This window comes from Mesoplodon densirostris, chromosome 4, assembly GCF_025265405.1.
Source record: "Mesoplodon densirostris isolate mMesDen1 chromosome 4, mMesDen1 primary haplotype, whole genome shotgun sequence".
NCBI lineage: Eukaryota > Metazoa > Chordata > Mammalia > Artiodactyla > Ziphiidae > Mesoplodon > Mesoplodon densirostris.
The window spans coordinates 14,792,058-14,913,953 of record NC_082664.1 but is presented as its reverse complement, the minus strand read 5'-3'; the positions used below and the strand labels follow the sequence as shown (position 1 = coordinate 14,913,953).

General features: G+C 43.1%; 2 protein-coding genes and 1 non-coding gene across 3 annotated transcripts; 1 reads left to right on the top strand and 2 right to left on the bottom strand.

Moving 5' to 3' along the window:
• The first annotated feature begins 11,213 nt into the window (after positions 1 to 11,213).
• PSMC1 (proteasome 26S subunit, ATPase 1) lies at positions 11,214 to 24,398 on the top strand. Its single transcript, XM_060095735.1, has 11 exons — positions 11,214 to 11,283; positions 14,511 to 14,564; positions 15,162 to 15,258; positions 16,905 to 17,029; positions 17,621 to 17,806; positions 17,995 to 18,123; positions 19,209 to 19,305; positions 21,476 to 21,665; positions 22,151 to 22,302; positions 22,878 to 23,032; positions 24,040 to 24,398. The coding sequence occupies exons 1-11, from the start codon at positions 11,281 to 11,283 to the stop codon at positions 24,172 to 24,174; spliced, it is 1,323 nt and encodes a 440-aa protein (XP_059951718.1). The 5' UTR covers positions 11,214 to 11,280; the 3' UTR covers positions 24,175 to 24,398.
• Positions 24,399 to 26,074: 1,676 nt separating this feature from the next.
• NRDE2 (NRDE-2, necessary for RNA interference, domain containing) lies at positions 26,075 to 74,870 on the bottom strand. The gene is made up of 14 exons (XM_060095734.1): positions 74,786 to 74,870; positions 57,930 to 58,038; positions 56,678 to 56,914; positions 53,452 to 53,601; positions 47,044 to 47,494; positions 45,869 to 46,274; positions 44,395 to 44,528; positions 41,287 to 41,407; positions 36,715 to 36,890; positions 34,043 to 34,429; positions 32,136 to 33,064; positions 30,488 to 30,626; positions 26,993 to 27,064; positions 26,075 to 26,474 (listed from the first exon to the last, which is right to left on the bottom strand). The coding sequence occupies exons 1-14, from the start codon at positions 74,847 to 74,849 to the stop codon at positions 26,349 to 26,351; spliced, it is 3,501 nt and encodes a 1,166-aa protein (XP_059951717.1). The 5' UTR covers positions 74,850 to 74,870; the 3' UTR covers positions 26,075 to 26,348.
• Positions 74,871 to 95,329: 20,459 nt separating this feature from the next.
• On the bottom strand, positions 95,330 to 95,402 carry TRNAV-CAC (transfer RNA valine (anticodon CAC)). The gene has a single exon. It is a non-coding gene; the product is annotated as a tRNA-Val (tRNA).
• Positions 95,403 to 121,896: the final 26,494 nt, after the last annotated feature.

Below are 121,896 nucleotides of genomic sequence, written 5' to 3'. Positions count from 1 at the left end.
TGTTAATAATGAGTCAACAATAGAGAATATTGACAGATAAATGCAAACTGTAAAAAAAAAAAAGAACTTCTAGAATTTAAAAGTGTAATGTCTGAACAAAAAACTGCCTAGGTGGGTTCAATGGGCAGAAGAAAGAATGAGTGTCTTTAAAGAAAGATGAATAGAAATTAAACATCCAGAAAACAGGGAGAAAAGGGAAGAAAAATGAACAGAGCCTCTGAGCTCTAGGACAATATCAAGTGTAACAACATAGAAGTAATTGCAGTCCCAGAAGGAAAGGAAAAAAAAAATGAGGCAGAAAAAATTTTTTGAAAAATAAATTGCTGATAACACCTCAAAGTTGGTGAAAAGGATCAACTTACAGATCCAAGAATTTCCAGGAACTCCAGGTAAAATAAACAACGCAGGAGAGAAGGCGGAAGGAGGTGGGAGCTGTCTTCACAGAGGGGCTGGCTGAAGTCCTGGACTCTCCTCGGGGAGGATGTAGGGAAAGCAGCCAATGGGCCAGGGTGACTCTAGTGAATGGCGGTAATTAGACGGACTGGAGGAGGGACAGCTAAGGGCGAGAGGCCAGCCTCGACAGTGTACATACATGTCAGGGAGGTGAGGGGGGGAGAATCTCATGGAGGTCAGTGGTGTCGCGTGCACAGAGCAGCGTAGAATTAAGGACGGAAACCCAAAGGCCACCGGGTATGGTCCTTACATCTCCAGGGCACATTCCGCCAACACCCTCATCCTCTACTGCTGGGAGGGCCGCCTGGCGCAGACTTGCAATATGGCAACATGGCACAATATTTAAAAATGCTAACTTTGACCCACTCACGCTACTTCTAGGAATTTATCCTATAGAAATTACTAAGTGAGGCACACAGATTTCTGCATATTCATTGCAATAATAATGACAGCGGACTTTTTTTTTTTTTTTTTTTTTTTTTTTTTTTTTTTGCGGTACGCGGGTCCCTCACTGTTGTGTGGCCTCTCCTGTTGCAGAGCACAGGCTCCGGACGCGCAGGCTCAGCGGCCATGGCTCATTGGGCCCAGCCGCTCCGCGGCATGTGGGATCTTCCCGGACCGGGGCACGAACCCACGTCCCCTGCATCGGCAGGCGGACTTTCAACCACTGCGCCACCAGGGAAGCCCCAACAGTGGACTTTTGTTAAGTGATTACCAGGTGCTGAGTGCTCTGCGTGTGTTATCTTATTTACCTCAATGAGGCAAATGCTATTTTTATACCCATTTCATAGATGAGGATACTGAGGCGTAAAGAGATTAACTTAACAAAGGCACATAATACAAGGGAAAGCTCAGGTCTTTCTGACACAGAGCCCCTACTCTCAAATGTGAAAGCAGCATAAATGCTGAAAAATACCAGCTTGGTATAAATGATGGTATATCCAACAACCGAAGTATCACTCTATCGTAAATCTCTTTCCCGTGAGAAGGTCAGCTCCATGAGTGTGGGGTGTTTGTCTGACTTGTTCCTTAATGCCTGAAACAGTGCCTGGAACATAGCAGATGTTCAATAAATGAGTTTATTTCATATTTGTTCATAAGGTAAATTCATAAAATAAGTGAAGGAATAAGCCTATATCATAGAATATTAAAGGTCATTAAAAATCATTTTTCAAAGAGTAGTTAATGACATGAGGGAAATATTTATGATAAACGACTGTGATAATATTTTAAGTAAAAAGGAAATATGTCACACAAAATATATAGTATCTTCCTGATTTTGCTTAATTATTTATTATACATAGAAAAAACAGCTTAAGGAAACACACCAAAATGTTAATGGGGTTACATCTGAGTGGTAGAACAGCAACTGACTTGTGTTTGCTCAGTTTTTCTCAACTTTTTTCTCTATTTTTAACATTTTCTGTACTGAACATACGGCACTTCCAGAGTTAGAGAAAAAAAAATGTTATGAGCAGGGTCAGCAGAATGAAGGTCACGGAAACCACACAGCAGATGGAAGGTTGAGGAGAAATCAACTGCAGGGGCATGGAGCAGCGGTCCCACCAGTCCTGCTGAGACAAGAAAAGAAATCAGACAGAAACAGCCGGGTCAGCTGAGGCTTTTTCCAGGTGATGAGGATCCCGAACCTGACTGAAGGCAAGGTGGGGAAGCAGCCCAAGGAGCCAACTTTGAAAACCCTGGAGGAATGTAGAAGTGGTTTCAGTTTAAATGCCTCTGTATTTAGCCAGACCCGCTGCAGAGCAGCAGAACTGCTCCCAGCTGAGCAGCACTTTCCTTCAACCAGTAAATGGTTAAGGAGGCCCCACCGAGTGCCTGGGGCAGGATACAGTGATACAGGGATGCAGGGGTGAGCAGTAGATGTGGCACCCAGAAGACAGTGTCTGAGAATTGTAAACTTTTGTTTCCAATGACAAGCATCTAACTCTTGTGGGATTCGTGCTCAGAGAAGAGAAGGATGAGGAGATATGGCTGGGGTAGGGATCAGATCTGAGGGCCAGGGAGATATTCTGAGGTGGATGCTGTTATGGGAGAGGAAGAACTCTTCCTCTACCCTCTTAGGTTAAGTGAGTGGGTACATGCGAATTAAACTGACAAGAGACATATAACAGGAGAAAAGGTGTATTCATATGCATCTGAGAGGTAACAAAAGAAGTAGTAGCTCAATAAATGGTTAAAGTTAGAGGCTTATATACCTAATTTAGTAGCGTAAAGGGATGGGGGAGAAAAGGCTTCTATGGAAGAACAAATTGGTTTCTTTAGGAAAGACAAACATATTTCAGGAGAACAAATAGGAGATAAGAAAGGTTGTGATGATATTTGTCTATGCAGGTTTGAGTTGGCTTTCTGTCTTCTTCAGGGCCATAAAACTCCCTCAGAGGGAGGAGAGACCTCAGAGGTCTCTCTCCTGGAAGTAAACTGCCCCAAGAGGAAATTCAGGGCAGCCTCATTTCCCCAAAGTTGCTGCTTTTAGTCAGATAAGGGAAGCTCCTAGGCTTCTTTCCGCATCTGTTGACTCTCAAATGTTTTCAGCTTATAATAATCTTCCTACCAACTCTGGGATTCTGAGTGGTTACCCAAAGTATCTAAGCAGAGATCTGCAAGTTAAGTAGGAGGAAGCCAGGCAGAGATGTCCCCAAGCAGAGGTCACGGGGCCCCCCAAGGGCTGGCTGAGGCACTGATCCACTGTCTGGGAAGTGTAGAATGTGAACTTGAGGCTGCACCCCAGTCCTAAAACCCTCTGGATTTTCCTGCAAAAAAAAAAAAAAAAAAAAAAGGCAATGAAAATAAAGGTTGGGAGCCGGAATGTCTAAGTTAGACCTGACTGCCCATCAGCTATACGGTCTAGAGCAGGTCATTTAATGACTCTGAGCTCCAATTTCTCATCTGCAAATTGGGGGTAATAGATGAAACTCAAAGCATTGTTGTGAGGTCATGTGAGCCCAGGTCTAAGAAGGTGGCCAGGGGGCACTGGGTGAGAGTTAAGTGGACACCGAAGTCCTTAGCGTTAGTTCATGCCGTGGGGTTAAGGGCCCAAGGGGAGCAGAAATGAGCAGGAGTGGGTGAGCAAGGGAGAGTGCCCTGGCGCTGTTCGGGCGCCTTGGAGGAGCAAGAGTCCCGCTCCCCGAGGCATTTCGAGCACGACCACTGCGCAGTATTTCGTTGGGCGGCCCCCTCTGCTGGTGAGTCTCTGAACTGCATGCACCCGTCAGCCACCCGGAAAACTGGCCGCCGTTCATTCCTCCTTCAGTCCCCCAGCTTGTGAGACACACCGACAGTAACAAGCAGCCTGGGCGCTAACTCTGGGGTTTCTTCTTGTTGGAAGGTTATCAAACTTCAAGTCATTTTACCCAAACCCTTTATTAAAAAAATAATTTAACAAACATATATACTGCTTACCACACTGTTTTATGTACTACTAATGTCACCTACTTTGTTATTTTAAGTACTTCTGTGAGTAGGGTCGGTTAGCGCACCCACTTTACAGATAGGGAAACTGATGCACGGGGTCACACGCTGACATGCTGTGTGAGTGGCACACTGGGGGTCAAACCCAGGCAGCCTGACTTCAGAGTCTCTGCTCTTAACCATTACTCTACACCACCCACTCTTTTATATATATATATATAAAATACATATATATTAAATATATATATATTAAACAGCTTTATCGAGATATAATTCACAAGCGTACAACTTACCCACTTAAAGTGTACGATTCACTGGTTTTTATATGTCTTCACAGATATGTACAACCATCACCGCGATACATTTTGGAATCTTTTCATCACCCCCAAAAGAAACCCACTACCCACCAGCAGTCAATCCCCATACCCCTCACCCATTCCCAGGAAACCACGGATCTATATACTTTCTGTCTCTATTGATTTGCCTATTATGGACATTTCATATGAATGGGAAGCATATGTGGTCTTTTGTGACTGGCTTCTTTCCCTTATAATTTTTTCAAGGTTCATTCATGTTGTATGTATCAGGACTTCATTTCTTTTATGTCTGAATACTATCCCATTGTGTGGATATATACCACCTCATGTTTATCCATTCATTGGTGGACATTTGGGTTGTTTACACTTTTTTGATAATTATGAATGTTGATGAGAAATTAATTAATAGTCAATTGAAGAAAGAAATGGGAGAATTTTTCTCCAGCCAACTTGAGGATTATAACTTTGGAGGCAGTCTCTCAGAAAGCTCCGAGGACTGTTCCACCCATTAGAGGTCAAAGCACAGTCTTGATTTCGAGACAAAGGGTTATACATCAAAGTAACATATTGACAGTTTACATGGTCCAGATCTGCACGTACAAGGCCAGTAGTGGGTCATCGTGACCCTTTACAGGACTGGGAAAAGAATGTTATCTCCTAAGGAGTTACCGTGCTGGCACCAGGAGAAAACTGCTCTTTTCAGTTGAGCAGGCATTCCTGTGTCTTCCAAGGGGATCTGGTTAATGTATAATGTAGATGCACAGTGTGCACCAAAGAGGGGTAGTGGCCCAAACGGGCAGAGAGAGAATTTTATGGGTAAAAGGTTTCTTGTCATGCCTTAAAAATAATTCTATTCCATCAGAATAATGCTGCTATGAATGTTGATGCACAGGTTTTGTGTGGATGTATTATGTTTTCATCTCTCATCATCACCCAGGAGTGCAATTGCTGGGTCACAGGGTAGCTCTGTTGAACCTTCCAGAACAGCTTCCAGACTGTTCTCATTTTTTTTTTTAATGTATGTGTGCTTTTTTTAAGGTAAGGCCCCAGGTGGGAAGGGACTCTCCCCGGGTCACACACAAGGTAAAGAAAAGGCCAGAACCTGACCCCAAGTCTCTGACTCCTGGCCAGTGCCCCTCCCACTACACCACACTGTCCCTTGGGCCGGTGGCCTCACCCGTTGGTCAGCTGAGCTGCCAGCACTGCTACATCCCACCCCTTCCTCTGCCTGCTTCTCTTCACCTTCCACACCAAGGTCCAGGTGACGCTTAAACCCTTCCCAAGGGCTTCTGTTTTACAGCAGGAATCAAGCCTTGAGAGGAAAAATTAGTCACCTTAATGGTTGAAGTTTATGGTTGATGCAAAAAGAGTCCGGTTCCAGGCTCTGATCCTCAGAAACAGGTTTTTCAACCACAAAGATGCCTGGCGGTAAGGTATTGAGAGTCCTGGTGAATGCAGGGTGTTTCATTGTGTGCGGTGTCCCTGCCCACCCTGCCCCCCAATACCAGTCACATGCCTCCTCATCACAAGGACCAAAAGCTGCCCCAGAACTTTCCTAAGTGTCCCATTAGGCGGCACCGTCCCTGGGAACCCAGCTCTGGACACCCACTCCTCCCCCCAGATTCCCTTCCTGTCTTCTGCACCTACTACCCTCCCCAACAGCCTGGGGAGAAACTTCATTCTTTTTTTTTTTTTTTTTTTGCTGTACGCGGGCCTCTCACTGCTGTGGCCTCTCCCGTTGCGGAGCACAGGCTCCGGACACACAGGCCCCGCGGCCATGGCTCGCGGGCCCAGCCGCTCCGCGGCATGTGGGATCCTCCGGGATCGGGGCACGAACCCGTGTCCCCTGCATCGGCAGGCGGACTCTCAACCACTGCGCCACCAGGGAGGCCCGAGAAACTTCATTCTTAATCCACATGGACTCTATCGAGTCTATGTTCTAGGTCCTGAGATCTTTCCTTGCCCCCTTGAAGCTGGCTTCTGACACTGGATTAGGAAGCAGAGGCTCCTTTTTCTCTGCTTTGTGCCAACCTCTCCATCCCTCACCTGGAGCAATGGGTCCAGGAGAGCCCGGCAGAATGGGGGAGGGCAAAAGGTAAAAGGCGATGTTGGAAACTGGGACACAAAACAGCCAGTGGTTAGGATTTCCAGACTATTCTTTCACCACAGCACCTAATGGAGACTGACACCAGCAAGAACAGCCAGTACTGAGACAGGGGTTCTCAGGTAACGTCAAGCGGCCCACTTAGCTGAGGAGGCAACTCTGAAGGGAAGGCACCCTATGCATCGCGCCTGAGGGGCTCAGCACATGTGGGAAGGAGGAAGGGAGAAGGCGGAGGGTAGGAGAGGAAGGTCACGGGGCCCAGAGGGAAGCAGAGAGGGGGCTAGAGAAGCAAATATGGATGCTGGCGGCGGCACTGCCATAACTGCTGCTCTCTGTCCTCTCTTCTGCAGGCCACCGTGACCTCCAAACTTCTATGACGGCTCACGCATCGGTAAAATTGTAATTTAAAAAAGTTAAGCATCAGGGCTTCCCCGGTGGTACAGTGGTTAAGAATCCACCTGCCAATGCAGGGGACACAGGTTCAAGTCCTGGTCCGGGAAGATCCCACATGCCGCGGAGCAACTAAGCCCGTGCGCCACAACTACTGAGCCTGTGCTTTAGAGCCTGCGAGCCACAACTACCGAGCCCGCGTGCCACAACTACTGAGCCTGCGTGCTTAGAGCCCATGCTCCGCAACAAGAGAAGCCACTGCACTGAGAAGCCCACGCACCTCAACGAAGAGTAGCCCCCGCTTGCCTCAACTAGAGAAAGCCTGTGCGCAGCAAAGAAGACCCAGTGCAGCCAAAAATAAATAAATAAAAGAATGATGCATCTTATGATAGAGGTCAGGTCATCAAACGAAACTTGTCATCACTCCCACTTTGCCTGTTTCCCCATGTGTAAATTCAGAACACTGCACCATGGCTGCGGTACTTCCTTCTGACCCTGATGTGGCTGAATAGCTTGAAGTTGAGCATTATTTGCCAATTAGACATGTTTCATAAATAGAATATTCCAAATCACTGCTGCACCACAGTTTTTGACAAGATCTATTTAAAGAAGTTATGTGACAAAGAAATCTCATAAAAAATATTACAATATTTCCAAAGCTGTAATGAAATTAATGATGTTAAAATGTTTCCCAACTTTTTGGGGGGCTATTAGTTTAAATAAGGGGTTTCTGAGTGAAGGGGTAATAGGGATAATAGATGATCTTTTGATGTGTCGTGGTAAAGCCTTTTGGGTGTGTCTCCCGGAAACTGAGAGTAAATGGCTTTGATGACTGAGTAGTAAATCCTTTTGTGCACCCGATGTTCTCTAGTTCCTTGTCATCACATGGAAGAAAGACTCAATTCAAATTATCATGAATAATAGATTTTGCTGATGGATCACTATGTGATTTGGGGTATACGACACACAAGGATTTAAAGAATTGGGTGAGGGCTTCCCTGGTGGTGCAGTGGTTGAGAGTCCACCTGCTAATGCAGGGGACACGGGTTCGTGCCCCGGTCCGGGAAGATCCCACATGCCGCGGAGCGGCTGGGCCCGTGAGCCATGGCCGCTGAGCCTGCACATCCGGAGCCTGTGCTCCACAACGGGAGAGGCCACAACAGTGAGAGGCACGTGTACCACACACACACACAAAAAAAGAATTGGGTGACATTTTAATTACTAAATTCTTTCCTTTGCTTTTTAGTTCCTAAAAATTAATTGATCACAAACTATAATATATACTTTTGATCAAGTGTGTACTAGTTATAGTTTGTAATAACTCAATCTAGAAAACATTTTTAACATATGGCACCTTAAGGACAGAAAATAAAATACATTGTAAAATTCTAATTTGTATAAAATGTTTACAGAGATGTTTGGGAGATTGATCAATAAAATATTTTCAAGCACAGAAATACATGACATTGGGATAAAAGTATGTGGGATGGAAATGTGAATTCAAGGAGAAAAAAAATTTAACCCTACAACATACTCACCAGCAAAAATTTATTTTCCATCTGTCACCATACAGTTGATCCCCTTTATCCATTTCACCCTTCCCCCCCAGCCCCTTCCCCTCTCATAACCGCTACTCTGTATTTATATGTTTGGTTTTGTTTGGTTTGTTCCCTTCTTTTGTTTATTAGCTTTTTATATTCCACATATGAGTGAAATCACAAGGTATCTGTCTTTCTCCGTCTGACTTATTTCACTTAGCATAATACCCTCAAGGTTTGTCCATGTTGTCACAAGCGGCATGATTTTATCTCTTTTTATAGCTGAGTAGAATTCCATTATATATATACACATGCGTACCAATTACATCTTCTTTATCCATTCACCTGTTGATGAGCACTTAGATTGTTTCCATATCTTGGCTTTTGTAAATAATTCTGCAATGAACATGGGGGTATCTTTTTGGATTAGTGTTTTCGTATTCTTTGCATAAATACCGAGAGATGGGATAGCTGGATCACGTGGTAGTTCTGGTCTTAATTTTTTGAGGAACCTCCATATTGTCTTCCTTGGTGGCTGCACCAATTTACATTCCCACCAACAGTGCATGAGGGTTCCCTTTTCTCTCCATCCTCACTAACACTTGGTGTTTGTTGTCTTTCTGATAATAGCCATTCTGACAGGTGTGAGGTGATATCTCATTGTGGTTTAATAGGTTGTTTATTTTTTTATCATTGAGTTGTATGAGTTCTTTATATATTTTGGATATGAATCCCTTTTCGGCTATATCATGGGGAGAAAATTTTTCAGTGCTAAAGAAGAACCTGTGTACATAACTTTCAAATGGATGGTGTTAGATATCAAGCTATCAAGCTAGTTAGATTCCACTGGATAGACAGGAAAATATCAAGACTTCAAATGTGCTGATGAATGGATTCTTTGCAGCTATTTAAAACTTATAATGAAATTTAGATGCCAACTTAGAAACGTGTCACACAATACGTGGTTTTGCAGAGTATTTTTGAGGACATGTGTAGGCAAACGTGTTTGAAGATCTCTGTACCAATAGGTTATAAATTTTGTGAGGGATATGTGACCATTTGATACAACACAGAACAAGGAAACTAGGAGCAATTCGTGTATTAAAAATACTACTAATAATAATTGTAGCTGATGCTTAGAGTTCTAGGCATTTGAGTCCTCAAACAAGGACTCTGTGAGGGAGGAACTCTTTTTTAAAATTTTATTGGAGTATAGTTGATTTACAATGTTGTGTTACTTTCAAGTGTAAAGCATAGTGATTCGGTTATACATATACATATATTCATTCTTTTTCAGATTCTTTCCCCATATAGGTTATTATATAGTACTGAGTAGAGTTCCCTGTGCTATACTGTAGGTCCTTATTGGTTGTCTATTTTACATATATTAATCCCAAGCTCCTAATTTATCGAGGGAGGAACTCTTAAGGCCCCTATTTCACAGATGGCAAAACTGAGGCACAAAGGGCTTAAATAGCTTGCTAAGACCACACAGCTCCTTAGTGAGAAGGCCAGAAAGGAGACCTGAAGTGGGGGCCCACACCCTTAACCCCTGTGCTGATTGCCTGTTTAATTGTTCTTTTTTATTATTTATTTATTTATTATTATTATTTTTTGCAGTACACGGACCTCTCACTGTTGTGGCCTCTCCCGCTGAGGAGTACAGGCCCCGGACGCGCAGGCTCAGCGGCCACGGCTCACGGGCCCAGCCGCTCCGCGGCACATGGGATCCCCCCGGACCGGGACACGAACCCGTATCCCCTGCATCGGCAGGCAGACTCCCAACCACCGCGCCACCAGGGAAGCCCTGCTCTTCTTTTTTAAATAAAAGATTTAGTATTTAGTATCTTAAAAAGATTTAGATTTAGTTTCATTTTTAGCATGAAAACATTCTGACTTCTTCCCATACGCTGATGGCTGTCAGCTGGGTGGAGAATATTGAGAGGGTCCGTGATGGGGAGAAAAGAGAGGACCATGTTTGCTCTGCATTAAGAAGTCTTTTTTAATGAATATCCTCCAGAATAACTTCTTAACTTTTCACTATTAGCCTATATTCTTTGACAGTGACACAATCTCAGGGGCACTGTACTTCTTCATATAACACACAGATTTACTAGACATTCTGCACAACTCTGGAATTGCTTTCCGCATTCGTGAGGGGAGAGTTGTCTTGCCCCTAACCTATCACATCATTTCATGTATCATGTAGATGCCACGTTTGTTAGTGGAGATTGACAGTGTCAAGACTTTCTATTACAGTATTTTAGTGATGAAATGGAAAGAGTAATTTCCTGTTGCGTGTTAGGGAAATATTTTTAGAGTTTCAAAATTAAAATGCCTAAATTAATCTGGATGGGGATGGGGTGGAAATCAGACAAATAAATCCATCTCTCCAGTTCAGCGAGATGCAGCATTTTGAGCACCTGTTATGGAAGTCTCCAGAGGCCAAAAGGATGCTTGCCATCTTTCTGATGTTCTGATGGATGTAATAAATGACGAACTTTACAAACTGGGTGCAAGATGAGGACTTTTAAGACAACATGTGGCATCATCACAAGTCATCAAAAAAAAAAAAAGATTTAGATGATTCATGAGACAGCCTCTCGGATGAGCAGATTAATTCCAGAGACCAAATCAGAGCTTAAATGTTGGTGCAAAAGTATATGTTAACTTCTCAGTTCCAAATGCCAGTCCAGTTCTTGGAGAAGTAAGTAAAGGTCTTCCCAGCTTGATTTTTGCATATTAAAAAAATTTATATTTTCACAATTGTCTTAGTTTGACAGTCGAGGTCATTGTCTTAAGTTGTTGACAATAACCAAATAACTGCGATTTAAAATTTTTTTCAAGTGAAATATTTGCAAGGCTCAAATCTCGCTTGTAAATTAGCACACCATTGCCTACCCGCTCACACAAGCCCTGAGAGCTCAGCTTGGTGTGTGCGGGATTTGGTTCCTATCGGCCCCCGTGGCGTCCCTCGTCAACTTCCGCCTCTGAAGGGCCGCCGAGGCGGTGCACTTCCGGCAGCGGCGGCTCGAGCGGCCGAAGCAAGATGGTGAGTGACTAAGGGTTTCGGCTGGTAGTGGCGGTGCGACGGGGTCGAGGCGACCCGAGGCAAGAGAACCAGGCGGCTGCTGGAGGCACGCGGTCCACCCGCCGGCCCGGTCTCCTGGGGCGGGCCTTATCCCGGGGCCCCGGGGCCCCGGGGCCGGGGCCGGGGCCGGGGCCGGGGCTCGGCACGGAGGGTCCCCCAGGCGGGCCACGGGGGCGGCGGAGCGGATCAGGTGGCCCGGCCTCACTCCTCCGCCGGCCAGGACTCTGCCAACCGGCGCGGGGTGTTTCGGCAGGAGCCTCCTCGAGTAACTGGGACGAGGGCTTTCGGAGCCGCACAAGTGGAGGGATGGGCGGCTTGAGCGGAGGGAGGGATTCGCTCCAGCTGCGGAGGGAGAGCGAGTCGTGGGAGACCGCCCGGAGTTGGAGGCATTTGACGGAGGCCTTAAGATGCCTTTCTAACAGGTGGACCTTGGAGGGAAAGGTCCCGTGGTGCGCTAGTAATAATAAAAGCAGCTAGCATTTATTCATTAGTTCGCGGATTGATGCTGCACTTTGACGGAAGGAGGGCCCAGGCTCTGCTCTAGGCGCTGGGGATACAGGGGGTGAGCATGACTGACCTAGCCTCTGCCTCTTGGAGCTTACATTCTCAAGAAGGCAGACAAAAAAAATTGAGGAAGGGATATGTGATACGACGTCGGGGCGGGTGGCCGTCGCTTAGGGCTGTTCTGCAGAAGGGGATAGGATGGGGAGGGGTGGCTGTTTTACATAGGATGTCAGCGAGTCCCGATGAGGAGGCGAGATGTGAGCAGAGATCTAAATGAAATGAGAGAGTAGCCTGTGCAGATACCTGAGGGAAACTGGTCCAGGCAGAAGCAACAGCAAGTGCAAAGGGCCTGAGATGGGAATGTGTTTGGCCCGTATCGTGAACAGCAGGAAGTCCCGACCACAGTCTTACAGGTCTTAGAAGGACTTTGGGGTGGCAGTATTGTAGGTATGATAAACACGTGGCGGGTACTTTTCCAGCATTTGGTCATTATTCTTCTCAACAGTCCCTTGAGGTCATTATTATTATCCTCAGTTTACCCAGGAGGAAACTGAGACAGGGTAAGCGGCTGTGCTAGAACACAAACCCTGTGGGTCTTTGCTATGAGGTACTAGTTATCCAGGCAGTAGAGAAACACAGGTATTGGTGTCCCGTGGACCTGAGTGTGATTCCTGGCTACCTCTCTGACAGCTTTGTGAAAACAGGCAAGTCACTTAACCTCTCTAAGCCTTCATTTCCTTATCTGTAAACTAGGGGTAATGATGGTGCCAACCTCATAGCGTCTATAAGAATAAAACGAGATGATGCCCTGAGAATGTTTAGCACACTGCTTGGCATATAGTGCAACGCATATACTTGTTATTATTTGAGGCTGAGAAACATCACGTAAATGGCCCAGACATGAAGAAGTTCGGGACCGACTCAGGAAAACGTCCTCCAGTGGGGCCAGACTTGTAGGATCATGGGAAAGGTAGATGAACCTGGGAAAAGTTAGTTGCAGCCAGTTTGGCAAGGGCCAGTTATGCCAAGCTAAAGAGTTTGGACATCACACTCTAAATGTTAGGGAGCAGTTAAAGGTTTTTGAGGAGATTTGAAGGATCGGCTCTTTGCTGTAGGCGGTAATAATTGGATTGGTGAGGGAAGAAACTGGACCTGGAAATCTCAGTTGGGAGACTAGAGCCCAAATAAGATATGATGGCCTGGACAAAACCAGAGACAGGGTGTGAACAGAAGAGAGAGTGAAGAACTGAACCAGAGTGGATTTGTTTCAGAGCCCAGACTTTATAACCAGACTGACAAAATCCTGACCCTGACATTTCTTATTCACCGATGGTATTGTATTGAGTAGGTACTATGAGTCATGCAAATTTGAAGTGGTTTACGTGCATTACTTCATTTTCAGCAACAAATAGGAGCTAATACCATCCCCACTTTCCAGTTAAGGACACCAAGGCTCAGAGAGATGACTTGGCTTACCTGAGGTCACATAGCCTATTAGGAATGAAGTCGGAATTCAAACCTGGATACATTTATTTCCTTAGCCCATGTTCTTAGGCTTGTTGCAGTTGCTCATCTAGACAGTAGTAGTAATGAACCCTACCTTGAAGGATTGTCCGGGATTGATGTAGTGAGGGAGAACGTCTGGTACAGACAGGCGCATCGTAAACATCTTGGACATCAGCTGCCCCAGCCAACAGCACACTTCCTTAGGGGTGTAATTGATTGTGAAAGGCCTGCAATTTGGACGGCTTATTGCAGTAAAACTAATTCTATTTCCCAAAATTTCTCAGAGCCTTGAATTACCTTCTTCAGAATAAAGTGCAAAGTTTTAAGAATCCTGCCTGTAGGGAAATAGATTTGACCTTAACTCTTTCAGGTAACGATGAGAGGGTTGTTTTGTCCTGATAACGAAGCTGGTGCTGTATTAATTTAGAGGAAGTGATCTGAGGGAACAGAGAGCCCCTCTAATCAAGTAAATTCACTGTTGCTCATTTCAAATGCCCTCATTTCTGAGACACTGCTCTGTGTGAAACATTGTCCTGTAACTGAAGGGTCTGTTTTAAAGTCAGAAATCCCACTGAGCTTCTTAATACACTAAGTTCTTGATAGCTTAAGGTAATTCAACATTTTAGATTGGGGAGAAGGACCTGCCCGAGCGCCCCAGGCTTTAGGGATGGGAGGTATTTAAGCTGCCATTGAAAGGAAACTCTCCTGGATCTTGGTGTGATCCTAGTAAGGAGCAAGTGATTGATAAGTGATTGTTGAGTAGGTTAAATGATTTAGCTTTCATGGCCCAGTTTCATGAAATATTCTCTCGGTGGCCTCAGCCAGGTAGTTTTATATTAGAGAGTGTCAGGCTGTATACCTTCCCCTCAAGAAAGGGTGGTCTTAAGATCTTAGTCTCATAATGACACATTAGTTATATCTGTTTCTTAATAGAGTTGTCCTTGATTTAAGATGCAGTCTGTGGCAAGGTGCACCATTGATCTCCTAACAGCTTTCCAGGAAAAAGGAATTCTGCCACATTAAATGTACACGTTGACTGCAAGGTATATCTTGAGTTCAGAAATGTTAAAATGTGGGGAAGTGTTGGTGTCTTAGAATCGCAGGAGAATAAGAAGGGTTTTTTGAAGTGATCATATTCTGAATTTATACCTCTGTCTTAATTTTCTTCTTTTTTTCAGGGTCAGAGTCAGAGTGGTGGTCACGGTCCTGGCGGTGGAAAGAAGGATGACAAGGTAAATAACTAAGAAGCCGGATGTGTCTGTCGTGTGAGTAAACGGCGGCAAACGCTGGATCTCGGCTGGGAAGTTCTTTGGGGATCCATGAATTTTAAAATGCAAAATAAATGATCTCTATTCATTTAACCAGCCTAGCCTACAGATACAATACTCTTTTCGTGTTTTACAAAAGATAATTGACCGTCACATAGGTATTTATGAATTAATGATTTTTAAAGGTGTACAATTAATAACGTTACAGAAGTGTTAAAATAAATTGCCTGTGATTTTAGTGTTTAATACGCTTAGGTGTGAAGAATTGTGTCAAATCATTTCACCTTAGACTTCTGGCATATAATTCTGAATTCTGACCTCTGTTCGTTGTTGAATGATCTATCAATGTGTATTATAATAAAGATCAGTTACATTCACATATTAACATTGCAGGAATGTAAAAACAGATTTTGGGGTTTTTTTAGGACCGTCTTTAATAACATCCTAAAAGATGAGGAAAATTATATTACCTGAAAATAGATGATGGTCCCGCATAAGTAAGTTTGTGTTTTAATATGATTTCTGTGTGATTTTTTTTCCTTGCTATTCTAAAAACTCAAGGACAAGAAAAAGAAATATGAACCTCCTGTACCAACTAGAGTGGGGAAAAAGAAGAAGAAAACAAAGGGACCAGATGCTGCCAGCAAACTGCCCCTGGGTAATGACATGGTTCCAATTCCTAGGGGGACTGTCTCTGTGTGTGTAGCTTAGAGGTCTGAATGTGGAGACAGGGAATAGGGCGTGGTTGAAGCTCTAGGTCTGTGACTTTGTGGCATTCTCTAGGTTGGAATAAACGCTATATTTTGGTTTTAACAGTATACACAGGATACGACTTATTCATTTTAAGAAATTCCATTAATTTCCTTTAAATAACCAGCTCCTCTAGTGTATTAGAGTACGGGGTTAGATTAGAAAACTCAGGTTGAGCTTGAATACCTTAGAGATAAGATACACTTATTTCATGAAGACATGGAATTTAGTGTATTGGAACTCAGAGCATGCGATGCCTGAACATAAAATTTTTCAATGTCTTCCTACTACTAAGCAAGGAATAAAACTCAATCAGGTGACATCGCCCAGCCCACTGCTCCATCCTCAGCCTCTTGCACTCCCCTTGTGTGTTGTGCTTCACACTGCCCTGCCTCGTGTCCTTTGAATCTCCTGCATCAGGGCCTTTGCCTCCCTCTGCTTAAAAACGTTCTTCCCCCAGTCCTTCCCGTGGCTGCCTGCTTCTCATCCCTTTAGACTTCAGCTCACATACCTCTGCCATCCTCATCTATCATCTAAACAAGTCTGTTCTTGCTTAGATGCAATAAAATAATTTTTAAAATATTGCTTGGTTAATAATAGACAGTAAAAAAATGTGCCATTAACCTACCGTAGTGAATCAGTATGGTATTGATAAAGAATAGATCAGATCCCCAGAAGAGTGTATAAAGTTCAAAAACAGAGTCAAGTTATGGATAACTAATATGTGGTAAAGGTGACATTTCTGTTCTATGGAAGAGGATGGGTTATTTAATATAAATGGCTGGCATCTTTTATTTGTTATTGAGAGGAAATGAAATTAGACCCCTTGCTCTTTGCCAGATGAATTGGATATACATATGTAAATAAGTAAATAAATGAAAATTCAGGAATACATTTAACCTTAGGGGAGGAGAGACCTTTTGAAGAAGCCAAGAAACCCAGAAACTACAAAAGAGAAGTTGTCTATATAAATGTTAAAAGTCCTATGTAGCACGAGACTTTAGGCCAAAAGAAAGAACACACGAGTGTGGAAAAAAATGTTTGCACATATGTTAATATCCCCAGTATTTCATAATCCTCCTATAAATGGATGTATGTGTTACAGCTAGGGTACAACAACCTACACTGACTGAACAGCACCTGCAGCTATCTTTATTAGCACCTGTGGGGAATAATAAACCAAAGCAAACTATCTTTTTGGTCAGTGAGTGTTTTATTCTTTGTAGACAGTTACCATATGTCATTTATATTATCTGTTTGGTCATAGGCCTCATCCCATTATCGGGTTGGCTAAAAAGTTCATTCAGGTTTTTCTGTAAGATGTTACAGAAAAACCCGAACGAACTTTCTGGCCAACCCAATACATAAAATCCCTCTCCCCTTTGCATTTAGGCACCTGCTTACTTTGGGTCACCAAACTTTGAATTTTTCAGTGTCTGTCCAACTAAACTAAGTCTATTTTAAGTGTTAACTTCTTTTTGTTCTTAAGGATGAACCGAATTAATTGCAGACTTCAAGCTCCAAGTATAATAAAACTTTCTTTTTTAATTACAGTGACACCTCACACTCAGTGCCGGTTAAAATTACTGAAGTTAGAGAGAATTAAAGACTATCTTCTCATGGAGGAAGAATTCATTAGAAATCAGGAACAAATGAAGCCTTTAGAAGAAAAGCAAGAGGTAAATTGAGAAATTACTGTAACTTGTTTTTTTACCAGTTGAATTCTACTTAGAACTTAAAACTGTTCATGAATAAATGAAATTCATTTTCTGGCTTTAATGAATTATTATTTAGCTGCCTTTAAAAAAATTTTTTTTACTTTAAATTTATTAATCGATTGATTGATTGGTGGCTGCATTGGGTCTTCCTCATTGGGTCTTCGTTGCTGTGCGCGGGCTTTCTCTAGTTGCGGGGAACAGGGGCTACTCTTTGTTGCAGTGCACGGGCTTCTCATGGCGGTGGCTTTTCTTGTTGCGCAGCACGGGCTGCAGGTGCGCGGGCTCAGTAGTTGTGGCTCTTGGACTCTAGTGTGCAGGCTCGGTAGTTGTGGCGCACGGGCTTAGTTGCTCCACAGCATGTGGGATCTTCCCAGACCAGGGCTCGAACCCGTGTCCCCCGCATTGGTAGGCGGATTCTTAACCACTGTGCTACCAGGGAAATCCTTAGCTGCCTTTGAAAAGTACCAACTGCTTTGTGAATCTAGTGAACTGTCAGCATCGTCTACTTTTTAGGTCAAATCTGCTTTTCCTTCTTGGCCTACTCTTATGTAGGAGGAAAGATCAAAGGTGGATGATCTGAGGGGGACCCCAATGTCAGTAGGAACCTTGGAAGAGATCATTGATGACAATCATGCCATCGTGTCTACGTCTGTGGGCTCGGAACACTACGTCAGCATTCTTTCATTTGTAGACAAGGATCTGCTGGAACCGGGCTGCTCGGTCCTGCTCAACCACAAGGTAAGTTGATAGCCTAAGAAAGCCCGTCAGAGTGGTTGCTTCTTCCTTGCAGACCCGTCCACCCGTCCTGTGGAAGTCGATCACCAGAGCACTCCAAAGGGTAGAGAAAATTCTGTGATTGCCATTTCATCGTAAGTGGATTGTGTGAACCTTACATGCCTTTGTTAAAGCTTAATGTTCCCTGTTAGGTGCATGCTGTGATAGGGGTGCTGATGGATGACACAGATCCCTTGGTCACAGTGATGAAGGTGGAAAAGGCCCCCCAGGAGACATATGCTGATATTGGGGGGTTAGACAACCAAATCCAGGAAATTAAGGTATGTCAAGGAACCAGCTCTGGGGTTTTATTTATTTATTTATTTAAAAATATTTATTTATTTACTTGGCTGCTCCAGGTCTTAGTTGTGGCATGCGGGCTCTTTAGTTGCGGCACGCACGTGGGATCTAGCTCCCTGACCAGGGATTGAACCTGGGCCCCCTGCATTGGGAGCGTGGAGTCTTCACCACTGGAGCACCAGGGAAGTCCTGAGCTCTGGGTTTTCAGACCTTTGGTTTCTTACTGGTGTCTCATTTAGGGTGCTTGGCGCTGTTTTGCATGTTTTATTTTTTCTTTATTGATCAGACCAGTAACTGACTCAGACCTTGCTAGTGGTGGTGTTTTGTGTTGTTAATACTGAGTTAGGTAATAGAAGTAAGTATGAATTGTATGATAGTTCTTGCAGCAGCAGTAGCTTAATACTTTTTACATGTAATGTTTAATAATTATCTGTGTGAACATGTTTCCAATTGTCCTGACTTCAGCTGTGGCTATCCAGAAGCCTCCAGTGATGTCTGGGGGTAGGGTGACTGGCACACACTTGCACAGTGCTGGGGCCTAGAACGTTAACCCCAGCTCCTGCCGTGGTCCTGGGGTCAGGGGCACGTGGTGGGCCAGCCCTCTGCAGGTTCTTTCATCTGCAAGGAGGTCATTCAGAGTGATCACAGATCTCCACTGGTGAGACTCAGACAGCTGGGAAATAGCCATCATGTCCCTAGGTGGTCACAACAGAAAATCTTGCCAGCTCCTGCCTGCAGTTTCATTGAAAAGGGTGAATTTTAGCTTTAAGTTTCTTTTGCTCAGGAAGGGCTTAAATGTTACTCAAGGTTAACTTTTACTGGGAAGTGAAAGGGAAATTGGGTGCTATTAGGAAGAGGGGATGGGTGCTGGGACCTCAGGTAGGACAGAGGTCCCCTTCAATATGTCCTTGCTGCTGGTGGAAGTCAAACATTGTCTCTAACAAGAATAGTAGAAATTTTAGCTTATTTTTGTTGAAAGTGAGATGTACCCATGATGTCAGTGAATGAATCTGATAAATTTCAGTAAGAAAGCCTTTTATTTTTACCAAGTGTCTGTTTTCTTTAGGAATCTGTGGAGCTTCCACTCACTCATCCTGAATATTATGAAGAGATGGGTATAAAGCCCCCTAAGGGGGTCATTCTGTATGGTCCACCTGGCACAGGTATGTGTGCTCTGTGTTGGTCACTTTCCAGGCACTGAGCTCATCTCTTGAGCAGCAGCATTAGCTGGTTATAATGACTTAGCTGTTGAGTGAGGATGCCACAGTTCCTTAGTTTGAAAATGTGCTCTAAGCAGCATTTTGGACATTTCTGAATAAGCAGCTCCTCTGGAAACATACCTATTGCATGAAAGTATATATTTCTGTATAATAGGTGTACTAAGAAACTGAACGATCTTAGGCTTGTAACTGTAGACTTAACAGAGTTAATGTGTTAAAAACAATAGTAGGAATTACAACAGAAGAGAAACACCAGTAGGAGGCAGCCCCCCCCCCCCGGAAATGCCTGCTCAATGTGAATGCATTTCCAGTTCCCCAGCACACCTGTTGTATACTCAAATGTGCTAGATTTATATGTTGTAAAACATAATGCTTTAAAATATTTTAAAGAGTAATGTGAGTCTGCTGAAAATATTTTGTAAGAAAAAATAAAAATAAACAGGGTGCTCAACTTTGGCTGTATGTTGGAATCACCTTGGGAGCTTTAAAAAGTACTGATGCCCACTCCCATCCCTGAAGATTCTGATCTGTTCATCTGGAGTGTGGCCAAGCATCAGCACCTTGGAGGACCACTGTTTTAAAAGCTATCCTGTGCTGTTCAGATTAGGTTCATCCTCCTGGTCCACTGGTACTGAACGAGTCTACCATTGGATCAATAAATGGATAAAGATAAAAATGCATATATGTATCTGGTTCATTATGCAGTAAGTTGACCTGAGTAAGTTGTGTAGTCATTGCTATGTAAATTCCAAAGGAAGAGAGGTTATTTGATTGAGTGAACTGAAGCCATGTTGCCAAGAGGGTCTGTACTGAGGATTGCCCACGCTGGAGGGACAGGGAGCCAGCTGTACCCTGAGGCAGGGAGCTACTGCAGCCTGTCATTTTATAGCCCAGGGAGGTGAGTTTCAGAGAAGCCAGCGACTAGCCCAAGGCCCCATTAGCTCTGGGAATTGAACTGGTACCAGGGCTGGAGCTGGAACACAGGCCTTCTGACCCACAGCCGTGAGCCTTCTTTGGGGCACAGGTGCTGACAAGGGCTGGAGCGCCGGGTGTCAGCCCTGTCGGGAGGAGGAGGAGACTGGTTCAGGGATCCCTCTGGCCATTGAACATCCCAGCAGCTGAACCTGGCTGCTTCTGGACTGTAAGATCCCATCCACGTAGAAGGCCCTTTTGGTCTTCTGTCAGCCATCCTTAAATGATGCTCTCAGGGAGCAGTCCAGCCCTCGAATAGGCATTTGAACCTGCCACTCTGACTGCCCGGCTGAGGGAACGCCATTGCCCCGTCTTGTTGCAGAGCTTAACTCCCTGTCCTCCTTCCCGCTTGCATGAAATCTTCGGTGTCCCTCACTCACTCGCCTCACTTCCCCTTACAGGCCTAAGGGTGGTCCTCTGCAGGCTGTGCCTCTAACTGCCTCTGTGTCCTGAGGTGACTGCCCAGCCCTCACCATCAAAGGGGCCATGGCCTTGAGCTCTAAAGTTCTTAAGTTGGTACCCTTTGCTTACTCTTGTTCTTGATCTGAAGGAGGAATATCAGGGAACAGAGCAGGGTTGGAAATGTCAGGTCTTTCCTGAGATCAGTGAGGAATGTCCCATAAGGGCACACCACAAAGGGAAAAGTCTCTGGAGCTTTCAGCAGCTCTCAGCTGTGGGCTTCATCAGGAGCTGGTCTTGGCTCAGCTGACTGAGCCCTGGGGTAAGCCCACAGCAACGTCTTCAGGTAGCCCCAGGGCACTGCAGGCCCTGCTCAGGGACACTATGTGTCCTTCGGTCAAACCTAGGGCTCCCGGGCCTTTTTTTCATCACTGATAGTTTTGTAGGAGTTGAGTTTGGTTCTCTAACCCTGGTTGCATAGGTCAGGTTAATATTATATGCAACTTTGCAGTAAAAAGTATTTTCTGACATTATCATGATGAATTTAGGAAGATGGTTAAAAATAATCAAAATATGTTTTTTAGGTTTTTTTTAATTTCCTCGTCTGCTTTGGAGAACAGAATGCTTTTCATAGAGGGATCCACCCATTCTTGATGTCTTTTTAAGGTGATAATGAGGGTTTTAAAGTTAAAACAGCACTTGAGATTTTCTTTCCCCCTTTTTCTCTTTCAATCTAAAATAGGTAAAACCTTACTAGCCAAAGCAGTAGCAAACCAAACCTCGGCCACTTTCTTGAGAGTGGTTGGCTCTGAACTTATTCAGAAGTACCTAGGTGATGGGCCCAAACTTGTTCGGGAACTGTTTCGAGTTGCTGAAGAACATGCACCGTCCATCGTGTTTATTGATGAAATTGATGCTATTGGGACGAAAAGGTAGACTTTCTCTTACCTCTTTTGTGTTATTTAGAGGTAAAAACCATATGGCTCTTCTCTGAGAATGACCGACCGTTGGGCACTCCCTACGTGGCCCCCGTGTTGGTTTTCCACAGTCTCTACTGGGTCGCTTCCATGGGTGCTTTAGGCTCTGCTCTCCCACGTGCCAGGTAACAACTACCCGGCAGTTGATGGGTCAGTCAGTAGCCATGCCTTGAGCACCCGCTCTGAGCACGGCACCATCCTGACTCTGGAGACACAGCCATAAGGATGAGTCTCTGCCCTTGAGGAGCTGAATTGTGGAGACTGAATAAATCACATAATTTCAGGCATAAAAACCGCTATGAAGAAAATAATGTGTTGTTGATCTTGGGCTTTGGGAGGGTGTGACTGTGTATAGGCTGAGACAGCTGTGTTTTGTAATCCCCTTTAACAGGAGATCCGTTGGGTCGGGTCTTCACGTCTCCCTCACTTCTTTTCCAAAGGTATGACTCAAATTCCGGTGGTGAGAGAGAAATTCAGCGAACAATGTTGGAACTGTTGAACCAGTTGGATGGGTTTGATTCAAGGGGAGACGTGAAAGTCATCATGGCCACAAACCGGATAGAGACTTTGGACCCAGCACTTATCAGACCAGGTCACGTTTGCTTTGGTTTCATTGTGGAGAATGAACGTCCTATGTGGATTTGTATTTCTTAGGAGCGCTTTGGGGAGAATATAAATGATACATGTAAGGCAGATACTGCCTTGAAACTTAGAATAATTCACCAAAACTGTGTTCCCTTGAGATAATCGTGACGTAGTGTGTGTAGCTTGGCCCTTTTAGCCTCGAGACGCCTTTTTTTTTTTTTTTTAAAGAAATAATTCATGACAGCTCAGGTCCATTTTTTACATTCAGGTAGTACCAAAAGAAGCAGTAGCTAATTTTACTGTCTTTTGTAATGTTTTTAACATGATTGATGTGTCCTTTTCCACTAACTGTGCCATTTAGGAATCGCTCCTTTCGTTTGTTTCCCAAAGTACCAGAGCAGAGAGGATTTTGTAAATGAGATGAATTCAAACGTTGATATTTACAAACTACAGATATGAGTGTTCACTTTTTAAGATCTGGATTCCTTCCATAGGACACTATGTGACTGAGACCACTCGTGTGGAGACTAAGGCCTCTCCTGGGGCCCCCAGGGGTGTGACCGAAAACCTTTATACCCACAGGCCGCATCGACAGGAAGATCGAGTTCCCTTTGCCCGATGAAAAGACGAAGAAGCGCATCTTTCAGATCCACACGAGCAGGATGACACTAGCAGACGACGTTACCCTGGATGACTTGATCATGGCTAAAGATGACCTCTCTGGTGCCGACATCAAGGTGAGGACCTGGGCTGGACTGTACCTCTTTGTTTTATCGTATGTGTGTATGAGTTTGGACATGTCTTCCCAGATGACCAGAGTTTAAAGCAAGGCCTGGCAGCACTACATACAGCCACAGCCTGCTTTCTGGGGAGGACCTGGGTTGGTGCCACGGTTAGGCAGGGGCAGCACACACAGGCTGTTTCATGCTGGTGCCTGCACTGAACTGCGTACCCCTGGCATCTGTAGAACTAGGTTAGTGTCTCAGCTGGGGAGTAAATCTCTTTAAAATTTAAATAACCTTAAAATTCTGCACCAGCTTTTTATTTAGAAAAATTTCAAGCCTTCAGAAAAGTTGCAACAAAAACACCCACATACTCATCACCCCCGTTTACCAAATGTTACCCCTTTACCTGTTTCTTCTCTCTGTATGCAGAAACACACTCTTTTCTGAACCATCTGAAATAAATATCCTAAAGGACATAACCAGATAGAATCTTCAATGCCAAGATTGTGTTTTTATCATATCATGTTGCTTGGGTTCTTGTTTTACTTTTGGCAAGTAATTATTGAGAAAATAAATATATTAGAATAAATACTGTACTGAAACTTGTAAATATTTAACCAGAAAATACAAGTTCTCTTCTGACTATAGGTAAATGAAATGGATGTACACTCTGTGTGGGCTCTAAATTTCTGGAATAATTTTATCTATTTCTTAGGAAGATTACTGCCTTTAATGAAAGCAGGGCTGTGAGAACTTACTGGCCTGCCAGGCCACACGGCGGGGGTTGGAACCTGAGCCAGTCCTCTTCCTTAGTGAAATAATCCCAGTTTAAGCCACTTCAGGTCCTTTGAGGAAATAATTAGACTGTTTGTTTAATACATGTAAAAAATCTAATCGTTCCCAAATGGTTTGAGAACTTCGTGTTTAGGTTGGGTGCCTACACCAGATTTCAAAATAGCACTCTGAATTGTTAGAATAAAAAGTATTTCATTTTCTGAACACACTGTTTCTTCTTACAGGCAATCTGTACGGAAGCTGGTCTGATGGCCTTGAGAGAACGTAGGATGAAAGTAACAAATGAAGACTTCAAAAAGTCTAAAGAAAATGTTCTTTATAAAAAACAAGAAGGCACCCCTGAGGGGCTCTATCTCTAGTGGACCACAGTTGGCTTCCAGGAAAAGGTTGGAAGTGTGTCAACCCCCTCAGAGGTGTGAGGTTGGGGAAGTTGCCCAGGAGTCCATGTTGCGGTTGATCTTCACTAGCACAGCACCCCGAGTACCTTTTGAGCGTGATGTGTAGGATGCCCATGCAGCCCTCTTTGTATGTTGCTCGCGTGCAGTGCTCTCTTGCCAATAAAGCGTGCTCTTTCTCAAACAAACACACACTGAATCCTGTTTCTGGGCTCTCCATACCGGCCGCTCAGTAGCAGCAAGTCGGTGGATCCGGGTGTTGAGGAAGCTGGCTGACCAAAAGGACTGCAGACTCCAATACCTGCTGCCCTGTCGCACCCCCAGAGCTGGTGGCAGTTGTTCAACGGCAGCTGATGGGAAAGCAACGATCATACGTGAATAGCCGGCTATCTTTGTTGTTTAAGCAACAGGGCTGAGGAGTCCCTACAGCCGTGGCTTCCCTTTTGGAAGGTCGGTGGAGCATGTGGGCTCTCAGCGCTCTGGAGGCAGGAAGGAGGTGTCGCTGTTGCTAAGAGACTGAGGCTCCTACCGAGAGTCCTCAAAAGGGCAAAGGGCAGGGCCGAAGAGTCCCGCACCAGACCCGCCATCCCTTGTTCTCGGGTTCAGAACCTGATCTCTCCCAGGAGTGTTCAGAAACGTGTCGAGCTTCCCCTTCCCTTTTCTTTGTTATTTCCCGCGCTTCTCCCATTTCAGAACAGTTCTATCTCAAAGCTTGGAAGCGGGGCAGATCAAGGAAAGCCTCCCCTTGGTTGGCCAGCTTCCTTGGGTGCTCCGAGACGCTCTTTACAAAGTGCTCTAGGTCAGGGGTCCCCAGTCCCCGGGCCGCCACCTGTTAGGAACCACCGGGCCGAACAGCAGGAGGTGAGTGGCAGGTGAAAGAAGCTTCATCTGCCGCTCCCCATTGCTCGCACTGCGGCCTGAACCATCCCCCATCTCCCTCCCCCGCACCCCACCTTCTGTGGGAAAACTGTCTTCCACAAAACCGGTCCCTGGTGCCAAAAAGGTCGGGGACCGCTGCTGTAGCTGTGCTGCCCTCTGCTGCTTTTTCCCAACCAGTGTCCATCGATTTCTAGCCAAAATTCTATTCCACAGCACTGGCTTTTCTGGATGAGTTGCCAAGGAAAGAAATATGCTTTCAGCAATTCTAGAGAGCATGATTTACCAAAAAAAAAAAAAAAAAAAAGCCAGAGAGCAGCTGTCCACTTTTTTAAAAAGCAGGACCTCAGAGAAGATAAAGCAATTTCCTGTCAGTCAAATGTAACTCAGTTCCTGGAAATCAAAATGAGAGCGTGGCCAACACCGCTGAAAGCCACCTTCGGCACGTGTCACAGGCAGCACTGGGTTTGGTGGGAAGGAGCTCGCTCCATCCTCCACGACTGGCTGCTGGTGAGCTCCCCGGCAGCAGGCTCCTTATTTGTTCAGGCAGTGCTTTCTACACGGTAATGTACCCACAAAGTCCCCTAACGGCGTCCTATTAGAGCCCAGGTTCTGACAGCGGGGCTGGGGAGGGGCCTGAGGGTCTACATTGCTCCCAAGCGACGCTGGCTGCTCGGGCCATAGTCAAGGACGTCACTGAACAGGGTTCAGGGAGTAATGAGAACACATTTGATACAGGTGAGAACACCAAGGTTTAAACGACTCCCCTCTGCTCTGGTCTGAAGATAAGGGTAAAATCTGCTCACCAGCCCAGGGGAGGAAGTCCTAGTATTGAGTAACCAGACCTTTTTTTTGACTGCAAGACCCAGGAGACCTGGCAGGACCACCAAGGATGCCAACCGAGAAGGTACATTCACCCCAGCAGGGCTGGCGCTGGCTGGGCAGGGGAAGAGGACCAAACGAGAACTCACACACCAACCGTGACAGGTTCGGTTATCACTTAGCGTGATTCCTGTCTATGCACATATCTACACGTACATATATAATATGCAAAACAATGGCTTCTGTGTCATTTGCACACGCAAAAAAAGTGCAAGAGGTGAGAGACCAATAACCCAGACACAAACTATCAAGAAAGAAGCTCCAAAGGCAGAGGTCTTAACACGCTCGCATGCATGTGTCACCGTCTCTTCTGGTATCTCCTGGCTCCCACGGGGCAGGCGCCGAGGCCTCGGAGGCACGCCCCGCTCCCCTCCTGGTCTCTAGTCCTCAAGCAGAAGCTCCAGCTCCTCCAGCGGCAGGCGCACCCGGAGCTCCTTCTCCGTCATCAGGTCCAGGATCTCCTGCAGCTCATCGGGGAAATACTCCACGGCATCCAGGTACAGCACCTGGGGCCGGAGAGCAACACCCTCGTCAGCCGGCTGCTCCCTCCAGCTGCCCCGCCACAGCCCACGCTCCCCTTGCTGTCCTAACCCGGCAACACCTTGACGAGCTTCAGGAAGGGCTGAGCTCAAAAGCAGAGGGAAAGCGAGTAAACTCAAAGTGAGACCCTCTCTTTGCAAAGTGGGGCCGGCAGCTGTTGGCAGACACTGCGGTCACCATCAGTCTGGTCTCTGAACGCCTCCTGACTTGGGCTGTACAGGGCAGAGCTGGGACGCGGATCCCAACGCTCTCAGCATCTGGGCTGAGCTTTGGGCAAGTGTTGGGAACCAGCCGCCTATAGCAACGTTCCCATGAAACGCCAGCTCCAGTGCAGGGAAAGGAAACAAATGCCCCTCCGTCTCCAAAGGGGATACTTTGACTATGGAAAGGCCTGGGAGGTGCCCTGTCCCCATGACACTGACTGGATGAAGCTTGGCAGGGAGGTCCTTGGGAATCTGAAGAGACCGTGGCCTTTAGAACTCACCTTTGCCCAAGGACAATTCTGAAGTGCTTTGTAGAACACACCTTTGCTTCTTTCTTTATTTCCTAAGGAAACCTGAGGCAAGGGGGAAAAATACAAAAATGATGAAAGAGAATCCAAGGCCATCCCGGTACTGATCCACCCGGGGCACTGCCACAGTGGCTGATGGGTGGTATGAGTCCATGTACCACGGGATGCCCTCAGGGGCCACTGCTGTGTCTCAGTGGGCCTGGAGTTGACCTTTAACACTTATGACTTGTTTTCATCTCCTCCATCACTGTGGGCCATCACACCTGGCATTACTAAGAGTGCCTAGAACGAGGCCTTGTGCGTGAGGTGAGGGTGATAACTTTACACAGCGAAAATATTTGCTTTAATACTTGCCATTTTCTGAAAACTATCTTAGAGAAATGAGGTAACCAGGATTACTGAATCAGTAACCTTATCAAAAGCAAATTTCGGGTCAGAAATTTCAGTCTGAGAGCACGCAGATGTTCAGCATGTTTTTAATCTAAGCACGTTTTTACACTAAGATATAAAATCCTTATATCCTGTATCAACTCACAGGCGCTTTTTCCACACCTGCTGTGGAAGCCGGAGCAGCATGTGTCCTCCCCTCCATATCCCCGGACCTCTCCCAAGTCCCAGGGAGGGATCTGTCCCTCCTCCAGGGAGTCACAACCCACCGGGCAGCTCCCCAGGCGGGCGTCCGCAGCTGTGAATGGGCACAAGCCGAGCTCACAGAACTGAAGTCTGTTCCTGGGCTTCCTGCCCACCCACCTCCGCCAGACTTCCCCTTCCCACAGCAGAGCTTTCTAGTGGAAGCTGGCTCTGCCCACCAGGCAGCCAGGGCATGGTGTCCAGACAGGACTGGTGAGGGCTGTTGACCAACCTCTCAGAAACGTGGGCGATCAAGAGACCTCCATCCACAGCTCAGGACCTCTATCTACCAAGGACAGTCTCGCCTCCTTTTCGGATCTTTCAGGTTAACTCCCACAGTCAGGAAGACTGGAACTCCCAGCTGTAACCAGCATCTGTGATGACCTTCAGGCCGGCAAGGCGCGGGCCTTCCTCACCCCCTCCAAGTGCCACCCACAGAGTCAGCCGCGTGGCCCGGGGGACTCCTGCCTCCCTCCCTGGTATGAGCCTCGGCCATTCTGAGGCTGGACCTCTGAATTTATACCCAAGAAGCCAGTGTGAGCTGTCCTTCCTTCACACACCAAAATACTTCAGTGTCCTCTGCTAAAATAGTAACTACACTTAAGGCTTTGTTTGTTCCTGAAAGAAGAAACACTGTACTCCTGTACTTTCTCAACCACTGCATTTGTGAGACTCACAGTTAACCCTGGAATCCAGCAAATCCAGGTACGTAAGTTGGCTAGCCTCAAATAAGAACTGCCCTCTGCTATTTCCTTCATCAGTCGGCCACTGGAAAACGCCTTTGCTGCATCAGGTATGAAAGGGTTAAAGGCCAGGTGAAAGCGTGGTAGTGACCGTTTTTCCTCCAGGGAGCCAGAGCCACATCCTTCCACAGTGGCCCCACAGCGTCCTGCCCTCTCCTGGCGCTCAGAGCCTACACCTCACAGTTTGGCCCTAATTTGATTTTTTCCTGAGTTTATCAAAGCGTTAGGAGCTCACCCAGATGCCTCAGAAACTGCGAGGGGAAATCACTGCTCTACTTAATTCTTGGTCTGATGCTAATCTTACCAAAAAGACAGACATTCCTTAATGGTCCCCGTCTTTTTTTCTAAGTCAACAAGAATTTTTCTGTCTACAGTCCACCCAGACTTGGCTCATGGCAGATCCTCAGTAAAAGTACTACAAGTTTGCACTTCACCCTATTTGTCTCTACCTAAAAAAGACTGGAGAAGTTAAACTGGCAAGTGTGCAAGCTCTCCCTCTTTTTAAATTTAAAGTCTTTCACTGGCTTAGACTCCCAGAGTGTTAGCGCTGGAACCATTAGGGAGCATCTGGCGCGCTCCTTCAGTGCGGGCCTGACCACGGGGGTGGAGCTCAGTGGGAACCCAGCCCTCCTGCTGCACCCCAGTGGCCTCCTCTGGTAACGGGCAGGGCCCGCGTCCAGGCCGCGCGTGCCCACGGACACCACGCTGGCGTCTGGACTTCTGAAGGTTTCCATTTCACACAAGGGAGTCAAGACGTAAAATCTGAGCTTTTGAGTCTGAAGAATAAACATTAAAAACACAGAAACTTCGGTGGTAATTCATCTTGATGCCGACTTCTGCCCACAAAACTGTGCCCGTTTGTCCTGGGTGTGCTGTCCTGAGATGCGTCCTTCCCTGCTACTCAGGCCTTTCAGAGGTCAGGGGAGGTGCTCCCCGATGAATTCTGGACTCTAAGAGGATGGGGGAGGCCCAAACCTCTCCTAACCCCTAACTTACCCTCTCTGTATCTCTTTACACCCGACTCTGTCAAATGTCAATGGGAAATGTTCAAATACTTTGATCAACTTCTGAGAAATTATCCTATGGAAACAATCAGAGAGATACATGTTTATCTTTTTTCAGGAAGGTCACTTCTGGCTTCTGAAAGGTACAATATTCAATGGCGGTCACTCTGATATGATTCAACAGCCTTGAGCTAAACAACACTCAAGTGGCCTAGAAGACTGTTTCTAAAAAAGCATGCAGGGCTTCCCTGGTGGCGCAGTGGTTGAGAGTCCGCCTGCCGATGCAGGGGACACGGGTTTGTGCCTTGGTCTGGGAGGATCCCACATGCCGTGGAGCGGCTGGGCCTGTGAGCCACGGCTGCTGAGCCTGCGAGTCTGGAGCCTGTGCTCCACAACGGAGAGGCCACAACAGTGAGAGGCCCGCGTACCGCAAAAAAAAAAAAAGAAAAAAAAAGAAAAAAAAGCATGCAACTTAGCAGTAGATATATTATAGTAAAGGAGGCTCAGCCCAATGCCAAGCCTTTAAGCAAAGGCAAAGACAGTTCAAGACTCCAGGAATGAAGCCCAGGAACCACCTTTCAGCCTGCACAACACATTAACAAAACTAAATGGCCTCTCACCATATTCAATCATCGTGGTACTTTTAAGTAAAGACAAAGTTGCTTTGGAAAGGTCTATTTTAAAAACCACATTCCAGATTGAATCTTATCTTTTAGTAACAAAACAGAATCAGGACCTGGAAATTCTTAGAAGCAGAAGGGCAACAAATTTAGGTCTCTTTCAAATGAAAGCTCTTAGACCATTTGCAAGTTGTTGACTCAACAAAGTCAACTAGGAGAAAGCCACATGACATTCTGCTGCAGTGAACAGCCCAGGCATCACTCCTCGCTACCATTCTACCAAAGGCCCCAGTTGAAAAGGCAACTTGTGACCCCTCCCACGTCCTGAGGGACCTGACGTCATCCCACCAGGACACCCACAGGATGAGGCAAGGCTGAGAGGGGTGCGGGCTGCTGGACACCCACACCGCTCACTTACGAAGGAGAAAGCAGAGCTCTGCATAAACACAAAAACTCCACATCTTTTCTTACCAAAAAATTCAAATACATCCTCCACAGTAAAGGGCACTGGCTGCCGTAGTCACTCCGCATCGCATTTTCAAACAGGGCTCTGATCCGATGCGTCAGGCCGGTCTCGGGAATGGTGGCGTAGACCTCTCTACCATCTACCCTGCAAGACAAAAGCTCGTGTAACTCCAAGACAACTTCCCACACCTACGTTGCAGTGGGAAGAGATACGTCAGTGACAGCAGACGTCAGCGACAAGTGGATCTGAGCACGTCGGAGGCAGTACTGCGCCCAGGTCTGGGGACACGGGGGTGCAGGATATAGTATGATGTGGCTCCTCCAGGGCCAGAGGAAGCCAGAGTCCAGGGTGCTGTGGTGTCTCCACCACACTGGGTCTGCCCAGAAGGCACAGAAACTCCCTGCTTCTCTGTTTCCTAAGGAAAACCTACCCTTTCATCAGCAGAGTGCAAATTTTACTGTATGGGAAAGAAAGACCTTTCAGTTGAAAGTAGAGTGAATAAAATCCTGATGGAAGAAGTAAAAAAACAAGTAAACTGAGATACTATTCTGGACCTCCCTGGTGGCTCAGGGGTTAAGAATTTGCCAGCCCATGCAGGGGACATGGGTTCAATCCCTGGTCCGGGAAGATCCCACGTGCCGTGGAGCCACTAAGCCCTTGCACCACAGCTACTGAGCCTGCACTCTAGAGCCCACGAGCCACAACTACTGAAGCCCGCGCACCTAGTGCCTGTGCTCTGCAACAAGAGAAGCCACCACAGTGAGAAGCCCGCACACCGCAATGAAACTAGAGAAAGCCCGCGTGCGGCAACGAAGACCCAATGCAGAAAGAAGGAAGAGAGGGAGGGAGGGAGGGAGGGAGGGAGGAAGGAAGGAAGGAAGGAAAAGAAAGAAAGGAAGGAAATAAAAGTTAAAAATAATTTATATAAAAAAAAGAAAGAAATACTATTCAAAGGCAATTCTGAACACTCGATTTCTAAGGTCAGAGTGAAGTAACAACAAAGCTTCTGGAAGGAACAACAATGCCTAAGCCAATATGTTCCCAAGCCTGTCGTTTAACCTTCAGATATAAAATACTGTATCCAAAAAAAACCCCAAAACCATTTAAAACATGACACTGTTATCATCAGTAATAATAACAGAGGCTAGTAATTAGTCTGCACTCTCTTTGTGCTCGGTACTCACCCTTCCCAGCAACCCTCTGAGGCAGGTCTTTATTCCCATTTTACAGAAGGGGGAACCTACTGGAGACATGAACTGACTTGTCTAAGATCACACAGCTGCTAAGAGCTGGGATTTGATTCCAGATTCCAACTCCAGAGCCTGTGCTCTTACCCCCATGCTTTTACTACACCTTCTCAGACACCTGAAGACCTGGCAGTCACCACTCATGCACCACAAGCAATGCTCAGGGATCCCAAAAAGCAAGGCCTAGGGAGACAGCCACAGGAGCCTCTGACAAAAGGTGTTGCTACTTGCAAGTCTCTTATTCCTTTTTCACCATGTTTTTCTACAACACAGAGAAACCCCCTGGCAGGCGTTCCAGGCCCGGGCCGCATTCACTTCTGTATTCTGGAGGCCGAGTGGGTGGTGGGAACACAGCAAGCACTGCGTAAAGCTTTCTGGACACACGGACAAGATGCTCTGTAATTACCTCTGCACAGTTTCCACTAGTCTTTTCCTCATTTTCTCAGCTTCAATTGCGAACAACCACGGCTCCAAGGCTTTGGCAGACCTGGTGATCACATCGAAGAATCTTCTGGTCTTACTGGCACTGTGGGACTTACTCTGAATCAGTACATACGACCTCCAAAGAACCTGGTTGTCCGGATACAACTTTAAAGCCTCCGAGAGAGCCTCTCGCAGAGGAGCCAGAGGGTAGACGGCGACTTTCATGTGGAATCTGAGCAGGCTCGTGTGCATCAGGGTGACGGCCTCAAGAACCCTGCTCAGGCTCGGGGGGCTGGCACTGCTCTCCAGACCAGGGCCCTCTGCGGAAACAGAGACCTTGTGTTTTGCAAATACCTGCTCATATATCCGCACAGCGGCGTCGATCCCTATGGTCAAATACTGGAAGAGCATAAAGCATTTAACCAGGCTAACCAGGCGGCTAAAGGAGTCGGCGGGAGCTGGATCGGAGACACAGCTCTCCCCCAAACAGTCCTGCAGCGCGTGTTCATAAGCCTTCCGAGCTTTCAAAATGTGAACGGCCAAGACTTGCCCGGCGTAGGGCCCGTAGGCCCCATTCTCAGTCAGTCTGGTCAGTACGTGAATGGCTCGGTCTGGGGCGGCCCCTCTCACGTCCGGCAACAGCTCCACCTCCAGCTCGGCGTAGAGGAGACCGAGCTCACACAGCTCACGGTCCTTCAGTCCTCCGCTCCCTGCCATGCCCAGTGCTGTATCGAAAACTCTTCTGGCGTCCTCCGTGTTGCCGAGCAACCACTCCAGATGCGCATACTGCTTCCATAGGCAAAAATTGTTGCGGTTGTCTGGCTCCTTAAGGAGATTCTTGGCTAGTTTTTTGCAGTTCTTTCCTTGTGATTTTAATCTCTTCTTGTTTTTAGTGTGCAGACACCAAACGACCTAAAGGTAAAAAGAAAAGAATGATTCCAAGTGCTCTGTGATATTAACGACATCCCTTTGTACCGTCAGCTGCAGAAAGCCACACAAGGCGTCCCCACTGCCTTCCTTTATCACGTGTCTGCTAAACACTTAGGCTCTCTGAGAAACAAATCAGGATTCCACCAGGGCCACAGGAGCCCCAAAACGAACACATCTAGTTTTCCACCTGAAACCCTACAAAGAAGGCTTATATACTCCATGTGTTCTTCTCCAAAGATAGATGACCACCAAATTTTACCAGGCACTTTTTTTTTTTTTTTTTTTGCAGTACGCGGGCCTCTCACTGTTGCGGCCTCTCCCGTTGCGGAGCACAGGCTCCGGACGTGCAGGCTCAGCGGCCATGGCTCACGGGCCCAGCCACTCCGCAACATGTGGGATCCTCCCGGACCGGGGCACGAACCCGTGTCCCCTGCATCGGCAGGTGGACTCTCAACCACTGTGCCACCAGGGAAGCCCCCAGGCACTATTTTAATAATACATACAGCCTGGTGTGTGCAACCTGCAATTAAAGCATCAGAACTTTGGGTTTTATAATTCAATACTAACCGGTGGCCAGCAGAGGGCAGAGGAGTCAACCCTAGACGAACTTCTAGCAGATACTGAAGAGCAGCATAAGTAAGTAGCTTATTTCATCTATTTTAATAAGCCCCTAAATGCTCTAACCTGGCTTAAGCTTAAGCTTGGTCCTTAACACTAACTGCTCACATGATCACAGACATCTGGTAATAAAGAGTCAACACAACAAACAGCTCCCGTCACTGACGCGCTGGACTCACTCCCACCTTCCTCCTCTTCCCCGTGGCCCCTCAGAAGGGGCAGCCACACACCCGGTGGTGCTGTGGCCCAGAGCCCTGAAGAACACCAAGAGCCTGGCCATCCCCCTGACAAACAGCGACGGGAAATGAGGTCCTCACACAGGGGCGAGGAGGCCGGAGTTACCTTTGCAATCTCGTACCGTAACCAGGAGAAGCAGAGCTCAGACCTCTCCTCGCCTGAAAACAAAGGCATCACGAGGTGGAAGATGCTGCGGATGAACTCCTCGCCCTCTCGACTGTGACCCCTGGTCCAGTGCCGGCAACCCAGCTGGTCTGTGCGTCCAACACAGCTGACGCCAGAAAATGAAAGGTTGAGAAAAGTCAAGGGCTTTTCATCATAAAGTCCGTTGTCAAAGATGCTGTTTTCATCCATGGCCAGATAGAGGCAGGAGGCCGGAGGGCTGAAGCCGGAAGGCACACCCAAGAACTGCAGAAAGGCTGCAATCAGCTGAAACTGAAGATCCGGGCTGGAAAGTCGGATCAGAGACTGTCCAATATCATCAAACAACACCTGCAACAAAGACAAAATCAAGTGACCAAATGCAACAAACAAAAAAGCCTTCACAATTTTTTCCACAATTCTTTTTATAGGGATATACTTAACGAGTCAACATTATTCAAATTAAATTTTAAACAGACAAGAGCTAGGTTGTCTGCAAGACGCAAAAAAGCTAGAGGCCTCCCAAGGCAAGCTGAGGGCAAGAGGGTGAGTGCCAGGGGTCCTGCAGCGCCGGCAGCATCTCACACGTCCTGGGAATCCTCCACAGGAGGGGACACCAAAGCGGAAACTTTCAGTCTCCTAACGGATTCACAGGAAATCTAAAATCACATTCACTTCTTTTTTTTTACATTCACTTCTGAGAACACACAAAATTGCTTTTCTAGTTACTTTGATAAGTTACAATTGTGAAAAATTTTTATTTTAAGATAGAAGAGCTTTACTACTTTGTGGTTTCTTTGTATAAAATTGCTTCAGGAAATGAAAAATATGCTAAAAAATACACAAACAGCAGCACAGTAAAAAGGAAACTGCAGGAGCAACAGACCATGCTGAAAGCAACTGTAAGAGCCTAATACTGACTGTAACTGTTTGTAGCTGACTTCACGTAGTAACTGTAAAACGTAAGGCCACGGGGACTACACTGCGTCTCAGGTCCTGCTTATCTGACTGGTCTCTGTGGCCCTCAGCAAAGAGGAAATCAAAACACGAGCACAATAAAAGTGCACTACCTGGGACTCAGCTCATCAAAACCATCACTAATCAGAAAGCTTTTTCTCCTCCAGGCTTTGACTAGAGAAAAAAAATCTAAGAAATCGCTTGCGGCAGTAGTTTGCTCCAGAAATGGGCTTCCGGGAAACCGCCAAACTGCTGAGCCTTGAGAACTAACTTCTGAAGGGTGACCATGAACTCTGTAAAGCCATCAGACACCAAAGACCGAGCCCACCCACTCTGCCTGAAAACTTCAGCTCGGCGGGTCGGGGCCCTCACGGGCAGGCTCGCCACACGACGGACGGTCACCGCGTAAGCAGCGGTTCCCCCGGGCGCTGGCCCTTCCCCCCTGCCCAGAGGCCACCCCCCGTCCTTCCTCCCAGTGCTGTTTTCTCATTCTGGCCACTCCTCGAACATCCCCGCCCTCTGGTTCCTTCACTCGTGCTGATCCCTCTGCCTGGAGCCGAGGCTCTGGCATCAAATAAATACTGCCCACATCCAGGACTATTAATGGAGCGCTCACCACTGGGCAAGCTTCGTCCAGGCACTGGTGACGCAGCAGTGACGGAAACAGGCAAAGTCTCCACTCTTACGGCACGTGTTTTGCAGGGAGCAGGCAGGTCAAAGCTCAGGAGCCTTTGCTGCTGTAAAACCTCTCAGACTGTACTTGTGACCTGTCACATGCCAAGCAGCACACAGTAGACCCTTGAACAGCACGGGTTTGAACTGGGCGGGTCCACTTACACACGGATTTTTTCACTAAACATGTCCCACAGGACCCCGTGACCCGTGGCTGGTTGAATCCGCAGCTGTGGAACCACGGATGCGGAGGGCTGACTGCAAAGTTATACTCGGATTTTCAATTGCTCGGGGGAGTCAGTGCCCCTAACCCCGTTGTTTAAGGGTCGACTGTACTTGGTATCTTGTCAAAGTGGCTCAATTCCAGGTATCAAAATAGAATCTCTTCCTTTCGTTTAATGTAAAACTTCCAAAGCTGCTGGCCACTGGGCACAGAGTAGCAGGCGCCAAGCCATGCAACAGCCGTGAGGGAGGTAACCTGAGTGCCTGGAGAGCACAGGTGCCCAAGAGATGCTACTTCCTCCCCAGCAAGATGAGCTGGACACCCACCGTCCCAACACGGCCTCTACACTCCTGTCCCTCTTGTCTTCCGGAGTCACACCCACCCACACATCTTTAAGGATCCAAGAGTAGGGTGGGGAAAGTGGACACAGTTGAAGAATCTAGGACAGTGACTCCATGCTTTTAAACCCTGAGCCCCCAGGCTTCCGTGTGAAAAATTAACTGAATAACCTGGAAGACAATCTCCAGAAGGGTGACCACCAGAGCCGACCCTCCTCCTCGGGGACAAGAACTATCAGGCTGAGTGCCTCGATGCTCCCCCATCACTCACAGCCAGTGAAAGCCTCCCCGGTTTCCGGGAAAGAGGGGAGTTTCCGTAAGCAGGAGCAGGCTAGAACCTCCCAAGCCAGGCAGGTGCCCAGAAAGCCCAGCAGACTCCTCCGGGGAGCCAAACCCCAACGGGAACGGGGGCAGAGCAAAGACCCCGCGGGGGGCGTGGCGCTCACCTGCCTCTCTGGGTCCTCACAGTCTTCCTCCGCCTGCTTCTTGGTCTTCTCAGGGCGCCACGGCCGCCAGTGTCTGTGGTCTCGGGAGCGCTCAGCAGCAAGCCAGATCTGCCACCTGGGCAGAGTCTTATCTTTAATTTCCTGGTCGTCGTCTTCTGGTTCATCATCGTCATCATCTAGGCAAGAATCAAACTTCTAGCACACCTAACCAGCAAATAAAGCCACCATCAACACTTAAATCTACCTGCTTGTGCCAGCTACAGGGGTGGGCACCTGGAAGGCCAAGGTAAGACCCAGGCCCAGCCTTCTGGGACACTCAGTGGCATTTACAGACTCTCCCATAGTCACTCAGGTTCCCAGAAAAAAACGGCAGGTTAGCCGGTGAAATAAGATGACTGCTAATGCTATCACAGCAATTAAAATGGGAATGACACATATTTAGGACAGCACTGCCCAGAGGAATTTTCTGTGATGCCGAAAGTGTTCCAGTTCTGTGCTGAGTAATATGATAGCTTCCAGCTACAAGTGACTTACTGGGCACTTGAAATGTAGCTGGTAGAATAACTGAATTTTAAATTTGATTTCATTTTAACTAATTTTAATTAAAATAGCCACGTGTCACTAGTGGCTACTGTATTGTACAACACACTTCTAGAATGCTAAATGACATTTAATGAGAGCATTGCTTTAGATTTTCTTAAGCCATCAGAATTTTTAGCCAGTGGCCCTATGATTATGACACATGTTCACTTTTTTTTAAAAAAGAAGTCAAGATATCCTATACTTTATTTCACTTTTGTTTCCTAACTCTGAACATGCAGAATAGGAAAGGAAAAAAGTCTGAGTCTTCTGTAAAGTTCAATATTTAAAAATAAACAAACAGAGTATGTAAAATGGTGCAGCCACCCAGAAAACAGTTTGGCGGTTTCTTATAAAACTAAAATGCACTTACCATAAGACCCAGAAATTGTATTCCTGGTGCTGATCCCAGAAAAATGAAAACCTATGTTCACACAAAAACCTATACATTAATGCCCACAGCAGTTTTATTCGTAATACCCAAAAACTGGCAACTATCCAAATGTCCTACAGAGGGTGAATAGAGAAACAAACTGTGGTACATCTATGCCATGGGCACCGCTAAGCAATAAATATGAAGAAACTGCTGACACATGCAACAGTATGGACGGATCTCAGGGGAATTCTGCTGAGTAAAAGCCAATCTTAAAAAGTTACACAGAAAACAACTGTTAGTGAGGATGTGAAGAAACTGGAACCCTCGTGCATTGGTGGTGGGGATGTAAAATGGTGCAGCTGATGTGGAAAACAGTGTGATGGATCCTCAAAAAATTAAACACAGAACTACCACATGATCCGGCAATTCCACTTCCGGGTATAGACCCCAAAGAACTGAAAGCAGGGACTCCAACAGGTATTTGTGTATCCACGTTCACAGCAGTATTATTCACAACTGCCAAAAGCTGAAGCAATCCAAGTGTCCATCCACAGATGGAGAGAGAAATAAAATGTGGTGTGTACATACAATGTAAAATTATTCAGCCTCAAAAAGCAAAGAAATATGGACACGTGCTTCATATTGTATGAACTTTGAAGACATTATACTAAGTGAAATAAGCAATCACAAAACAACAAATATTGAATGATTTCACTTATATGACGTTCTTAAAGTAGTCAAATTCATAGAGACAGAAAGTAGAGTGGTGGCTGTCAGGGGCTAGGGACAGAGGAGAGGAATGGAGAGTTAATACTTAATGGATATAGAGTTGCAGCTGGAGAAGATGAAAAAGTTGAGGAGATGGATAGAGGTGATGATGGTCGCACAAGTGTCTGAATGTAATTAATGTCACTGAACTGTACACTTAAAAATAGTTAAGATGGTAAAGTTTGTGTGTGTTTTACAATAAAAAATGTTGAAAAGTTACATGCCCTATGATCCCATTTATATAAACATAGGTGAAATAACACGGTAATATAATAATAGACATGGAGAACAGATCAGTGGTAGGAGTGGGGGGAGCGGGGAGGAGGCATGGCAAGAAAGGTACAGCATAGGGGGCCCTGTGGCGATGCAGTGGTTCTGTATCTTGATTGTGGTTACGTGAAGCTGCACATGTGGTAAAGCCGTAAAGTACGAAACAAACACAGGCAAAGACGAGTGCCTGTCAAACCAGTGAAATCTGAATGAACTCTGTGGATTGTACCAGCATCGATTTCCTGGCTGTGCTACTGTCTGCAGCACTACCACTGTGGGGAGCTGGGTGAAGGGTGCACAAACCTCCCTGTGTATTTTTTCCCCAAACTTCTTGTGAGTCTATAAGTATTTCAAAATAAATAACAAGCAAAAATCTCAAAAAATCGAAATGCATGATACGTGTACCAGCATTTTAAACCCAATATTCTACCCAATGCTCTTCTGAATTCCTCAAAGAAGAAAACAAATTTAACTATTTATCACCTTCTTCTAAAGGTCTACATTTGAAGTAATCCTTTAATCACGCTGAGAAACTTACTATAAGAGAAATTACCCCTGTGAGTTACACATCAGACTTAGATACCAGAATTTATTACATCAGTAATTCAAAGAGTTACATGGTTGTGGACAGATGTATATACGTAACAATCACAGCCTAACAGGAAGTGAGGGTAAGCAAGAAGAAATAAGTTGTAATGTATGAAGAAGTACTTCAGAATCAATGAGAAACACCAGCCACTCTCTAGATGCCAACCCTGTCATGATGAACCAAAAACTTAAAAATAAAACAAAACCAAAAATAGCTATCCACTAGTTTTCTGAAAACAAGAATCTTTTAACCTTTCTCCTGATGCTGCTGGGGTTTTGCGTACTCCCATTATATTCATTAGAAAGAAATTCACTGAATTCAGTAGAAGATTCTCTATAATGGAAACTTTGCAGGAATATTAGCACCAACACATGTCCCTAACTTGATACTAAAAATCAAGGTTTCAGCACTGGGGTTACCTTTCTGAGAAAATTACTTTACATCTGATTATGAGTGACGATTAGACATTTGGACATTTATCAGAGAAGTAATGTTAACTTGGTCTCTGGACACTGCTATGAGAACTCTATCCTCATAGAATTGCAGAATATGGTAAACTTTAGAACATACATACCATGCAGTCTAAGAGTCTTGCTCATTCACAAAACATAGAAACAAACAAAAACAAGCTGAAAACACAGAACCATGCTGAGTCGGTCACTCAGAGAAAGATTTATTACCCAAAGACCTATTTTCGTAACTCTTCATGTGGTCTTGCAGACTCAGTGGCTCAAAGTGCAACACCTACTTCCATTTTTCCCTGCAGGTTATTGTTTTCATATATGAAACCACTGAGGTCAGCCTGAAGAACAGTTCCAGTTCTTTTAGGAAAGGACACTCAAGAGAAGTCAAAACAGCTGAGCCTTTGACAGCCCAGGTGAGGCATGACCATCACCAGACAGCGCTGCCCAGAGCAGAGTCACCCCAAATACCTGACGGTCCCACCACCCCACCTGCCTTAGTGGAGGCGGGGATGCCACCTGGCCTGGAGCTCTGCGCTGCCACGCAGACCTTAGCTAATCCAAAGCTTCCATGCTGTGGATGAAGAAACCAAGGCCCAGAAAGGTCACACCTGTGAGAAGAGGCTGGCTGAGTCTGAGCTCTCTCCCCCTCACACTTTCAACAAAACCAGAAAGTGAAGCAATTCCTGAATAGCTGAGAGCTGCACTGTCCAATTCAGTAGCCATAGTGTGAGGCTATCAAGCACCTGAAAGTGGCTGGTCTGAATTGAGACGTGCTGTAAGTATAAAATACACACGAGATGTCAAAGTCTTTGTATGGAAAAAAAAGAAGGCAAAATATCTCATTAATTTGTTTAAATTGATTACATGTTGAAATGTTAATGTTCTGATATACTAGGTTAAACAAAATACATTATCAAAATTAATTTCACCTCTTTCTTTTCACTTTTTTAACGTGACTACCAGAAAATGTGAAGTTACATATGTGACTTGAATTATATTTCTGTTGGTCAATGCTGTCTTGAAGAGTACAAATCTGGAAAATACTTTGGAGTCACTTAGAATGACTACTGTATAAATGCTAGTTAATAATTATTTTATAGTATTCGTAAAAAGGCAAGTATTTTTCAAATAATCTGTTGGTCTGTACACTGCCAAGAAAACAAAAAGACAGTCTTAAACACACACAAAAATGGGAGGAGGGAGAGCAGGGGATTAGTAACAAAATTACTAATCAGAATCAACCTACAAAAGGAAAAATGAAAATTACTTCCTCTGGAAAGAAATTCAACCCTCAGAGTGTATGGACTAAAGGAGGGGATGGCAGTCAACTGCTTTAAAATCTCTAAAGGGAAGAAACAGTCTTTCTCCCAGGTCAGTTACTTCATGAGTTTTTGACACTTTGATGTTTGCACAGTGTTCTTAAGCTACTGATAAATAGCTCACACCTACGAACAAATAACCCATGAAGACGTGAAAACAAATTCTGGAAGGAAAAGGCGGAGCATCTCAACTGACAGGCGCCTTACCTGGGCTGACGACCACCCAGCCGCCCCGCTCCTGCTGCTGCATCCACGCTCTCCAGCCTCGGGCACCCTTCTCCCCAGCCCTGGGCTCTCCACTGTCCCAAAAGGGCTCAAAGAATTCTACCTGTTCAGGTTTAAAATAAAGAGGTTAGTCTACCTTGTACAGAACTGCTAAGTCACTGGGCAAAATCAGTGCTGACTGGCATAAGTGGGGCTTATGATTCTTGAAATCTTGCCTGTCATCAGTCTTGGGAGTAGATATACGATACACAAAACAGAAAAAACAATTAGTGTGACAGGCAGCCACCAAGAGAGGCCCCTGTGGCCCTCCCCTGCCCTGAGGTATTCACACCCTTGAATGTGGGCTGGGCCCAGCGGCTTCTCCTAACAAACAGAATATGGCACAAGGTGATGGGAGGACGCCTCTAAGGTTAGTTACAGAAAGACGGGCCAAGCCCACCAAAAGGGACCTGCAGCTGGGTGGCAGAGGGACAATTTGCTGGTTCTGACCAGGGACAGTGGCACTGCCAGTTCCCTGAATGCCACTGGGCCCCCTAACTGATACCTGAAGTCATGTTGCTTTCAAGACCTTTGGAGGGGAAGGAGATTCAACGTCTTTTTTTTTTTTTTAATAGAATTACAGTTGATTTACAATATTATATTACCAAAGTTTCAACAGGACAGACTGTAAGCTCTAGAGGTCAGGACCACATCTCAATTACAGTAAACCCCCAGCACCTGGCACTGTGCCCAACACAGAGGAGGGACTCAATAAGTGTTTGCTGGGAGACGGCTGAACACGGCTGGCACCCCGTGAACAAACAGGCCTGCAGGGTAAAGCCTGGCCCCTCCCTCAGTCATCTGGCCACCAGGCCTGCAGCGTGTGGGGGCAGTTTGGCGGCAGCAATTCCCTATGGAACAAACGTGAACACTTCCATGAACAGGAAACTGAACATGTCATCACCTGGCAATCAGGACTTTGAAAGTTGGCCAGTAGGGACTTCCCTGGTGGTTCAGTGGTTAAGACTCCACGCTCCCAATGCAGGGGCCTGGGTTCGATCCCTGGTCAGGAGACTAGATCTCACATGCCGCAACTAAGAGATTGCATGCCACAACTAAGGAGCCCGTGAGCTGCAGCTAAAGGAGCTGGCAAGCCGCAACTAAGGAGACCTGGTGCAACCAAATAAATTAAAAAAAAAAAAAAAAAAAGTGAGCCAGTAACCTGTTCAATGAAAGCTTTTGCAAGAAACCTCTCGAAGAAGAACGAGCAGGCTTCAAAGGGCAGGAGCGGCAGGATGACCCAGCCTGAGCCCCCGTCTGCATCCAGGAGAGCCACAGGAGGGCCAGGCCCTGCGCTCCGAGTGCAGGCAGCCACCTCGGCAAGGGGAACCGGGAGGACTACACTCCCTCTTTACAGGATTTGCTCTTATAAAAGGGATGGCAGGGCTTCCCTGGTGGCTCAGTGGTTGAGAGTCCGCCTGCCGATGCAGGGGACACGGGTTCATGCCCCGGTCTGGGAAGATCCCACATGCCGCGGAGCGGCTGGGCCCGTGAGCCGTGGCCGCTGAGCCTGCGCGTCCGGAGCCTGTGCTCCGCGGCGGGAGGGGCCCCAACAGTGAGAGGCCCGCGTACCGCAAAAAAATAAATAAATAAATAAATAAAAGGGATGGCAGAAGCACAGTCAAGGAAAAGAAGGTTTGTTTTTTTAAGTGTGATGAATGGTTATAACCAATTCATTTATTCCACAGAAACACAGACCAGTAATCCCAGACTCTGCCTGTTTTCTGTTGTACCACTCTGTTTATGGTAACAGTGTCTCTCAGTTACAAAGGTATGGAATGTCATTAAATAAAAGCTTCAAAGTTGTCATACACATGCTTTGAAATTACAGACCTCTTATTCACTGGGTGCCCACTACCTTCAGCTCGGTGCCAACAAGCACTGGTCCCTACTGTGTGCTGGGAACATGTATTAAGTAAGTTGAGGTGTGGTCATGCCCTCAAGAGTATTTAAAGCCTCAAGTGCGTGGGCCAGCCCTGGGTGATGCTTCTGTCCTGGGCAGCGCCCCCCAAGCCCATCAGCAACTGCTCCCACCCCAGAGGGTGTCAGCAAAGGGGTGGGGGTGAGGGCAATTTTGATCCTGACCCCCAGCACATACCCCAGGCTCCGCAGAGAGGCTAAGAACCACTTCTGCAGCACAGCACGTTATTCAAACAGCAAAACGTGTCTTAAAATAACTGTGTTATCTGGTTTGTTATACTAATAATCAGTTATACCAATACTAACCAATATTCTTTAACCCAATTTTGTCTAGGAAAAAAAGGTTAAAAATAAGGATGGTAAAAAGTCTTTACAGGCAGTTCATGAAAGCTCCACAAGATGGAGACCATTGCCTGTCACGAAAGACCTTTGAAAGTTCACCATAAATTCAGATGTCCAATCCATCTCTCATCAGACCCTCTTTGCTGAGTAGAAAACTGAGTTTTCTTGAGTGGAAAAAGGGAAAAGAAGGTTTTCTTATTTGGATAGTTCTACGGTAAGTTTTTTCTATTGCTTCACATCACAAATATTGGCAATGTTCCTTCATCTTCTAAATGCCTAACCCCCCCAGCCCTACCCACCCCCAGTCAGGATCGGTGTTGACAAAGCACCAACATGTAATTTCACTTGCAACTCCAGCAAAGATTTTAGGTGGTGGAAAGGTTCACCAGGGGAGAGACACGAGACCCAGATTAGAATCCACAGAGGCAGGAGAGAGGACCACAGTTTAAAGGGCATGACAACTGCCTGCCTGGAGGGCGGGGGCAACTAGCATTTAAACACGGGCAGTAAGTAAGGGAAAGAAAAGGAACACAAGTGAATCTTTGTATTTGGGGAGGTGGAGGGATCGTCTTTCCTCTCTCCATGTTTCACTACTTTCATTATGGAATTTTCCTTGGATTGCCAGAATATGTCTGAGGAACAATCCTCAACAGGACTGATGTAAAGGAGGATATAAATATTTAAAAAATACGACCACCACCTCCCATTATCCACACCCCCCGACGAAAGAGGGAGAGGGGGAGGGAGAGAGATGGAGACGGGGTGGGGGGACTCAAGCAGGACTTGCACCTGTCCTTTGGTAGGCAGGTCTTTCACACTGTCGGGTTTGAAGAAGGTGAAGTCAACCATGGCCTGGAACAGAGAGACGGCCTTCTCGGAGTGACCAGCCTGCCGCAGAAAGTGGCACTGCTGAAGAAAGAGGGCTGCAGGCAGGGAGAGCAAAGGGGAAGAACCCTGGTTAACACCCAAAAAGGGAGAGAACATAACTCCTACAGACATGCAGTTCAACACCCAGAACATCTCTTCCCTGAAATTAGTGACTGTTAATATTTTCAAAGCTGTGGGACATACATGTCCTGATTTTAAAGGACTCAAATAGTACTGCAATGAAAGTACATTCTCATTTTTATGTGAAACTATCACAGAGTTCGAATAGTAACAATAAAATAAGGCAAGAGGATGGTCTGAATATTGGTTATCAAATACTCAAAGCTCATTAATATGAGAAAAATTCTAGGAAAAGGATGGCGTTGTAGATTTTTTATCAGAAAGCAAAGATCTGTACTCAACTGATCACTAGATGGCATTATTCACAAGCAGTTTTCATTGTGTACTCAGTCCGCTGTAAACAAATCAGGGTTCCATGTTTGAAAATTTCAGTTCATTTTAACTGTGGTACAATTCCATCTACTAAATACCATTAAGCTGTTTGAGCCCGTCACAAAGGATATCAAACATGAGACTCTTTAAGTCAGTGGAGTAAATGCTTATTATTTCTAGAGCAATATATTTCTATCTTTAGAAATTAGTAGCACTATTCGATTGCAGGGATTTGATCAAATAAACACCTGCTACATGCCAGACACTGAGCTAGACTCACCATATCTTATCTTAGCTGACGTGCGCAACAATCAGGTAAAGCAGGTATTGTACTATTGCTGCTGAGGGAGAAACTAGAGCTCAAACAGGTTAAGGAACCTATCCAAGGTCACACCAGGACCCATGAAGGGCAAACTCAGGATTCAAGTCAAGAGTGACACTCTCCAGCTCCCGTGCCTCATTACTGGACAAAATTTATATTCTAGTCTCCTTCAGGACCTGCCAAAAATGGCAACAGTATAATAATAGCAAAAACCTACATCTATCAGTGATTTCCAGCCAGTCAGGGCATCCCGCAAACACTAATGCCTCAGACCCTACGCTATAATGGGTCAGCTGAGCAGTGCAGGCATCTCAATAGAGAAGGCCACCAACAGCCAAAGCAGTTAAGAGACTTGACTACATTTACCTGAGTAATAAGTAGAAAAGTTGGAACTTCTAGTCTGGTGATATTTTCCGAACCCTACTGGCTCTAATGCCCCACCACCAAGAAGCTGGAGGGGGAGAACCTGTTATCAAAAGGAGTCATAATATCTTTTTTAAAAATCAGTTTTATCGACTTAGACATTCCTAAAATAAACCGAAAACAAATCTTCATTTTCAACTTAGCCAAAAGAAAGTACAGCTCCTCCCGCCTACGAGGATCTGGTCATCATCTCCTTACCAAACATGGCCTCCTCAGTGCCAGGCAGCTCAGGGTGAGACAAGATGCTGCCGTCCTTAACAGCAGACAAAGTACTCAAGCATTTTCCATAAAGACTCTGAATTTTTGATATGGAAAAGGTGCTAAACTGGCTCTGGCAAAATAAAAGGTATTTCTGCCAAAGGGCTGTATTGTTGGGATGTAAAAATATCAGTTTCTGCCACTCTTTGACCAGAGTGGAGGGCTCCCAGAACTCGGTGCAGAGCTGCAGCTTGGCGAGTTTCAGATCCACGCTGCTCGGGTTGCTTTCCACGGCCCGTTCCAGAATGGCCAGCTTCTTCTCCAGAACCAGCCTCAGGGACCGCTTCTGCTTTTCCTGCTCTCCTTCCTCGATGGCGTACAGGCCCGGACTTCTCATGACCTCGTCCTCAACAACAAAAACACCAATTTACAAATGCAAATGGAAGTGGGGGACCCTCAGGATTTCAAGGCTGCTTGTAGAGTGACTTATAAGGCCCTAACGGTTTCTCACCTCTCAAAATGAATTGTTATTCAGACATGTTTGATCTTGTGTTTAGTTCACCTAATTTACCTATCCACTCTCTGTCATTTTAAACTTAGATTTATGTATCAATAACTAGCATGCAATGTCTTGAAAACCTTTTCTGAAGAGCCAGTTTTACCAATAACACAGCCAAATGTAGGACAAATATGATAATTATATAAGTGGTTCAAAAAGATAAGTGGGACGAAGACAAATCCATGTGTTCCAGAAGGGGAGCACATAGCTCTAACTACGTCATTGCACAGGCAGCCCCTCTTTGCAATTCTGTGCACTTCGCATGTTCTGTTTGTATTTCAGGAACGCCTCCCCCTGCCTGGTTAGCATCTACTGTTCTTTCACGATTCTGTTCAAGTTTCACCATCCGTTGGAAGCCATTTCTTACTCCCTAGTGGCGAGTCACCCCCTCATTCCATCCCCAAATTAGATGTTATAGCATTTATTACCCCAGATGGCATTTATCCTTCCTCACTGGGCTTTTGAGTAAACTCAAGGCAAGGGCTGAATTCTAGTTATCTTTAGAGGCCCGGCACCAGGGTTCCTCCTAGGAGTTCAAAAATCACTGCAGAGTAAATCAGTGCCCCAAATTAAGACCGTTATTCTAAGGTAAGAGAACTGGGACAGCGATACTTACCTGAAAAGCAACAAATGCCATCCACAGCTGAATATCCCGAGGATTCTCCCAAACCCTCCTGTTAAACTCCTCCACCTTGGCCTTGAGAAGCATGTTCTCTCTGTTGGGCTGTGAATCTGGCTGCTTGGATTCTTGCCCTGAAGGACCCCGGCCTTGTAACCACTGCGTGGTGGCTTCATCATAAATCCCCAGAGGGTTCAACCAGGTTGTAACAGGGGAAACCACATCCTCTGCACCCTTCACTGGGATAAATGAGATCGACTCTGATGAGGGAGGTTCAGTTTTACTGCTAATGGCAACTCCGTCAATGTTCATTAATCCCACACTCTTCTTTGTAAAGTAGCGCTCGACATGCTTGTGTGACCGCTTCTTTGCTGTGGAAGTCCCCTCCCAAGATATACACTGTTTCTTAGGGTTAATGCCAAGGCAGGAGTCTCCTTTCCTCTTGTATCTTATATTTGAAAAAGAAAACAAGTTACTGAGAGAACATGTGCCCTGGATCCAAATCACTGAAGACCCAGCAGACACACTCTGTTCTGCAAGTTAACTGCATACATTCAAATTCACCTTCCCTTCAAATTGCTTCTATTTAGAGAAGTACAAGGATTAGCTGTTAACTTTTCCTGCCTGACTTATTCCTCTAACATGACTCTTTGTTTACGTCTCATGAATTTAAGATCACGCCTGTCTTCCAGATCTTAGTAACTTATATTCCCCTGCAGCTTTGTACAGCACTGTCCCATACATTATGTCATCTGAACATCACAATCATGTGTGACAGGCAAGGCGGAAATCATCTCCTCTTTTACACCATTCCTAGATGAGGACGCTGAGACCTCAGGTGACGCTAGGTCATCTGTCTCCTAGACCAGTCCCTTTTTCTCAGTACTGCCCTGTGTCCCTACTTAAGATAACAGAGAGGTCTAAGATTCTTTTTTTAATCCTGAAACAAAGTATGTCAAATAAAATTACATTTGGCTATTTTCTACTCTACAGGAAAAGAGGCTGGGTTCTGAAATGCTTTTATGGATCATGTAGGCGTCCCCAGAGTTAAACACGAGACTACTGAATATGTGCACAAAAGCTAAGGAAAACTGTGCACACTTTTCTGTATGTATGTTATACAAACAACCCAATTTAAAAATGGGCAAAAGATCTGAACAGAAATGTCACAAAAGATATGAATGACCAATAAGCACATAAAGTGGTCAACATCATTAGTCATCAAGGAAAAGCAATTAAAACCACAGTGAGATACAGCACAGGCCCACCAGACAGCTAAAATTAAAAGGACTGACAATACCAAATGTTGGCAAATGATCTGTGGAGTAACCGGGACTCTCATATGCTGTTGGTGGGAATGTAAACTGGTACAATCACTTTGGGAAAAGGTCTGGCAGTTTCTTAAAAAAACTAAACACAGACCTTACCCTATGACCTAGCAATTCTATTCCTAGGTATTTACCCAAGAAAAAGGAAACCACACGTCTACACAAAGAGCTGTGCACAAATGTTCTCAGCAGCTTTATTCCTTACAGCCAAATACTGGAAAAAGTCCAGGTGTCCATCAATAGAAGAATGGATAAACAAATGGTGGTATGGCCATTGATGGAATACTCCCACCAGGAAGAGGAACAAACTACTGATAAATGCCATAGCATGGATGAAACTCAAAAACATTATGCCGAGTGAAAGGAGCCAGATACAATGGAGCACACGCTATATGATTCCATCTATATGAAATTCTAGAATAGACCATACTAATTGATGGTGGAAAAAAATTAGAATGGTAATCTTCTCTAGGGAGGTGGTGTGTGGACTGAGTGGAAAGGAGCCTGGGGAAACTTCTTGGGGTCACAGTAATGTCCTCTATTTTCATAGGTGTCTGGGTTACACAGGTATATGCATTTGTCAAACTCAGCAAATAAAGATGTGGATTATTACACTGTAAGTAAATTTTAAATCAAAAGAAAAAATAAGCAAATCTTGAACTCTAGCCAATGATATGCACATTGAAGTATTTAGGGGGCAGTGTACTGATTTCTGCAGTTTACTTTGAGACGCATCCAAAAATTAAGATGGGTGGGTAGACAGCCGAATGGACACGTATGTGACAAGGCAAGCACAGAGACATTAATGGTAGAACGCAGGGCATGGTTATATGAGTGCTCACTGTAAAATTCTTTCGACTTTGGCTGTATTTTGAAATTTTTTCACAATAAAATGCTGTGGAGAGAAAAAAGCAAGAGAGAGGTGCTGCCATCTTCTGTCAACTCCCAGGGAGCTTCTCTTCCACATCATCCTGGTCCAGCTCCATCACCTCCTCTCCTTCCTCACTGTCAACAGAGACCTGAGAAGCTCTCTGCTTGCCTGTGCCTCCCCCACTGCTCTACTGTGGTGATTCCACTTTGCGGGAATAGTTTCTCTCACACACACGAGTTTTCTCTCAAACCCTTTCTCTTTATCCTCTCTCCCGTTCCTCCTGGATTACCTCTGGATAATCTCTCTCCTTTCCATTTATGAGTCAAACAACTTTAGCAAAGGGGTGATGAGATAAAATAGGCTAAAACAGCTCTATATAAGCCTTTCAACCCCTAAGAAACAAATTTTAAGTTAAAAACTAGTTTTGTTTTCCTTAATTACTATTTTATTTTCACTAAAAATGAACAAGATTTTAGATATTCAATCTCTTAAAAAATGTTTTCTGACTTTAAAACTGCATTTTGTAAAACTGATTTTAATAGCTTCCTTTTATAACAAATTTGATGAAAATGATAAAGGAGAAAAAAGAATGCTACTGGCCTACATTATTAAGTATCAACTTTCAGATAATGTGCATATGCATATATTCATATATATACATACACACATCCTTTTTTAAAATAGCTGATATATAGCTTCAGGCTTTCCTCCCTACTTTTAAGCATTTCCCCATACCATTAGTTTTAGAAAATACAATTTTTATTGGCTTCAAACTGGTTCATTGGAAGAGTGTGTCATAATTTATTTAATCATTTCCCTACTGTTGGATATTTAGGTTCTATACAATTTATCACTTATCACAGAACCTCAATAATTGGACAGAACCTAGGATTAATGCAATAGTTCCCCAAATAAAGGCACTTTCCTATAAAATCCTTACCAAATAATCAGCTAGTCTTCACTTGAATAATTCCAGAGGTAGGGACCCCCACTTTGTTTGGAGGTTCAGTGAATGATATCACATGTATCTAATTTAAATAAATTCAGATACAGGTACTTAGTCACCTCCCCCAAAAAAAAGAGAGAGAGAGAGAAAGAAAGAAAGAGTGAAAGAAATGAAAAGAAAAGAAAAAGGGAAAGGGTTTGGGAAGAGAATATGTTTAAATCAAACACCCAGTTCTGCCCTAAATCCACTCAGTGGGTCTGAGCCCCAGAGTAAGCTGGGCTGAGCAACATGAATTTGCCTTTCCTTTGGCGAATTCAATTCACACATGCCTTCTCAGTGTCTGACTGCCTAGGTCCAAATTCCAACTCCACCATTTACTAGCTGGGTGACCATGATCAAGTTTTAAAAAACAAACAAACAAACAAACTGTGCCTCAGTTTCCTTGTCTGTAAAACAGGGATAATAACAATACCTTATGTCAGAGAATTGCTAGGATGATCAAAAAAGTTTATATATGTAAAGTCCTGGGACTTCCCTGGTGGCGCAGTGGTTAAGAATCCGCCTGCCAATGCAGGGGACATGGGTTCAATCCCTGGTCAGGGAATTAGATCCCACATGCTGCGGAGCAACTAAGCCTGTGTGCCACAACTACTGAGCCTGTGCTCTAGAGCCCACGAGCCACAACTACTGAGCCCACGCACCACAACTGCTGAAGCCCGCACACCTAGAGCCTGTGCTCTGCAATGAGAAGCCACCGCAGTGAGAAGCCTGTGCACCGCAACGAAGGGTAGCCCCCGCTCGCCGCAACTAGAGAAAGCCCACACGCAGCAACGAAGATCCAACACAACCAAAAATAACTAAATAAATAAATAGAAAAAAAATTAAATTATATATGTAAAGTCCTTAGCCATACAGTAAGGACTAGATAAGTTTAAATTATTATTATTATTTCATACAACTTGGCTCCTAAACTTAAGCCAATTATTTCATCTGGTATATAGCCAAAGAAACAATAATCTCTTCCAAAAATGGAGAAAAAACTAGCTGAACTTCACTGACAGATAGTATATTAGTCCTACGGAATTTTCCAAAGGTAATTCTGACTTGTTATACACTAACTTTAGAACCTGACCCTTGCTTACGACAATGCTCCAAAACACACATCATTGCTGGGATGCTCACACTCTTAGATCGCTTTTATGCTGAGCCAGACTTCCACTCACTGGTCCCGGTTCTGCTTCCCAAGTTACACAGAACATTGCCAACCCACCTTCCAAAAGACAGTCCAACAAAGCCTACAAAACGACGACCATATCCTTGACAGGGGCCAAATACCCACAAGCCCTCACCTCATCCTCATGCAATGGCCTTAGCCAAGTGTCTGCTCACCTTCCTCTCAATGCTCTTGGTTTGTCAGTATCCCTCTTAAAAAGTGTGAAAATTCAGTACCTGACACAGTATTCCCACCGTCCCCTGAGCAGCTCAGAGTACCATGGGACCAACACCTTCTCAGACTTGGACACCAACAGTTGTACAGCTATTAATCTGGACAAGACTTGCCTCACTTAAGTTTTAGTAATTTACTAGGAAATCACACCAATGCCCTAAGCCCTTTGTAGTAGTCTCTTTGTAGTTTAGATTAATAAAGTTGTCTTTAATTACTCTTCCTGAGCTCTGGGCCATTGATTAACAGAGGCTCAAGAGCCACTCTCTGTTCATATTTTTTCTTTTTTTCAATCTATTACTAAATAATAACTCTTTCTATTTGCACACCAATTTCTAATTTCATAGCAAATATTTTTGATATTTGAGTGTAAGGCACAGCAGGCGTTACAATTCCCAATTTACAACTGAAGAAATGGAAGCTCAGAGAAGTTAAGAGACTTGCCTGGGATTATATTACTAGTCAACAGCAAAGTCAGAATGAGAACCAGAGCCTTCTGTTTCCCAGCCTAGAAAATGCCCTACCACCCAACCTGTCTCTTCTTTTTTGTGTGTGGACAGTGGAAGAACATCTGAAGTCAGAGAAATCCAGGTTTAAACCCCAACTCTCCTGCTTCCTGGTTGTATGACCTTGAGAAGGTACTTCATCTCTGAGACTCCTTTCCTCGTTGGTAAAATCAGAGTGCCCCCTCCTCATGGAGCAGCTGTGAGGGTCAGACAGGCTAGCATCGGTGAGAGAACACGCACAGGATCATGCTACATACTTCATGCCAATCCAGCATTTGCTGTGTATCCCCACATCTGCGGCATGAAAAACCGCACAGGACTTTAGGGAGCATTAAAATCATTCTAAAAATACACAAATACACTTTAAATATGATAGTCATTTACTCCCTGCCATGAGGTTTTAGTAGACAGTATGGAGATACAAATACGCACCCAAAAAAACTGATATAAACTCATCATAGAGGAAATTTTAGTTGGAGTTGCTTATGTGGTGAGTTACAGTGTCACAATGAGTGACAACATGACTAAAATGTGGAGGTGCAGAAAAGTAATGGGAACTAAACTTTACTTTAAAAACTAATTAGCCCATGAAGAATGATAATGATCTTCAAGGCCTCCTCTTGGCCATATATTCCATGATTCTCTACCTTCAGTTTTCATTACCTATAAGCTGTTTGGGAACAGAGACTGTGTATTATTGTTCTTACAAAGTACTAAGTGTCTAAAGGGTTTATTGAGGATTCAAATATTTTTGATTGACAGATTAGAGGAGAAAAGTTTAAACTCATTACTGAAGCAAATACCATCAGCTATTTTTACGATTATCTGGTGACGTATGTATGCTGGAAACAGTTTGAAAAAGTCATTACCATTTAATGTCATTTTTTAAAATGGCATGTGTGCGTTGCAGGGGGTGGATAAATAAAAGGCTTTTGTAACTTCTAAGAACGGCATATAGATTAGACCAAATGGTTTACGGAGAGTCACAATTATTTCAAGGTATTTTTCGGTTCATTCATTCTACAAATATTCGTTGAACACCTACTATGCCACACACTATGCCAAGCACCATGGCTAAATAAGATTAATCTGACCTGGGTCCTGATCTCAAGGTTTAAAATTTTATTTTAGAATGTGAGATCACTCACCTTCTATCGTATATGCCTACACAAGTTAACAGTGGGTAAAAGTCAACAGAGTCGATGGCGGGGGTGGGGAGGCAAAGAGACGCAGACAGTGCTGAGAGAGCACAGAGGAGAAGGAAGTTCCCTCCCGCCAGGGAAAGCCAGGGAGAGCTATACAATGGATACCTTGCTACATCTCCTCGGTAAAGAGACTTATATTCCCAGTTTGCAGGATCCGGCTTCTTATCTGTTCTGAAGGTTTCTCCCGTCAGAGCCTGAACGTCCTCAAGCCAAACAAAGTGACGTCCAATATCAGCAGTGGCATTATTTTCTTGGCTGTGGGACAAAGGAAGGCGAACAAGAAAAGGGAAGAGGCACTTAGAAATCTCCCAGTTACATATTTCATGTTTCAGAAATGTGAAAGTTACACATTTCAAACTCCGTACAGCATCAAGCACACCTAAGTACATAAAATGTGCACATGCCATAAAAATGGGAAGAGGACTCCTACTCTGGAGAAAGTTTTAAAATACAGAGCAAAAACTGTCAACATTAAGTGACCTTTACCAAGAAATGAAGTCAACTTATCCCAGAAATAGACGTGAAGGATATAGGTGTTTTTTAAAAAAATAATTCATTTAAATGATTATAACTTGATTTTTAAGTATATTTATAAACAAGGTTTTTTCTAAAAAAAAAAAAAAAAAGAGAGAGAGAGAGAAAGATAAGGCTGCCCTAACTTTGCCTAACTTACTTGAAAGTGCTCAGATAATTTATTCCAATTAAAAACAACAACAGCAACAAAGCCACAGTTCTAAATTCTTCAGTCTTGTGTGCTACTGTACAGGCATGGTCTAAGTCTCATTTTTATAGTCTGGGCTCTGTGTAGGGTGTTTTGCCTATACGTCCGGACCTCTATCTAAAGGGCAGAGAGTCCACTATAAGACAAGACCCTTATTTATCCCTTTGAACCAATTTGTGACTTGGCAGACTTTCAGATACAAAGGGAACCAGTTCCCTAGGAGTCAAAGAAGAGGGAGGTTTTTTTCTGGCATCTAACTTCTTTCTTCCTCTAAAGAAAATGAGTTCATAATGCTGCTGACACAAGAAAGTGCCAAAGTAGTCAAAACAGCCATTAAGTGTTGTTACATCTTTGCTTTTTGGCTCTGCCCAGATAGAAATAAAGATTCTAACGGCTTCTAAATCAATTATTGGCTGAATGGTATTTCAGGGACACAAAGTAGCTACTCAATAAATATTTGTTGAATGATGCATCTCGGGTTAAAATACATGGTGATTTTTAACACATTCCCCTCCAGAACAACTGTGGAGGGCTTTCTGATGACAAAAACTGAAAGGGGCAGCAAAGGGAGAGAAAGAGATCGATGCATTCCAGAAAGAAATGGAAAGCCAGTGCGGAGAGGGGGCGGGAAGGGCCAGGCTGCAGACCACCCCTGGGGGGCAACAAGCCCTCATTCCTCCCCTGCTGGGTACTGCGGTCAGGAAGCAGGCTGTGGTCTAGGCTGTGTATGAGGAAGGAAGCGCCTCCCCCTGAAGGTGAAGAAGAGCTCATCCTAGGACACAAAGGTCAGTTATAAGCTGTGACCTCTGGGGAAGCTGTCCCTCCATCACCCTGAAATAGAGTCCCATATGGTATGCAACCCACCCCTCCCTCCAGGCCGCTTTCCTGACATCACGGAAAGACTCTCACAACTCAGTAATATCTTACTCCCTGTCTGTACAGAAACAAACGATTCTTCCAGGTCACCGTCCCAGGAACAGACTGCAGAAGTGAGTAGGGAGAAAGTAAAAGACAAAGACACGAACAATCCACTCTGATCTTAATGGGGATATTCTACAAAATGTCAACAGACTTAAAAATGCTCTCTGGATCAGAAAACTATCAAGAGGCTGTAAAGATCACCGCTGATGTGGTTAAGCAGAGGCTGAAAATAACTACCTTTCAAGTTCTTATGGTCCTTCCTGTACAGTTTCAGGAAATCCTTTAAAACTCATTTTCATCAGCCATAAAAAAGATAAAGATGAGTCTTCAGAACACACAGCAATGAATGTATTTTGCTTTGAAGACATACTAAAAAAGCAACAATATCAATGGTATATTCATCCATTCATTCATGTAACAAAAACGTACTTGAGCGGCCCAGTGCCAACCGCTGGGGGGACTCAAAGGCAAGCAAGGTGGGGTGGTTCCCGCCCACAGAAATTCAGCCAAGTTCGAAACCTTGCTGCTAGACTCCTGTATTCCTTCCTCCTCTAGGGTTACAGGGATAGCACCTGAGACACAGAGAAGGCTAAATAAATCTGGGTCCTCTGAGCCACAGAGGACTACGGCATTCTCCAACACGGATCTGCAGACAGAAGGGTCCCGGAAGACTACGGTGTCTGCCTCTCTGGAGACTACGGGCCGGATTCCAGGCTCACTCCGACCACAGCTCCCACTGACATCAACGGGACTTCTAAGCACACCACAAGAGCAAATAATCCCTGAAGAGTCGCAAAAGTCTTAACAGCACTCAATTTTTTCAAGTATGCCTTGGACAGGACTTAGATTTTCTCTCTTCTAGACCACATGAACAAAGAAAAGAAAAAAGTTAAATGAGGAATAATAATTCAAGTAGTTTCACCACATAACCACCTGTCTCACGCATGGGAAAAGTGCCTCCCTATGTAAGAGGAAGTTAGATTAAGCAGAGAGGAAAAGCACCTGCTCGGGGGTCAACCTGCAGAACACCTGGAACACTATGCTCGGCGTAGACAGCAGAGCAAAACACGAGGAGAAAAAAGGCCCCCAAGGAAAGGAAGTACTGTGGTCATGAGCCATTCTATACCTTTAACACAGTGGTTCTAAACAAATGTGAAATAAGGACAAACGCAATGATTATTTTTAAGTGCTATATTAACCTTAACCTGTGTGTGTGTGTCTGTGTGTGTGTGTGTGTGTGTGTGTTATGCACACAGGGGTTCTGATGTGAGTGAATGAAAGGAAGACATATCAAGAAAGAGAAAGAAGACATTTTTCTTACTCGTTACAAAAGCGTGTAAAGCTAAGTAATGAACTGGCCCATATGCCCACTGTAAGGCACATCTGCCATCTTTCAGAAATCCTGTAGACTTTTTGTCTGAATCAGATTTTGACACAACCATTACTGTGTCTAAATAATATTTCTCAAATAAAATCATGGCCCTATTTTTTTTTAATGAAGTTTTCTTTTCTTATGTTGACCTAATGATAGAGCTCTTTTTGTTTTTTTCCCACTTTACTGAGGTATTTATTGACTCCATTTTGATTGAGTGGCTAAACAGTCATTCAGATGTCTAACTTGTGGCAACGATCAAGGGAGAAAAATTCAAGATTTGAAAAATCATAGGTATTTGAGAATAGAAAACCTACTTTGGTTTCTCTGATTCCTTTTTACTGCTTCTGATGCTTCCGGAAGATCTGTCCTTTTCAGAATCAGTATATGACTCAGATCCACTGCTACTTGACTGCCCACGTTTTCTCTTGGTTTTCTTGTGGTGCTGATGCTTCTTCCTTTTCTTCTTTTTCTCTTTCTTCTTTTTTCTGCTTGTTTGTTTGGGCTTTTTGTTAGTGTCACTTTCATCTGAAGGCTCTGAATTCAGAGGACTCCTGTTTGGGAAAATCAACAATAGAATTATTTTCAAAGGAGAATTAGGGAAATAATATGTAAGCAAGTATGCAAATAAACATATATGCAAAAGGAAATTCTATAAATGCTCACACAGACTTATTATGTGCCCATAGATTATACAGTACCTTCCTGGATTGCAACTCACCTTAAAGATTTAAGAGTTGGACCTAAAATAACATCAGCCGAAGAAATTCTAATCTTTCTAAGATTTCTAAGCTTGTAAACCTATAGTTTCAAAGCTATATATTTTTAATCTACCAGTTATTTTATCAAATACAGTATTTTTTAATGCTATAAAAGGTTTATTTTCAGTCTTACATATTATGCCTGCATATCCTTAATGCCAAAAAAAAAAAAAGGTTTAACTCTGGTCCTTGTTTTTTAAAGTTATAACGAGATCTTCCTCATTACTCCCTCTCATGCATCAACTATTCTCAATTTCTAAAAGCTTCCTACACTTTTAGAGTACATCATATTAATGAGACCACTTGGTCTATATTTGTGAGAGAGCTCATTTCTCAAGCCAGTGATCTATAACAAAATTCTTTCAAAGCTGGGTACAGATGTGTGCCATTTTGCTTTCCCCAAAGTTTTCATGAGGTTTTATCCTATGTTATTACAAAAGCTCCTTCTATTTTTGCATGCAACTTCTATCTTTATGCAACTAAAGAAATACCTGAATTACAATATTCTAAAGGTTACTAATGAGGTTAATAAAGTTACTGAAGAATCACAATGATGCCATTTCCCTTGTGGCCTAATTACTGGCAGTAACTGTGTCATGTACTTGCTACTCCAATGGAAAGGAGAAAAAAAGGATAATCTGTAAGAGTGAGATAAGGGAAAATAGTCAAAGATCACCTCATTACATCAGGTAAAAGGAAGAGTTTTACTTAACTCTTTTATCACAGGGTTTTCTATGAAGCATCATTCAAACTAAGCTATAGACGGTACACTGACAAAGACTAAAAATCCACCTATCAAAAAAACTACCTGGTCAGTAGCAACTCTTCAGAAACAAAGGCTGTGGCCTCTTCAGTTTGTTGGCTCAGAGATGTTATGGTTCCAACACTAAAGCTTGGGTTGCTCAGCCAGTCTAATTCTGCACATGGGCAAAAAGGAGAAAAGATCAATGAAATTAGCTCAATAGGATTTCTAAAGCAGGAAATCCATCTTACCAGCTGACATCTTAATTCACAGCCAACGTCAGCCAGACGTTTTGAACAGTCCACAGAAGCTGAAGGGAATCCATGAAATTGTTATTTCATAGGGCATGGGGCTTTAACACACTCTAAAATATTTAAAGCTGAAATCCTCTTGTGATATCAGGCTGTAGCTTAAGCAAAAGCCATGTAATAAGCATGGCCTAAAATACAACAAGGCTTTATGTATTCCATCCACACTCTAATGAGCATGAACGCTTCCAAAGCATTAGGTTTTAATGACCCTAAATTTGATTTAGACAATTCTGAAAAGTTTAAAAAAATCAAATCATGCATAGAAACCCACCAGGCTTAACATTATTCCAGAAGATTCAGATATTTTTCTTTAAAAAAAAATTCCAATGTTCTATCTTAGTACAGTAACTTAAGCTTTTCCTTATAACAGTACTCTGTGAAAATAAAAACAGAAGGTGTCAACTTTTTAAATTAATGCTAAAATTATATAAGATGTTAATAATGATTATCTCTGGGCAGTGAGGTTAAATATCCAAAATTTTTCTTCTTTCTGCTTATCTATTAATTTCTAACTCTTCTATGATGAACTATTTCTAAATTACTTATTTTCTAACTTTTAGGAGTCTTGGCTGTGAAGGAAAGAAAAAGAATGGTGGCAGAAGGGGGCCCACGGTGGGGTGTGTATTTTGTCCTGCTTTGTTTTAGGATGGGAGGCCAGAGTATAATCACATGCCCAGGAGAAAGGACCCACAAAATGGTTGATATTAGAAGAGAGAAGGGTTAATTACATTTTTTAACAGTTGTACTGGGATATAGATTATATACAAGGTTCACCCATTTAAAGTGGACAAGTCTATGGTTTTTAGTATATTTAGAATTGTGCAACTGCCACTGTAAGAGAATTTTAGAACAGTTTCATCATCCCCAAAAGAAACCCCACACCTATTAGCAGCAACTCCCCATCACCCACCTCCTGCCCTCCGACTCCCACAACCAGCCCTAGGCAACCACAAATCTACTTTCTCTCTCCATAGATCTGCCTATTTTGGACATTTAATATAAACAAGATCATACAATATATGGTCTTTTGTAACTGGCTTCTTTCGCTTGGCATAATGTTTTCAAGGTTCATCCACGCTGTATCATGTATCAGTACTCCATTCGTTTGTATTGCTGAATAATAATTCCATTTTATGGCTATATCACATTTTATCCTTTAACAGTTGAGGGACACTTGGGTTGCTTCCGCTTTGGGGCTACTATAAATAATGTTGCTATGAACATCCAGGTACAAGTTTTTATATGGACATATGTTTTCAGTTATCTTGGGCAGATACCTAGGAGCAGAATTGCTGGGTCATATGGTAAGTCATGTTCAGCATTTTGAGGAACTGTCAGATTGTTTTCCTAACTGGCTGCACCATTTTATACTCCCATTAACAAGGTATGAGGATTCCACTTTCTCCACGTCGCTGCCAGCTTGTTACTCTCTGTCCTTTAGATCACAGTCATCCTACTGGGTAAGCTGTTTTCTCACTGTGGTTCTGATTTCCATTTCCCAGGTGACTAACGATGTCGAGAATCTTTTCATGTGTTTGTGGGCCCTTCATATTTCAATAGAAATAGTTATTCAAATCTCTCCCCCATTTTTTATCTGGGTTGTCTTTTTATTATTGAGTTGTAAGAGTTCTTTATATATTCTGTATTCTAGTCCCTGGTGGTAACTGCATCTTAGTGAAGAGGGGATGTCGGAATGTATGCTCCATGATACAGTACCTTATTTTATTCACTGCTGCATCCCTAGCACTGAGAGCAATGCCTGGCATACATCAGGAGGAGTTTAATAAATATTTGTAGAAAAGAGGGGATAGAGGAAGGAAGGAAAGTTCCTAAAGAGAAAAGGTACATTGAAAAGCACAGGAAAGAGGGAAAGAAGAGAGGGAATCTAGCTTATGAAGGGCTTTACTGTAGGCCAAGCAACAGGTTGAGCACTTAATTTACATCTTTTAATCCTCACAACAACCCTCTATAGGAGGTACCACAGTCTTCATTGTACAGAAGAGGAGACTAAGGCTCAAAGGGATCAAGTAATTTTTAAGGTCATACTTAATAAGAGTTAAAAGAATTCTTCATGCAGTCTTTCTTCTATTGTCTCCTTTTTCCTTCCGTGGGGTTCCCTTCCCTTGGGCCTAATTCCTGGCAAGAGGTATGTGAAAATAGCTCCTGTTGCTCACTGAGATCACAATTATTTTCACAATAATTGGATTCTATCATGAGCAAAGGAAAAGTGGGAAAAAGTGGAACAAACAATATGCAAGGAGAGATGCTCTCAAAGAAGTCCATGATATTTTTACATAAATATCTGGATAGTGAGGAGAGCTTGGAGGAAATGTAAAGAAATAGATACCTTAAAACAACAAAGTGTGTAGCTCTCCAGAGTCCTTCAGAAGGTACAAAAAAAGCTTTTAAAGGATGCATTTAAGGCTTTGCCACATGGGACCACTGTGGGGAGGAAAAACAAGTAGTTTATAAAGAACTAAAACTCTTGGGTTTTGAACTCAAATCATCACTGACCCTCTGAGTGAACTTCATCTCAATCAAATGACCTTTTATAGGAACAAAAGGTATTTTTACCTGATAAGAAGTTGCTGCTGCTTTTGGGGGGGGGTCGGGAGGAAGAGGCTATCATATTAGCAGTAACCATGTGTGGAATATTAAAGTAATAATCATTGGGTGTTAGGCCTAGAAAAATTTGGGAGCTCACCTAGTCCACAGATTTTCAAACTTTCTTAGCCAAGGAACTCACTGTTCAAGCACAATGTTTCAGAGAAGTTCAAAACGCAGAACAGAAGAAGCAGGATGCCCTTGTTGGGGGCTCACAGGGAGGGAGCAGGTCCACAAAGGTTCACTGGAGGACAGCCTGGATACCCTTCCCTCATTTACAGATCAATAGTCGGAGGCTCAAAGAAGTTAAGTCACACACACATCTGAACATGGATCTGGGGTCCTCCATCCAGCCCTCTCTAACCATGCCATGGTGCTAACTCTTCACCACCTCAACTAAGGAGTTGCTTTTCCTAAGTCTCCCTGCAATCGGTACAGGGGGCTACGACAGCAATTTTCACATTGTAATCTCATTATCTGCATGTCAAGTCTTCCCATCATATTCTAAGCCAAAGGCCAACAACTCAAATCCTTACGGGGACCAGATGAGTAATGATTACTATGACACTATCGAGAGTGACAACAGAAAAAAAGAAAACGACAAAAATATTCTTCCAGCCAAACAAATATACCAACCGGTTTACAACTCGTGCATCCAAGTTTCCAGCTTGCCTCCACTCCCACTCCCTTCTTCCCAAACCAAAAGAAACATGAGGGCAGGAGCCATGACTATTCACTCCTGTATTCCCAACTCCTAGCACAGTGCCTTGGTACAAAGTAACTGGAGTCAATAAATATTTGGTGAATAAGTAAAGTGAATGAGGATCTGAATCGTATCTCTGCATCCCTGTACCCCCAGCACCTAATTTACAGAACTGAAAAAATTTGATTGTTAAAAGCATGCCATGGGGCTTCCCTGGTGGCGCAGTGGTTGAGAGTCCGCCTGCCGATGCAGGGGACACAGGTTCGTGCCCCGGTCCGGGAAGATACCACATGCCGCAGAGCGGCTGGGCCCGTGAGCCATGGCCGCTGAGCCTGCGCGTCCGGAGCCTGTGCTCCGCAACGGGAGAGGCCACAACAGTGAGAGGCCCGCATACCGCCAAAAAAAAAAAAAAAAAAAGCATGCCATTATCTAGGTATAAAGTACTACTTTATAATTCTTCCAGTCTTCATTGTAAATTCAGATTTAATCATTAAGGAATGGAATATCTACTATGTGTCCAGGCACAGTTCCAGGCTTTAGAGGCACAGTGGTGAACAAGTCCCTGCTCAAGTGGTGCTTATACTTAATCATAACATTAACTGTTCATGTGATACATCTGCATTCTTAAATTTTAATTACACAGAATCCTGGAAAGTTATCTGAGATCAAAAGATGTTTTATTGGGCTTCCCTGGTGGCGCAGTGGTTGAGGGTCTGCCACAACGTTGAGAGGCCTGCGTACCGCACAAAAAAAAAAAAAAGCTTTATTAATCAGATTGCAAAGTCCTTTTCTACAGTTACTTACATCTTCAAATAATTTACAAATACCAATTATGTATTTAGATAACTGTGCTAATACCAAGCAGGATGTAACACATTACAGAGAAGACTAGCAGGATACCACATGCCTAGGGTTTAAGATAGAGAAGATGACTAGCTAACAAACCTTCTGTCCCGTCAGGTTAGTAAGTAAATCACAGGTTGAAATTTACCTGGAAATTAGCACACCACTATACACATACACACATCTAAGAAAGGAAGAAGAGTGGAAGTATCAGGCAGAAAAACCACTTTAGAACTACTGCCTAACAAAACCAGGCAGGTATCTACAAAAACCACATCATGTGTAATTTTACGGAAAAAAATATAATGTATCATCACTGAATACTTCAAGCTGAAATGCTTTTTGTGATTATATAAGTTTATTATATAATTCTATTTCTCCATCACTAGTGAAAATGCTTTAATTCAATTCCACTATAGATGGAGGGAACAAGGAATTGTCATGAATAGATTTAAATTTTAAAAACAAATTTTGGGAACCTCCCTGGTGGCAGAGTGGTTAAGAATCCACCTGCCAATGCAGGGAACACGGGTTCGATCCCTGGTCCGGGAAGATCCCACATGCCGCGGAGCAACAAAGTCTGTGCGCCACAGCTACTGAGCCTGCGCCCTAGAGCTCACGAGTCACAACTACTGAGCCTGCGTGCCACAACTACTGAAGCCCACACACCTAGAGCCCGTGCTCTGCAACAAGAGAAGCCACCGCAATGAGAAGCCCGTGCACCGCAACGAAGAGTAGCCTCCGCTCACCGCAACTAGAGAAAGCCCGCGCACAGCAACGAAGACCCAACACAGCCAAAAATAAATTTTTTTAAAAATTAAAAAGTTAAAAAAATAAAAACAAATTTTGAACCACAAGTGGATAAAATATCCTTGTTGTACACCCATTCCCCATTGTATTAGGCTTTCCCCTGCTTTTCCAAAGTTCACTTTATGGCACTTTCCTTTCATGAAAGACCTTCACCTAGTACCTATTTTCACTAGCCAAAATCCGAAGAGGATTTTCGCTTTTACAAAAAAAAAAAGGCGAAAAGCAAAAGTAGCCTTCAGTGTTTGTTTTGCAGCGAGCCTTCTGAGAGGCAGTGAGCACCCCAAGCAGCAACAGTCGCCTCACCAAGCTACTTCCCCAGGAAGGAGCTCAGCATCAAGCCGCCATAGCTTTGAACTATGTCTGTGAGTATCTGTGCTTTATCCTGATTTACTTTGTGCATCCGTTAGCAAGATGTGTCCTGAAGTAACTGTTTCTTCACTGTACACCATTTCAGCTTAGGACAGGTTTCATTGGAACGCTGCTCTACCTTCAGATAGTGGGGGAAATCTGTGTAACAAAATAGCACTGATTATGAGTTTACATGAACTCAGAGGCAAGCACCACCCCTTCAGTGATAATTCAAAAGACATTTCTAGGGCTCTACAGCATATATATTAGGGAAGGAGGTTATTCCTCTAAAAAGAATGAGCCAAGCTCTTTGTTTTGATGGAAACACTTGATTCCTGACAGAATCTGAGAGCACAAGCATTCGTACAAACAGCACTGGCAAACATGACTAAACTGCATTTAAGACGGTGAGTACAGAGAATGTAAGCAAAGTCAGCCTTTCCACAGAGTTAAGCTACAATTTGAAGAGACCCAGGGACCCCAAAGGTAATGTTTAAACAACCAAACCCCAACGTTCCAATATCACAGTGTGGTTTATAATACAATTTCCGGTGTCAGAAGGACCTGCGTTCAAACACTGGCTTTAAAGTTTTTTAGTTGTGCAACTCGGAACAAAAAACCTCATCTCTCCAAGTCTTCTCCTTTCATCCAGCACCTTTTCCCTCAGAGCCAGGCATGGACAGACCCAGGACAGCCCTCAGGGAGCGGACAGGCTGGCAGTCATTTACATGTAATTAGACAACCCCAAGATAAAGAAAAGTTACAGGGTATAATGAGAGTACACAGCTGGGTTCCCTAGTCCAAACTAGGTATGGATCAGAGAAAGCTGCCTGGGAGAACAGCTCAATAAGACCTAAAGGATGAGAAAAAAAAGTAGGCAAATATGCTCCTAGGAAGCATCTAGGCAGGGGAAATGGCTTATACAAAGGCCTGAGAGTGAGAACGCATGATTCTCTGGGAAACAGGAGGGAGCTGCTGTGGCTGGACCACTGGGAGTGAGCAAAATGAAGCCGGAGAGGTTCAGGGGCCTAAAAAACCCTATCAGAGTTTGTGTTTACCCTAAGAGCAATGGGGAAATGCTTGAGTTTTGAGCAAGGGTGACAAAATCAGGCCTAGGGTTCAAAAGATCAGCAGCAAAGAGTAGCGTTTAAGCACACACATTTTGAAGCTAGACTGCTTGAGCTCAAATCCTGCTTCTGTGCCTGTTTCCTCCTCCCTAAAAATGCTGACAATAATACTGACTTCATAGGGTTGTTATGAGGATTCAGTGACTTAATATGTATTTGTAAAGCATTTAGACCAGTGAATGGCACATAGTGGTTTTTTAAATTTTATTTATTTTTTTTATTTTTTGTGGTACGCGGGCCTCTCACTGCTGTGGCCTCTCCCGTTGCGGAGCACAGGCTCCGGACGCGCAGGCTCAGTGGCCATGGCTCACGGGCCGAGCTGCTCCGCGGCATGTCGGATCTTCTTGGACCGACGGGGGCACGAACCCGTGTCCCCTGCATCGGCAGGCGGACTCTCAACCACTGCGCCACCAGGGAAGCCCTTAATTTATTTTTTTATTGAAGTATAGTTGATTTACAATGTTGTGCCCATCTCTGCTGTACAGCAAAGTGACTCAGTTATACACATACATTCTTTTTTAAATTCTTTTCCATTATGGTTTTTCCCAGGATATTGAATATAGTTCCCTGGGCTATACAGTAGGACCTTGTTGTTTATCCATTTTATATACAATAGTTTGTATCTACTAACCCCAAACTCCCAATCCATCCCTTCCCCACCCCCACCTCCCCTGGCAACCACAAGTCTGTTCTCTATGACTGTCTTTCTGTTTTGTAGGTCGGTTCATCTGTGCCATATTTTAGATTCCACATATAAGTGATAGCATATGGTATTTGTCTTTCTCTTTCTGACTTACATTTAGTAGAATGATCTCTAGGTACATCCATGTTGTTGCAAATGGCATTATTTCATTCTTTTTTATGGCTGAGTAATATTCCACTGTATATATGTGCCATCTTCTTTATCCATTCATCTGTTGATGGACATTTAGGTTGTTTCCATGTCTTGGCTACTGTGAATAGTGCTGCGATGAACACAGGGGTGCATGTATCTTTTTGAATTATAGTTTTGTCCAGATACATGCCCAGGAGTGACATTGCTGGGTCATATGATAGTTCTATTTTTAGTTTTCTGAGGAACCTCCATACTGTTTTCCACAGTGGCTACACCAACTTACATTCCCACCAACTTACATTCCACCAACAGTATAAGAGGGTTCCTTTTTCTCCACACCGTCTCCAGCATTTGTTATTTGTACACTTTTTAATGATGGCCATATTCTGACCAGTGTGAGGTGGTACCTCATTGTAGTTTTGATTTGCATTTCTCTAGTGATTAGCAATGTTGAGCATCTTTCCATGTGTCTATCGGCCATCTGTATGTCTTCTTTGGAGAAATGTCTATTTAGGTCTTCTGCCCAGTTTTCAGTTGGGTTGTTTGGTTTTTTGTTGTTGAGTTGTATGAGCTGTTGGTGTATTTTGGAAATGAAGCCCTTGTTGGTCGCATCATTTGCAAATATTTTCTCCCATTCCGTGGGTTGTCTTTTTGTTTTGATTATGGTTTCCTTTGCTGTGCAAAAGCTTGCAAGTTTGATTAGGTCCCATTTGTTTAGTTTTGTTTTTATTTCTATTGTCTTGGGAGACTGAGCTAAGAAAACACTGGTACGATTTATATCAGAGACACAGTGTTTTTAAATAAGTAGTTTTAAAATTCTGACTACGGTGTGGAGAGAGGTTCAGGGAGTGACTATTTAGGAGGCCGTTGTAATAATCCAGGGAGTGACCGTGGTGAAAATTATGCAGTGAGAGTGAGAATAGAGGGAAACTAATGAATTTAAGAGTTATTTGGAAGGACTGGATGAAGAACTGAATGGGGGAAACAGGAAGTTGAGGTATGTGTCTAAGTTTTGGCCTGGGAGAATGCTGGTGCCATTTTCTGACATGTGGACACAGGAAGAAGAGCAGGTTTCAGGTAAAAAGACAATGTGTGTAGTTTCTTCCCCAAATATAAATAATACACCTGCCTCATATGCCTCATATCTTCCAGCCCAACTCTGTCTGAATATTCAACCCCTAAGCAACAATGTTTTAGAGTAGACAAGCCTAATAAATCTGACGGTGTAGAAAGAAAAGCTCGAGAATTGGCGGGAGCACACACTGGGGTCTTTCTGCTGCTCCTAACACAAGGGAGGCGCTGGATACCTGTTTGTTGACCGAATGAATGTTACTGAATTTAGCCTCCCCAAAACACTTACTGAGTGTGATGCCTGCTGAAATCCTGGCCTAACTCTTAACAGTACCGAGAGTGGCGAACAGAGCCTCTCTCACTTACTTTGGTATTGCTCATCTTTCCTGTCCAGGAGTTTTTTGTTTCTGTTTTTGTTTTTAATTGAAACTCTGCACACACCAGTACTAACACCATCTTACATTTTTATCACATTTTATAGTGTAAGGCCAAAAGTACAGTGCTTCTATTTTTAACAGCAAAAGACCAGAAACAGTCAAAATGTCCTTTATAGGGACTGACAGAATAAAGTATGTGACATCCACACTATGGAGCTCTGTGTACCAGTCAAAAGAAGTGAGGAAGACTTCTATGCTCCACTGTAGAGTGATGTCTGGGATTTTAGGTAAAATGCAGAATAATATGCATTTAAGAAACAGAAGAATGGGCTTCCCTGGTGGCGCAGTGGTTGAGAGTCTGCCTGCCGATGCAGGGGACACGGGTTCGTGCCCCGGTCCAGGAGGATCCCACATGCCGCAGAGCGGCTGGGCCCGTGAGCCATGGCTGCTGAGCCTGCGCGTCTGGAGCCTGTGCTCCGCAACGGGAGAGGCCACAACAGTGAGAGGCCCGCGTACCGCAAAAACAACAACAAAAAAAAGAAAGAAACCGAAGTGGAGAGGGGAGGAGAGATAAATTTGGGACTTGGAATTAACAGTTACACACTACTATATATAAAATAGAGAAACGATGAGGACGTATTGTATAGCACAGGTCACTATATTCAATATCTTGTAATAACCTATAATGGAAAAGAATCTGAAAAAGTATATATATATATTCATGTATAACTGAATCAATTTGCTGCATATCTGAAACACTGTAAATTAACTATACTTTAATAAAAAAACAAAAAATTAAAATAAAAATAGAAACAGAGTGGAAATGTTGTTGCTCATGTTAAGGAGGAAAAAAACGGAAGGCTATCATTGATTACTAAAAATTCTAAACTGTAGGGGAAAGTTGGAGAACTGAGATGGAAGTTTTTCTCCAGAAATAACTGGGTTATATGTATTTTCAACTTTAGAACCATGTAAATGTTTCACAACACTATAAAACGGGACCAAATCAAAAAGAAGAAAAACACAATCCCCCAAAATTAAAAACAAATATACCTAATTGTATATCAAATTGGTAATGAAGTCACACAGAGAATTATTTCAAGTGAATTTAAAACACAGTAATTTGACAGCACATGGGTTGTGGGATACAGCCTAAGGACAAATAGAACCATAAAGAAATAGTGAACTATTTAGTATTAGTCATATTACTATTGTTATTTTGGACCTGTACATAATTGGACTAATGACACTAAGAACTAATATTTTCAGCATAAGAGGAAATAAATATAAATAGTAAATCAAAGAAATCAATTAAATATCTCATAATCTTAACTTGGATTAGAAATATCAGTATGAAGTCATGATGTATTTTTCTCTTTCTGGTTCTGGCCACTGAAAATGTTTAGAAGTAATGACAATCCAGTGCCATGAGTACTCCCAACATCCAATTTGTGGTTTTAACATACCCATACCATTTTCCACTAAAAGAAACCAGGGTTCCTTTGAGAAATGGCCAATTCCAGGCCATAATAAAACATGTAAGCGATGAGCTCTGAGCAGCTTTAAGGGCAGAAAGCAAGGAAGTAATTAAAGACAACGGATTTATGCCAAAAAGACACAGGCCCAACTTGATCAAGGCCCCATTAGCCAAAAATGGGACAATCTGAGCATTAGAAAATAGTATTTGCAATGGACTGAAATATAAGCATGTTAAAAATTCATGAGTTCATAATTAAAGGGGGTGGGGGGAGAAACACCTCACTTGTCACCTCTAAAAGTTGCCAAGATCCAAACTTGTTATTCTGTAAACTGACAAAAGGAACAAATCAAGTATACATCCTGTCTTTCCTGCCTGAACTGTATTTCAGGGTATCCCAACAGTGTTGAGAAGAAGTTCTTTATAGGATAACTGATACTAATAAATATAGGAGGAATGCTAAAAATGGAAAATAACCATTCTGTAACCCCAATGAAATGGTGGATCTAAGCAATAATCATAAATGGCTGCAAAAATCATTAGGTGAAAGACTGATGGGCAGCTTCATAATGGATGAATCAGGCCATCCAGGAATCCACTGATCAATCTTACTACTAAAAGAGAGAAAACTGGACAGCCCATCTTCCTGATTTGGCTCAACAGCAAATGTAGAGCACACCCAATGAGGTATTTTCAACTAAAAAAATTGTACCTGAATCTAATTAACTCTCTACATCTAACTACCAGTTTACAGGAAATGCTAGGGTAGAGAAGCATGTTAAATGACACCATAGGATTTGGTGGGAAATGTCTATAGGACAAATGATGCAGCTTCCTCAACAAATCACAGGAGAAAATAGAAGGGAGGGAGAAACTGTTTTATATTTTTAAAAAAGACCTAAGAGGGCTTCCCTGGTGGCGCAGTGGTTGAGAGTCCGCCTGCCGATGCAGGGGACACGGGTTCGTGCCCCGGTCCAGGAAGATCCCACATGCCACGGAGCGGCTGGGCCCGTGAGCCATGGCCGCTGAGCCTGCGCATCCGGAGCCTGTGCTCCGCAACGGGAGAGGCCACAACAGTGAGAGGCCCGCGTACAGAAAAAAAAAAAAAAAAACCTAAGAGACATAACCAAAATGCAGTGTTGGATTTCTTTGGATACTGACTTGAAGAAACCATCTGTAAAAGGCCATTTTTGAAACAACTCTGGAAATTTGAACATTAACTGGCAATTAGACGATATTAAAGAATTATAGTTAATTTCATCATGGCTAATAATGTTATGTTTAAATTTTTTAAAATACAGTACTTTATAAAAAGCTCTTAACATTCTCTAACACCAAACACAAAAATAAACCCAACCTGGATTAAAGACCTAAAATGTAAGACTGGATGCTGTAAAACTCTTAGAGGAAAACACAGGCAGAACACTCTCTGATATACACTGCAGCAATACCTTTTGGGGTCCACCTCTTACAGTAATGAAAATAAAAACAAAAATAAACAAATGGGACCTCATTAAACTTAAAAGCTTTTGCACAGCAAAGGGAACCATAAACAAAAAGGAAAAGACAACCCACAGAATGGGAGAAAACATTTGCAAACAATGTAACCAAAAAGGGATTCATCTCCAAAATATACAAACAGCTCATATATATAGCTCATATTGATACAGCTCAATATCAAAAAAGTAAACAAACCAATCAAAAAAAAAGAAACAATAGTCACAAAATCTAAATAGACATTTCTCCGAAGAAGACATACAGATGACCAAAAAGCACATGAAAACATGCTCAGCATCGCTAATTATTAGAGAATTGCAAATCAAAACTACAATGAGGTATCAACTAACACCGGTCAGAATGGTCATCATCAAAAAGTCTATAAACAGGGCTTCCCTGGTGACACAGTGGTTGAGAGTCCGCCTGCCAATGCAGGGGACACAGGTTTGTGTCCCCGTCAGGGAAGATCCCACATGCCACGGAGTGACTAAGCCTGTGAGCCATGGCCGCTGAGCATGCGCGTCCGGAGCCTGTCCTCCGCAACGGGAGAGGCCACAACAGTGAGAGGCCCACGTACCGCAAAAAAAAAAAAAAAAAAGCCTATAAACAATAAGTGCTGGAGATTTCTGCTACCAGAAAACTACTAGAGCTAATCAATGAATTTGGTAAAGTAGCAGGATACAAAATTAATGCACAGAAATCTCTGGCATTCCTATACACTAATGATGAAAAATCTGAAAGTGAAATCAAGAAAACACTCCCATTTACCACTGCAACAAAAAGAATAAAATATCTAGGAATAAATCTACCTAAGGAGATAAGAGATCTGTATGCAGAAAATTATAAGACACTGATGAAAGAAATTAAAGATGATACAAATAGATGGAGAGATATACCATGTTCTTGGATTGGAAGAATCAACATTGTGAAAACGACTCTACTACCCAAAGCAATCTACAGATTCAATGAAATCCCTATCAACTACCACTGGCATTTTTCACAGAACTAGAACAAAAAATCTCACAATTTGTATGGAAACACAAAAGACCCCAAATAGCCAAAGCAATCTTGAGAACGAAAAATGGAGCTGGAAGAATCAGGCTCCCTGACTTCAGACTATACTACAAAGCTACAGTAATCAAAACAGTATGGTACTGGCACAAAAACAGAAAGATAGATCAATGGAACAGGATAGAAAGCCCAGAGATAAACCCACACACATATATGGTCACCTTATCTTTGATAAAGGAGGCAGGAATGTACAGTGGAGAAAGGATAGCCTCTTCAATAAGTGGTGCTGGGAAAACTGGACAGGGACATGTAAAAGTATGAGATTAGATCACTCCCTAACACCATACACAAAAATAAGTTCAAAATGGATTAAAGACCTAAATGTAAGGCCAGAAACTATCAAACTCTTAGAGGAAAACATAGGCAGAACACTCTATGACATAAATCACAGCAAGATCCTTTTTGACCCACCTCCTAGAGAAATGGAAATAAAAACAAAAATAAACAAATGGGACCTAATGAAACTTCAAAGCTTTTGCACAGCAAAGGAAACCATAAACAAGACCAAAAAACAACCCTCAGAATGGGAGAAAATATTTGCAGATGAAGCAACTGACAAGGGATTAATCTCCAAAATTTATAAGCAGCTCATGCAGCTCAATAACAAAAAAACAAACAACCCAATCCAAAAATGGGCAGAAGACCTAAATAGACATTTCTCCACAGAAGATATACAGACTGCCAACAAACACATGAAAGAATGCTCAACATCACTAATCATTAGAGAAATGCAAATCAAAACTACAATGAGATATCATCTCACACCCGTCAGAATGGCCATCATCTAGAAATCTAGAAACAATAAATGCTGGAGAGGGTGTGGAGAAAAGGGAACACTCTTGCACTGCTGGTGGGAATGTGAATTGGTACAGCCACTATGGAGAACAGTATGGAGGTTCCTTAAAAAACTACAAATAGAACTACCATATGACCCAGCAATCCCACTACTGGGCATATTCCCTAAGAAAACCATAATTCAAAAAGAGACATGTACCAAAATGTTCATTGCAGCTCTATTTACAATAGCCCGGAGATGGAAACAACCTAAGTGTCCATCATCGGATGAATGGATAAAGAAGATGTGGCACATATATACAATGGAATATTACTCAGCCATAAAAAGAAATGAAATTGAGCTATTTGTAATGAGGTGGATAGACCTAGAGTCTGTCATACAGAGTGAAGTAAGTCAGAAAGAGAAAGACAAATACCGTGTGCTAACACATATATATGGAATTTAAGAAAAAAATGTCACAAAGAACCTACAGGTAAGACGGGAATAAAGACACAGACCTACTAGAGAATGGACTTGAGGATATGGGGAGGGGGAAGGGTAAGTTGTGACAAAGCGAGAGAGAGGCATGGACATATATACACTACCAAACGTAAAATAGATAGCTAGTGGGAAGCAGCCGCATAGCACAGGGAGATCAGCTCAGTGGTTTGTGACCACCTAGAGGGGTGGGATAGGGAGGGTGGGAGGGAGACACAAGAGGGAAGAGATATGGGAACATATGTATATGTATAACTGATTCATTTTGTTATAAAGCAGAAACTAACACACCATTGTAAAGCAATTATACTCCAATAAAGTTGTAAAAAATAAAAAATGAAAAATAAAAATATTTTTTTAAAGAGAAAAAAATTAAAAATTTTAGACTACATAAAAAAAAGTGCTGGAGAGGGTGTGGAGAAAAGGGAACCCTCCTATACCGCTGGTGTGAATGTAAATTGATACAGCCACTATGGAGAACAGTATGGGGGTTCCTTAAAAAACTAAAAATAGAACTACCATATGACCCAGCAATTCCACTACTGGGTATATACCCTGAGAAAACCATATTTTGAAAAGATACATGCACCCCAGTGTTCACTGCAGTGCTATTTACAATAACCAAGACATGGAAGCAACCTAAATATCCATCAACAGATGAATGGATAAAGAAGATGTGGTGCATATATACAATGGAATATTACTCAGCCATAAGAAAGAGTGAAATAATGCCATTTGCAACAATATGGATAGACCTAGAGATTATCATAGTAGGTGAAGTCAGAGAAAGAGAAAGACAAACACCATATGCTATCACTTATATGTGGAATCTAAAAAATGATACAGATGAACTTATTTACAAACCAGAAACATACTCACAGACTTAGAAAACAAACTTATGGTTACCAAAGAGGAAAGGTGGGGGGTGAGGAATAAATTAGGAGGTTGGGATTAACATATATACATTACTATATATAAAATGGATAATCAACAAGGACCTACTGTATAGCACAGGGAACTCTACTCAATACTCTGTAATAACCTATATGGAAAAAGAATCTGAAAAAGAATAGATATACGTATAACTAAATCATCTCGTTGTACACCTGGAATTAACACATTTTAAATCACCTATACTGCAATATAAAATAAAAATTAAAAAAACAAAATGAAAATAAATAAATTAAAAAAGAATAAAAGCTCTTTTACCATCATTACCCTGATGCTGGGTACCCAGAAGATGTCCAATAAATACTGGTTAAGATAAATGACAAGAGCAACACTCCCCTGTAAACCTGCCACTTCACCCTCCCAAAATAAAAGGATTAACCCTTGGCCTGTTATTCAAGTCAGTACCATCCCTCATCACCAGTTCCAACCATATTTCCCAAGGTGCCTCCTTACACCTCTACATTTCCAGACAAATTGAAATATTTGCAGTTTTTTGCAGAGGTCTCATGTTTTCCTTCCTGCGTGCCTTTGAAGGCCCTGGAATGCCCTTCCACTATCTGTTGTCCAAATCCTACCCTCTTGAAGACCCATCTCCAAAGTTAGCTCCTATATAATGCTTTCTTTGAACTTCCCCACAGAAGTCATTATTCCTCTGGTTCACCTGTGTTATCTATAACATCTCACCTTGTATGTACTGTTACTTTTTTGTTAAGTACCTACTATTGGTCTGTACATTCAGCTAATATTTATCGAACACCTACTATACTTTGGGCCTGTGCTAGGGGTTAACAATGCTGCAATGAATAGACAAACACTGTTTCTGACGACATGGATGTTACGGTCTAGTAAAGGATGACCAAAATTACACTAATTATATAAGAAATTACTCACAGTTATGAGAAGTGTACCAAAAAGAGAAATGTAGGAATTACTACAGGATACGATAAAGGTATCAGACACAGCTGGACTCTGCCACATAAGGGCATGATTTAGGATTAATCACTTTAAATTACAATTCACTATGTGCCAGTTTTTAACAATGCAGACCTGGGAACGCTTAAGGCTTAAATAAAATATGTAATGCCATTACCTGACCTACAGTCGACCCTCAATAAATAAATGTTAGTTCTTATTCCCAGCAGCTGTGCCCATCTGGAGAGAAACTGTGTTTGATTAGCCTTTGGATCCTAATTCTCTAGCTCTTGGTCTGTCAAAAGATATAAGCCCATTAACAATTCAGAAATAAGGAGAACAGAGAAGGAAAAACAAACTGTAATAAGAACACCCAGCATTTGCATCAGGAGTCTCCCCGAGATGTGGAGTACCACTGTTTCCATTTTACAGGTGAAGTAACTGAGGCTGGGGGGAGAAAACGGGGCTCAACAATATGATTACATGGAAGTCCCAGCTCCGAGGCTCTCCTGGTGTTTCTCTTTCTGGACTCTACAACTCTAGCCCAGAAACCCGGACAAGTGCCGCTGCTCCTCCCACAAGGCTTTGCAGCACCGCGGAGAACTCTGGGATACAAATGAATAAACAAATCCAAGGCAAGGGCGAGACCTAGGCCCGAGAAACTCCGCCCTAAGCCCGCCAAGTACCTTCTTCATCCCTTTTGTGTGCTTACCTTTCTTGGGGTTCCCGCTCTCAGGCGCCTCACTAACACCCGCAAAGGCGGGAAACAGCGCCATGACCACAGGCCGCACCGCCTTTCCACTCCGCAAAAATGGCGGCGGGAAGCCGAGGCCGGTAGTTAAGGCCCTTTGCGGTCGCTGTGCACTCTGGGAAGTGTAGTTTTCCCGTCGGTCCTTTGGCCTGGACCCCAACCGCGGGGGCGGGGCGGAATGAAAGGGACGGAAGGGACCACTTTGAAGTAATTAGTACCGTCAGGCTTCTGTGAGAACCAGAAAATGCTGAGACTGCAGGTGCAACTGTTCAGAGCACAAAGTTCAAGGAAGTTGGGATTCTGATTACACCCCTGAGTTCTCACCATGGCTTCCTAACTGAGTCAAATCAAACTCCCTAAGCTTCAGGGTTTTTTTTGTGGTTTTTTTGCGGTACGCGGGCCTCTCACTGTTGTGGCCTCTCCCGTTGCGGAGCACAGGCTCCGGACGCGCAGGCTCAGCGGCCATGGCTCATGGGCCCAGCCGCTCTGCGGCATGTGGGATCTTCCCGGACCGGGGCACGAACCCGTGTTCCCTGCATCGGCAGGCGGACTCTCAACCACTGCGCCACCAGGGAAGCCCTAAGCTTCAGTTCTGATGAAATAAAAATTTGTATTTTAAGGCAAGATAAAAATTTAAACACAAATTTTCTCTGCCCATTTGTACCTCCTCCCTCTCATCTAGTGTGCATTGTGTATCTGCATTATGCATTAACCAGACCTCCCCAATGGCAGAAATACCTGCTCAACCATAAAGATCAATTTTTCTTTTTCCGGTGCCAGCTGGGTAATTCCTCAGAAGATAACATTCCTTTCTCAATCCTGTAAGGGGTCACCTATGACCCACCACTCACCCTGTATGTGTAGGCAGCTTTGGTGAACTTTATGTACAATGCCAATATGTCATTTCCCTTAAAGATAGTGATTGGTGCAGAACAGACTGGTCAGACGACCTGGGGAGAATACTGGGCCACACCTTATGGAAGTTCTTGGCTTAAATACATATTTATGAACTTCATGTTACTAGCTATATTACTTGTTTTCTGTCTATTCTATAAGCTTATTGTTTCTTGCATTACCAAATGTGTGACTGAGTCTCAGATAAAATTAATGATGAATAGATGCCTTGAAGTGATTGATCAAATACATAGTTCTATAAGATCAATGACTGTAATAGTGTAACTCTAGATACAGGAAAAAGCAACAAGAGGCAACCATTTCCTGGACCATAGAAGACTAGTAAGACAGGCAGTCCAGAGGCTTTTGGTTACTGTTAAAGGGGCCTAGTCCAGTAACAGTACCTTGAGGGGCCTATCAATGAAATCTTTGCTTGACCTGCAAATGAGCATTCCTGGCACCTTGGGACAAAGTGGTCACGAAATGCCTCCCAAACCTTGGTCAAAATTAAGACCAAAAGGGAGGGGATTGTAAAATAAAGAATGTCACCCACCATCCAGTTCTACAAGAATCAAGTCACTAGCCACTGCAGTCACTGAAAGGAATCCCTGAAAGGAATTCAGGGCAAGCATCAGGATGAGGCACTTTGTGCCCTGGGAGAACTGATAGAACTGGCCCTCAGATAGTTAGATATTTTCAGGTGAAAATTTTATGAACCCATTTTCCTGCACCTTCCAATACTTAGAAAAGCACTAAAACCATTAACTAAGATATCTTTTCCTCCAAAATAGCAGTAACCTTCTATCAAGATGAGAGTTTGCATGTAACCCTTCACCAAAATCACATACATTCTGGCCTCCTACTTATCTCTTCAGAACAGTTCTCAGAGCTGTCTGGGAGATTGTCTCCTGTATTATAATCCTCAGTTTGGCTCAAACAAAACTTTCCATTTCTTTCTTAGATTGACAATTGATTAATTTTTTTGTGTGGACAGTTTCTTCTGCAAAATGTTTTGAAGGTTAAATTAGCATAGAGGTAAAGTGCTTAGGCTTGTGCCTGGCTCGTAGAAAGCACTTAATACAAGTTAGCTATTATGTGAGTTGTGACTGCAAGTCTGACTCAAAGCCTTGTGAAATATCCAAACTTCAATCAATTTCTCATTTTAAATATTTTAGAAATACAAAAGAATTCAAGGTCCTCTCAAGTTCAAAGGTCTTTGTTGGTTAGAAAATATATTCACCCACTTATGAAGTATTCTTGACTTTAAAAAAATTGAATCTGAATCTAATGAAGACGGCTACCAGAAATATATGGGTAAAGGAACAATTTAAAGAGCTCATACCACCTAGAAGCAATCAGCCAAATTCGGAGTGTAGGAAATTATAGAAAACAACCCAGTTTCTTCAACGAATCAACATCTTTAAGGGGGCGGGAGATTGAAATAGGTTAAAAGATTTTAGAGATATATCAACCAAATGCAATACACGGCCTCATTATGATTCTGGTTGGAAGAATTGTAAAAATTCTTTTTTTGAGACAGGTGGAGAAATTAGAAGTCGGCAGAATATTAGATGACATCAGGTAATTCTTATTAATTCTGTTAGATGTACTAATGTACTAATGGCACTGAGGTTACTTTTTAAAAGTTCTTATATATCAGAGATATATAGTGAAGTATTTGCATGTGAAAATAAATAAATGAAAATATATCTGGGGGGCGGTGGAGTCCCGGGGAGTTCAAAGATCTTTAGTTAGGAAACAGATTAAGAGTGGGAGATGCAAATCAAGTCAAAGGATGGATGGACTCTTGTAAAAGTTGCAGACCTGTGTGAGAATTAGGTTGTGTGCGTCCAAAATGAGCACCCTTCAAGTTTTGAAGGCCTCTACACAGTGCTTACAAAAAGAGACTTAGTATGACGATATGAGGAGCAAAAGTCTGCAACTTTCAGGTTCTACCAAAATCTCTGGCTCTAAGTTCCCTCAGCTAATCGGGGCAGCTTCCGCCTCCCTTAGCAGACCCCCCTGGCTGCCGCCTTCCCCACTGCTTCGTATCCTTCCATTCCAGAAGAGCAACTAATGTGGAAGGGTTAGGAGAATCAGGGCCATAATAGTAACGTTTTTGTCATAAGAAGGAATCTGGGCATATTAGATATTTTCTGTACTACAGATGGGGAAGAGAATTTGGCTTAAGAGACGCCTTATAAGCACAATTTAAAAGTATGTAATCGATGGGCTTCCCTGGTGGTGCAGTGGTTGAGAGTCCGCCTGCCGATGCAGGGGAAACGGGTTCGTGCCCCGGTCCGGGAAGATCCCACGTGCCGCGGAGCGGCTGGGCCCGTGAGCCATGGCCGCTGGGCCTGCGTGTCCGGAGCCTGTGCTCCGCAACGGGAGAGGCCACAACAGTGAGAGGCCCACATACCGCAAAAAAAAAAAAAAAAAAAAAAAAAGTATGTAATCGAGTAACTGCTTTAGACTCCTGATTTTAAGTCGAAATCTTATGAAGTTTAGGCAAAGTTTCAGACCATCGAATAATTTAAAGTTTACCATACTTTTAGGTATAATTGATTACCTTTGTAAAAATTAATACTTGAAGAAGATTGAGGTATTGTCAGGTAACTGAAATACCCAAAGAGGAAATAAAACGTATTACATTTATAAATTTATATAAGATGCATAAATGCTAAGCCAAGGTCAGCAAACTTTTTCTTAAAGGGCCAGATAGTAAATATTTTAGGTTTTGTGGGCCAGAGGGTCTGTGCCACAACTACTCAATTTTGCCACTGTATTGGGAAAGCAGCCAGAGATAATAAATGTTAAATGAATGGACATGGCTGTGTTCTAATAAAACTTTGTTTACAAAAACAAGTGGTGAGCCCAGAGGCCATCATTTGCCAATCCCAAAGAGGCCTGTATTACATTGGGAAGTGTTTCATTAGCTACCTTTATAAACTGAAGCAAACATTATTCAAGATCCCTAAAAATTATTGCTAAAATAACAAATGAAATATGTAATCTGAACTTGAACATTTAAGAACATTATTCTTCAATTAAAATATTTATTCCTTTATATCCAACAACAAGTTTTCAGGAAATGAAAGCACAAAGGAACATCATAAACACCACCAGGGGATACAATCAGCAAAATCCTGATTGTGGGAAACCGTGTGGAACAAACTACCTGCTTGCTTTCTTTCTCTTTCTCTCTCTTTCTCTCTTGGCTGTGTTGGGTCTTCGTTGCTGTGCGCGGGCTTTCTCTATTTGCCGTGAGGGGGGCTACTCTGTGTTGCAATGCGCAGGTTTCTCATTGCAGTGGCTTCTCTTGTTGCGGAGCACGGGCTCTAGGCACACGGGTTTCAGTAGTTGTGGCTTGTGGGCTCTAGAGTGCAGGCTCAATAGTTGAGGCACAGGGGCTTAGTTGCTCTGCAGCATATGGGATCTTCCCAGACCAGGGCTCGAACCTGTGTCCCCTGCATTGGCAGGTGGATTCTTAACCACTGTGCCACCAGGGAAGCCCCCTGCTTTCTTCAACAAATAAAGTGCAAGGGAAAAAAATAAAGCAAGGAGCCAAATGGAGACGTGTTAAAAGAGACTTGAGAGGCATATTGACCAATAGTAATGCACAGATCTTGTTTGGATTCTGATTCAAACATACTGTATATGTAAAATGATGACATTTACAAAACAGCTGAAAATGTGAACACTGGCTGGATATTTGATAAAATTAAGGAATTATTGTTCAAACTTTATAGACATGATAAATGTGTTATGGTTATATATATTTTTAAAGAGTCCATATCTTTTAGAAATACATGCTGAACTATTTACAAGTAAAATGGTATATGCCTAGGATTTGCTTCAAATATGGGAGGGAATTAACTGGTGAAGGTATGGTTGAAACAACACTGGCCCTGAGTTGATAATGATTAAAGTTGGGTAATGTGAACATGGGGGTTCATACACTATTTTGGCCTTTTTTGTTAAGTATATTGAAATGTTTCATAATACATTTTAATTTTAATTTAATTTTAATTTATTTATTTTTTGTTTTGCGGTACACGGGCCTCTCACTGTTGTGGCCTCTCCCGTTGCGGAGCACAGGCTCCAGACGCACAGGCTCAGCAGCCATGGCTCACAGGCCCAGCCACTCCGCGGCATGTGGGATCTTCCTGGACCGGGGCACGAACCCGTGTCCCCTGCATCGGCAGGCGGACTCTCAATCACTGCACCACCAGGGAAGCCCAATACAACATTTTTAAACTGGAAATTTAAAAGTTTATTTTTTAAAAAACATAGCAGTGAAAAGGAACAAACTACTGATATACAGAGGGACATGAATGAATCTCAAAATCTATGCTGGGTAAGAAAAGCCAGAGACAGAAGAGTATTTACTGTATGACTCTGTTGATATAAAATTCTAGAAAATGCAAATTAATATATAGTGACAGAAAGTGGATCAGTGGCTTCCTGGCTCTGGGAGTAGAAGGAGGGATATTCTGTGGTGCAAGGAGAATCTCTTGGGAGTGATGAAAATGTTCTGTATCTTGACTGTGGTGGTCATGGTTTCATAGATGTGAACCATCTGGTTTTTTTAAAAGCTTAGGAACACACTAAGGTTTTGAATTTGTTGTTTCAATAAACTGAACACTAATCTTTTAAACCAGGGATCAGCAAACTTTCTGAAAAGGGTCACATAGTAAATATTTTAGACATAGCAGGACATACGGTCTCTGTGGCAACTACACTGAAATCTGAATTTCAAAAATTTTCACGTCACAAAATATTATTCCCCTTTCTATTTTTTCCAACATTTATAAATGTAAAAACATTCTCAACTCATGGGCCATGCAAATCAGCGTGAGCCGATTTGACCCACAGCCATAGTTCACTGGACCCTTACAAACTTTTCACCATTAGACAAAAATAAAAGTAAACTTTTGAATAGTCTTTTCTGCACAGGAAAAACCACCCCGGAGAGCGTGAAACTAACTCACTTAACTATTATTATTATTATCACTATTATTTTACCCTATAGACTGGGTATTTCCAGTGCCTTTGGCAGGGATTTCTTGGAATAAACCAACAATGTTTTCAAATTATGATTTGGTTTTGCATGGAGCTTGACTAAAGGAAAAGAATGCACTGCTCAACTACTTGTAAATGTTGCTATTCTTTGGAGTAGAGATTACTCACTCTAAATTGATAAGTTGCTGTTCTAGCATCTGTCACACTTTCTAATGTACTCTCATTTAGCCTGTCTCACAGACCTTGATCACCTTTGGACACCAACAAGAGTGAATCTTTCCTCCAAAGCTGGGAGGAAAAGATGTGGGGCAGGGGGGTTGTGCAGGAGAGATATATGAAAAGGGGCTGTATTTTAGTTGCAGAAGAGTTGGATGAGAGTAGTTATGCAATCTTGATCTCAGTAAAGTGGGCAGTCAGACTGGCCATGAAGAATGAAAAAGACGCGGGCATGAGGTAGGGGCTGAAAACCATAGAAACAGCCTTTAAACAATGTCATAGAAGACACAACATGAACAAAAGGATTGCCAGGAGGCAGTTAGACACCAAGTAGGTAGGTGTAGGTACTCGGTACTTGTTTGTTGCCAAAATAGCACCTACATAATTCCCATTTACTTTTGGAGAAGGATATTATAGAAAAAAGAATAGGTAGTGGACACCTTTTGTTTTGCTTAATTAGCACCCTCTTTTCTGAATCCACAGGGTAGTCGTGTTAGTACAATGTGGCCTTACTGTCCTGGCCCCATCTGATTGGTCAGGGTAAGGATGTGACCCAACTTGGCCACGTCTTTAGTTGGTCAGTGTTCAACCCAGCTCTGACCCAATCCAGGCCAAGCAAAGTTCTTTCCCAGGAATGTTGGAGCTAGAACTGAGAAAGAGAAAGCTGGTCTCTCTTTGTATGTCTGGACTGCAAGATATAATAGCCCAGGAGCTGGTGGACAAGTAGAGGACACCTGCTTGTAGAGATAGAAGGATGAAAGCAGATGTGAGTTGGAGAAGAGGGGTACGGAACTCTAATTCTAGTTGTCCCTGGAGCCTCGAGTCTATGCTTGGATTCTGGAAAACAGCCCAATATTCCTTTCATGTATCCCTCATTTCAGTTAAACAGATTCCAGTTGACTTTATGTCACTCACAACCAGGAGTCCTATATGATACAGAATGAATGAGTGAATGAATGAATAAATGACAACATCTCTACACTCAAGGTCATAATCCCAGAGCCTAGAGGTGTTCCAATTAGTTTCAATGATGATGAGACTTTTAAACTGGTATAAACGTTAATAAAGGGAAACCTCACTAAAATGGATTTGGGAGGCTAGAAGCAGGAGAGCTCTCATGCACATACCACTCAGTCTCAATTACAGGAAGAACTGTCGATTACAGACCCCAACAGAAGAATCACAGAAAAGAAGGAACCATCAATTACAGGTCCCAACAGGAAAAGATGTACATTGCATCTCCTACATGAAATCCAATACCCCAGCAATTCAGCCAATGAGAAACCATCATTACCCCAAACTCTCACTTTCTCTAATGGACTTTCATTCAAAACAACCCCTCCGGGCTTCCCTGGTGGCGCAGTGGTTAGGAGTCTGCCTGCTAATGCAGGGGACACGGGTTTGAGCCCTGGTCGGGGAAGATCCCACGTGCTGTGGAGCATCTGGGCCCGTGCGCCACAACTACTGAAGCCCGCGTGCCCAGAGCCCGTGCTCTGCAACAAGAGGCCACCACTCTGAGAAGCCCGTGCACCGCAACAATGAGTAGCCCCCGCTCTCAGCAACTAGAGAAAACCCGCGTGCAGCAGCGAAGACCCAGTGCAGCCAAAAATTAAATAAATGAATAAATAAATTTATTTAAAAAAAAACTACCCTCCCAATGTGCTCCTTTTTCCCTATAAAATAATGTTCTTCTCCTTTGTTTATTGGACTTGCCTATGGCTTTTGCTATAGCTTGTTTGTCCCGAATTGCAATTCCTCCACTATCCTGGAATAAACATATTTGCTGGTTGAATAACTGACTTTTATTTTTAAGGTCAACATTGGCCTATGAAGAACATGTAAAAGCAAACTCTTTTCATCTTAAGAAGAAAGGAATCTTCACCCACTAACTCAGGCAAACTGGAGAAACAGGTCTATCAACTCATTCAATCTTAAGGAATTTTCTGGTAGTCCCTATGAAGTAAAAGAAAGAAAATGTGCCTTTGGAAACCAGAGATATCAACAAGGAAATAAAAGAGCCTGAGCCATTTCATTGCTGTGATCTGCTTTCCCATTTTTTTTTTTTTAAGAGGAAGAAGGGATGGCATGTCTTATGTAGGAATGCCTTAATACATGGACACAATCCCAAGCAATTGTCCTTCAGTCATGGCTAAAGTGGCCTATTTATGCCTAATCGCAGTTCACATACTCAAGAATCTGTCTGAAATATGTAAAGTTTTGAGAAGTTGTGCAGAAATTATGGAAGAATGTCAGCAACAACGCTTGGTAATGATGTTAGCGTTTAGGAGAGTCTCTAGGAGGAAACTCAGGTTTACTCTTCTATAAGGAGGGTTATGTGGTCAGGCTGAGGGCATTACCTAAGAGCTTTGGATAAAAGGGATTATAACCAGAGTTTTAAAAGGTTAAATGAATTTTCTTGTGTAGCTTACTCTTAAACTAGCCTTTCTTCCCAAAATGCCCTGAATTGTCAGTCTCTGTTATGATTAGAGCTCTTCCAGAAAGTGATATGTTTTCTAAGTTATACTGAAAATGAAAGGGATCCGTGAAAAAACATAAGCCTTTTATTTTTTTAAGTAATTTTTTTTTTTTTTTTTTTTTTTGCGGTACGCGGGCCTCTCACTGCCGCGGGCTCTCCCATTACGGAGCACAGGCTCCGGACGCGCAGGCCCAGCGGCCATGGCCCACGGGCCCAGCCGCTCCGCGGCACGTGGGATCCTCACAGACGGGGGCACGAACCCACGTCCCCTGCATCGGCAGGCGGACTCTCAACCACTGCGCCACCAGGGAAGCCCTTAAGTAATTTTTAACAAGCAAATAGTTAAATCCCCACTAGTCAGGCTGCCTTTCTTTGACTAGGAAAGTGACATTTTTAAGAACTGGTCGGTCCCAGTTTCCATTCAAAAACTCCTTTATCCTACTGGCTTTTCTCTCCCTGGTGATTCTCCTGGCTTGTGGCAGCATGTCTTTTAAGTATGGGGCAAGCGTGGCTGGTTTATCTCCTCCCCTTCTTATTCCCATCTTTGCCTCTCTTTTCACTGCCTCCTCTCATTGCCAAAAAGAAAAAAATGTGCATTTCTTTCACCTGTAAATTTACAGTTGCAAATGAAAGTATCTAAATTAAATTGGTTTCACCTTGTGCCCACCTATTTAGGAGTACAGAGAGGAATTATCCCCTCCTACCATTTTAAGCATGCAATGCATGCTTGATACAAAAAAAAAAAAAAAAAGTTTTAAACACTGGAAAGTATAAAGAAGATGGGGAATAATTGCCCATATTTTCATTACCCAAAGACAAATACTATTTTGGGGTATTTCTACAGAGGCCTTTTCTTTCTTTCTTTTATGCTTCTTTGGGGTCTTAGTTTATGGGTATAGTTTTTCATCATAATTGTGATTACTTTTCCCCCTAATATTCTATAGAAGTATTTCTCGGTTTTACTACAAACCTCATAAATATGCATTAGATGCATAATATTTCATCCAGTGAAATATTCTACGTAACCACTTCCTACTTCTAGATATTTCGCAAACCTTACTTCTTCTGTCATCTCATCAGTGTTACCCGTGAGTTTTCCAAAACATGAATGGCCGGGCAGGATTGTCAGCAACAAGATCTTAAGTGGTAGCTCATCCACCGGTAGCCAAGAAAGGATGTTTGTAATGAGGAACTGCCACAGCGCTGGAGCATGAAGGGTGAGGTGGCGAACATGGCAGCAAAAAAGGGCAAGAGAGGGCCTCCCTGGTGGCGCAAGTGGTTGAGAGTCCGCCTGCCGATGCAGGGGATACGGGTTCGTGCCCTGGTCTGGGAGGATCCCATATGCCGCGGAGCGGCTGGGCCCGTGAGCCATGGCCGCTGAGCCTGCGCGTCCGGAGCCTGCGCGTCCGGAGCCTGTGCTCCGCAACGGGGGAGGCCACAACAGTGAGAGGCCCGCATACCGCAAAAAAAAAAAAAAAAAAAAAAAAAAAAAGGGCAAGAGGACACTTTCTAAAAAGACAAATATAACTTCAAGTAATGTAGGCAAAACTCCATGAAACATTCACTCGGCAGTCCCTACATTACGTGCCAACAGGACACACAGACATCTCAACAAACAAAGTGCAAAGATAATCTATAAACAAACAAGGAGTACTAGCAGCACTGGGGAGGTGGGGATTAACTCTGCCTGGGAGGGCTCCACCGAGGTGGAACTGCTCACCTAGGTCTTGACAAATAAGAAGGAGTTCCCTGGCTAGACAAAGGAGAAGACACATGTAGACAGAGGAAATAGCATGTGCAGCAGTCCAGTTTCTAAAACAGCAAGGTGTGTTCGAGGACTCTCAACCAGGGCTATGTAGCTGCAGTGAAGTGAGAGAAGCTGGGGTCACGTCCTGAAGAACCCTGATGCCCTGTGTTGTACAGTAAAGAATTTGTCTGGTCCTTGTGTCTAGTCCTATCTCAGTGGTAAACACTAAATACTTGCCATTTACTGAGTGATCCTTTGTTGTTCATGGTGGCCCCTGACCACACCTGTGTTTATGCTAATGAGATGACTTTCCAGCATGACTGTCATGACTTAGACCAGTCATGCTGGAAAGATCAACCAAGTGATTAGAGGGTTGGGGCTTTGAGCCAGCCAACCTCTAGGGAGTGGAAGGAAGCTGGAGACTGAGTTCAATCACATGGCTGATAATTCAATCAATCATATCTATGTAATGAAACCCCAGTAAAACTCGAGACCCCAAGACTCCAGTGAGCTTCCTGGTCGACAAATACATCAAATGTGCAAGGAGGAGGGTGCATCCTGAGTCTACTAGGAAAGTGCACAGAAGCTCTACATCTGGCTGGTCCTGATTTGCATCCTTTATAATAAAACTATAGTTGTAAGTATAGTACTTTCTTGAGAGTTTTATGAATTGTTCTAGGTGGTTGAGGGCACCCTGAATTTGTAGCCAGTTGGTCAGAAGTGCAGGTAGGCTGGGGGCCCCTGAACTTGTGACTGGCATCTGAAGGACAGCAGTCTTACCAGGGACAGTGCCCTCAACCTGTAAGTCTGTGCAAACTTCAGGTGATCTGCATAGGAATCACACTGCAAGGTTGCATCCTGGGAAGAAATTTGGACCTAATTTTGAAGGATTTTTAAAGTAAAGGGACATCACATATTTGTGTCTTAGGAAAATCACTCTGTGCAGTATGAAGAGTGGATTAGACAGGGAAAAATATGAAGGGAGGGCTTTATGGATTGCTGGGAATCAGGCAGGAGCAATAAACTAGGCCAACATACAGCAATCAGGAGTGAAGATGAATTACCAAAAATCTCTGAAATAAGTGTGTGAAGCAGCAGATCAAAGAGCAGCATCCCCTGGGGTTGGCTCTGCAAGAATGTGCCCAACCTATCATGGAATGAAGATAGCAGTTTATTGGAAACATCACTTTCGATTATCACAAGCTAAAAGATTTGATTCTTTTAAAAAAGTAAAAAGGTGCATTTTTCTTTTGAGTCTTTAGGAAGAGTTTAAAGATACAGAATAATACAATGAATGATTAGGTGCTTACCCCTGCCCCCAATTAGCACATGTAAATATTCTCTTCTTTTCTATTAATTAGTTCTATTTGTGCTTATTTGTTTTCTATTATAAATCAGTGGCTTTCGGCAGGGGGGCGGGGACTCCCAGGGGACATTGGATGGTGTCTAGAGGTATTTTTGGTTGTCACAATTGGGGATGCTACTGGCATCTAGTGAATACAGCCCAGAGGTGCTGCTAAACATCCTAAAATGCACAGGGCCATTCCCATAGCAAAGAATTATCTGGCCCAAAATGTCAATGCTGAGGATGAAAAATCCTGATTTAAATAAAAGAAATAAAATATTATAGATAAAGTTGAATTCCCTGTGTACCCTTCCAAACCCACTTCTCAACCACCCTCTCCCCAAAGGCAGCCACTAACTTGAATTAGGTATAAGGACAGAGGATTTTTTTTGAGTTATATTTTTCCAATTTCTTTTTTGCTAAGTTCTTAGGGTTCAACCCTTTGAAAATTTTTAGTTAATTCTCAGTGTCTCCAACAGGAATGAAAGTACCCACATAGACACCACTGTGCCATTAAAAAAGTACAATTGTAAAGGTGCTGCCTTTACACACACACACACACACACACACACACACACACACACACACACACATCCAGATCCATCCCCTTAACCACTGTTAATCTGCGCTGCCCTCTTTCTCAAGCTAGGCTGTGTTGCCCACCTAAAAGCGGGAGAGGAGATTGTACTCTCCTTTATTTACTGTGGTAAAAAACAAGACAATGAAAAACCATTGCCAGAAATAAGATTAGACACAGTGCTAGACATGCTTCAGCCTTGACCAAAACATAACAAAAAACTCTTCATTCAGTCTCCTTTTACACTGCTACTAGCAGTCCATCCTACAAGATCATATGGTTGACCCTTTTACAGAATACAGTAAGTGTTTAATAACATCTGTTGGAACAGGGTCACTAAAAGCAGGCTTATTAAGCAAGGATGATCTAATTCAAGTCATAGTCTTACAAAAGACTTACAAACAGATGTTTGTGTTACAAACAGCTTATGAGAATTTGGGGTTAATACTGAAATGATGTTTCAGTGCAAAAAAAAATCAACTAAAAGAAATGAAAAAGTTATCAAAAAGATGGAGAACAAAAAATTGCTCCTTGTTTTTTATTTTAAAAAATAAAAAGCAAAACTATCTTTTAACTGCATGCTAAGTACTGTGCTTTATACTGGTGATAAACTATCACTCCAAGTGAGGGGAATATCACTCAAGATGCCCTCAAGGATCTCATAATCCAGAAAGGGAAACACAAACATTAGCAGATAATGCTCGTAAGATGACATGGTGGGACAATGAAAGAGATATTTTTTCAGTATAACTGCAGCAGAGATGAAATTAAAGACTCACTTGGTAATAGCAACGCCCTTCTTCATCCCATCCAAACTATTGTTTATAACCTTGTAATAAGAGAATGCCATTTAAATTAAAATAGTCCAACAAACTTACTCTACCAGATTTAAAATATATTGCTATAATAATCCACTGTAATTTATATGGATATGGCACTGGTTTAAAACTAGGTAGACATAATAGAATAGAGAGTATAGAAACAGTTTGATCTAGCATAAATATGGTATTTCATATCAGTAAAGAAAGTATGGATTATTCAATAAATGATCTTGAAATAATTTTTAGTTTGGAGGAAAAAGTACATCATATCCCTAGTTCTTCTTAGTAGCAAATAAATTCTAGGAGGATCAAAGATTAAATATTTTTAAAACACATGAAAAACTAGAAGGAAATATAGGTATTTTCAAAATCTTGAGTCAAATGAGATCTTTCTAAGCATGACACCAAATTTAGAAATTCCAAAAAGAAAATAATTTTTGCTAGATTAAATTTTTAAACTTCTGAACTACAGAAAACTGTCACAAACAAATGTAAAAAGAGAAGCAATCTTTTTTTTTTTTAAAAAAGTAGGTCGTCTGGACTAATATCCTTAAGATGTGAAGAGCTCTTATAAATGAATAAGGAAAATGTGACTCTCCCCGATAAAATGGGAAAAATGAAATAAAAATGCAATTCACAAAAGATTTACAAATAATCAGGTGGAAAGATAGCATTCTTACTAATAGTCAAAGAAATGCAAATTTCACAATAAATCATGGTGAAGATTTTAAGACTGAAAATACCAGTTTGTGCAGAAAGCAGATATTATTACACGCTGATGGTGGCAAGATACCTTGGCAGAAATCTTCTAGATGGAAATTTGGTAATACGTGTAAAAAGTTAAAGGAGAAGAGAAAATAGAGGGGAAGAAGGTTGAGGGGAAGAAGAGATGCTGAAGGGAATACTTTTGAACTAGCCCTTCTCATGAAATTTATCTTAAAATTTATCTTAGATATGCTTCTAGGTCAAGGTGTCAGCAGGGTTGGTTTCTCCTGAGACCTCCTTGGCTTGCCCATGGCCACTTTCTCGCTGTGTCCTCACGTGGCTTTGCTCTGGCTTTGTTTCCTCTTCATATAAGGATACCAGTCATATTGGATTAAGGCTCCACCCTTATTTAACATTAATTACCTCTCTAAAAGCCCTATTTCCAAATATAGTCACATTGAGGGTTAGAGCTTCAACATACGGATTTGGGGGGAACACAATTCAGTCTATTGCAAATAGTGAAAAGTGGAAACAACCTAGAGGTCCAGAAAGTAAAATGTTATGCAGCCTCACAAGCGATGAAGCCGATTTATATTTGTTAACATGGAAAGCTGCCATGATACGTGACATTTTTTTTTTTTTTGGCCGCAACCCACAGGTTAGGGGATCTTAGTTCCCTGACCAGAGATTGAACCCCTGCCCTCGGCAGTGAAAGCGCAGAGTCATAACCACTGGGCCGCCAGGGAATTCCTTATGACATGTTTCTTAACAGGTTTTAAAACAATAGGCTTAGTATGACCACTCTTTCGGAAACATATATATGTATATTTGCAAAAAAAAGTTTATGGGGCCTCCCTGGTGGCGCAAGTGGTTGAGAGTCCGCCTGCCGATGCAGGGGATACGGGTTCGTGCCCCGGTCTGGGAGGATCCCATATGCCGCGGAGCGGCTGGGCCCGTGAGCCATGGCCGCTGAGCCTGCGCGTCCGGAGCCTGCGCGTCCGGAGCCTGTGCTCCGCAACGGGGGAGGCCACAACAGTGAGAGGCCCGCATACCGCAAAAAAAAAAAAAAAAAAGTTTATGTACCCCAGCGTAAACAAAGTGACATCTGGATAGTGGAGCTCTGAGAAAGATACATATTCAATTTTATATTTTTATGAATAATATAAACTGAATATTTTAACCTTTATAATAAAGGAGAAAAAAGTTATTTTCGAAAGGACAGTTCAGTCCCAAATTTATTTCTTCCAGGATTATTTAGATAAACTTAAAATTCTGATCGCTAATTTTATGCATAAATAATTACAAACTATGAGCCAAAGTGACTCTACGGGGTGCACCAGCGGAGGCCACTGATGGGAGGCAGATTACAATCTTGAGTGGAAGAGATTCATTTGCAGAAAAATTATGACCATAAAAAAGTGTTAATTAGGGGCTTCCCTGGTGGCGCAGTGGTTGAGAGTCCGCCCGCCGATGCAGGGGACACGGGTTTGTGACCCGGTCCGGGAAGATCCCACATGCCGCGGAGCGGCTGGGCCCGTGAGCCATGGCCGCTGAGCCTGTGCGTCCGGATCCTGTGCTCCGCAACGGGAGAGGCCACAGCGGTGAGAGGCCTGCATACCGCAAAAAAAAAAAAAAAAAAAGAAAAAGAAAAAGTGTTAATTAACCAACAGAATTTATGGGTGTGCTTTGTGGACACTGGCACTCATTCCATTTGATTATTGTAGCCTATCAAACTACATAATTTAAGCCAAAAGGCCCTGTTAGAATAGACAAATACACTGACAAGTTTCAAAGACAATATATTCCTTTTTTTAGCAACTTGGAATCCTATGCACAATTTCAACACCAACCAAGTGGAATTTCACAAAAAAATTGCACTTTCACAACAAGGAAAAAAACAACGTAACAGTATATGTTGGTTTAGTCCCTGACTGGTTTATCCACTAATTCAGTCCCCAGAGTGACAACTGTTTCCTTTTAGTGAAAAATCATCCCAATTTGCTACTTCTTTTGAGTTAGTTTTTGTATTTAAAGCATCAAAATTCACGGCAGCTCCCTCAAATTTGAAGACCTCAGCAGTGAAATCACCTAGTGGTGATGGTCATTCAGACTAAGCAACATTCCCAGTGTAGCCCTCCCTTCTGCATCCTTAGTGATGGTTATGCCGTAGACAGAACCTCCAAAATGCAGCTTGATTTGCCTAAATAGAAGAAACAGATCTTTCTCTGTTGGAGTGAAAGTTGGCATCAAGAACAGAAATTCATCTCCTGACTTTTTGCCATCCTCAAACGTTTAGCTAACTGATCCATCCGGACAGGCGAAAGCATAATGTCTTTCAACCTCTCCTGGGATTATCAAGTAGCTGATTGCAACCTTTCACAATCCTTCAGCATATGGGTTGCATAATCTTTGGGGGATTCTGCAGAATGTGCCGATAATGGTCTCCTCTTTGACATTCAAGTTAATTATCACTACTGAATCTTTAATACTTAAAAAATACGTGTGGCTTAATTTGTTCATGAATCAGTGGTTTAATAAATGCCAGCATATATATAAAATTATGTTAATGCTTTGTATCTTTTTTGAGCAAAGTGCATTAAAAATTAAAATAAAATTAATACTCACTTTCCCATTCTTACACTGTAGGTAATGTTATTTTACACTGTGCTACAGTCTTCTACAAATTGATGTTCAGTGCTTTGAATTAATGAACTTTGTGATTTATTTACTGGCTGGGGTATTATTCATTGCTTTTTCAATTACTGTAAAACTTTATACATCATGGCATGAGACTGAGCAATTGGATGAATAGTATTGGGCGAGTTTTTCTTTTAAAAGGGATCATGTAATAAAGACAGAAAACTAAATTAGCATCTCTAATATGCCAGCCAGTGACACTGGGCTCTGTGTTAGTGGGCTTATGAATGACCTTCCAGAAGTGAAGCTTTCAGAATCAGAATGTTCAGGAAAACCTGATCTCCCGCCCTTGAATAACTGCAAATGTTCATGGCGAACCATTATCGTCCACAGAACTAAAAAGCAAGAATCTCTAGGATCCAGCGTATTAGCAAGAGGCTGAGATTTTGAAAGTACTGACATGTCGTATCATCCTATCAATTTTTAGAACTGCCAGAACTGATGATTATGCTTTGCACCAACACCTAAATGTGTCCCATGCATCTGACTTCTTTCCATATTTCTTTTAGTCAACACTGACAAGATTCCTAGCCCTGCTCTGGGCTCTAAGGGCTGAGGGAACATAACACAGAGATGACATTCCCCCAGGGTTTGTTTTGTTTGTTTGTTTTAATCTCTTGAAAACCCTGTGTCATTCCCAGGAGGAGCATCCCATGTAGTACATGGCCGCAGCTGGAAAACTCAAGGTGAGGCCAATGTGAGAGGCTAGAGGGGGCCTCACTGAACTGCTCCCACAATCACAGAAGAGAGAGAAGCACAGTGAGAAGCCAGGAGAAGCGGTTGACAAGGCAACAGAAGCAGCAAACTGGCTCATTGGGAGCCCAGACTCAGCACCAGCAAGCCACTGCCTGTGAAAAACCCACAGCCACATGGGGCCCAGGATCCTTCCAGCCAGCTTGACCCACTCTGCTCATGACCCTCAACCTACAGGAACTTCAGATGCGCCAATAGAAAGGGAGGCTTTTCACCTGGCATGAGGGATTTTACTATTCAAAAGGAAGGACAAAGGGAGGGAGGAAAGACCTGTTATCGCCTCAGAAAAAATGGGCCTGATGACAAGACACTGCACCACAAATACCCCAGAAGCCCAGGCATCCCCTCGCTTACTCATGCAATTTGAGACCAGACCACACAAAACACCGGAAGGAAGCCTGTGCTTGAGACAAGGGGTAGCCATGTAACTAATAAGCATTTATTAGTCCTGTGCATAGATATGCAAAATACCCATCACACAAGGAGACTTCAAACTCTAATTTTAGGAATTTTATCCCTGTCTCAAAAATATAACCTCTGTTTTCTGGAATTTTCCTCATTCTGTTCTGGCATCTCTTAGTTGGTCAATCTGCCCGCATCCCTTTGGTCACCTCCCATTAGAACAGGTCCCCCTCCACCCAGCGCCCCGCCCCCCAGGGCCATTGCCTTCTCCGGCACAGGGCTGGTCCCAAGTCACTGTCTGTCATACAAGCATCCGTCTGACCTGACCCCTCATTTCTTGTCCCCCAACCTGTTCCCTGCTTACGGCCTTTCCTGACCCTTGTACCTGATGCTCAGATGGCTTCTCTGGCTCTTAACACTGCCTTCTGCTTCCTCCTTGATTTAAACCCAGCTCTTTGATGAGACCTAAGCCCCTCCAGGAGCCCCTTACCCAGGACAGGTCCCCACCAAGCCAGCCCTGGTTCCTCCAACTGAGCAGACCAAGGCAGTTCTGGAAATTTTGCTTTTGGGAGTCAAGGAGAAAATCTTATTTTGCATCAACACTTATTGTAAATAACACCTGTAAAAACTGGTGGATTTCTTGTCTGATCCTTCCTCAATGATGCAGCATGGTATGTATCTCAGGGTCCTCATTCCAAACGTCAGTGAAGGTTGCACAGAGCTACAGTTCATCCAATAATATGGTTCATCCACTAATAGGACCAGACACTGGAATCCTTGGCTTGAGTCACATCTCTTGTCATTTGATGTTTTCTGATAAGAGACAAAGGCTGTAAAAATAAATAAGCAACAGCATTCCAGTTGTTGCAAGTTCTGGGGAGCAGGGGGCTTTTAGACTTCCTATGCCATAACCATCCAAATGGATCCCAAAAGTTATGTAGCTCCTGGAAAGTGTCACAATTATCTTGGTAAGTAAATCACTCTGCCCAGAAGTACCCACAAAATCCATTTTTTAATGTCTTTATTGGAGTATAATTGCTTTACAATGGTGTGTTAGTTTCTGCTTTATAACAAAGTGAATCAGCTATATGTATACATATATCCCCATATCTCCTCCCTCTTGCATCTCCCTCCCACCCTCCCTATCCCACCCCTCTAGGTGGTCACAAAGCACTGAGCTGATCTCCCTGTGCTATGCGGCTGCTTCCCACTAGCTATCTCTTTTATATTTGGTAGTGTATATGTGTCCATGCCACTCTCTCACTTTGTCCCAGCTTCCCCTTCCCCCTCCGTGTCCTCAAGTCCATTCTCTACGTCTGTGTCTTTATGCCTGTCCTGCCCCTAGGTTCCTCAGAACCTTTTTTTTTTTTAGATTCCATATGTATGTGTTAGCCTACAGTACTTTTCTCTTTCTGACTTACTTCACTCTGTATGACAGACTCTAGGTCCATCCACCTCACTACAAATAACTCAATTTCATTTCTTTTTATGGCTGAGTAATATTCCATTGTATACATGTGCCACATCTTCTTTATCCATTCATCTGTCGATGGACACTTAGGCTGCTTCCACGTCTTGGCTATTGTAAATAGAGCTGCAATGAACGTTGTGGTACATGGCTCTTTTTTTTTTTTTTTTTTTTTTTTTTTTTGCGGTACGCGGGCCTCTCACTGTTGCGGGGCACAGGTTCCGGACGTGCAGGCTCAGCGGCCATGGCTCTCGGGCCCAGCTGCTCTGCGGCATGTGGGATCTTCCTGGACCGGGGCACGAACCCGCGTCCCCTTCATCAGCAGGTGGACTCTCAACCACTGCGCCACCAGGGAAGCCCTACATGGCTCTTTTTGAATTATGGTTTTCTCAGGGTATATGCCCAGTAATGGGATTGCTGGGTCATATGGTAGTTCTGTTTTTAGTTTTTTAAGGAACCTCCATAATGTTCTCCATAGTGGCTGTATCAATTTACATTCCCACCGACAGTGCACAAAATCCATTTTAAAGTCTCTGCTTTCAGGTTATCTGAAGAGCCTGTATGAAGAGACCTAGCATAGGTTGTAGTGAACAGAGGGTGTGGGTTCCGAGAAAGTCATGACATGTGCTCAGTTCTGGCCGGAGTGGCTCATGGCTATACTGTGGTCAGTGCCAGCTGAGACCCACTCAGGACCCTGCATGGCCTGCCCAATGACCTCCAGAACTTTTGGGAAGGTGGCAACAGCATGGGAGGGTGACTGAAGGAAGATTCAGGGATGTGTCCCACACTTAGTCTCTGAAATCGGTGTGACTCTTTGGCTCCAGTTAGAACTGGTGAATTCCGCAAATCCAAATGTCAGAGTGGTGATTTCTTGTAGAGAGTGGATGGCAGCCCTGGATATTTTGGGAACTAACCGTATCATTTTCCCTCATCTCTTCTGGGAGAGCAGCCTACTTCTACACACCTGATCCCAGGAGATCAGTCTCCAAAAAGCCCCACCTTGAGTGCAAGTTACAGGCTCAAAAGATGCTGCTGCTTTGGCTGACAGCTGGGGTGATGTAGGCAGAGAAGCTGGGATGTGGAGGCATGCTATTCTGACCTACAACTGCTTCCCTTGCAGCCTGTGGACACTGCGAAAGCAATTTTGAAAATCTGAGACATCTTGATGTATCTGTTCATCTTAAGCTTGTTTTAATAACTATAATTTTATTTTTTAAAGCATTTATACCCTTTAAATTATTTATTTATTTATTTTATTTGGCTGCACTGGGTCTTAGTTGTGGCACACGGGATCATCGTTGCCACATGCAGGATCTTTGTTGCAGCATGAGGGATCTTTAGTTGCAGCATGCTAACTCTTAGGTGTGTCATGTGGGATCTAGTTCCCTGACCAGGGATCAAACCTGGGCCCCCTGCATTGTGAGCGCAGAGTCTTAGCCACTGGGCTACCAGGGAAGTCCCTAATAACTCTAATTTTAGATAGTCATCTTTTATCCTGATCTTGAGTCTTACATCTTACATTTAGTTTTTAAGCTTCATAATGAATATTAATGAACTAATTTACTTAGGGATTCACCTGGAGTCTATTTCTTTATGTATGGCTTTTATCACAGTGATCTCAAACACTTCTAGGAAGATTACCCACATAAATAGTGCCCCCAGCATTTATGCTGGGAAATACTTGATTGCTTTCTGCTTATTGTTATATCAGGAAACCCGTTCATTCTCAAAATATAAACTCTTGCAATTGAATCAAATGACTCAGCTCTCCCGCTCCAGCCATGCTGCCTGGCCTTTCCCCACAGCTCCAGACAGGTGTCCAGTTGTCCTGAGCACACCCCCGCTCACCTGTCCTGTTGTACGAAACTAAACGTGTTCCCTTCTTTCCCAGAGTCTCCCTAGTTACTCCCACCAGTTTGTGCAAATATTCCTGTGTCCTTTGGGGATCCCACATCACCTATTGGACCCATGAACCAACCCTCCAAAATCACACATAATATGTGGTACATGTGTGCATATTTTTCTGGTGATCACACCCACAGCTTTCATTATATTCTCAAAGGGCCCATGACCCTTTCATCCAAAAGGATGGAAATGGTCTGTCACTGTCATCGATACTGTCCTATGGTATACTTGCAACAGTAGAACAGCCTCCTGGCTGGTCCCCCCGCCTCCAGGGTCCTTCCAGTCCATTCTGTGCACTGACACCACCTCACTGATCATCCGTGGAACACAAGGTTTACCTGCTTTAATTCTCTCCCATCCCCCCAGTCCACAGGAGCCTGAGAGCAGTGCCACCACACCTGTTTTACTCCTAATTAATTGCTTTCCTACCTAGAACATCTCCCCTGCCTCTCTCCGCACACCCATCCACACCCCACACTTCAAGGCCCAGCCAAAGGCACGTCCCAGCTGAAGACCAGCCTAGAGGTGGAGTTTGGTTTCAGATGACAGGATACCTGAGAGGGGATGTGGGCCTGGAGGTTTACAGAGCTGGAAAGGTCTGCATGGAGTTGAAAATCTTGAAAAAGGACGAGCTCTCCAAGGTTTCAACCTTGACAATGAAAGAGCTCTCCAAGGTAACTAAAAGCAAAAACAGTCAAGTGTTTATTCTCAATTTCTACAGCACTTAGGTGCCTGGCCCAGGGCTCCACAAAGAGCCCACTTGAATACTTACCGAACAAATGTGGAATGTTACATTCAAAGTGAAACATAAGCTGATGGGGGAATGGGAGTTTCATTAGGTTAAAATTTGCCTGCAAAATATTTTGAGCAAAGTACTTTGCAAAAATTAGGTGAATTATTTCCCTAGTCTTTGCCTCAAAAATTGTAATTTATAAAAGCACTGGAGTTGAAAGTGGTTTAAAGCGGCAAATGAAAACTCAAATGACATCCTTAATAGGTGCATATTAAATATACATATTTCTATTAACATTTTTCATGGATGTGATGATAAAGTAAATCTACAGTGGAGAGAAAGAAAATACACTTTGCATTAATAATTTGTAAATCACTATCTCAGGGATTTGCTTAATTACTGTTACCTATGCAACTAACCCCGGGCATAATTATTTAGGAAATGTCTTCCTTGCAACACATTCTAAACCAATATTGTTGGTCTCTAAGGAGAAACTGTGTCCGCAGTTAAGTCAGGTGTTTAATATCATGAGTCAATATTAATATTAAACTAGAGCTGGAGAGAGAACAAAAAACAGGGGCTGGTGCACAGCCACAGAACCACGCTACAACTGCAGGCAACTGTGAGTTGCCAAATTAGGTGTCACTGAAATGGAAGACCAAGCAGGAAGCTGGTGGCTCGGCAGGCAGGGCCTGTCCCTCATAACGCGCTCACCAATATAACATTCCCCCAGTGCTTCATCTTCATTTGCAGAGGATAATGGATAGGATCAGGGCTGTGAGCGTTTGGTCAGTTGCACAAGGCCCCAGCCTCTAGGCACAGAGCCACCACGGATCCTGGCTTCTACCAGACCATCTACTCTCTACCAACTCAACAGCAGTTTATAAATTCCCCCCCAGGGCTTAACGATGCCCTTTGGACCTCCACGCACAGGAGCCCTTTAAAAGCTGTCATCCCCAAAGCTGGCTGCCTATAGCATCCCACCAGGGTTCAGACCACACAGCCCAACTGTGCCCCAAATCTAGAGAATTTCCAGGTCAGAGCCCTCAACAATACCTGCTCCTCTCATCGCACGTGACGAAACAGGGGCCTGGAAGATCTAAGAACTGGGCCCGAACCCTGATCTTCTTCCAGTCCGGAGGAGGTTCTGCTGTATCCCAGTTCTGCCAGCTGTTATGACGTAGGGGATGCCAACCGAAGTAGAGCTGGCTTTTCAGAAGTGATATTGCAGTCCTTCAGGAATCCTGAGCACCGGGACCTTTGAGTGTTATTGGAAAAGCACTGTTCCAGTTTACTGGAAATTTTCCTTTTACACATTGACCTCCTGCCCTTGCTAAACCGTTCCCCTTCTTTTCCTCTGGAAACGGTCCACCTGGACACCCCTTGCCATTGCTACCCAGCTGTGGGCACAGGGATTCCTGTCTACTAGGCTCCCTTGTAAACGTAGTGAGCACTGGCCAAGAATGGGAGGAAAAGGCTGGAGCATCAGAGGTTTTTTGATGCAGCTGTTCTAGAGCAAGACCCACGGTGCAGAAAACCAAACTCTGACAGCGGGTGTTTGCAGCAAAATAAGGGTTTATTTGCAGGGTGCCAAGCAAGGGAGTGGGAGACCAGTCTCAGATCCACTCCATCTTGGTCTTTGAGTTAGGGCTGTTTTAAAGGGGAAGAACGAAGAAACTGGGATTAATCATTTTGTGACATTTCTGTGACATTTCTTAACTGTCGTTTCGCGAGTCAGGATGTCTCTGGTTTATGATTCTCTGGCCAGATGGTCCGTGGCTCAGGGATCTGTGAGCTCATCTTGCTCTGAGTCTTTACGTTACTGATGACCTCCATAATAGCAATTTTACTGTATTAACAATGTTACCGAGAACAGCCATCTTCGTCATCTGACTCTGTTTGATTCGTGTTCAGTTAGCACAGGATTGAGGTCAGAGGAGACAAGAAAGGGATCGAGGTTTTGAATAGAGAGATCAATCATAAACTCCGTAAGGGAACTTGGTTTTAGAGGGACTCGGTTTCACAGTCAGTGGCCAAGTCCTTGACCTGAAAGCTGCCTCGGGTGGCCGTGTCTTCATGAAGGGCTTTGCCTGGCTCAGAAAAGCCTTGCAGCTGATAAGCTTTGTGAAGTCCCTGTCCTGCCTTGTTTCCACCAATTAAAGCATGCTCAGCCCTTTCCCCTTCCCTCACTGGTTTAGGCAGATGGCCCACTCCGTCAGCAACCAAAGCAGAGACATGGTCTGAGCTGACTCATTGAAGAACAGTAATTCCTTCCAGAGAAGATTCGCCATTCGTTTAGACATTGGAGCAATTATTTGCTGGCGGACAGTTGTAATTACTTTTTACTGCAGGTAGGCAACTGTTCCAGAAGTCAAGCTAATCAAATTACTGGTTTCTGAATGGCTTCTGGAACAAGTAATTTTCAACAAGTCAGCACAGCATGTTCAGTGAACTTTCCACCCAGGATAAACCCCTGCCTTTGTGGCTCCGCACTGCAGGCAAGATGTGGGTTCTTTGATGGGGCACTTTGGAACTGTAGGGGCATTTTTCTTCCAGGACGCTTCGTTTGAAAATGGGACTTGAGCAAATCGTGCTTGGAGATATTTCATGAGCTTGCACCAAATCATTCTTCTAATTTTTAATTACTTTGGGAGTTGGCATTAAATTGTATCAACCAACTAACCAACCTTTCTAGCAACAGCACGGTAAATCACTTTCCCAGTCATGGTATCCCATGGTAACTTCTCCCTCCATGCTACCCATTTCTGAAGAGAAGTTAAGGGAAAAATAAATCCAGAGGGTCTTTTAGTCAAGGTTCCTAACAAAATTACCAACTACTGTAGACTGTAGATAATGATTTTGCGACAAGGTTCTCTATTTGACAAGAAAAAGCCCTTTTGAATGCTTGTCAACATTGGACCCTATCAGCTGATTTGACATTTAACAGATTTTAAAAAGCACATCCATGGTCTGCTGGGACAACAGTTCCTTTTACTGAGAAGTCGATCGAGGTATTTTTTGCTGTTGTTGTTGTTGTTATGATTACTAAACATTCCCACCTCCTGCTTTGCCATCCACTAATTAGCTGAGCTCTGGTTTTGAGTGGGCCATAACTGTTCTCTTTGTGTCCATGAGTTGGCTTGTCCTGTTACCTGTCCAGGGGAAGGAGCAAACGCAAAACTGTATGACTTGGGAGAAGACTGGGCCTAACTTAACTCTAATATCATAAGAAGAGACAGATCTGCTTTTAAGCAGATTGAGAACACTGAATTGTTGAGAATCAAGAGAGGATGAACTATATAGACTATTGATCCGCAGACTATTTTCCAGCTTTATTGAAAGATAATTGACATATAACATATATAAGTTTAAAATATGATAATTTGATAGACATTTATATTGAAGAATATTTACCACAATAAGGTTAAACACCTCATGTAATTACCATTTGTGTGTATGTGTGTATGGTGAGAACATTTAAGACTTACCCTCTTAGTAACCTTCAAATATACAATACAGTATTGTAAACTATAATCACCATGCTGCACAACAGATCCCTAGAACTCATTCATGTTATGACTAGAAGTTTGTACCCTTTGACCAATATCTCATCACCACCCAACACCCCAGTTCCTGGCAGCCACCAATCTACTCTGTTTCCATGGGTTTGGGTTTTCTAGATTCCATGTGTAAGCGAGATCATATAGTATTTGTCTTTCTCTGTGGAGACTATTTTTTAGACTTTTTGACATATAGTCAATGCATAGAGACCTGTTAAGGGAATTTATTTCAAGCAATGTGTGTTATCAGTTTGGTTTATTGATATGCAAATTCATTAGAGTCTGGGATCCCCAGAGAAGGAATTGTAACCCCACAGCAAACATCCTTTGCAGTCCTTAGAAATCAAAAAACCTTCATTCATTGTTAGGAAAGTTGAAAGTATGCTAGATAGCTGTCCTCAAAAGCCTGAAAAATGCTTAGCTGAAAATCATGAAGTAGGTTTAAGAAACTGTTTATTATTTAATACTACACAACATTTAGTATTACCACAACCTTTGCAAGTCATTCTGATGAGGGCACTAAAGTCACCCTCAACTGCAGGACCCCAGCTCTAAAACATCAGGAGGGTAGAGTCTGCAAGTTGAGAGCATATGAGTCAGAGCAAAAGTTTGGAATCAGACAGAACTGGGCTCAAATCCCACTCTACCACTTCCTACCCGTGTCTTCCTACAATCCTGTCTGCCTTGCAATGGGGGTGATGAGATAATGTATGTGAAGCACTTAGTGCTGTGCCTGGCACATAGTAAATGCTCAACAAACTGTGATCAATACATTAATTATGCTGATGAATCATGCTTCCTTTAAAAGACATACACCATTAACATTTCAAAGGGTGTACCCTTTGCTAGCCAAACCTCCTTTACGGAACATCTAACATTCTGGGTGTTGAGGAAGATTCTAAGGTACCCATGAGACCTATACTATCACAAAAGGTCAGTGTGGTCACTTATCACAAAGTGTGGTCAGTGGGCCACTGCCCCAGAATCACCAATAGTGCATGTTTATAAAACTGGTTTCTGGGCCCCCTAGAAGGCAGGCTGCATTGGTCAGGATTGGCCAGGCTATGCTGCAGTAAGAGACACACACTAGAAGCTTGGCAATTTCACCTTGAAAGGTTTATTTCTCACTCACACAAAGTCCGCTGTGGCTCTGAGTGTCCTCCAGGGCATCTCATTTTCAGCAGGGGCTTGGGGACGCAGGCTGTTTCTGGTTGCTCCACCGTGGAGATAAAGCCTCTTGTTGTTGATGTGGCAGGTGAAGAAGACCATCAAAGTGACTCCTGGCACATCTACTCACAGTCTGTTGGCCAGAACCTGTCATGTGATCCCATTTACTGCCAGGAGCTGAGAAAAAAGGTGAGGAGGGCGGATATTTGAAATATCTCTCTCTGCCTCACTCACTGAATCATTCTCTGGGGTTAGGATCTAGGACTCTACATTTTCAAACTCCCCATATGATACAATTCAAAGTTAGCCATCACAGGGCTGTGATTATCTACTGCTGGCAATGTTCCTTTTTGGGATAAATAATTTGAAATAATGGAAATGAGAGAGTGGCTCTGTCAATATAATAATTAAAGTGAGAGTCTAAGAGTCTAAAACATTAGGCTCTTTTCTAGCCGTTATGGTAAGTGTAGCTCTTAGGTACAGATGCCTCTCAAATCTATTTCTGGTCCAGACTCTCCACTGCCTTCAGACTGATGTATACTCAGCCAGGGTCTCACAAACCTCAAACTGTTTGTTCACCTCTACCAAACCTGTCCCCGTGTCGTGTCCTGGGACAGTACCAATACCCACCCTCCCAGGCAACTTCCAAGGCTTTGTGACTTGGGAGTCTTCCTTGGCTTTTCCTTTTTTTTTTAACCCCTCAAAGCCAGGCATCAAGACTGTGTTTCTGTCTCTTCACCGCATATTTCTTCTGTTCCCATCTCTCTTCCTCCACTGCTATTTCCTTAGTCCAGGGTCCCATCATCACTCACCTAGTCTCCCTGCCCTGGTCCAGCTCCTCTCTCCTCTTTCTCCCAAATTGCTGCCAGAGTGATGAACTCCCCTTCACGATAAGCATTTCCTCATTTTTTTATGACCCAGCAAGACTATCTCCTCTCCTCAGCCTTTTCTGTACCCTTGTCCCCTTCACTGTTCCCCAGTATACTTCTCTCACACAGCTATAGTTTGAACTCATCTGTATCTGCTACACTGCAAGCCCCCTGAGGACAGACAGCAAGTTTGCCTCTCTCAGGATTGGATCCTCATGGTCTGACACCACACTCAGCACATAGTAGGTATGAAGGGAGAGAGGAATGAGGGTGGGGAGCTGCATGGTGCCTGGCACCTGGTGGGTGCTATACAAAATTTGTTGAATAGAAAAGAGGATATCCAACAATCTTCCTCTGCTTAGTTATCTCAAATATCCATTAAAGACTTTCATCAAACCCAGAATAATAAACGAATTAAAACGGACTATTCATCTATACGGAAATGGCACTTTTTCTTTAGAAGACTTGATAAGCAAAACCATCTTCACTGGAAACCATGTCCTGCAGCTATGATCAAAGATGAGAATGAGAGGTGGAGCGAGTCAGCATGTTCAGGGTGTCTGAGTAGTACTGTTTTGCAAGCAGAGCAGCATTTTAATTTGCAGAAAAACAATTTTGAGTAAAACCAAGTGAATTAAAAATAAGTTGTGCTTCCCTGGTGGCGCAGTGGTCCAGAGTCCGACTGCCGATGCAGGGGACACAGGTTCGTGCCCCGGTCCGGGAAGATCCCACATGCCGCGGAGCAGCTGGGCCCGTGAGCCATGGCCGCTGAGCCTGCGCGTCCGGAGCCTGTGCTCCGCAACGGGAGAGGCCACAACAGTGAGAGGCCCGCGTACTGATAGATAGATAAATAAACAAATAAACAAACACATAACTAACTAAATAAATAAATAAATTGCATGACTGAACTAATTCCCAGTTCAAGGAGGGCTAACAACTGAAAGTGATATCATTTTTCTTAATTCACAATCGAATCCATAAATATTTGGGGGAGTTAAAATAGTAGTGTTAATATTTGTTATATTCTTGAACATCTACAACAGTATTTATCCACACGTAGTAAAAAATGAGCCAGAAATATACTCAGAATGTATTTCTAGGAGCATGTTTGTGAGCCATTTACATATTATACAATGTGTCTCATGTCTTAAATCATAATACAATTTTGTTACAAAAATTTTCTTATCTCTAGGTCTGCTCTTTCATATTTTTAAGGCAAGACTTGGCACCTCTACTCACTAAAGATTTCCAAAAAATGACCCTCAAATAGGAGACTCTACAAAAGAGGGTAATGTTCTAATATGTAGATATAAAGAGATGAAGAGAGATTAATGAATTAGAAATAGTACTTGGAAAATATGGAATTCTTTTTTTATTTTTTAATTAAAAAAATTTTTTTTTGATGTGGACCTTTTTTTTTTTTTTCGCGGTACGCAGGCCTCTCACTATTGTGGCTTCTCCTGTTGCAGAGCACATGCTCCAGATGCGCAAGCTCAGTGGCCATGGCTCACGGGCCCAGCGGCTCCACGGCATGTGGGATCTTCCCAGACCGGGTCACGAACCCGTATCCCCTGCATCGGCAGGCAGACTCTCAACCACTGCGCCACCAGGGAAGCCCATGATGTGAACCATTTTTAGTCTTTATTGAATCTGTTACAATATTGCTTCTGTTTTATGTTTTGTTTTTTTGGCAATGAGGCATGTGGGATCTTACCTCCCTGAGCAGGGATTGAACCTGCACCCCCTGCCTTGGAAGGCGAAGTCTTAACCACTGGGCCACCAAGGAAGTCTCAACAAGAAATTCTTTTAAAATAATTTTTAATAATATGTGAACTATTTGGAAACTAGAGGCAATCAAAAATAATAAAACAAAAATCGGTCATAATTCCTCCCAAAGCAGATAGTTACTAAATTTTTTGATTTATCTGAAATTTCATATGATGTATGATGTAGGGTAGAAATCAAACTTTTTTCCCTGAATACAAGTTAGCCAGTTATCTCAACTTATATCATTGGGTAAAGCCTTAGAAGAAGTTAATTTCCACTTAAGCAAACCAAGATTGCACCTGTGTTGGCGGCACTTCCTGAGATCCTCTGCTTTTGTCACAGTTCTAAACTTTCTTGGTTCTCTGACTGAAGGGAATATACCAGCAGCGGTGGCCATGTTGCCCACCCAGTCCCCAGCCCCGACATTGTCTCCTTCTCTGAGAAGCTAGGACGACTAGTCAAACCAGAACAGGGAGTTCCAGGGCGGCACCAGCTGAGGGAACAAGTGGAGGCAGAAAGAGTGTCACAGACATTTTCCAAAAGTCTGAATGCATATGCCCAGGATACCACCTCTTTGAATCTAACCTAAAGAAATACTTTCACACATGGACAAAAATGCAAAGGAAGCACTGACCAGTGCAGCATTATCAGTTATCAGCAAAATCATCAATAGGAAGTTGGTTACATAATGATACATCTGTATTATGGAATACTTTGCAGTGATTAAAAAGAAGGGGGAGGGAGAGAAGAGAAAGAGAACGACTGCAAAAACATATTAAATGAAAAATCAAGTCATAGAATAATATGTATGATTTGATCTTGTTAATGTAAAAAGAACCCTCATAAATGTGTATATATATATAATATATATTATATATAAAATGTAATATTACAAAATATGTATATATGTATTTATACATATATAAAGATATATAAAATAAACATATATATATACACATATATATGTAATATATAGTATATATTTAGAGTATTTAGGTATATGTAACGAGAAAAGGTTTTGAAAAGATGCAAATTCCGGGGCTTCCCTGGTGGCGCAGTGGTTGAGAGTCCACCTGCCGATGCAGGGGACACGGGTTCGAGCCCCGGTCCGGGAAGATCCCACATGCCGCGGAGCGTCTGGGCCCGTGAGCCATGGCTGCTGAGCCTGTGCGTCCGGAGCCTGTGCTCCACAACGGGAGAGGCCACAACAGTGAGAGGCCCGTGTACCACAAAAAAAAAAAAAAAAAAGATGCAAATTCCACTAAAGAAATCACAAATGGAATTGACAGGGGGAGTGCTGGAAAAGAGAGGTGGCAGAGACGGTGTTTTACATTTTGCTCTAAGTACTTCTGTATTTTTAAAATATCTTTTACAACGAGAAATGCAGGAAATGCTTATTCAATATTTTCAAAAGACAAAAATAAACATATAAGAAAGGAAGACTTTCATGGAAACCCTAAGCCCATTTATGCCAGCACGAACCAGCATGTTCCCGACTTGCCTGACAGTGGGGTTCAGTCTTTACCAGCAGGTGCAGCTGAAGGCCAGCCCACAAATTCCTACCCATGACACGAAGCTTAATCTGGGAAATGCAGAATGGAATACAGGAGAACAGGAAACACAGGAGTTCCAGGAACGCTTATATTAAGGACCAGTTAAACCCAGAATTTTAAAAAGTAGAAGGAGCCAGAAATGATGAATACAACAAAAAGAATCATCACCCCCCCCCCCCGAGAGGACTAGGCCGATTTTGTTCTGGGTTGGACTTGATTAGACCATGGCATGAAAAAAACGAAATCATTTTTTTTTACTGTCTCAGAAGAAAAATACAGAAGGTGTGCCTTGAAGTGACTGAAAATCACAAAGTTTTATTTTTTAAAGTGGAAATGATTCTCTCTTTTGCCACCTGGTGTATCTTACCAAACTGATTTACTAAAGGCTTGACCTTTGGGTCTTCCTACGTTTATAGCAGGTGCCAGATTAGATTCTATTAAACTGGAATAAAAAGCACCTGCCCCAGCCTGCAGCATCAGCCCAGTCCGAGGGCCATCTGAGAGAGCCGGGGCATGGGGAAGCCTCAGGGAGGGAAGATGGTGGGCTCCCCTACCTGTCAGGAGTCCTAAGGAGAGCATTCCAAGGGACCCTGCTCCTCAGATGCTGATTTCTATTTAATGAAGGAAGTACTCAGGAGAAGGGAGGGGCGCATAGACGTAGTGGATTATGAGGAAAACACCACTGCCACCACCACCTTCTGTTATAGGTCTGGTCCCAGAAAATGTTACCTTATTTCCCACTTCCCACCCTACCCTTGCCCAGGGGTGAGAAGGGGTGAGAAGGAAAAAATGATTTGCTTTGACACTTGAAATGTATTAAAACCTGCAGACACTGACAGCCTGCTCCTCTTCTACGCAGCAGCGTGGAGCAGCAATGAACCTAAGGAGAGAGATCTGACAGCTGAGAACACTCACAGGTGAAGTGGCTCTGTGCAATTCCACACCCCTGCTGGTATCCCCCACAGGACGAAATCCCAGGGTACTGTTAAGTGAGGCAGTCTCTCCTCTTTTATCTAAGGCCACTTTTTCTATTCTGTCCTCTCTTGCTGCATGCTTTCAATGACCCTTCTCTTGCTCAAATATTTCATCTTTACCCCTCAACTGCAACTTTTCAGCAGGCTGAAGGCCTTCCCGTTTAAAGAAAAATAACCACACTCTCTTGTTATGGACTCAATTTTGTTCCCCCAAAATCCATTTGTTGAAGCCCTAACCCGCCAATGTGATGGCACTTGGAGACAGAGCCTCTGGGAAGTGATTACATTTAGATGAGGTCATGAGGTTGGGGCCCTCATGATGGGATTACTGCCCTTATGCTAAGAGAAACCAGAGAGCTTGCATGTTCTCTCTCCTCTCTCGCTTTCACTTCCCGCCATGTGAGGACACAGCAAGGAGGCAACCACTACAAGCCAGGAAGAGAGTTCTCCCCAGAAACCAGCCATGTGGGCACCTTGATCTTAGACTTTCAGCCTTCACAACTGTGAGAAAATAAATGTCTGTTGTTTAAGCCACCTAGTCTATGGCACTGCATTACAGCAGCCCGAGCTAAGACGGTCCTACACTTTGCTTCCAGGAACTATTTCTTCCACTATTTCACAGCCCAATTTCTGGAAAGTGTCCGTGTTTATAAAGACTGTCTTCATTACCCTCCTCCCACTCATCACACCCCTCCAGTCCGGCTTCCTCCGTTTCACTAGCCCAAAGAATCTTTCTGTTAAGTTACCAGTCACTTCCATATTGCTACATCCAATGGACATTTTTTGCCTCTCTCAGCTGTATGTGACCAGTCCCTCTTCCCCTGGCTTCTATGAAGCCACACTCTCCTAGTTTTCCTCTTCTGTCTCTGGATGCTCTGCCTTAATCTCCTTCGTGGGCCTATTTTCTGCTATTGCCCTAGGCCCTCTTCTCTTCTCCCTGTAGACACTCTCTCAACCAGGGTGCACACCTTCAATTATCACTCACACGGCAGTGATTCTAATTTTCATCTTCAGCTGGGACCTTCCCTCTAGGCCCCAGATGTACAAATGCTGATCTGACGATTCTAAGAGGAGCACCCCAGGACCAGCATGTCCAAAGTAAACTCACAAGTTTGCCCATAACATGGTTCATTCATGCATTTAGACAAATGAGTCAGAAATCTAGGAATGAATCATTCTTGACCATTCCCTCCTCCATCTTACATCCAATCTATCATCAAGGCTCACTTATTTTACTTTCTGTGACCAATTCCCTTTATGTCCCTTCCTCTCTCACCTGCTCCACTGCAGTAGCTTCCTAACCGGTATACCTGCATCTATTCTTGCTGTCACCAACCCAGGCTGCACACTGTAGCCAGGGTGATTTTTTTCAAAGTGCAAATCTGATCACGTCTTATTCCTGCTGAAAGCCTCCAATAAAGCTTCACTGCTCTTACATTATGACCAAAGTCCCTAACGCAGGGCTAACCACGCATCTTTACTTCCATTCCAGCTTCCTCTCACACCACACAGCCCCTCGCTTTCTACTCCACAGAGGCCATGTCTCCTCCTGCCAAAGGACCATGGCACGCACTGTCTCCCCTGCATAGAACACTCTTCTATTCCTCTTCTTCTTGTCCTGTTATGGGTAGAATTGTGGCCCCCACAAAGATATGTTGAAGCTCCAACCCCCAGTGCCTCAGAAGGTGACCTTATGTGAAGGCAGGGTCTTTACAGAGGTCATCAAGTTAAACAAATTGAGGTCATTAGGGTGGGTCCTAATCTAATACGACTGAGGTTCTTACTACAAAGGGGACATCCGGGCACAGAGACCAACATGTACAGAGGGAAGGAAATATAGAGACACAAAGAGAGAAGGCAGTCATATGCCTTGGGAGGTACATCTACAAGCCACAGAACACCTGGGGTTGCCGGCATACACCGGGAGCTCGATAAGGCAAGGGAGGGTTGTCTCCTAGAGCCATCAGACAGCACGGCCCTGCTGGCAGCTCGACTGCGGACTTCCAGCCTCCAGGACCACGAAATATTACATCCCCACGCCTTAAGCAACCCAACTGGGGCACTTTATTATGGCAATCCTAGGAGACCAGTACATCCTATCAATCCTCTGTCTCATTAACTCCCACTCAGTTCAATCAGACTTTCTCAGGGAATATGTCCTGGACCTCCTGGCTAGGGCCCCTATTACATATACACAGCACTCTGTTCTCCCCTTCAAAGCACTTACCCCAGTTATAACTTGACACGTATTTATATGATTATTGGACAGAATCTCTCATTAGACTATAAGTCCATTGCGGTAGGGACTGTGCCTTTCTTAAGTTTTTTTTTTTTTTTTTTTGCGGTACGCAGGCCTCTCACCATTGTGGCCTCTCCCGTTGCAGAGCACAGGCTCCAACGCGCAGGCTCAGCGGCCATGGCTCACGGGCCCAGCTGCTCCGCGGCATGTGGGATCTTCCCGGACCGGGGCACGAACCCGTGTCCCCTGCATCGGCAGGCGGACTCTCAACCACTGCGCCACCAGGGAAGCCCCTTTCTTTAGTTTCTTGTGGTACTCCCTGTGCCTAGCCTAGTACATCACGCACACTGAAGCTCTATATATATTTGCTGAATGAATGAATGAGAGAAAGAGGTAAGAGGGGCATGCTGGAGATGGAACTAGAGGCTAAGACCTTAAAAGAAGACAGGCTGGGAGATAGTTTAACATGATATAATTTCCAGAAGGGCCCCCAAATACCTCTGCTGTCAGCTGATGCTATCATTCCATAGAAGAAAGGTTTGAAATGCACATATCCCTGAGAGAGATAAGACATTAACCTAAATTTGCATTAGCATATTAATAACATCCTTCGGAGAAAGTAAGCTCGAGGAGAGGGTGTGTCATGGAGAACACTAAATCAAGACTCTGAATGTCTGAAGATGGAAGCTGCGACGTGATGATGGGAACCAGGGTGAATGGTGTAAAAAAATAACCTTTCTTATGTCACAGTTTTGTTAAGGGTCAGCTTACCATTGGTCAGAAACAAACTGCCAGATTACTACTTACCAAGGGTCAACGAGACCCCTTCCCAGAGAATTCTAACACAGCGCTTCACTGACACTTGGCAGCCAGGGAACCATTTCCTCTTCAACTAGATGATGCTGGGGGACAGTGAGAGGACGTGTATCTGGTACCCACCCAAAAGGGAAGAATCATGCCCTTGAGTTCTGATCACAAGGTTCTTCTGCTGGAATTAAAATGGAAAAATCTTCACCATTGATCAACATCCAGATCCCACAAGGTACAGGCCACCACACACAGCCAGTTCACAAAGGACAGTAATCCTTTTGGGGAGATCAAACTTTAGAACCCAATAATGACAGGAAATGATCCTCACATTTTATTAAAAAGGATTTGCTGAAGATCAGCAGAAATAGAAGAGAAAGTTGAAATGGATAATTGCTTTTATAAAACGTTTTTAGAGCTACAGGAGTTCATTTTTTTTTTCTCTACTGTCAACATGCCTTCAAAAAGGGAAACAGATTTTTCTTCATTGCCCCAACTCAGGATATATTTCCAGAATAATGATTAAACACCCCTCAAAATGCCTCTCATTCATACTCTCTGAAATTGTTAACGTTAGTTATATAAAGGATTAGTCTAAAGTTTACTGAAATCTTAGAGTTTTAGAGTTAAAAGGGATCTCTGAGTATATCTGATCCAACCTCCCTCCAGTGAAAAAATATATTCTACAAAATTTCAACAGTGACCTCAACTTATGCTTGAGTTTTCATAGGAACAATGCTCTATTTTACTTCTTTTCTAGCCAAATTATTCCATTACTAAGCAATTCTACTTAAGCTTTTTTTTGTATATATCTTATTACATGGCACTCTATAAAACCAGTTGGCTCCATTTAAATCTTACGCTGGTACCTTATTCTTCCAAAAGTAATTGCCTAAAAAATTACTTAATTGAATATTTAAGTGAAAGGCACAAAATTGGCAATGATTTTATTTTTGGACTTATGACCTCTGGAATATTCCTGTGGCAGGAGTAAAATTAAGCTATATTTTGAAATTTAACACAAGTTTCAACATGTACATTACACATTTGCATTCCTTCCCCAAAACCAGCTTTAAGCATTAGAGTGTTTTCAATCTTTACCTTTTTTAGTGAAACTTGAACTTCACAAAACACTCATTTGTGAGGTATCTTTCCTACAGTGACTCATTTCTGTGAACAATTTCATTTCTATAAAATATATTGTTTGCACGTGGTATAGTCATTTAATTTTATAATGACAGTATATTTTAAGAGTAAAAGCAAATATAGATGATTTAGAAATTCTGAAACATAAATTGGGCAACTGGAAGTAAAAACGAAAAGCTTTCTCAAATATGTTTTATTTTATTTATTTATTTTTATTTATTTATTTTTTTTTGTGGTACGCGGGCCTCTCACTGTTGTGGCCTCTCCCGTTGCGGAGCACAGGCTCCGGACATGCAGGCTCAGCGGCCATGGCTCACGGGCCCAGCCGCTCCGCGGCATGTGGGATCTTCCCGGACTGGGGCACAAACCCGTGTCCCCTGCATCTGCAGGTGGACTCTCAACCACTGCGCCACCAGGGAAGCCCTCAGGGAAGCCCTCTCAAATATGTTTTAAATAAACCATTAGAGTCAGACTAAAAAGAAAACTTTTAACTTTGAGCAGAATTTTAAAACATTTTAAATGTTCATAAAAATCTCAAAATATATAACCAAAATAAACAGAAAAATACAGACGTCACAGGCTTCGGATTGGGCTCAATGTGGAAATAACAATTTACACTGTTTCCTGAAAGTCATCAATAGGACTTAGTGAGAACAAGAGAGAAAATTCTAAAGAAAGGAGATCTGATCATTAAATCATGAGATGATTAGCAAAAGCATTTACCTTCCAAGAGGAAGCAGGAAGAAGGTAATCTCAGCCAACATCTCTATTCGGCAAAACAGAGAGCCCGAGAAACTGAAATGGCTTCACTACATCTCCCCTACTGCTCTCTATATCTGATAGGGGCTGCTGCTGGGTTTTTTTTGTTTTTTTTTTTTTTGCGGTATGCGGGCCTCTCCCTGTCGTGGCCTCTCCCGCTGCGGAGCACAGGCTCCGGACACGCAAGCCCAGCGGCCATGGCGCACGGGCCCAGCCGCACGTGAGATCCTCCCGGACCGGGGCACGAACCCGCGTCCCCTGCATCGGCAGGCGGACTCTCAACCACTGCGCCACCAGGGAAGCCCGCTACTGCTGTTTGATTCAGTTGTAAGGACTCAAACCGATGAAAATTAGTTATAGCAATTGCTGGTACTGTCAGCCACGTCCAAATGCTGCCTTCTATACTATAATAATCACGTTTCAACTTGAAAGGGATTAAAACCTCCACAAATACTGAAGCATAATGAAAATAAATTGAAAACCAGGGGGAAATAGAGTGTGGTTTAAAAAGCTTCATCAGCAACCTTAAACAGAAGAGTTACCACTTGTGCCCCAGATAAAATTTCAGAATGGACTTCAAAAGCAATCCTTAGACTATTTTCAGTGTCTCAAATTATGTTAGTGGGAAGAGAGGCCTAACAATTTTATTTGGATCTGTTTGGGACAAAACAAAGTTTAATTAGAGACAAATTCCATAATGCACTGAGGAAGCAGAGTCCTTTTTCCTTGGTTTATTTATTCGCAATATTTTAAAGTTCCAGTTTTGAAAGAGCTGAAAAATGTTTCCTACTACCTCTCCCATGTTCTCTGTGGATTAAAGTTCTGTGTTTTGGATCCTTTACACGACAGAAGTTAAATGCTAAGGTCCATCAGCAGGAGATGGAAGGAGTGAATTCCACAAACACTCATCCTAGCTGCAATGTGAAACCATCAACTCTAATAATTTATAGCTATATAAAAAGAAAAAAGGAAGACTGTTACATTTCACAACCACGGATGAGTAGCTGATCACAGCTTTCATACAATATGCATGCAAGCACTTCCCCACAATCACTTCAAAAGACCATTCTCTTGTTCCAAACAATTTCAAAAGCAAAGGAACTACCTATAGCCATTTAGAAAATGAAATGTTGTCTAGAAAATAATTATTGGGATCAATAAACAACTAAAATTGTAGGTAGGGGATACTTAGATTTACTTGGATTCTTTCTTAGGAAGTTAAATTAAGAATTATCAAAGAAAATAAATTTCAAAAGACTGTATAAACTCCTTTGGAAGTAAGCTACATATACGTAAGTAGGTATTCTCTTGATCTGTTCAGAAATCATCTGACACCAACAGATACACTACCCTGTATTTTGGTAGTACCATTTAGGATCCATAAGATGGCAGGCCTAGATTTCATAGTGATATTCTTAAAAGTGTAAGTATACTGGTTGCCTTGAAATAAATATTGCATATTATCAGCAGTGTGTGGCTAGTAATAATATTAAGGGCATCTATCAGATTAAATTTGGAAATTATGAAGCATGGAAACTATTAACAAGCTAATGCATTCTATTAGTTCATAATGAATCACAAAACACTACAGCCAGAAGAAAACTCACGATCACCTATTTTAGTCTTGCCTTTCTCCATATAAGGAAACCAGAATCCAGATTGCCCAATGTCACAGGGCATAGGGAATAGCAGAGAGAGACCCAGAATCCTGGTTTTCTTCACCCCAACTGGCATTAATCCTATCATTCACTATATTTCTTCAGCTCCTCACGGTGGCATCAAAGGCCACGTAACTGCTCTGCCCTATCTCACTGCTCTCAAACCCCACTTCTGCACTTCTCCACAGACTGCCTTTTACTTGTCAAAGCGTCTCTCATGAGTTACTACTCTGTTCTGCCTGGACCCCAAGCATGGAATTCCACAACTCTCTTCATAAATTTGTTCGTGTGTTTCTCAAACTGGGGTGTGGTGATATGGAGTGGTTTTTGAAGCTACAGAAGTAGTAAGTCCTATCTCTTAGACAGGTTTTGGAGGTGCAACATCTTCTTAATTGAAAGAAATAAAATATGTATAAATTTTAAACATGAAATACATGAAGTTTCAAAAAAATGTGTAGCATTGGGTAGACTAGCTCAGGCTCGCAGCAATAAATCTCTTCTGTCCCCTATCCTGTCAGGGATACTCTGGTGAAAAGCTTACAGCTGTATAGTTGGCCCTCAGTAGCCTCAGGTGCTGTATTGGTGGGCTCAACCAACTGTAGATTGAAAATATTCGGGAAAAAAAATTCCAGAAAGTTCAAAAAAAGCAAAACTTGAATTTGCTGTGCACTAGCAACTAGTTACACAGTATCTACATTGTATTAGGTACTATAAGTAATCTAAAAATGATTTTAAGTATATTGGAAGATATGCATAGGTTATATGCAAATATCATGCCATTTTGTATAAGGGACTTGAGCATCTGCAGATTTTAGCATCCTCAGGGATCCTGGAACCAAACCCCCTCACATACCAAGGGTGACCGAACCTGGTTAAAAGGTTCCTTTCCTTCAGAGCATAGCCTGGAGCCCACCCTGTCTTCTGTGAAGTACATAAGGTCATGTTACACTTGTATCCTAGACAAATTATCACATTACTGCCTAAATACTATGTAAATGGTCCTAAGATAAATTTAACTTCTATGTGACAAAACATTATATTATAAACATTATAATAGAAATCAAATATCAACTATTACACAACTATCGTCTGGGATACATATGTAACAGAGACAACTGGTTGGCAGAATTCTTATGGGCAAACCAAACACAGTAGACGGAATTAATAAAAATAAACCAATGTACTACTTTTAGAGTTTTATACTGACTTTTTTCCATTAAGCATTATATGCTATAGAGAAAAGTACGGAGATCCAAGAAGGTGAGCTAGAGGACTTTTGACCAATTACCTAATCTGTCTTGGTCTGCTTTCTATTTTCTCATCTGTAAAAAAGAGTGAATTGGATTAGGAAGGGGGGAAAAAGTCTAGAATTTTAAATTGCTTTTTCTCATCTTTTGCTCTACCATCTCTTTGGCATAATTTTTTAATGAATGTAACATAAAATAATTAGTGCCTAAACCTTTTTTCTATATATCCTGACAGTGATTAATTCAGTTACTTGAAAAATACTTACTTCCTTAAAAATTCTCAGCATATTCATTGGTTAGAAATCTGTAAATTAGTCCATGTTGTGAAAAACACAGACAGACTGAGGAAGGATTCCAGATTACGTGACACTAGAGACATGACACTTGAATGCAATGCATGATCTGGGATTTTACTTTGCTATAAAGAACAGCAGTGGGACAATTTACAAATTTTGAATGAAGACTGTAGATTGGACAATATTGGACAATGTTATTATGTCCTTTTCCTGATTTTGATAATTGTACTATAGTTATGTAATATGTAATAGAATGACCTTATTTCTAGAATTAGACACTGAAATGTTTAGGGACAAAGGGCTATCATGCCTGCCACAAGAAAGAGAGAGCACAAGAGAACATGTATGTAAATGTTACCATTTGGGAAATAAAGGGTACATGGGGATTCTTTGTACAATTCTTGGAACTTTTCTGTAAGTCTGAAATTATGTCAAATAAAAAATTAAAAGAGGGACTTCCCTGGTGGCGCAGTGGTTAAGAATCCGCCTGCCAATGCAGGAGACACGGGTTCAAGCCCTGGTCCGGGAAGATCCCACATGCCGCGGAGCAACGAAGCCTGTGCACCGCAACGACTGAGCCTGTGAGCCGCAACTACTGAAGCCTGTGCGCCTAGAGTCTGTGCTCCACAAGAGAAGCCACTGCAATGAGGAGCCCACGCACTGTGACAAAGCATAGCCCCCGCTCGCCGCAAATAGAGAAAGCCCGCGGACAGCAACGAAGACCCAACTCACCCCAAAATAAATAAATAAATAAATTTTAAGAAATTAAAAGAAAGAAATCAGAAAGACAATTGTTTGATGGCTGCATATAGAACTACAATGGAAACCAGATGTAGAAAGATTAATGAAAAGGGAAAATTGTTCTGGAAAGAAACTCTATTCATTTACAATACTATATTTCTCTGGAATTTGAGTTTAGGATACTAGACATAATACACTATACTATGTACTGTAGAAAAGGATGCTCCTAGTAAACATTGGTGTAAGGATTCTTATTTGATAAGATAAATGTTTCTATAATGCCATTCTGTTTGTGGCTTGCTTCTTTACTTTTATGTTCTGCTTTAGTAAATCTTTACCAGTGTTATAACTTAAAATCTCTTCACAGACAACTCACAGGAAGAGTTTCACTAAGAATCGATGTAAAAACATACCCCAAGGGCTTCCCTGGTGGCGCAGTGGTTGAGAGTCCGCCTGCCGATGTAGGGGACACAGGTTTGTGCCCCGGTGAGGGAAGATCCCACAAGCCGCGGAGCGGCTAGGCCCATGAGCCATGGCCGCTGAGCCTGCGCGTCCGGAACCTGTGCTCTGCAACGGGAGAGGCCACAACAGTGAGAGGCCCGCATACCGCAAAAAGCCAAAACCAAACCAAACCAAACCAAACCAAACAAACATACCCCAAGTGATTAAAGACAGTTTTGAGACTATGAAATAGAAAACATACATGACAAATAGAAAAGCAATTTAAAGTAAATTTCCCCCAAAAAATGACATTTCAAAATTTACTTTACACCATAAGAGGGAAGGAAAGGCAAAACAAAACAAAAAAGTGAACTCTAATATATGCCTTCTCTGAGTGCATAGGTAGGCTGTTCTGAGGTCCCCAGGATTTAGCACACAGAAGTAACCCTTACTACTTTTTTATGGTATTCAAAGAGCCTGTAATAAATGATCTTCCATATGATTATTAACAAATGTATTTTTCAATCAGTTACTAAATGTATTAATTCTTAATAAAGGATCACATAGATTTGTCTTCTGTAAATCCTTGTTTCTGATTTATCCATCTCGAAGTTAAAATACCCCTGAATTGAGAATGCAGTTTGGGCTGAGGGAGAGGCAGGAAGATGACATTGGGAAGTACACAAGTTATTTTCCACAGTATTGGTAATTTTCTAATTATTTGAATAGGTGGTGAATTCACTGGGGCTTATTTTAATATGCTTAATAATTCACATTTACTATATATATTATATGTATCAAATATCACATAATAAAGGTGTTTTAAAAGAACATATGTAGTATTTTCCCTTTTAAAAGCTACATTACAAAATAGAAGATTTTCTTCTTTCATTTAACTCTTTTTTCCTCTCCAACTATTTTAATAGTTATTGATTCAGATGTTCAACATACATTTATTTAGCAACTATTATATGCCAGACTTGGTTGTAAGTATTGAGGGTATAAGCAAACGTAAGTGTAACTAACTAAATAAAACCATGGTCCCTGCCTGCATGTGGGTTATAGTTTAGTTGTGAGAATGTAAAGGGCAGAGCTATGTGTAATTCTTTGCAAGCTTGGTACTCCCAGAGTGCCTTGCCCAGGTAAGAACCTCAATAATGTTCACTGATGATATTGATGCTGCTTGCACCACCTATAGATCTTTTTTATGGGTAGAAGATTCTTTATGTTGTAATCAGATCATTTTACCATTTAAAATAGACTTCATCCAGCAACAAGGAAATCTGTCATACTGGATTCCTAAAGGCCACTTGGAATTGCATCCTTTTGGAAAATCTCAGCAACCTTGTCTTCCTGAAATAATAATCATCGCAGCAAGTTTCCAGGTAGAGGCAAAGAGTTGTAGACACTTGTAAATTTTGTTTGGTACCCAGTTATACCATCATTAATTATTCACACAGAGAAGAATTCTCAAATGACAGCTTGTGTTCCCTCTCTGCACCTTTTAAACATGCAAGTTTTACACAAATGCATAAATCTCAGGTTCCAGATGACAGGGTTTCTCTTTATCAGTCTTTCTGCAATAAAATTTAGCAAAACTGATGTTAATTAGGAAGAGCAGCACAAGGAAAGTAATACCAAAAAACCCATCCGTAACCTGTTCTGAAAATAACTCAAGCAATCACTACTCATTCTCTTCAATGAAAATACTTTTTCAAGATAATAAACAAACTTTGATTAAAACATCAATTGTACTAAATCTCACAGGAAAATGTTCTGTGAAAAATCTTATTTACGTACTCCAGGTCTTAGCTGACTTTTTTTTTTTTTTTTTTTTTTTTTGCGGTACGCGGGCCTCTCACTGTTGTGGCCTCTCCTGTTGCGGAGCACAGGCTCCGGACGCGCAGGCTCAGTGGCCATGGCTCACCGGCCCAGCCACTCCGCGTCATGTGGGATCATCCCGGATCGGGGCACGAACCCGTGTCCCCTGCATCAGCAGGCGGACTCTCAACCACTGCACCACCAGGGAAGCCCTTAGCTGACTTTAATTGTATATATTTCAGGTTGTACAGACTTTAAAACAAAAGAGAGATCAGAACTTAAAAACTTCAAAGACTAGATTTACCAATATGGCATATTATAATTTGAAAAATGCTTGCATAAGTGACGAATTACAACTCTTATCTTAATGAAAAAAACAATGCTATAGGGGCTTCCCTGGTGGCGCAGTGGTTGAGAGTCCGCCTGCCGATGCAGGGGACACGGGTTCATGCCCCGGTCCAGGAAGATCCCACATGCCGGGGAGCGACTGGGCCCGTAAGCCATGGCCGCTAAGCCTGCGCGTCCGGAGCCTGTGCTCCTCAACAGGAGAGGCCACGACAGTGAGAGGCCCACGTACCGCCAAAAAACCCACAATGCTATAATGTATTTTGCCTCCCAAATTTCAGTAGCAAAAAGATGGCCATTTTTTGCTTTAAAGTCTTATGATTAAAAACAACAATCAGTTCGAGTATTGAAATAGTTCCCTTAGTGCTACGTATACGGTTGATCAACTAAACTACATATGAACGCCTATGTATATAGTTATCTACATAGATAGATCATATGTGATCATACAGTGGTAAGGCCTAAACACATCCCACTGAAGAGGATTTTTAGATTTTAAATGTTTTGGTTTTGATCGAGTCTGAAAGTCTAGACTCTATGACAAGAGTTGCAGAATTATTTTGTGTATGCTTTTCTGGGAGGTTTCTATGGCTTTTATTAGACACCCAAAGGTGTTGATGACCCAAAAACCACTAATAACCATGACCCCAGGAGAGGGTAATAAGCACTCACATTCAAGGGTATCTGACATACAGAATGAATTTAATAAACATTGTTGAATGAATCTTGAATGAATATCCTTTTTCTAGAGTATCATTAAACTTTTCAATGCTGTCATCAGAGATAAGTGTTGACTAGAAAAATCAGGAAAAAAGAGGAGAAAAATGACAAATCAAGACTGAGTGCTTACTATATGCAGGACAATGGTGCAGGTGGTGGGAATTTTTTTTTAAGGTAACTTCTGTTTTTAAGGAACTTATGATCTAATTAGAATGATAAAAACACACAAAATGATGTAAGAACATTAGCAAAAAGGAAAAGGTAGTCCGTGTATTATAAAATGTATACTAGAACTACTGACGATGAAAAGCCTTTCCTAGGTTTGAAGGATCTTTGACATATACAGCGTTTAATTTTGCCATCTATAATCAGGAAAAGACCAGAAGTATAAAGGGTAGGGAGAGGTGAAATAGAAGGGATTGGAATAAATACTCCTCTTTTTACGGTCTTTGGTGACTGGGAAGACAGTACCAAGGGAAACACAAAATAATCCAGTGGTTCTTTTTTTCTTTTTTTTTTTTTTGCGGTACACGGGCCTCTCACTGTTGTGGCCTCTCCCGTTGCGGAGCACAGGCTCCGGACGCGCAGGCTCAGCAGCCATGGCTCACGGGCCTAGCTGCTCCACGGCATGTAGGATCTTCCTGGACCGGGGCACGAACCCATGTCCCCTGCATCGGCAGGTGGACTCTCAACCACTGCGCCACCAGGGAAGCCCAATCCAGTGGTTCTTGAAGGGCAATTGTTCTTGACGCTCTTCCTCCTTATTGCTAGTGTATTTTTTTGAGGGGCACGGTGGGGGGCCAGGGGGATGCTGACTTGACCAGAGCGTAGGAAAATCACTCCTCCAGTGCTCTGAAACCATTAAATATCTTTAAGTAGGTACTACCCAAGGTCTTTCACCCAAAGGCAAATGCACTGAAAAATTCTAGTTCACACTCAGAAACATGCCCAATCAACAGGAAGATTTGGAAGCATAACTTGGTACACCTCCAGGCCACTGCTGTTGGCACTTTTCCTCTATGAGGTTTCTGAGGAGTCCAAGTAGAAAGCCAAGCCCAACTAGCATCTATATCCTTTCCCCATTTTGATATCATGAGTTTTCGTAAAGTGAGGCAAAACTGTAGCAACACATTTTGCTTACTGGTCTTATTTCCTTCATATAGAAAAATATGTAGGAGATACATGATGAAACCAACATTGGAGAAGACAGTTCAGGAATTCAGCCCAACCACAGTGATATTTGTTGCTTTTTCATTCTTCACTTCAAACTTAAAAGTACATAAAATACTATAATTTAAGAAGTATCGGGGACTTCCCTGGTGGTCCAGTGGTGAAGAATCCACCTTCCAGTGCAGGAGACACGGGTTCGATCCCTGGTCGGGGAACTAAGATCCCACATGCTGCAGGGCAACTAAGCCCGCACACCACAACTACTGAGCTCGCATGCCTCAACAAGAGAGCCCACGTGCCCTGGAGCCTGCGCGCCACAACTAGAGAGAGAAAACCCACACTGCAACAAAAGATCCCGCATGCCACAGCTAAGACCTGACGCGGCCAAAACATAATAAAGACAATTTAAAAATATATATCATTTCTTGGATCTTCTCCTCTAATTCCACTGCTAACACTTTCAGATTAAGGGTAATTCATGGACCAACTACTGCATACAGTAAATGGGTTCCACTTCCAACTCTGTCACCATGGGTGAAGTTGGGTAAGTTATTCTTATAACTTAGTTATTATAACTAGCCTCTTGTAACTTAGAGGTTAGTTATTCCTCTCTAACCTAAATTTCCTTATATATTGTGAAAAGGAGTGAATAATAAGGTTTTCGTGAGCTATAAATGAGATATCGCAAGGAAGGATATTGCACGGCATTTTGTAAGGGCTCAATAAGTATACGCCATTATTCTTACTGCTTTCATTAGTCTCCCTGTCTACAGTATCACTGTAAAATTCACCTCCCGATTTGCTGCCACATAATTATTCTGAACTCACCTCTGATTCTGTCAGTCTCTTGTCAAAACTCTTCAATGGATTCCATGCAACGGCATCATCTTATCTTCTGGCCTGGAATGTGTGGCCATTCTCTATCTAGCCTTAACCAACCTGCCACCAGCCTGTCTCCCAAGAGGCCCCTTAATAACAGACGAAACTTCTTCCCCTTCCCTAACATACCCTTCTCTCTTCAGCTTGGTAGCTTTGTTCCTGGTATTCCCTGTGTTGAATGCCTTCCCTACGTACATCCATATAAGTCGCTGATCCTCCAAGCTAACCTGGATGCCACCTCCTCCACAAAGCTTTCTCTCATCCCTCTAGCAAAGTGAGTTCTCCCTCTGGATGCCTGAAATACTTGTTTTCTTTTACCTTGAAAAAAAATGTTACTTAGGTTCACATTACCTCCCAACCCAAAATACAAGTCCTTTAAAAACCAAGGTTCGAATCAGTTTTATTTTATATCCGCATGGCCCCTAGTACAGGGCCACACTCACAACAGATACTTGAAAAACACTTATGGAATGAGTAATCAAATACTCATAATAAAGTAGACAGTAAGAACAGAAGAGGGTAAAATAAAGCACCGAGGGAGTCCAGTGGAGGAAGAGGTTATCTTAGCTAACTCTGCATTTGAAGTAAGTCTTTAAGGATGTTAGAACTCTGCTAGGCAGAGATGATGGAAATCAGAAATCGAGGCCCAGAGAGCAACGTGAATGTAAGATGGAGGGGAAAAAGCACAAAGATTAAAGAACAGTTCGTACAGCCAAAATTTAGGAGTTGCAACGGGTAGTAGATTATTAGGACTGAAAGATCAGATTATGGAAGGCCCTGGAGGAATTCCTGAGGAAACTGCACTTAAGGCTAGAGGCCATAGGAAGCCATGGGAGGTTGAGGAGGGAAATTATATAGTCATATATGTGCTTTAGAAAAACTACTCCATCAGCTAGGCGTAAGATGGAACTAGGGGTGGGAGAACAATTATTGCAATAGTTAGGAAAACAGCCACAGTGTCTTGAACTATGGTGGTGACATATAATGGCAAGAATGTAAAGGTGGGACTTCCCTGCTGGTGCAGTGGTTAAGAATCCGCCTGCCATTGCAGGGGACACGGGTTCGAGCCCTGGTCCAGGAAGATCCCACATGCCGTGGAACAACTAAGCCCACCCGTCACAACTACTGAGCCTGCGCTATAGAGCCCGCACG

Coding starts and splice junctions, on each gene's coding strand:
- PSMC1 (XM_060095735.1), top strand. Junction 18,124..19,208: donor ACCAAATCCAGGAAATTAAG/GTATGTCAAGGA, acceptor TGTTTTCTTTAG/GAATCTGTGGAGCTTCCACT. Junction 23,033..24,039: donor TCTCTGGTGCCGACATCAAG/GTGAGGACCTGG, acceptor TTCTTCTTACAG/GCAATCTGTACGGAAGCTGG.
- NRDE2 (XM_060095734.1), bottom strand. CDS start 74,849: ATGGCGCTGTTTCCCGCCTTTGCGGGTGTTAGTGAGGCGCCTGAGAGC. Junction 53,602..56,677: donor AAGGAATCAGAGAAACCAAA/GTAGGTTTTCTA, acceptor TTTGTCCCACAG/CCAAGAAAATAATGCCACTG. Junction 46,275..47,043: donor TGGCATTTGTTGCTTTTCAG/GTAAGTATCGCT, acceptor TTTGTTGTTGAG/GACGAGGTCATGAGAAGTCC.